At 40.7% G+C, this 144,179-nt stretch overlaps 2 long non-coding RNA genes across 2 annotated transcripts in view; one reads left to right on the top strand and one right to left on the bottom strand.

Moving 5' to 3' along the window:
• Positions 1 to 3,583, bottom strand: part of LOC134297814 (uncharacterized) — a 3,740-nt gene extending 157 nt beyond the window's left edge. Inside the window, exons 1-2 of the long non-coding RNA XR_010004692.1 lie at positions 3,077 to 3,583; positions 1 to 434 (exon numbers count right to left, since the gene is read on the bottom strand). The exon at positions 1 to 434 is cut by the window's left edge and continues 157 nt beyond it. This is a non-coding gene — a long non-coding RNA (uncharacterized LOC134297814). The remainder of the gene's footprint in view (positions 435 to 3,076) is intronic.
• Positions 3,584 to 25,448: 21,865 nt separating this feature from the next.
• On the top strand, positions 25,449 to 140,644 carry LOC103281479 (uncharacterized). Its single transcript, XR_010004690.1, has 3 exons — positions 25,449 to 26,422; positions 76,410 to 76,492; positions 140,337 to 140,644. It is a non-coding gene; the product is annotated as an uncharacterized LOC103281479 (long non-coding RNA).
• Positions 140,645 to 144,179: the final 3,535 nt, after the last annotated feature.

Below are 144,179 nucleotides of genomic sequence, written 5' to 3'. Positions count from 1 at the left end.
GTGTCAATACACTTTGACAGAAATCGGGCTCAATCAATAAACTTCGGTGGACACTCAAGAGTGCAAGTACAGTCAGTATTTCTTGCCCCATTGTGCTTCTTATATATGTTTTCACCACAGTTTCCTCATTTTTCACCTGTAGTTTAGGTGTGCATATTCTGGGGGCTTCATCAGTACCAGCTGCTGCAGTGGTTCTCAACCTGCTGTCTTCTTGGACTTCAATAGTTGGCTTTTTCTTTTTTTGTCATGAAGTCAAAAATGTTCAGTTGCTTTGATAGATGTTTAGGCATCTTCTTGAGTCAGGTGGATGACAGGAAACACTAATAGAAGTTAACAGGGCTTTAAGTCTCAGAACAGCAACTCAAGCTAGCAGCCATATTGCACAGTAAGGAATGACCCACAGCTGCTTTGAAGAAGGTAGGCATAAGAGAGCTCTGAAAAGGGGAAGACCAAGAGAGCAGTTGTGTGATTAGTTTCATGTGTTTTTAAAAAATGATATTTCAAAAACTAGTAAAGATATTTAAATGGGTAAAAAAATGAAGCTACATAATAAAATCTATAACTGTGTTCAAATTTCACAAAAATGTTGATTAGAATAAGAGATACAGCATTTTGAAATATTGTGTTTATATATGTACGTATATATATTCACTTTAAATTGGCATATCTAAAAATCAAGATCAATGCCCCATACATATTATCAAATTTTTAGAAGCTACATAAAATATTTTTAATCTGATACCCAATTATTCAAAAATTACTTGACAGTTTAGAAGTTAAAGTACAAACGTTTAAACTAAGCACAAATTATCATAGTTGTTATATACCTGGAAACATCAAAAATTGTACTTAAACTTTAGTTTTTCTTATGTAGTTTTTTTTGGATTACAATCTGCGATGGAGCTAAAGCCAATTGGGAAGACTCAAGCCAATTGTAATGGTGTCAAAGCAAATTATAAATGCTGTTTCCACTGCTGATGGGATTTTTGAATCTTTTAATCTCTCTAGATTATATATATATCACCTTTATATGAGGGGAAGGATTACAGGGGGTGATCTTTATTTCAAGATCCCAGCCTCTGTCTCTGTAGTTAAGGATTTCTGTGTTGTTGTTCCCTTTCTGAGGTAACTGTGACTAGTACTCTTCCCCAATTAGGTGATTTATTAAGGTAACTGCCACCAACGTGAGGCTTTTGAAGTATTACCGATGAAATTTGGCTCCACAGATGCAGATGAGATGAGATGAGTCGGTTGTTAACAAAGAACAACAAGTTTATTGCGTACAAAGCTTATGGTTGCAGGTTGACTGTTTTACTTATGGAACTTTAGATAAACAAGTGGTTTAATAATTCTTATAACCACCACAACCGTAGTCTCTGGTATACTTCCACTCTCACTCTCCTACTGATGATATAAATTGTAGCGAACTCTAACCTCAGCTGAGCTCCTTAGTGAACAATGTCCCAACTACAATAACAGCCTTTAATTTGATCTACTACCGATCAAATTCCTGATCATTAGTCCTGATCACTAGAGATCTTGACTAGGCTCCCTTTAGTCTACCTTGACTAAAAATTTTGGCCAGGCCTGTCTCCTCAGCCCTTCTTGACTGCAAAGCCTCCAGCCACGCACTCCCTGGCTTCTTTTAAAAACTCTCATTTTTCTCTTTTTGTGGCTCCGCCCACTTCTCCCTCAGGTGAGCTATCCAGGTCCGTCTCCTTGGTAACAGCACTACTGTGGATTGAAACAAGATGGCTTCTGTTTCAGCTACTGAGTCAACTAAACACAAATACATACTCTAACAGTTAAAATTAAACATAATAACTATGACTTCTTCACAAATCCCCCAAATCAGAGCCGGTCCAACAATGAGGCGAATTAAGCGGTCGCTTCAGGCACAAAACATACGGGGGCGTAGTTGAGACTGCTTTTTCTGTTGATTTGTTGTAAAACATGATGTTTTGGTGCTTAATTTGTAAAATCTTAATGTAATTTGATGTTTAATAGGCTTTTCCTTAATCCCTCCTTATTATCCAACATTTTCGCTTATCCAACGCTTTTATTTTTCAGTGATTGGTTTTTTTGGGGGGGGGGCACCAAAATTCTGGTCGCCTACACTTGAAAAATACCTAGGGCCGGCTCTGCGCCAAATGGATGAAGCTTGGCATAAGACAAAAGCACAGCCATGAAAGACACTGCCAGGATACTCACCATAATGAATATAAGTAATATAATGAAGATTTATATTTAATTTGCTTGTGTGTATCTTATCCTACATGAGTATAACAATAATAAATTGTTATTTATACCCCCCCCCTCCTCCTGAAGGAACTCCGGGCCATTTACAACATAGCTGAGAGAGTGTGACTGCCTAACTTCTGTGCTTTTCAAGGGGTTACACTATGAGTCTGAGAAAGCAGGACTTGGCAACTCCTTTCAAACACTCTAGAAAATGACTACCCCTGTGGCAGCAAAGCAAACAGCCTCTTCCAGGAAGGGTCCAACATGCGGCCTAGCATGAGGTGAAAATACAGGCCTGAAGGCCACAGCCAGGATACCCACCCTGAACCAGGAAGTTGACCACATAATGAAGATTTATACTTCCAATAGTGTGTCTGTGCCGAGCTCTGAGGCCAAGAGAATATGACTGCACAGCTTCCAGAACAAACCAGTTCTGATGCCTTTTAGTTTGTTAGGACTTGAGCCTGACCAGGCTTAACCTGGAGGGCCTCTCAGATACAGGTGAAGACCACATGGCCTCCTCCAGAATGTCTGCAGCCTGCGGCAACAATAGCCCAAAGGCATGAAGCCTGACATGAGATTTGAACAAAACAGAGACCTCCAAATGAAGGCTTCCTAATAGCAAATGCTATAAAGCTGAACATGCGGCCTAGAAAAGGATGGATGACTACCAATATAATGGCAATATTTAAAGCCTAACATGAGGCCTGAAACAAAAGAGAGCCCTCCCCAATATAATTACAAGAGCTTAAAGCCTAAAATGAAGCCAAAGCCTAGCATGAGCAGTAAAATGTAGATCTCAGTATGTGATGACACAGTTAATTAATGGAATTACCTGTGCCTTCCTAGGGCTGAGAGAGTATGAGTTCCTCCATGTGAGGGAATATGAAATAAAGACTCCATATTGCAATGAGTTCACTGGAAAGGGTTGCTATGACGACAGCTGCTTGGCCCAGCCAGCATTCTGATTGGTTGCTGCCTCTGGCTTGGCAGAAGCAGACCAACGGTTTTTTCTAACTGATATTACAGTTCATATTTTGCTTTTCTGGAGAGTGGAGAAAGGAAGACAACAGGATTTTTTTTGTCAGGAATGAAATGGCTGTCGTGCTTTCCAAAGTTTGACTATTTAAAGAAGAGATGAGGCATATTTAAAAGGACTGTTACATATTGTTGCCCTGTATATGTGTTTTGAACTCTTGAACTTGAATAAAGATATTGTTATTGTTTTATTCAAGCCTATTTGACAGCCTTATTACACAGCAGAGTTTATTTTGATTTAAAGATGATGATAAAGCTTCTGTTTACATTTATTTGTTTTTTATTTTTACATAACCATGCCACAGGTTATGGGCCCAGAATGCCCAGAATAATCACCAGTTTAAACCAGTTTAAACCATTTAAATACCTGCTTGTGTATAATGTCACTTTAAAGAGGCAGTAGCATAATTTATCAAGGCTGTGCATCTGCAAGAAGGGAAAAAAACCTCAGAAATGGAGATGAATCTTGCGGGATTTCCCATGGCAAGGCTTGGAGGAAGTAACTACTCTACATGGAAAATTAGGATGGAAAGTTATTTAAAGCAGCAGTCATTATGGGAGTGCGCAGTAGCTCTGATACAAGGGAAAGATGCAGAAGAGCATCAGAAAGAAAATGAGAGGGCCAAATCAATACTGATTTTGTGTGTGGATGACAGTGAATTGATTCACATTGGCAGCCTGGCAATGGCACATGAGATTTGGCCCAACTAAAGGAATACATGCCTCAAATTTGGCTGCCTTGATAGCTGTACTGGCAAGGAAGCTGTATAGACCCATTTGCAAAGGAATATAAATTTAAAAGAACACTTGCAAACAATACAGAAGTTATTTTTACAGCTGGATGAGAGAGGGTTCTATCTCTCTGAAGAGAACAAATGTTATATTGTTCTGTCATCATTGGACGATGCATCGGATGGTATTGTAAATGCCTTAGAGTCGTTACCTCAGAGCCAGCTGAACCTGCAATATATATGTAGCAGACTGGCATCTGATTGGGAACGGAGGATAGACTGTAATGTGGAGTGTCAGGGAAGGTGGTCAGTGGAAGCAGTTGCGGCAGAGCCTGAGAGGGAGACTGAGGGGGTGTGTGCAGTCAGAAAGAGATGCTACATTTGCAGATCTCTGGGACATCTGAAGAGAGACTGCCCACAGTCACAGAGAAAGAAGATGAACCAGAGGAGGGGCTCATCGCATGCCAACGTGGTCCAGTCCAAAGGAAGTAAAGAAGATGAGGACATTTTGTTCATTGACTCTGCATGCTCTCAGTATATTGTAAATAAGAGAGCTGATTTCTAATCTTGAAAAACCTGAATGTGCAAAAGTTTCTCCGGCTGATGGTGTGTGTTACCATGTTGAGGGGCAGGGAGATGTTTATGCAAAACATTTAGGTAAAACATTGAATAATGTATGATATGTACCAGAAATTAAGTATAACCTTATAACCTCTTATCGGTGAGTTCATTAGATGAGGAGGGGTATGATATAAATATTTCTGGAGGCAAAGTTAAAAATTTTAAAGGAATGAAACTTTGCGGGACTGGCAAATTGCAAGGTGATATGAAAGTATTGACTCAAAAGGGTAACCAAAGTGAGATCAATATGATCAGCAAGAACGTACCTATGCATCAGGAGTGTATTCATGAGTTACATAGAGCCTTGGGACACCCAAGTTTCAAGGTGTTATATAAAATGCAGGAATTTGCTGAAGGCATTAATTTAAAAGATTGTCAGAAATTTCTGGATTGTAATATCTGCAAAAGGACAAAAGCTCAATCTGCACCCATTAGTAAAAAGAGTCCGAGAAGCTCAGAAACGACTTTTGATTTGGTTCATGCTGATTTAATTGGACCATTTAAACACAGCAAAGGTGGGGGAATTTTCTGTTTATGTATTTTGGATGATTGTTCTAATTTTTCTTGGAATTTCATTTTAAAACAGAAAAATGAAGTTTTTGGTATATTTAAGAATTTGATAGCCTATATCAAAAGACAGTTTGATGCGGGAATTAAAGCATTACAAACAGATAGAGGTGGGGAATTTACGCTCCAGACAATTTATTAAACATTATTTTAAAGGAAGGAGTTGTTTGCAACCTTACTATGTGGCCCAGCAATCATGACTTGAGGTTGAGAGAAAGTGACTCACCCAGTTTATTCTAAAGGATGGAGGGAGGGCAAACCTCCTATATTACAGGATGTGCATTCCTTGAGGCAACCCAGGAGGGGAACTCTGTTTAGTGCAGCCACCCTTTACTCCAGCCCTTATGCTCTGCTGAGAAATTCCTGCCAGTAAATGCCAAGAGCAGAAACTGCCCAAATTGTAGGGTGAATTCCTGCGGCAAAGGCATAGCAATGGGAACCCTACTATCCTCTGCAAAAGGGGAGGGGAAAGAGCCATGAGGGAAAGGCCTAATGCCCTATTAGGAACCTGCCTCCTACCTCAAGCTGAAGCAAAGAGCACACGGGGGGGGGGGGGGCAGAGCAACCTTAAAGAGCCTGCAGCTTCATCCCTGTCAATCGCCCCCATCAAGTCTGGTCTCCTTCAAATCCCTCCCCAGCCACGCCTTAGGCTTTGCCTTCCAGTTATCGGTGGGCCAACTTGGTTCCTTCCACTATATCAGCTATTGCTACAAGTAATGACAGTATAAATAAATTGTCAACACTTGATTGAGATAGTGCTTTCAGGGGACTTGTTAAATGAGGGACTCATTTAATTTTTGCTTCTCATAGACTTAGCATGGGAATTTGGTTAACCCGTTAAAATTCATGAATAAAACAGTTGTTTTTTTAAAAAAAACTTGATTTCCCCCCCTCCCCCCAAGTTACAGGCCTGCTAGCCTGCATGCATAGAAATACAGCTTTTAGATCAATGGAAATAAAAGTCTGATGTGGTCAGACTGCCTGAAGTACTATGTCCAGTTTTGGGCAATTCAATAAGTATTTTGGCAAACTAGAACATGTCCAGAGAAGGAAAATAACCAAGGCTCCACTCATTTCACATGACCTTAGAGACTCAACAGATGTACCCCAACAAGCTCTCCCAAAAATTCTGAGGGGCTAGGGAGGTTAAACTTGACAGACACAAGCTCATTTTATGATGTCTGTTCTACCACATCCATGCAAAATGCCTTTAGGCCTAGCTGCTTCTTATCCAAGTTCCTTTGTCAAACACCCTGGACTGTAGTTGCAGCCATATAGAAAGCTAGAGATAATCTCTGTATGAAAAGGTGCCCGGGTTATTAGTAGACGGCATTGAGTTGTTTGGGGATATGAGGAAATATCACTTAAGTTTGGTCCAGATACGTCATCAGCTGGGTTCAGTGCTGTCTGTATAAGGGTGAACTACAACTCCCAGAGCCAAAGATCAATCACCCCAAAACCCTGCCTGTATGCACAGTTTGGCATGATAGGGCAGTGTGCCAAGTTTGGTCCAGATCCGAAGTCGGCTGGGTTCAGTGCTAACTATATAAGGGTGAACTACAACTCCCAGAGCCAAAGGAGAATCACCCCGAAACCCTGCCTGTATGCTCAGTTGGGCATGATGAGGCAGTGTGCCAACGTTGGTCCAGATCCGAAGTTGGCTGGGTTCAGTGCTGTCTATATAAGGGTGAACTATAACTCCCAGAGCCAAAGGACCTAGCAACCCGAAAGATAGTTGCATCTATCAAGTAGGAAATAAGGTACCACTTATAAAATGGGGAGGCAAATTTAACTCATTTATGACGTTTTTATTGGACTTCCGGGTATGGCATCATGGCGACTGGGTGAGTGATCGCGGAGTTCGCGATCACCGTTCTCCTCATTGACCGGGTAGGGCAGTTTTTTCGCCCACTCTCCGGGACGGATCGAGTTTCCTGGAGACAGCAAACCCACAAGGCTCTTTTTTTTGGATCCCAGGGCTGGTCTCCCTCAAGGAGGCCAGCTGAAGGATCTGAATCGGAGCGGGGTAGCGGGTCGGGAGAGACGGAAGGGCAGAAGGCCCGAACAGAAGCCGGGCTATACTTCCAAGATCGAGAGGAAATACAATAAGATACAGGAAAAAAGGTGGTTTAAGAGTGGATCGACCCACGGATACCAGAAACAGGAGTCGGCTTGAAGAAAGGAGATGAGAACAGAGAGGACAATGTTTAAGGTAACCGACCAGATCTAAAACCTAAAACCTAAACCCTAGGGGGATAATGGAAGAAATATGAGGAATAAAGAGTCAGGTCAATAGAGACTAACCTTTATTGAGGGAAATTGCTGTTGATTGCTGTGAGAATCCTCAGGTCTTGAGCCGCACTGAAAGGGTTAAGGCTGGATCCGGAAGAGAAGAGGAAAAAAATAAAAAGACCTGGAGTGGCTATTGTTTAGTCTACTGAGTTCATTGAAGGCCAGCAGACCCTGATAAGAGAGAGAGAGAGAACACGGAAGCGCGCAAGCGGAAGTCAAACTAAAGAGAAATCAAGAAGGCAGCCTCAGCTACGACGGCCACAAGTGCGTGGCGGACTGGGAAGGGGAAAAAGAGTGAGCCTTAGGACTCTGGCCTTTGGACTCTGGGCTTCGGCTGGGGGACAGGAGAGGAGGAGTAACGAGGAGTAGCGAGGACGAGAAGCAGACGGGAAGGAGAGACGAGACGGGAGACGAAAGACGGGAGACGGCGCGTGGGGTGAGTGCGAGGCGAGAGGAGCGTGGACGAGAAGCAGACGCGGAGACGCAGAGACGAGGAGGTGGTGCGAAGCTCCCGAGGCGAGGACAGACGGGGACGAGAAGTAGACGGGTGAAGGGATCGGAGGAGGCGAGAGGACGAAAACGGGCTGTAATAGGAGAACTACTGAAGAGGGACTGCAGATAAAGAGGAGAAGTATATGAACTTGTGGGTGAGATAAGGAAAGATTGGACTGGTTAAAGCTGTGGGAGGGTTAGGATAGGAGGATCAGAAGAAGAGGGGGGGAGAAAGAGGAAAGAATAAATTATTAAGTAAAGTACGAGGGGTAAAGAATACATACACTGGATAGAACCTAAGACAGGGCGTCGGGGCAGAAGGTGTATTTAATCAACTCTTTAGGCTTTCTCTGAAGCTAAGAAAGCAGTGTTTACTCTTCTAGTATGGTTGGGTACAAGAGAGGGACACTGGATATTAGAGAGTTCTAGATAAGGTGCTAGGTTAAGATTAACCCCAAATATAAAAAAAAAAAGAGGAGGGGTGCTTGAAGGTCAAAAAGAGGAAACATACCTTAAACCAAAAGCGTTCATACTCATTTATTTATATCGAGAAAAATACATTTCATATTTACGATAAATATTAATCAAAAAAATTTAACTCTTATCAATTTCACTATTGATTTCTGTTTTTGTATAAATTAATTTGGTATAAATCAATTAATTAATTTCAATAACATTTTATAATTCAAAAAAAAAAAGGAGCTGACTCATCAAATTAAGTTTAAGGAGCATAATCTAAGTGACTATATAGAAACCTACGTGATAATAGAATTAGCCTTGAGCGTAGTAGTTGATAAGACTATTGACATAATACTGTATAACATCCAATCCTTACAATAGCATAACCAAAGAAGATGTCAACGCAAAAATTGAAGATAGAAGAAAAAAAAGCTACTGGGAGAAAAGGATCATTTTCGGATGAGATCAATCTAAAAGATGTGATGAGAGAACTTCAGAAAATTACAGAAAGTCAAAAAAACCTACAGGAGCAGATGATAGACATGAGAAAAGAATTATCAGAAGAATTTATAGAGGTAAAGAAAGAAATAAAAGATTTACAAAGAGAGATGAAGGAAGTCAAAGAAGACAAACAGAAGATGGAGAAGAATCAGGACAAACTTCAAGCAAGATTGGATAAACTAGAAGCAAAGAACATCAGACTAGAAGAAAGACAAGAGAAATTGGAAATGAAAGAGTTAGAGTTTCAAGTTCGAATAAGAAACATTATAGAAGAACCTAAAGAAAACTTGAAACAAATCACAACTCAAATCCTAGCTGATCTTTTACAAGTACAGGACGATGAGATGGAAGATAGTATCGAAAGAGCCTACAGAGTCACTACTAATTACTCCAAAAAACATAAAGTAGCAAGAGATGTGGTAGTACAATTCGATAAAAAGAAAATAAGAGAAGAAGTACTGAGGACAAGCAAAAAAAATACGATTCGTTACAAAGGTCAAAAAGTAACAATACTCAAAGAACACCCTGCCAGTACGATGCAAAAACGTAAAAAATATACGTTCCTGACAGAAGAACTAAAAAGACGTCACATCCGCTTTCGGTGGGAACGGAAGGAAGGAATCATGGCAACCTACAATAACGAAAGAATATGGCTAACATCGGAAGAGAAGGCGAAGGAATTTTATATGAACTTAATGAAGAAGGAGATCGGACCAAACCCACCGGTACTAGACCTCGAGAGAGAGAGAAAGAGAGCTAGAACTATATCCCCCGAAAAAGTCCAGCAAGTAACCACATTACGAACACCAAACCTAATAAATCTAGAAGAGGAAGAGGAAGAAGAAAGAGGACCCTCTCAAAACCAGAACTAACTTAATTTAAAAAAAAAAAAAAAAGAAAAAAGAAGGGAAAATGCAAATAAAATGTTATTCCAACAATATTAACGGTTTGAACGCACCCAATAAAAGAAATAGTTTATTTAATCACCTGCAAAAGTTGAGACTTGATTTAATAGCTCTGCAAGAGACACACATCTGCCATAAACATACCTCACACCTAATCCAAAGAAAACTAGGGAAAGAATTCATTTCATCGGCCTCGGGGAAAAAAAAGGGAGTGGTCTTGTACATAAACCCGAAACTAAACCCAGAACTAGCATTTAAGGACGATGAGGGAAGAATGGTGGGAGCAAAAATCAGGGTGGGCAATCAGATTATATTAACTTGCAACATCTATACTCCGAATGGACCAAAAAAAACCTTTTTAGAAACATTAAAAGGTAAAATTGCGGAACAGGAATTTGACGATTTAATGATTATAGGTGACTTCAACGGGGTTCTGGACCCGGACTGGGATAAGAAAGGAAACAGCACAAAGGGAAAAAAGAATTCAAAATCGGGCAAGTTACCAGTAAATTTTATTAAAACCTTACAAGATTGGGAGCTCAGGGATGCCTGGAGAATACACCATAGGGGAGAAAGAGATTTTACATACTTCTCAAATAGGCATAATTCATGGTCTAGAATTGACATGGCATGGATGACCCCTTCACTGATCCCAAAGGTGACTAAAATTGAAATATCCCCCAGGTACATTTCAGATCATTGCCCATTGGAATTCACATTAAATAAAACCCAAAGAGATTTAAACTGGAGATTAAATGAAAACTTAATAAAATCTGAAGAGGATATCCAAATTAACAAAAAAATTCTGAGGGAATACTTTCAAATAAACGATAGAGAGGAAACAGCAATACAAACAATTTGGGATGCAAGTAAGGCTGTCATGCGTGGCCATTTCATCCAGCAAAGTGCCCGAAAAAACAAAGAGAAAAATAGAATTTTAACCAAGATAAATGAAGAAATTACCTTAAAAGAAAAAGAATCAAAATCAGAACCAAATAATAAAAAAGTCAAACAAGAACTAGAATGCTTGAGAGAACAGAAAATCCATATGGAATTAGATGAAACAGCGAAAAAACTAAAATTCATAAAACAACAACAATTTCAAAATGCTAATAAACCAGGGAAATGGCTTTCCTGGAAAATTAGGAAGAAAAAGCAGGCCCACAGTATTACAGAAATCACTTCAGAAGGAACTAATTACACGACAGAACAAGGGATAATGGCCCAATTTAAGAAATTCTATAGCAAATTATACTCAAAAGATCAGATTGAATCAGACAAAATATCCCAATTCATTTGTAACCAAAAATTGGAAAAACTATCAGAAAAACAGAGAGAGATATTAAACAAAGAAATAACGGATAAAGAAATTAAGAGAGCCATAGATAAGATGGAGGGTAATAAGGCCCCGGGACCTGATGGCCTTAGCGGCATTTATTACAAAGTTTTTGCGGAAGAAACTATACCTTATCTTAAAAAGATTATGAACCAAATTCTAGAAAATCAAAAAATTCCAGATTCATGGCGTAATGCAACAATAACTATGATTCCAAAAGAAGGACAGGACCTTAAAAATGTCAAAAATTATAGGCCAATATCCCTATTAAATTCAGATTATAAAATTTTTACAACGATACTAGCGGAAAGAATGAAAGAATTCCTGAAAGATTGGATAGGAGAGGAGCAAACGGGCTTCCTACCAAAAAGACAAATGAAGGACAATGTAAGAGAAATAATAAATATAATTGAATTTTATGAATTTACAAAGAAAGATGAATTGGCCTTACTCACTATCGACATGGAAAAAGCATTCGACAATTTAAACTGGGATTTCTTCAAGTTATTAATAAGGGAATTGGACATGGGTTATAAGTTTATTAATGCGATTAATCAAATTTACGATAAACAAGAGGCAAAAATCAAAATAAATTCAGGGGAATCGCAAAAATTCGAAATATGTAAAGGAACCAGACAAGGATGCCCGCTGTCCCCGCTACTATTCATCTTTTCACTAGAAATTCTCTTAAAAAGTATCAGAGATGACCCCAAATTGATAGGAGCAAAAATAAGAAAACACAATTATAAAGTCAGGGCCTTTGCTGATGATCTTATATGCATAATAGACGACCCCATAAAAACAATACAATACTGGCTAGCTAAAATAAAAGAATATGGGGAAGTCTCGGGTTTAAAAATAAACACAGAAAAGACCATGATATTACCAAAGAATCTGACTAAAATAAGACAAGAAGAACTAAAAAAAATTTCGGGGATACAGACCAGGGGAAAAATAAAATACCTAGGTATAAATATAACGGCGAGAAACTCCCAACTATTAGAGAATAATTACGACCAAAAATGGAAAGAAATAAAGAAGGACCTAGAAAGATGGAGATATGCAAAATTATCATTATTAGGTAGAATTTCGGTAATAAAAATGACTATCCTGCCCAAGTTATTATTCCTATTTCAAAATATCCCTATTATTAGAAACACACAGAAATTCAAAACCTGGAATAAGGACCTCAACAACTTCATATGGATGGGTAAGAAATCAAGAATTAAGAGAATTTACATGATAGACGATAAGAAAAGAGGCGGACTAGGCCTCCCCGACCTGCAACTCTACCATGATGCTTGCGGCCTCATGTGGGTGAAAGATTGGTGTACACTAAGTAACATTAGAACCATAACATTAGAAGGAACAGACTTAAGGGCAGGGTGGCATGCATATTTATGGTATGGGAAAAAATTGATGGAAAAAAATTTCGGCAATCATTTTATTCGGTCTTCACTTCTAAAAATTTGGGAAAAGTATAAATCCAAATTATACCAGAAAACTCCAAAATGGATCTCCCCCCTGGAGGCATGCCAGAGAAGAGAAATAGGAGGAGCAACTTGGCCCAAATATAAGGATATCCTAATTAAGGAAAAGGGGACATACATTCTGAAAAGTCAAGAAGAGATTAACAAAGAATTCGGCAATTTGGGATGGTTCCAATACAGACAATTAAAAGAATATTATAATAAAGATAAAATACTAGGATTTGAAGAAAAAGAGACTTTTTGGGACAAGGTAATGAAAATGGAAAAAAAACAAATATCTATAATTTATTCAAAATTAATAGAATGGGAAACAGAAACGGTACCAATAAAAGAAAACATGATTAAATGGGCCCAAAACTTAGGCAAAACAATACATCTAGCAGAATGGGAAAAGGCTTGGAACTCTAGATTGAAATTCACCTATGCAACCGAATTAAAAGAAAACTGGATCAAAATGTTCTACCGCTGGTATTGGACCCCCCAAAAATTATCAAATTTCAATAAGAAAATCTCAAACAAATGTTGGAAATGTAATGATCAAGTGGGTACATTTTACCACTGTTGGTGGACTTGTAAAAAGGCGAAAATATATTGGAAGAAAATCCACCAAGCAATACAAAAGATGTTGCAAATTAATATAGAATTAGATCCCAAATACTTCCTTCTTGGGATGATTAATATAGAAAAGGACAAAGACAAAGAAATTCTCTTCAATTATCTTACAACAGCTGCAAGAATAGTCTATGCCAGATATTGGAAAAAGAATGAAATTCCGGAGCTGAGCCAATGGCTAGTCAAAATATTGGAAATAATGAACATGGATAAATTGACGTATTTACTCAAAAATAACTACGGCATTCCCAAAAAGCAAACAAATTGGGACCTGGTTAAGCACTTTTTGATTGAAAGGCAAATGAAGGTGCTAATTTAACCCCAATAGAATATGTTAATGATGGAAGAATTCAATAAAACAAAAACAAATAAATATATAAACAAAAGAGAAAAAGGCTGACACCAAAGCAGAACGAACGGAAAGACCAATTAAAGATAGAAATCTTTCTTTAAGTATCTGTGTGAGAGATGGAAGTGACCAATTATTTTATATTTTTGTTTATTTTACTTTACTTTTCCTTTTTTCTTTGTCTCTCTCTTTTATCTTTTACTTCAATTTCAACTCACTTATTGCACTTTTTTTCCTCTAAGAACCCAATGTGTTCTAAATCACGTACTGTAATTTTTATTTGAAAACTCAATAAAAAAATTTAAAAAAAAAAATTAAAAAAAAAAAAAAACTCATTTATGACGTTGGAATGAGGAAGTGCCGTCACAGTGGATGATGTCTCGGTTGTATGTGTTTATGGGCATTGAATGTTAGCCCTATATGTATATAATGTGATCCGCCCTGAGTCCCCTTCAGGGTGAGAAGGGCGGAATATAAATACCGTAAATAAATAAATAAATAAATAAATAATGTTGCCTAAGTACCTGATGTTCCAGGGGGTTCATTTGGTAAGGATATATATTAGAAATATGCATTTTTGGATTTTGGATTTTAAGAATAAAGCTATTAGAAAATGCATAACCATATAAACAGAACCATTTTATATATATATATAAACAGATCACATTATATACATATAGGGCAAACAGTCAATGCCCATATACACACAGAACCGAGATAGAGACAGACGCAGAGGCAATTTAACCTTCTCCTGAGGGGATGTTCGATTCTGGCCACAGGGGGGAGCAGCTGCTTCATCATCCACTGTGACGGCACTTCCTCATTCCAACGTTGTAAATTAGTTAAATTTGCCTCCCCACTTTATAAGTGGTACCTTATTTCCTACTTGATGTGGTGTGCTACTTCCATCAGCCCAAGATCAACCTATTTACGTACTGCCGCCTGACCTTGTTGAAGGAGAGTGCTGTATCCAAAAGACCCAGGCAAAAGCTGCCCTGTTTGGAACAGGGAAGATGGCCGCCTCTTTTGCGGCCTAGCACAATGGAGCCAGGCTGCAAGGCCTGAAACGTGTTAGCAAAATGATCAAAGGAGGCTTGGATTAGGGCTTTGGGGGCTAGAAGTGTTCATAAGCATATCGTTAAAAAGATAATACAGTAGAGTCTCACTAATCCAAGCCTCGCTTATCCAAGCCTCTGGATAATCCAAGCCATTTTTGTAGTCAATGTTTCCAATATAGCATGATAGTTTGGTGCTAAATTCGTAAATACAGTAATTACAACATAACATTCCTGTGTATTGAACTACTTTTTCTGTCAAATTTGTTGTATAACATGAAGTTTTGGTGCTTAATTTGTAAAATCATAACCTAATTTGATGTTTAATAGGCTTTTCCTTGATCAGTCCTTATAATCCAAGATATTCGCTTATCCAAGCTTCTGCCGGCCCGTTTAGCTTGGATTAGTGAGACTCTACTGTAACAGTGTTCTCTGCTGTCTTTTGAGGAAAGTAGGGCCTTACAAAGAAGTTGAAAGCTGAGGCAAGATGGCATTATCCTTTTGGGCCTAGCAGCGAGGGGCCAGCCTGGAAGGCCTTAAACATGCCAGCAGAGGGGCCAAAGGGGGGCACCTGTTGTCAGTGGGTTCATGGGTCCTAGGGGTGATGTGTGTCAAGTTTGGTCCAGGTCCGGCCTTTCTGGTGGTGGCAGTGGTGTTTTGGATTACCAAAGTGTAGGCCGAATGCTGTTAACTGTCCCAAAGCTAGCATCGTTCTGAGGAGAGAAGTAGGCCGAACGAAGCCAGTTGGTAGTAGTTTTTGCCTCAGCGGTCCCAGTGGCCTGTGAAAGTGGAGGCCAATCAGAGCTGGCCTATATTCCGGCCGGCCAATCAGAAAGCTGATCCATATTCCGCCAGGCCAATCAAAACGCGAGCACATATTCCGCCAGGCCAATCAAAACGCTGATACATACTCCGATACAAACATTCACTTTTAATATATATATATATATATATATATATATATATATATATAATAATAATAACCACTGCCACCAATTGTGGAGATGTCAGGCAGAGGATAATTTATTCTTTTTAATCTTTCTTTGCTTATTTCACTTTTGATGGTAACGTTGCTTAGTTCAGAATATGAGTGTGACAGAGACTTATATAGTTTAAAGAACAAAACAAGTTTATTTCATGTACAGAGCTTAGTGGTTCAATAACGTCTTTAAGGCACTTAAATAACTGTTACAAATAGATGTTGAGGTGTTCCAACTTCCAAAATACTTTCTCCTCTTCAATCAAACTATTAACGGATCTCTTGGATCTACTGGGATTACTTCCCCTTACTTCTCAGTCTCTACAAAAAACCCTAAACAAGTCACCCAACTTGCTTAGTCTGGCACTATTAGAGGTCTGCTTTCCTGGTTTCCCTAATCTGGAACCAGTCTATCTCCTGTGACTCTCAGATCACAGACTAAACTGGTTTTAAAACATTCCCTCCTTTTTTCCAAATGTTTGGCTCCGCCCCCGTTGCTATGGTAACCTGCCTCAGAATGCTGCGCTGGTTAGCTTCCCCCACATATTGTTAACTCTAATACTTACCTATTTTAAACATAGCCAAACATGACTTCTAAAACAAAATCAAACAAACATGTCATCCATAAATCAAAACAAAACCACACACTTCTTTACACTGTATAATAAAAGTAAATAATTAATCTGATTTATATTCCTCTTGTCTCCTACCAGGGACCTAAACTTATAATAAATTAAGACAGAGTACAGGTGAAATAACATTATGCCAAAGCTGAAAAACCTGAATGAACAAGTTTACTAAAACATCAAAAGTAAAATAGTTTTTACTTGTTTTATAGGCAGGGGCGGCTGAAGCTATATGCGACATATGTGATTGCGGGTGCCGCCAAATCACTAGGGGTGCTGTTGAGGTGCCTGGAAGGAAAGGCTTCTGGAAGGTGGCCATGCAGCCTGCAAAACTCACAACAACCCAGTGATTCGGGCCATGAAGGACTTCAACAACACAGTGGCATTATTATTATTATTCTCAAAGTAGCAGTGTCAACTTGCACTTATTCCCCAGCGTTGAGTGGGAGTATCTCTACTCCCACCGTGGGAGTATTTCTATGGCCTCTAGATCCACTCAGTCCCAGACATTTCTGTCTCCCGGCCTTCAATCCCTCCTCTCCCAACACCAAACTATGGTTCCCATGGTGCCCTGCGGGACGTCACAGGTCCAAACTTCTGGCACCGCTCTGGCTTCTGGCTGGGATCAGAACCTAGAGCCCAGTATTCAATCCGGGCACAAGCAAATTCCCCCCACACAAGCAGGTAACATGCCAACAAACTCCCTCCCTGCCCCGTCCTGTCCCTCTGTTCTGCCGTGCGTGCCGCTCCCTTGCGGGCCTGGGAGAGATACCCCACGCCCTTCACCTCGCACCACCCGCAGTCCTGGAGAGTCCTCTGCCCTCCCTCCCTCCCCTTCATCCTGCATGCCTCCTCCACGCTGCCTGTTCTTTGTTGCAGAAGCCGTGCTTGGTGGAGGGAGGAAGGGGGCTGGCCGGGTCCGAGGCAAAACCCGGCAGAGCTGCTCCTGGATAATCCCAACTGAGCGGACCTTCTTCTCCCTCAGACCATGACAGGACTGGGAAGGGGAGTGGCAGGCCCCGGAGGGATGGGGAGGGGCCCCATGTGGGGATTGGCCTCTGAGGGTGCAGGGCCTCGGCCTCTTCTGGGTTTTGCCCCCTTCTCATTTCAGCCCTGCCCCCCAATAATCAAGCAAGTGATCTTTTTGGGAAGTGGTGTGGCTTTTCTGGGCTAATGGTAGCCCCAGGGATACAGTCATCTCTCCCAGCAGAGAGATCCAGTTCTCTCAGGCACCTTTTCATGAAGATGATGATGATGATGATAGAAAGGCAAGTGCTCTTCTTGGAAAGTGGCGTGGCTGTTTACTACTCAGAGATTCTTCTTTCATTTTTTATCAAGTTCTTATGTTTCAGTGATCATTGACAGACCCTGGCCTGCTGAATGTTTTAGAAAACTCCAAAAAGGACTACTGAAGAGTAACAGAGGAACTATGTTAGCTATGGGACATTGCTAAGATATTGATATTAGATTCCAGCAAAGGACACACAAAGAAAGAGGAACTCGCTTTGGAGTTAGGATATGGGAAATTTGCTAATTTATAGCTTCTCTAATTTTGATCTGTTCCAGGATTCAGCATGCGCTGGAACTGAATCCAACGCAATGTTATATAGTGGTTTGGGCAAAGCACTAATCTGCAGGCGCATTAAACAATTGAACTGCTGCTTAACTGCTCTTTTCTTCTTTTTTCTTTTGATCTAATAAAGCTAGATCTTGATAATGCTATTCTAATTCTAATTTGCATGTGTAATAGTGAGTTGTTTGTGCCATAGATATGGTCCAGCATGCCTGACAATATTTGGAATGCATGACTTCAGAGAGGAAGAAGGATACAGCTGTGTAAATGCAAGATCACACCTATATAAAAAGCAAACAAGGACCTTTTCAGCAAGATCCTGTAATCTTCAGATATATTCTTGCTAATATGTACTCAGGGAAGAAAGACAGCCTAGCTGCTCACAAGATTCATACCAGAGAAGATCCCTAAACATTTCCTCCAGTTTGATTGCAGTTAGTGTACTTTTACAATCTCTGCAATCCTGGAACCATGAAGCAATGAGCTGAAGTTTAGGAAGGGGCTCCTCAGATCTGTGAACAAAAGGATTTTCTGGTTTTACAAGATCTCAGAGGTGAGTTAAGAATGTTTCTCTGGCTAATATACCTGTAGCAAAAAGATAATTGCATACAGCAGTAGCGAGTAAACAGATTAGAGATGTGTGCATTGGTCATGTCAGTGGTCCCACAAGAGATATAAGTTTTAAAAGGAATTTCAATTCAAAATATTTACAAAATTTAAGATTACAAGGAGAGCATCTGTGATAGATTACAGAACACCTCTGGCAATTCGAAGTCACTCACAACAATTCTTGGAAATAATAACTTAAATGCCTGGTTACTACAGCTCAGCAAAATTGCTAATAAGGAAACTCTGATATTTTTACTTCTTGAACCTTCCCCCTTTCAAATTCACTAAAGTTCATTTGCCAGCTTCCCAGTCAGTTTGAACCAGTTCTCATTATCACTCCTTTCACAGGCCAAGTCCTTTCTTATCAGTCTCATGTTAAGCCTGCAGATGTCCAGATGTTTACATCTCTCTCTCTCTGGCCTCAAAACTGACATGGGTAAGCTCTGATGTTTCAGCAACAGCAGACAAATCCATGACAGCATCTTGGGTTGAATTTGAGCCTGTAGGAGCAATGTTAGCTAATAACTTCTACAGCGATGGTGTCAGGACCCAGACTGCAAGGCACCAATAACCATACACAGAGGCCAGAATCTATCTAATATCTTTATTGAAGGAATATATAAAGTTAATAAAAGCAAGTGTATGAAATAGTCCAGGAGTAGACCTTTCAGGAAAGGTCAAAATTAGTCCAAAAAAGCAATGTCCAATATGAAATATTAAGGTCCAAAGTTGTAATCCAATAACCGAAACACTCACTTTGCCAGGCAAAGTGAGGGGAGATGACAAGGTCCTTTAGTCCATGAACTTGAGCAAGGCTAGGAATTAACTTGATACTTGAAAACAAGGCTTGAATCGTGACACAAGGTAACGTGGAACAAGAACAAGGCCCGTGGAATTACTTGGTAAAATCCGTGAAACAAGGCAAGGTTTAGTCCTGGAAGGCGAGGCAAGATCCGAAGGTAAACAAGGCTGGGAAGCAGGAGCGAAGGCTTGAGAACAAGGACAAGGCTTGAACAGGAACGAGGCTTGAAACGGAGCGCGCTGTCCAAACACAACTCGCTCCGGAGGCTGACGAATTGACTCCGCGAAGTTACTTCGCGGGTAAAACACCTATATAGAGTCTAACTTTCCCGCCGAGAGGATTTCTCTGGGAACCAGAAACGAAAGCTAATCTCTGAGACCAGATGTTTGACTCCTTAAAGATTCTCATGGAAAGCAGGCTTAATTGGCTAAATTCTTAGCAGCTATTCTAGCACTCCTGCGCGAGGCCGCTTCCAAACCTCTCTGTTGTTTACAAAACTCATGGCGAGAAAACACAGGAGATGTAGGCTCAGGGTTTGTTTGACATACTTCTGGAACACAACCCTCTTGCAGGTGCAAGGTTCCCAGATCTGGCTGGGAAGAATCTGGCTGGGAAGATTCCAGTTCTGACTGGGAAGGTAAAAAACCCAAGTTTTCTTCTTCATCAGGTATCACCATGTCATGAGCAGGACTACAAGGCCCATGAGTCATCACACTATCCCCCTCCTCAAGCCCCCTCCCAAACTGGGACTCTCTCCCCGGGGCGCGAGGTCGTGGCTTGGCGGGATAGGTCTGATGAAAGCGACGGGTTAGATCAGGAGCATGGACTGTGGAGGCGTCTTCCCAAGAGCGTTCCTCAGGGCCAAAACCCACCCAGTCAATGAGATATTGCAGGCGGCGGCGGTGAAAGCGAGAATCCAAAATGTCCTGAACCTCGAATTCTTCCTCCCCATCCACCAAAACAGGGACGGGGGCCGTCCGGTCAGCATCAGGGCGCACACCATCCGCCGGAAGGAGCAGGGAGCGGTGGAACACTGGATGAATGCGCATTGAACGTGGAAGTTGGAGTTTGAAAGTCACGGGGTTAAGTTGCGCCACCACTGGATAGGGGCCAATGAAACGGGCATCTAACTTCCGGCAAGGGCGATGGGAGGGCAAAAAGCGAGTGGACAGAAAAACCCGATCTCCTACCTTGATTTCGGGCCCCGGCTGGCGATGTTTGTCCGCGTGACGTTTATAGTCCTCCTTGGCTTGGTCCAGTTGTTGGAGCAAAAGTTGTTGCACCGCTGTGAGTTCCTGTAGCCAATCCTCTGCTGCGGGAACTTCTGAAGTTTCAATGACAGGGGGAAAGAAACGTGGATGGAAGCCGTAGTTTGCAAAGAACGGCGTTTCTTTTGTAGAAGCCTGGACTCCATTGTTGTAGGCAAACTCCGACAGTGGTAACAGAGAAGCCCAATTGTCCTGTTGGTAGTTTACATAACAGCGAAGGTACTGTTCCAAAGTGGCATTGGTGCGCTCCGTTTGCCCATCTGTTTGGGGATGATGAGCTGAAGATAAACGAGAGTCTATGCCCAATAGTTTTTGTAGTGCCTTCCAGAAACGAGAGGTGAATTGGGATCCACGGTCTGTGACCAAACTCTTGGGCAATCCATGTAATCTGAAAACATGTTGGAGGAATAGATCTGCAGTCTCTTTGGCCGTGGGAAGGCCTTCACAGGGAATGAAATGGGCTAACTTGGTGAAAAGGTCCACCACCACTAGGATCGTGGTAAATTCACAGGAAGGTGGTAAGTCAGTGATAAAATCCGCAGAAATTATTTCCCATGGGCGAGATGGGGTAGGAAGGGGGTGTAAAAGCCCTGAGGGCTTCTCCCTTCTTGTCTTGGAGCGCTGGCATACTGGGCAGGTGTTGACATATTTTTCCACATCCTTGCGGATCTTGGGCCACCAGAAATCTCTTAGGATCAAATGCATGGTTTTAAATAGTCCGAAATGCCCTGCTGGCTTGCAGTCATGACACAGACGAAGTGTTTTTTCCCTGCCCGGTCCTGGGGGGATATAAACATGATTTCTATAGCAAAGCAGTCCATCCTTAAGCGAAAAGGGAAAATGCAATCCTTGGCGAAGTTGGTCCTGCGCCCAGGCATCTGCTTGCTGACTAGCCCTGATTTCTTGAGCACAGAGGGGCCCTGGAGTAGAGGGAGTTGAATCAATGAGAGTGGATTTGGTGTTCCCCACTGTGAGCGTGGCAAAGTTCTCGGGTTGTAGTAGTTGGGATTCAAAAGTCTCCTTGCGTCCTGCAGCGTATTCCGGTTTACGTGACAGGGCGTCTGCTTGCTTGGTTTGGGCTGGGGTTACATAATGAATCTGGAAGTTAAAACGTTCAAAGAATAAAGCCCAACGTTGTTGCCTCTGATTTAGCTTGCGGGCAGTTCTTAGATGTTCTAGATTCCGATGATCAGTATGGACTTCAATGGGAAATTTGGCCCCTTCTAGCCAATGTCTCCAAGTTTCAAAAGCTGCCTTTATGGCTAATAGTTCTTTTTCCCAAATGGTATAGTTTCTCTCTGGTGCGGTTAGTTGACGAGAATAAAAGGCACAAGGATGAAGGTGATCCCCCACCGGTTGTAGGAGTACAGCTCCACTTGCCACATCAGAGGCGTCCGCTTGCACAACAAAAAGGGTTTCAGGATCTGGATGCTGAAGGATTGGCTGGGACGTGAATAATTTCTTTAGTTGCTGGAACCCTTTCTCTGCTTGATCAGTCCAGCGGAAGGGCTGTTTCCCACGGATGCAGCTGGTGATTGGGTCAGACCAGCGGGCAAAATCTGGAATGAACTTGCGGTAATAGTTCGCGAACCCCAAGAATCGCTGTACCTCTTTCTTGTTGGTTGGCGCTCGCCATTCCAATACTGCTGAAACTTTTGCCGGGTCCATGGAGAGCCCTAGAGGCGAGATGCGGTACCCCAGGAAATCTACCTCTTGTAGATCAAAAGCGCATTTTTCCAGCTTGGCATAAAGCCCATGATCCCGCAATCGTTGTAACACCATTTTAACGTGGTTCTCATGTTCTGATTGTGATCTAGAAAACACCAAAAAATCGTCCAGGTAGATGATCAAGAACCGATCTAGATAGTCCTGAAAAATGTCATTGACAAAATGCTGGAACGTTGCGGGAGCTCCGCATAAACCATAGTTCATAACTCGGGACTCGAATAATCCGAATTTAGTCTGGAAGGCGGTCTTCCACTCGTCCCCTTCTCTGATGCGAACTAGGTTATAAGCCCCCCGTAGGTCCAGCTTGGTGTAGACCTTGGCTCCTCGAAGTCGGTCTAGTAGATCCGAGATTAAGGGCAGGGGATAGCTGTTCCGCTTAGTGATATTGTTCAATGCTCTGTAGTCCACCACCAAGCGTAAGTCCCCTGACTTCTTCTTCACAAACATCACTGGGGAGGCGGCTGGGGATTGAGAGGGTCTGATGAATCCCTTGCGAAGGTTTGTCTCTATGAATTCCCTGAGAGCTTCTTGCTCCGGTTCAGTCAGGGAGTAGAGATGCCCTCGCGGGATCGGGGCCCCCTCCACCAAGTCAATGGCACAGTCATAAGGTCTATGTGGGGGTAATTTTTCGGCTTCTTTTTCATTGAATACATCCCAATACTCGGAGTACTTCTTTGGCAAGGTGATAATGGGCTCGGTGTCTGTGGCATGGCAGACCTTGGCTACGAGGCAATGGTTTTGGCAGTACTTTGAGGCAAACTGCAGTTCTCTGTTGGACCAGGAGATGTTTGGGTCGTGAAGTGTCAGCCATGGAATCCCCAAAATCACAGGGAAATGGGGAACCTCAGTAACAAAGAAGGAAATCTCTTCCATATGTTCCCTTATCCACATCCTGGTGGGTTCCGACCACTGGCTTACGGGACCCGTCTTGAGAGGGCGGCCATCGATGGCTTGCACCACACGGGCATTCTTGAAGTCGTGATATTGTAATCCCAGAGAGTCGGCATACTCTCTATCAATGAAATTGTTGGTGGCTCCTGAGTCTATCATGGCGTGGATCATGACGGGTCCCTTTTTTGCTGACCATAAGGTGACCACTAGAAGGAACAGGACCCCGGTTGGTGGCTCTTGAATGGGTTTTTTGACCGGGTTGGCGAGCCTCTCTACGCCCGGTCGTTGGCTTCCCCCGCCGGCTGTGTGCCAATCGCCTCAGACGCCTTCGTCTCCGTGGAGGACGCCGCCGCTAGACGGGCGGCGGGCTTCCCTTTGGCTGGGCACTCCCTGGCGAAGTGGCCCCCGTTCCCGCAATACCAACAGAGGTTTAGGCGTTGGCGGCGGGCCTTCTCGGCGGCATCTAATCTGGGACGCACATTGCCCAACTGCATCGGCACCTCCTCGCTCCCTCTGGGGTATGGGGATGGTGGTGGGGGTCTCCACACTGGACGCGGCTGAACGCTGGCGGGAGCGGGAGGTTTTGCCCCAGCTCTACCGCTCTGGCCTCGTACCCACTGTTTCCTGTTGGCAATCATGACTTCAGCCCGTAAACATTGATCAATGAGTGCTTCAAGAGTGTGGGGAGGGTCCACCTTGGAGATTTCCTCCAGCATTTCAATGTTGAGACCCTCCCGAAATTGTCCTCTGAGGGCTACATCGTTCCAGCCGGTGTTGTGGGCCAGCACTCGGAACTCGGCTATGTACTGAGACATGGGTCTGTCTCCCTGAAAGAGGCGGCGGAGTTTGTGACCGGCTGCCTCCAAATTGTCCTCGATTCCCCAGGTCTCCTTAAGGTGGTCCAAGAAGTGTTGCGCTGATCTTAGGTGTGGAGAGGCTTGGTCGAACAGTGCCGTCGCCCAGTTGGCCGCTGGCCCGTCTAGAAGACTGTAAACCCACGCCACCTTGATGTCTTCTTGGGGAAACTCGGCGGCACGGGCCTCTAGGTAAGCCTGGCACTGGCGGCGGAATACTTGGACCTTGGAGGCTTCTCCAGAAAACTTGGTTGGCAACGCCATGGCCGGGAGGCGGATTCCGCGCTCCCTCAACCCTTTTATTTCTCCATCCTGCGCGTTGAGTCTGTCACGGATGCGGTCCACTTCGTCCTTGCTGATGGTGTAGCTAAGTGGCTGTCCACCCGGCACGGCTCCGGTAGACATTCTGGCCTTGGTTAATTGGTGCTTATGGCGGCGGAGTCAAACTGTCAGGACCCAGACTGCAAGGCACCAATAACCATACACAGAGGCCAGAATCTATCTAATATCTTTATTGAAGGAATATATAAAGTTAATAAAAGCAAGTGTATGAAATAGTCCAGGAGTAGACCTTTCAGGAAAGGTCAAAATTAGTCCAAGAAAACAATGTCCAATATGAAATATTAAGGTCCAAAGTTGTAATCCAATAACCGAAACACTCACTTTGCCAGGCAAAGTGAGGGGAGATGACAAGGTCCTTTAGTCCATGAACTTGAGCAAGGCTAGGAATTAACTTGATACTTGAAAACAAGGCTTGAATCGTGACACAAGGTAACGTGGAACAAGAACAAGGCCCGTGGAATTACTTGGTAAAATCCGTGAAACAAGGCAAGGTTTAGTCCTGGAAGGCGAGGCAAGATCCGAAGGTAAACAAGGCTGGGAAGCAGGAGCGAAGGCTTGAGAACAAGGACAAGGCTTGAACAGGAACGAGGCTTGAAACGGAGCGCGCTGTCCAAACACAACTCGCTCCGGAGGCTGACGAATTGACTCCGCGAAGTTACTTCGCGGGTAAAACACCTATATAGAGTCTAACTTTCCCGCCGAGAGGATTTCTCTGGGAACCAGAAACGAAAGCTAATCTCTGAGACCAGATGTTTGACTCCTTAAAGATTCTCATGGAAAGCAGGCTTAATTGGCTAAATTCTTAGCAGCTATTCTAGCACTCCTGCGCGAGGCCGCTTCCAAACCTCTCTGTTGTTTACAAAACTCATGGCGAGAAAACACAGGAGATGTAGGCTCAGGGTTTGTTTGACATACTTCTGGAACACAACCCTCTTGCAGGTGCAAGGTTCCCAGATCTGGCTGGGAAGAATCTGGCTGGGAAGATTCCAGTTCTGACTGGGAAGGTAAAAAACCCAAGTTTTCTTCTTCATCAGGTATCACCATGTCATGAGCAGGACTACAAGGCCCATGAGTCATCACAGATGGGATGATTGGATTTCAGTCCAGACTTTCAATGTACTATCCAAAGTACTGAACTAGGTTTGGTGACAGGGATCAGCACCCTGGATACCAGCTTTAAAGTCCCTTCCCCACTGTCATGGAAGACATCAACTGCTGCAGTTGAATAAGGTAGGGAGGTAGTTGTGTCTTCTCAAGGATTTATCTAGCTCTTCTGTTCTTGGGCTGAAGCTATAACCAAGGTGGTTGTCCTAGCTCCTCTCTTCTCCTGAGTTTCTAGGATCATTCCCTAAGAGTAGTTCTGCTTATAAACCTGGAAGTGGTAGAAATGCAGAAAGGGAAGCTGATTTTCACTGGTTCCCTTTTTCTTGACAACCCTCAATATACTTCACCTGATGTTTTGGAGAGTCTTGAAATCCTACTGAAGAAATTTGGGTTGGACAAAAGGAATTCCCAGACCCAAGGCATATGCAAACAGAAGTCTCCACATGATCAGCATACTAGATTGCAAAGTGTTTTTATTAATGTAGAAATGAACCTCCTGAGAAGCCCCACTATCTTAGTGCAAGAAATTAAGGATACTGGGGATGTATCTGTGTGTTCATGTCTCCATGTCCTTTGCCCATTTTTGCTCTTATGAGCATGTGAATATCTAAAAAGGCCTTTTGTCAATTGAGTTTTTCAAGAATATAGTATCTCTTGGATTGTCTTATACATTTTAACATTCTGATTTTTTTTCTTTTTCAATCTTTTCACTTTCCTTCTTAGAAAATCAGGGGAAATACAGCATACCTGAGCCAGAATGATTAGCTTGCTGTGGACTCATTCTCGTCTCTCATATTTGGTCATACATATATGCTTCCAGACAGAATCAGACATAGGAATTGGGTACAATGACTTCTTCCTGTTTCTAGAAGACTTTTGATTGGCAGTTTATTGGGACAGACATGATGCCACTTCCCATCTGGAGCAGTGTGAAGAGTAATAGAAAAATTTGACATAGTAAGTGTTGATTTTCCCTTCCCAGTACTGAAACTGAATGTTTAAGTTACTGAGTGAATCTGTCACGCAAACCAATTCAAGTTTTGTATTTCTCCTTTAAAAAAAAAAAGTAAACATCTGTCTAAAGCATCATAAGAGCAAAAGGAACTCAGCACTGGTTCAAAGTTAAGCCTATGGATGTTGGGAGGGGGACAAACATTGCCTGGCGGCACAAAAATTCTGCATATCTGAGTACTGGCTTGTTCTTAGAAGAGAGATTCATTTTAAGATCCTGTCCTATACCAATTAATAATGATGAATTTAATAGATGAATTCAATTCAGGATTTATATTAGACCAAATTAATAAGAATTATTAAGTGGAAAGTAAATATAAATTAAAAATTTAAGTGCTTTTGTCTTTTTGGTGTTTTAAATACTGGAATCCTTGTTATGATTTTGTTTGCTGTAACCAAAAGTTATGCCAGTTTATGCCTCCTTTTTAAAAGTTGTTTAAGGAATTATAATGTGTCTCCTTGTGTATTGTACTTTTACCTGGGATTTGATATGATGGCACAAGTTTATACTCTGTCAGAGTCAAATAGGATTTTGGACAATGTCTCCTAATAAGGCATGTGGATCAATGAAATGCCATATATACTACTTCAATATGGGCCTTCACAAAGTGCAGAGGCATGGACATTTACTAGGAAAGGCATAAGTAGTAAATGTCAGAAATCCAATGAATGTCAACATTTACTGATGAATCTAAAACCAAGCAGACTTGGTGAAAAATGATGCTAGAAAGAGGGACATGGCCTGGTTTGTGAGATGTAGATTTTTGTGCAACTTGAACCCTTTCTGGAGCATTGAACACAGACTGTTGGAGAATCTGTGAGGCTATGTTTAGTTTGTGAATATGAAAATGGACACAAATGAGAGTAAATGAGAAGTGGCAGTATTATTCGCTCTATAGATCCAAATTGTTTGAGGCTACCTTTTGTCATCTGTGGAACAATCTTACAAGGGGCAGTACTTAAAAATAAGTGATATTTGGTAGCCTTCTTTTCCATTGTGTCATTGCATATTTTCATTAGAAGTGGTCTTACCAGTGTTAGCAATGTACTTGTCAAACTGAAATCTCTATAACCTTCGTCAGGCATCTAAATATGGATAAAAGTAAATGCATGAGTAAAGAGAGTGGTTAAGGTACATTAGGACCAACCTCCATGAATGTAAAAGAGTGTCTTTCTCAAGGAAAGACTCTATTATCCATGGAGGTTCTTCCTCAATTTGAAAACATGGTTTCTGATGTTCTATTCATAGTGAGAACCTCCACAGACAAAGGAGTCATTCCTCATCAAAAAATTACTCTATATACAGAAGGTGATGAAAATAATAGTGGCAGAGGGGAGCACGGCTAGTGCATTGACCCCATTATCTCTCTTTTATATTTACTTTGCGCTTCTTTAGAAAAGAAAAGAAAATTAGAACAGGGCTCTCTTGCTTAGAACTCATAGACGTGAGAGAAACATTTTAGTCCATGGATGATCAATTTTCAAGATATGTGCTAAAGCAGTGGTTCTCAACCTGTGGGTCCCCAGATGTTTTGGCCTTCAACTCCTAGAAAGCCTAACAGATGGTAAACTGACTGGGATTTCTGGGAGTTGTAGGCCAAAACACCTGGGGACCCACAGGTTGAGAACCACTGTGCTAAAGGAAGTGGTGGTATGCCTAGGCTGAGAGTGGAGGGCCCACACATGTAATAATGCCCCAAAACTCAGAACTTCCACATTTCTGCCTGCCTCTTTCATAGCACACTACTGCCTGCTACCCAGCGTAGTAGAGCAACAGGAAAGACACAAAATAGTTCAGAGATATATTTTGGGAGAAAAGCTACATTTGTATTGTTGTCTACTAGGTTGGGTCTGAGTTTCCAAAAAGATTTAGCTAACTGCCCTAGTTCAGCCTTGTAAGCATGACACAGTTCTCCTTCCTGTTCTAAAATAGGATATCCTGTAGCAAACAAACCTTTGTCAAGAAGCCAGACCAACATTCTTTTAAAAATCCCAATGAAAGAATATTCCGCTGCCTGCCTTGGCAACCTGGTAAGCTGCTAAATTTCCAGACTTTGCTTCCTAAAAAGTAAGATAAATCAGCACCTCCTGATTAAAATTGTTCAGTGCCTTTCATCTGTGGGGAGAGGAAAAATGGTATTCCTACTGTTTAATGGGCTTTGTGCTGGACTTCTATATATACGTCTGCTAAGAATTAAACCCACTAAGTTCGATGAGATTCCCACTTAAATGTGTATAACATAGAAGCTGAACAATCTTTTCATTAAGTAAAATATGCACATCTCCTCTCAGGGTTTATGTTTCAGAGACCCTTGATCACTTCTGAATTCATTCCAGTTTGTCAACAGTCTGTTTGAAATCTGGTGCCCAGAATTAAATATGGCAATATGTTTTTTTTTAAAAAAAGAAGAGGGAACAACAACCTGATATGTACAATCTCCTTATGTTTTATTGGGATTTTCTTTGGGTGAACCCTATTAGATGCATCACTAGTTTAGAAATGTTGCCTTTGCCAACAAAACCATCTGTTCTATTCACAGAGTTGAGATCTCTGGAGTGTTTCTCACAGGCTCATAAATGAGCAGCCCTTTTGACTGGCGGTCGCTAGTATTCTCTGTCAACTCTGTGAACAATGGGAGAGTACCCAGGAGGTCCCTGCAGGAAGCCGTACTTCCCTTGTATAATTAACTGGGTGGGAGACTGGGGAATGGAGATAGGACATGAGACACATGATACAAACTGCTGAAACAATCAACAAACAAATGAGCAAGCCCCATTTCCTTTCTCTGGAACTGTTGCTTCCTTGCTCCAAGCCCTCCCACCTTATTTGTGGACCTCCTTTGCCCACATAATGGGTTTTAGGTTAACCGTTCATGGATAATTCATCTGAACAAGCTGATTTAATCCTCCATTTAGTTTACAGTAAGTCCACTCCACCATAAACAGTTAGTAGAGTGAGATCATGAGTTAAATTTGACACATTTGACAAGAATGTTGTCGCTGCTCAATGCCCTACTTTTTATACAATAGCAGAAATGAAAAAAGGGGGGGGGAGCAGTGAGGCAAGATTATCTACCAGCTTCACACAGATCCATTGATACAATTTAATTTTCATTTCCCACAGAGAATGAACTGACATCACATTGCCAGTAGCCTGTGGAAAGATAGGTTTAAATCAGGGCTGAGAACAATTGGAGCTGTGTGGAATGGGGCAATTTTTTTGCCTAGCACTCTCATGGTGACACAGCTAATATGGCATGTTCTGATTTCATGCCACTATTTTTCATTTTAAAAGGGTTGGGTGATACTTTGATTCTGCTTTTCCTGCATGGCAGAGGGTTGGACTAGGTGGTCCATGTGGTCTCTTCCAACTCTATGATTCTATGATTCAATTGTGGGACAAGCAGGAGCAACACTGCTCTATTTTTCAGTGATTTTGACCTACTCTGGGAGAGCTGAATTGGGCCTAGGGGTATCAGGCACTGAATTATGGGCCCCCCAAGAGGTGCCAAGAGTTGCATCTTGCTCCAATTGAATCAAGATGGAGACTCTACCAAGATGTGCAGGACCTCCTCTAGTCTCACAACCAATCTACATTTTTATAACATCTGCCAAAATAACACCTGTCAAAATCTGCTCGGTTTTAGTGGATGATGTCACCAGTCAACATCTATTTATAGAGAATAGCCTGACAATTCTGTGATGCCCCTTCCATTAGACATGGAAAGGCAATTCAGGGGGCTGTTGCAGCAAAACTGTAAAGGGGAGGAAGGCTTTTGTTGTTCTGGAGGATGAAAAATAATACCAATCTCCACAATGACCTGAAAGATATAGGCATAGGTTTCAGGTGAATGTACCTTGTCACTAACAGGATACCTGCTCGTATATTCTTGTGTTGGTAAGAGCAGGGGGAGGTTGAAAGCCCAATGAAGTTCTGTATTTTAAAATACCTTGGCTGCACGCTTGTACCTGTGATGGAATTGGGATATGCAGTGCTTCATGGAGGCCAGAAGATCTTTGGGGTGAGGGTTATAAGGACCCCGTTGAAGCTGGCAAACATCTTTTAAGAGAATTTCTGTGTGAATGGTTCACTCTGACATACCTCTGAAAGACTCTTCTCACCACTGCCATTTTCTCTCCTATATTATAGCCCCTTCCCTCAATATATGAAGAAACAGATCACTACAGTTTCACACATATATTTTCTTGTCATGGCAAATAGAAGTGGAGGGAGAATAAATTAACGAAATATCATAGAGGTAAAGAGTTGAACATGGAAGAGAACTTTCTTGCTGGCTTTTATTTTAAAAGACTGGTGTCTTACTAAGTTAGTTTATTTACTTTTTCAGAACGTTTAATATTAGGTTTTAATTCATGTACCCATTAATTCATATTGTGAACTGCCTTGGTCTCGTTGGGGGAGAGGGAAGGATAAATATCTGTCAAACAAATAAACCTTCCACAAACACCTCATCTGCAACTGAGCCCAATGATATGCAATTGGAAATTCTGAGCAGAACGCTCTTAGTAATACTGTTTGTGCAACCATGAGTTTAGACTCATCAGGCAGTTTCAACTCTCTTGATTGAAAAGCCAAAGTTTCTGAGTCCTGATTTTGGAATCATGGTTTCCATTTTAAAAAAATCAGTATGAAATGTGCCCCTTAAATACAAGCTGAATATTTTCCTCTATGGAAGTACATGCACGAGAGAGGATGTCTCTAATGGAAAGAAGATACTGAGATCCTCGAGCAGAAAAAAAGTGCTGGAATTATCCAAGCAAGGGCTGCGCTATATGGAAGTAGTGCTAGAATGGGTGCTCCATCTGATAGCTTATTTGTTATTACTTTAAATACACTCTGTTGGCATTAAGCACAGCAAGAAGTCTAGTAAAACTGGAATGGTGACATTTAAAAATGAAGCTTCTCAAATAGGCTTTTAATCTCTTTCTAATAAGAAAGTTATCTGCTAAACACCAAGTTTAACACTTATGTAACAAGTTCACATCTATAACTCTGCTAATCATTGGTGGGCTGTGCCTTAGCGCTTGGTGTTTAATTAACCTATAAAGCACTTTTTTCCCTGGGCTCAATCTAAATTACTCCCACAGCTGTACAACTATTTAAAGAATCTGAAAGTGTTCTTAGTCAAATATTTTTTTGCCAACTCACTCTATTGTGTTCATGGAGAGAGAATGGGAAAGATTACAAATTCATTTTGCAGTGACATCAAGTAGATATGGAGAAATCTTCAACTGTGGAGGGGAAGCTTCCCTAACCCAAGCATTTTGTCTGAAGAAAAAGCACAGAAACAAATTCTGAAACAAAGCTGTCTTATTCAAGGCTGCAATATACCCATTGTCCTAGTTACGAATCTGTTATATAATAACTCATGTCAAAGCATGATGTACAAGAGGTGGAATGATAATCCAATGGAAGCATATGTATTATAGCCCCTTTGGGACCATAGACTATGGTTCTTATCAGTTTGGAAGATTCAACTTTCTAGTCATCTAATTTGTATCTTCCATCAAACTAGAGTATTTTCATTCTCCTCTGTAAGTGTGTGATGTTTTAATTTGCTACCTGTTGTTTTAGCTCCCATACCAGAAGAAAGGCATAATCCAAATATATATATTTAAATTGACAATATACTATATCAGAAACAACTTTTAAAAGGTGGGAAAAAAACCCAACCCCTGCTGGATATCACATCTCATCTCTTTAGCTGAAATCCTATAGTATACAGGTAGTACCAAATTATGAACTGCAAATTGGAACAGGTACATTTGAAGTCTCTCTCTCTCTCTCTCTCTCTCTCTCTGTGTGTGTGTGTGTGTGTGTGTATGTGTGTGTATACACACACACACACACACACACACACACACATAAGCTTAGGGTAGCTTTTTAATGAAGTTTGTTTTGCTGCCTGTGCCTCTGTTCAGATGATTTCACCACACTTTCTGTCCCTGTGATTATTGGATTTTGAAAAATGTGGCTTATTGTGGAAATAAGGATTGGTGATAAAGCTTCAGTGGAGACACCTTTCCCCCATGATAACTCTTCCAGGAGTGAATTTCCCTTCCTAGGGGTAGATTTTCCTCACTTCCTGTGGTCTCCCTCCTTTTCTTAACTATGAGTTATGTGTAAGTCTGCTGCTGCTCAGTCGTTTAGTCGTCTCCGACTCTTCGTGACCTCATGGACCACGCCAGAGCTCCCTGTCGGCCGTCACCGCTCCCCAGTTCCTTCAAGGTCAACCCAGTCACTTCAATGATACCGTCCATCCATCTTGCCCTTGATCGGCCTCTCTTCCTTTTTCCTTCCATTTTCCCCAGCATCGTGATCTTTTCCAAACTTTCCTGTCTCCTCATGATGTGGCCAAAATACTTCAGCTTTGCCTCTAATATCCTTCCCTCCAGTGAGCAGCCGGGCATTATTTCCTGGAGGATGGACTGGTTGGATCTTCTTGCAGTCCAAGGCACTCTTGGGATTTTCCTCTAGCACCAAAGTTCAAAAGCATCTATCTTCCTTTGCTCAGCCTTCCTTATGGTCCAGCTCTCGCAGCCATAGGTTACTATGGGGAATACCATTGCTTTGACTATGCGGACCTTTGTTGCCAGTGTGATGTCTCTGCTCTTCACTATTTTATCAAGATTGGCCATTGCTCTCTTCCCAAGAAGTAAGCGTCTTCTGATTTCCTGGCTGCAGTTTGCATCTGCAGTGATCTTCATGCTAGAAATATAAAGTCTGTCACTGCCTCCATGTTTTCTCCCTCTATTTGCCAGTTATCAATAGGCGTAGTTGCCATGATCTTGGTTTTCTTCACGTTTAACTGCAATCCAGCTTTTGCACTTTCTTCTTTCACCCTGGTGATAAGGCTCCTCAGCCCCTCCTCGCTTTCAGCATCAGAGTGGTATCATCTGCATACCTAAGGTTGTTAATGTTTCTTCCAGCAATTTTAACTCCGTCCTTGGATTCCTCAAGCTCCGCGTGTCGCATGATGTGTTCTGCGTACAAGTTGAATAGGGAGGGTGAAAGTATGCAGCCCTGCCACACTCCTTTCCCAATCTTGAACCAGTCTGTTGTTCCGTGATCTGTTCTTACTGTGGCTACTTGGTCTTTATACAGATTTCTCAGGAGACAGACAAAGTAAGTCAGATGTTTGTAATTTGGGGACTTCCTGTACATGGTTGTTTTGTGCCTTCAAGTAATTTTCATTTTGTGTCAACCCTAAGTCAAACCCACCAAGCGTTTTTCTGGGACTGAGAGAATGTGACTTGCCCCGGGTCACCCAGTAGGTTTCCATAGCTAAGCAGGGAATTGAACCCTGTTCTCCAGTGTATTTAAACTTTCAAATTAATAGAGTTGGCCATTACTTTAACTGTCATTGTTCAATGCTATACATTGTTCAATGGATATACAGAGAAGATGGCGCCGGGGGAGGACGGGCGTTTGCGGGCTCCGCATGGCTGCTGAAGAACTTGAGCCCCCCACTGCTGCTATTTACAACTGCTGCTATTTACAACTCTATTTACAACTCTATTTTCAATTCTCCACTTCAAAAGCCAAGACTAAGCCATAAGGTGACAGAGTTGCCTGGAGCGGTCTGCTGGTTTGTGAAGTGAGAAGAAAGTGGGGGAGAACGCACGCCATTAAGAATACAGCTTCCAAAGAGACAAGCTGTAGGACCCGTCTGAGCGAAGTAAGACTCTTGAAGTAAGACTCTTGAATCCCTACCGGCTGCCAGGTTTTTTAGAATCTTTTTTTTTAAAGAATCTTTTTAGAATTTTGTTGTCCATTGCCCATATTCTCACTGAGCCATCTTGGAGGTCGTCTGGACTATCACACTGGAGCTGGAGTTGTGGGGCTGCTGCTGTTGTGCTGGAGCCGCTTGGCTCTGCCTCCCTTCTACTGCCCCCCCTTCTACTGCTTTTACTCGCTGTGCTTGCTGGCGGCTGAGCAGCTGCTGGAGGAGCAGCTACTGGAGGAAGCAGACGGTGCTCTGTGACAAGGCTGTGTGTGCTTGTGGAGCAAGGCCCCTGTGCTTGGTGAGATTCTAGTGGGGCAACTCGCCCTTATTTCACGCTGCCCTATTGACATCTTTGTGACTGGACCAGCTCCTGTAGTGTAATTCTATCACGGCGGAGGAAGGCAAGGCGAAGTTTCAGTTACCAAACTTGCTATGCACCAAGCACTTTACGAAGAGACTTACCGCCTACTAACACTGTAATTCTCAAACTGTTATTGTTGTGAAGTTCCTGCCATTGAGCTGCTGCCTGCTGAGCACTTTAAAAACTTTAAAAACTAGATGCATATCAAGCACTCTAAGGGGACAGTGTGTTATTGTTAAAGCACTTTCAGAGTACAGAAGCACTTTCCAATAGAATTGAACTACTGCACTTTATGAAGTAACTTGAATTGAACCGCCTACCTCTTATACCACATCAAGTATATATTATGATTACATCAAATATTTATTGCTGGACCCCCCCCCCCTTTTATTTGAATTAAGCACTATTGCACTTTGGGTAGTTACAGCTATTGTTAACATCTGTTGTGATCAAGGTGTATTAGGAGCTAGGAGGTTAATTAAGGGGCAGGGAGGACTAAGAGGAGGGCGGGAAGGGAAGGCAGTGGTTAAAGTCTATTGGGCCAGTGCAATTAACAACCATGGATAAAAGCACTGGAGCACTCTCATAGGGGTTGGGGTAAAGTAACCATCATTATAGCACTTTATGCTGAGTATACTACTGCTCCCAGTTAGAATACCAATATGTCCTTAAAGGAGATAGAAGTAGGAGACAGCGGTAATAAAATCCTCACGTGTGAAAGTGAGTCTACCATTATGGTAGACCATGTAGGGAGAGGGTATGTGTCTAGCAGCTGGGGGGCCCCCATCGAGGTGATCCAGGGGAGGGGGAGATACGGGAAAGGGAGGCATAATCTAATTCGGCCTAGGGTGAGCAACAGAGTGCTTGTAGATTTAAAACGGCCTCCTGACACAGTAAACTTGGGTGCCCAAGTTGGCGGGCCCTCCGATCTGAAGGTGGTGCTGCTGAACGCCAGGTCTGTCAATGGTAAAGCTGCAATCATCCAGGATCTTATCCTGGATGAGCAGGCAGACCTGGCGTGCATAACGGAGACCTGGTTGGATGAGGCTGGGGGGGCCAATCTCACCCAGCTTTGTCCACCAGGCTATGCCGTGCAGCATCAACCAAGATCTGGAGGGAGGGGAGGAGGGGTTGCAGTGGTCTATAAGGAGTCCATCCCCCTGACCAGGTGCCCCATCCCGCAGTCTACCTTGTTTGAGTGTGCTCATCTGAGGGTAGGGGGCCGGGACAGTTTAGGGATTCTGCTAGTGTACCGACCACCCCGCTGCACTACAGTCTCCCTGCATGAGCTAGCAGGGCTAGCAGGGCCTGGCGCTGGAGTCCCAATGGCTCATTGTGCTGGGGGACTTCAATGTCCATGCCGAGACCACTCCCTCCGGTGCAGCTCAGTACTTCATGGCTGCCATGGCAACCATGGGCTGTCCCAATTAGTATCTGGCCCTACTCACAGAGTGGGGCACACACTTGACTTGGTTTTCTGCCAGGGATGGGAGGAAGGTGGCGGTGTGGAGGAGCTCACCATCGCTCCTTTGCCATGGACCGACCATCACCTGATCAGGTTTAGAATCACTGCGCCCCCCCAACCTCCGCAGGGGTGGAGGACCCAAAATGGTCCGCCCCAGGAGGCTTATGGATCCAGATGGATTCCTGATGGCTCTTGGGAAATTTCCCGCCACCTTGGCTGGTGATTCTCTCGATGCTCTGGTCGCCCTCTGGAACAAGGAGGTGACTAGGGCAATAGACACGATCGCTCCGGAATGTCCCCTTTCGAGTACCCGAGTTAAACCATCTCCTTGGTTCACTGAGGAGCTGGCAGCGATGAAGCGAAAGAAGAGGGAACTAGAGGGCATGTGGCGTTCGAAGCCGAGCGAGCCAAACCGAACACGGCTATGTCTCTATCTCAGGGCATATGCCGCGGCAATAGATGCTGCAAAGAATGTTTTCTTTGCAGCTAATATTGCGTCCGCAAAGAAACGTCAGGCGGAGCTGTTCCGAGTTGTCAGAGGTTTGTTATATCCCGTCCCTCAAGACGGGATCCCTGACAACTCGGCAGGCCGCTGTGAAGCATTTGCTCAGTTCTTTGCGGACAAAGTCGCTTTGATCCGTTCTAGCTTTGACACCATATTAACGGCAGTCTCCGAGGATGTAGCAAGAGCACCTGCTTGTCCCATTTTGATGGATTCGTTTCAATTGGTTCAGCCTGAGGACGTGGACAAGGTGCTTGGAGAGGTGAGGGCTACCACATGCATCCTAGACCCCTGCCCATCCTGGCTGGTGAGAGAAGCCAGAGGGGGGTTGGCCGAGTGGGTGAAGGTGGTGGTGAATGCCTCCCTTCGGGAAGGCATATTTCCAGCTAGCCTTAAATTGGCTGTGATCAAACCGCTGTTGAAGAAGCCATCACTGGACCCCACTCAATTGGAGAACTTTCGGCCTATTTCCAATCTCCCCTTTTTGGGCAAGGTCATGGAACGTGTGGTGGCCGCACAACTCCAGGCATTCTTGGTAGATACCGATTATCTGGATCCGGCACAGTGTGGCTTCAGGCCGGGACATGGTACCGAGACAGCCTTGGTCGCCTTAGTCGATGATCTACGCCGCGAGCTGGACAGGGGGAGTGTGTCCCTGCTGGTTCTGCTGGACCTCTCAGCCGCCTTCGATACCGTTGATCACGGTATCCTTCTGGGGCGCCTTGCCGGGATGGGGCTCGGAGGTACTGTTTTGCAGTGGCTCCGGTCCTTCCTGGAAGGTCAGTCCCAGATGGTGTCCTTGGGGGACACCTGCTCGGCCCCACAACCATTGACTTGTGGGGTCCCGCAGGGTTCAGTACTGTCCCCCATGTTGTTTAACATTTACATGAAGCTGCTGGGAGAGATCATCCGGAGTTTCGGGGTGAGGTGTCATCTGTACGCAGATAATGTCCAGCTCTGTCACTCCTTTCCACCTGTCACTAAGGAGGCTGTTCAGGTCCTGGACCGGTGTCTGGCCGCTGTATTGGACTGGATGAGGGCGAACAAATTGAAACTTAATCCAGACAAGACAGAGGTCCTCCTGGTCAGTCGCAAGGCTGAACAGGGAATAGGGTTACAGCCTGTGCTGGATGGGGTCACACTCCCCCTGAAGACACAGGTTCGCAGTCTGGGGGTTCTCCTGGACTCATCGCTGAGCCTGGAACCCCAGGTCTCGGCGGTGGCCAGGGGAGCCTTTGCACAACTAAGACTTGTGCACCAGCTGCGCCCGTTCCTTGGGAGGTCTGACTTGGCCACGGTGGTCCATGCTCTGGTTACATCCCGTTTGGACTACTGCAACGCTCTCTACGTGGGGTTGCCTCTGAAGACGGCCCGGAAGCTCCAACTAGTACAACGGGCGGCAGCCAGACTAATAACTGGGGCGGCTTACAGGGAGCGTACCACCCCCTTGTTAAGCCAGCTCCACTGGCTGCCGATATGCTACCGAGCCCAATTCAAAGTGCTGGTTTTGACCTATAAAGCCCTAAACGGTTCTGGCCCAATCTACTTGTCCGAACGTATCTCCTCCTATGAGCCAGGAAGATCCCTGAGGTCATCTGGAGAGGCCCTGCTCTCGGTCCCGCCTGCCTCACAGGTGCGGCTGGTGGGAACGAGGGACAGGGCCTTCTCGGTGGTGGCTCCCCGGCTATGGAACACCCTCCCCAGAGATATACGGCAAGCCCCAACCCTTTTGAGTTTTAGAAAAGCCTTAAAAACATGGCTTTGTGCCCAGGCTTTTAATGAATAAATGATAAAAACGCCCCAGATTGTTATATGGATAAAGTTGGAGGATATTGGACGAACGGATTTTAAATACATGTTTTATGTTTTATATTTTATACTGTATTTAATTGGTTGTATTTTTTATATGTTGTTGTTTTTAATGATGTATCGGCATCGAATTGTTGCCATTTGTACGCCGCCCTAAGTCCCTCCGGGTGAGAAGGGCGGGATAGAAATATTTGAAGTAAATAAATAAATAAATGCTATGGAATTATAGTTTAACAAGGTCTTTACTTTCCTTTGCTGGGGTCTCACAAACCTGCAGTGTCAAACTGCCTTATTCTACAGAATAGATGCACACACAGTCCAACACTCAAAGCACTTTACCTCGCTGGTGGCCTGGAAGTAGATCTAGTTGAAGTCACCCAGTTATTTCTGATTACAGGTAATCTCCAAGTTACAAACAAGATACGTTGTATGGATTTGTTTTCAAGTTGATTTGTATGGAAGTTGGAACAGGTATTTTTTAAAAGTGTAATTCTAGCTACACACACACAAACACAAATTGAGAGAGAGAGAGAGAGAGAGAGCTTTGGATAGCATAGGGAAGGGTTAACCCCTGTGGAGTTTGTTTTGCTCTCTGTGCCACTGTTCATAAGATTTCACCTCACTTTCTGTCCCTGTGATCACTGGATTTTGAAAAAAAAGGGGCTTTTTTTGGAAGCAAGGATTGATAAGAAAGCTTCAGTGGAGACACCCTTTCCTCATAATAACTCTTTCAGTAATGAATTTCCCTTCTGAGGGTTAGATTTCTTTCACTTCCTGTTGTCTCACCCCCATTCTTAATGATGAGTAGTTTGTAAGTCAGATGTTTGCAACCCAGGGACTACCTGTATTCCAGTGGGGGGAAAATTAATCTGTTTATTTCTTTTTTGCTATGGCACATTCATTCTTCTTCCAATGAAAAAACAAATAAACATAAACCAATTCTTTAGCAGTAATATTAAAGAGCAATTTTCTACAATGAATATCCTCTTCGTTTTCTACCTTTCTTTTTTTGTATCACACTTCTTCAGTTACAAACCTGCAGGCCATCACTGCATTTCTTTTTTGACTGAGCAGTTTGGTGAGTGTTTGGGGCTAAAAAGCAGAAGTAAAGGATTCTATAAATAAAATAAAATAACCAGTTGGATAGAAACAGCAAGAAGCCAAACATATATAAAATAAGAAAAGTGGTGCATATGTACTGTGGAATTAATGCAGTTTGCACCACAGCTCAATGTTATGGACTCAATTGCCATTTTGCAAGGTCTTTAGCTTTCTCTGCCAAAGTGTTCTGGTATCTCACGAACTACAGATCCCAGGATACCATAGCACTGAGGCATGGCAGAGAAAGTGGTGTCAAACTGCATTAATTTAAAATGCTAGTAATTGGGATAAAGCAACATGTTGAAATGAGCAAGAATAGCTTATACTCTTTATAGGGCTTGACTGGGAAAATAAGTAGTAACATGGCTGGATCCTGTAACCTAACTATATCCTCACAACAACCTAGCAAGGCAAGCCAAAGTGTGAATGAATGAGTAGTTCAAAGCCTCTAAGTACCTTTCACTGCTCTACAGGGTTTAGAACTTAGTCCCAGTCTTATGTTCCAACTGGGTAGGCCTGAGGAATTATTTTTTGCTCTGGCACTTCTTGTGATTGGGGAGACTACAAAAAATATTTTAAAATGGGGGAAACCAAGGATGGTTTAGAAATCCATTTCTCATTGTTTTAAAAAAAATTACAGAATTTGTTTTCTTTGTTTAAATAAAAAAGCATGGGTTCTGAAGTCTTCCAAGAACATTACTATGATTTCCCTATCATAATATCACCATGATTTTAACTTTAACTGCTATGGTTGCTTTCCCAAAATTAAAATGTTTCATTATACATTGTTTTTGCAATCACACAAAGGTATCCACCCCAGCTTAGGCAGGATGGACTCAGGAAAAAGAAAAGGAGTGAATCCAGTGAACATGTCAGAGGCTTGACTGAGCATTGGCAATGGTGCAGACTGAGTCACAGAGCAGCATTAACATTTCTGGAGCGTCTAGGAGAAGCGTGGAGGACAAGCTCGGGCTGCTGTACAGACTAATAATGGGAACCGGTTATAGAGATTACGCAGTGAAATAGGAAGCTTGCCACAATTGTACATTATCATAGAAATGAAAAAGATCCACTATCTCCTTCTTCAAACACTGCCAAAAGCCCTTTAGTTCAGTGCCGATCCCCGAAGCCACCACTGGCTCAAAGAAGAGCCAATTAGCTCTGACAGGTGGCCTTGTCCAACTGCCTGCTGTCGGCTGCTGAGAAGCTGGACTGTCAGGAGAGAAGGGCACAGAGTGAGAAAGGACATCCGCTCCTTCAGGTCCATGATGAGTGGCATCTGTTTGGTGTTTCTGCACTTGTGTCTTCCTGGAGCGATAGGTAAGCAGTGTCTGGAAGCAGAGCCTCTCTTCTGTGCCTTCTGGGGAGAACAAGTCTTATCACAACCAAGGAGGAATGTTCCTGTCAGGGCAGGTTTTTCTCCATTGGTCTCTGATCTTATTTGGCAGGTCCATGTGTAACAGAGAGCGTGCGGCCTCTTACTGAATTCCACCCTGTCACAAAACATGTCCTTCCACAGCATGAACCTGGCTGCAAAGAAAAAAGAAAAAAAAGAAAAAGAAAAAAAAAGAAAGCAAGCTGGGATTTTGAGATTCCCTTTTGTGTTGATGCCAAATCCAAACTTTTGTTACACATTGAGGATGCTGCCTGAGGCATAACACACTTTCAAAGGAAGGAGTTTTACTCTGCGGTTCTGTGTGTGCATGCTTACTCAAGTTCAGTGTGACCGCTTGGTTACATTGATAGACAATTATGAGAATGGAAAAGTTCCTTTTGTTTTGGAACATAATTTTCCAGAATCACTCATATGCTGTAACCACTGACTCTGCTAACTAGGGATTCTGAAAATTGTAGCCCTAAAAAGGAGTAACAGGTAATTTCCCAGGATTTGTGTTTTCTAACTGAGACTTTCCCAGTGGGTATCTAGAAGAATTTAACCACCAAATGTACAATTGTTTATCATAAAAATGATGGAAAAGATATCAGTTTTATTGAAGTTAGTATGGGAAAAAATGAAGCTGACATATCCTCCTATCCAGGCACAGGCCTTTAAGACCAATATCCTGTAGTCACACATAGCTCTGCATATGATGCTCCACATTTCAGCTTAGGAAGGGCCCCTGATATTGTGGAGAAGCAGTTGGTCTCAGCTCGGTGGGGGGGGGGGGGTGAGGAGGAAATGGGGTTGAGCTCTCAAATAGAGTATGTCTGCCTTTTCCATCTCTCAGGAGCCTGGAACAGCTGGATCTTTATGGTCTGAATTATATATATCTCTGTCTACTGTCTACTGCTAAGCAAGCAGAAAGGTCACCTCTGGAGTAATGGGGTGACCGGTGTTTAACTCTTAAAAGTCTTGCTTTGAATGAGACCTTTTAATGGTGTTCAATAAGTCGTCATGTTCTTCTTCTAATAGACTCCTCACCTAACACCTGCATGAGATCCAAACATACAAGCCTCTCACTAATGGCATCTGAGGAAGTAAACATTGGGCAAGTCTACACAAACAAGGAAAAGTGGATTCACCTTGAATTCAATGCATGACCTATGCAGACTTCTTTTTTGCCTCTGCATCTTTGCTGCTGCTCCCCACTGACCTCAGAATTTTATGGAAGTGCTTGACCACTAAATTTTGCATCTGTGATGGGACACATGTGCAACCAGTTAGGGGGACTGATCAACTCCTTCTTTGCTAATTACGTGGGCACCCTCTCATGGCACCACAGATGTAATAGGCAATCTCCAGGTGCTTGTACAGAGCCTTTTGGTTTGTGGTGAATAATGGTGATGCTCACAACTGGCCACAAAGAGAATGCAATGACAGTCCTGGAGGGATGATGTGGTCTTAACTCTGCTGAACACCCACAAGGTACCACAACATGGTCACTCTGTGGTCAGTTTGAAGTATAATGCTTTCGACTGGTTCTGACCCATGGAGAGTATAGTCTCCCCAGCCTGCAAAAGCTTAAGCTGCCAATTTATTTTTCTTAATTAGTCTCTAAGATATAATAACTTTACTTTGCATACTGGGTTTGTGCTAATATTAGTGTTACAAATAGACCTAGACGATATGGGCAATGATCTGAATTGACAGTCACGCAATAATGTTTGTCTATAGTTTGAGCTCTTCAGCAAAGGGCCTGTTGCATATTGTACCAACCTGAAAAGTTGGGTTGGTAAAAGTCTATGGCCTGGGCTTTTCCATCAAAGCTTTATGGCACTCTTTTCCAAGGGAAACCTGGTTCACTTCATCCTATACCCTTTATGATAAGCAGTCAAAACTGTTTTAGTCTACCAGATATTTGGGCTTTTAAAATGGTTTTAGTGTGTTTTTAGGGTGTTTTATTTTCTTTTTGTTTCTATGTTATAATAATAATAGTAACAAGAAGAAGAACAACAACAAGAAGAAGAACAACAAAAACAACAATAATTTTTTTCTTACCCGCCTCTTGTGGCTTGAGACAGGCTACAGAATAATTTAAAAACATAAACATTGTAAAAATTCCACAAATACACATATTAAAATGTATTTCTATAAAAGATACATATTAAAACGTATTTCTATAAAATACACATTAAAATAAACATATTAAAATTGAAGAGAAGGCAGTTCTTTAGGTAATCTGGACCCAAACCATGTAGGGCTTTAAAAGTCAAAATCAACACCTTGTACTTTGCCTGGAAACTAATTGACAGCAAGTGGAGTTACGTTAAGATAGATTTAATATGCTCACTGCTAGATTTTTCTGTAATCAATCTGGCTGCTTTATTTTCAATCAACTTGTACCAAGTTTCCAAATTTGGTACAAAGGTAGTCCAATGTGTAGGGTGCATTGCAGGAGTCCAACCTTGAGATTACCAGTGTGTGCACTACCATCTTCAGATCCTCCAAATCTAGGAAAGGGCTTGGCTGGTGTATTAGCCAAAGCTGACAGTAAGCACTTCTTATCATTGCATCTACTTGGGCTGACATTTGGAGAGATGGATCCAGAAGCACTCCCAAGCTATGAACAGTCTTTCAGGGGGAGTGTAACCTCATCTAGTACTGGTTGACCCAACTCAATCTCCAGATTAGGAGCCTTGGTGGCAAGCACTTCTGTTTTGTCTGGAGTCAGTTTCAATTTGTTTTTCCTCATACAGCCCATTAACTCCTCCAGGCTGTAAGGAGACACATTATCCTTAGCTGAACCTGTTTTGAGGGCATGGAGAAATACCTTTCAGTGTCATCAGCATACTGATAACATCGTGCCCCATGCCTCCAGATGATCTCTCCCAGTGATTTAATGTAAACAAAAAAAAGCATTGGGGATAAACTGGCACCTTGTGGGATACCACATAACAGCTCTTTTTTTTTTTTTGAGGAACAGCTATCTTCAAGTGCCACCATCTGGAACCTGCCTGAGAGGTATGACTGATGCACAGTGCCTCCAATTCCCAGCCCCTCCAGGCATTCCAGAAGGATACCATGGTCAATGGTATTGAAAGCTGCTGAGAGGTCTGTTGGTGTTGATACTGAGATCATCCACTAAAGCGACCATAGTGGTATCAACTCCATAACCTGCTCTGAAGCTGGTTTGAAATGGGTCAAAGAAATATGTGTCATCCAAGTCTATCTGGAGTTGGAAGTCAACTGCCTTCCGAATCACCTTGCCTTAAAAAGGAAGGTTAGACACTGGTCTGTAGTTATTAATATGATTATTCATTATTACATAGAGATGCTCCCCTAACGTGCATTATATTTTATTTATCCTCTATCTGCCATTTTCTTTCCTTAGAAAGTCAGTCTTGCTTCCATCATGTTTCATTTCCTGGGACCCCCAACCCTCACAATCTCTTTTTTTCTTTCCCAGTTCAACCCCACCTCCAGAATTGCCTCTGATCACAATTAAATACCATTACTATATAATAACTGGCCTGTCTGATAACTTAACTATCATTCTAGCTTTCCACATAGCTTAAATTTTATTTCCCATAGTATTTTGCTGGTAAATACAGAATGGCAATTTAATAGTCTCTCTTATCTTTTCTCCTTATCTCTTCTCCATTATCAGAACATGCATAGTGCTTAATATAAAAAATAAAAAGAGAACACCATGCCACATTGCTTTTTCTAGGTTGAGATTACAATTTGAATAGTTACATTTTGATTTTTGTGTTTTGTTATTTATTTTTCATATCACTTTTTGGTCCAAAGCCCTCAGTTACACAGTAACCTAAATCAAATAGCTAAAATAAATAGAGACTACTCATGAACCAATGGAATTTATACGTGTTAGCTTGTGGGGACATGAGAGAAGCCTCCCAGCAGGATGGTAACACATTGGGGCATCCCCTGGGCAATGTCTCTGTAGACGGCCAATTCTCTCACACCAGAAGCGACTTCAAGTATGCCCTAAAGTCACTTCTGACATGATAAAAAACCACTTCAACTGCTATGGCTCAATACTACAGAATCAAAAGAGTTGTATTTTTACAAGGTCTTTAACATTGTCTTCCAAAGGTGCTTGTGCTTCACCAAACTAAAGCTCTAAGGATTGCATAGCATTGAATTTTGGCAGTTAAAGTAGTGTCAAACTGCATTAATACTACAGTATAGATGTACCTTTAGAAAATGTGACTTGCACATATCCCTTTAATGCAGAGTTTAGGTTAGAGGATGAGTGCAGTCTTGATTTTCCCTTCAAACAAAGAAACAAGTCTAGAGTACTGAAGTAAAATAAATCACATGAGAATGTAAGTTCAAGCACCCCCTCCCCCTCGACATATCAAACTTCAAGTTCTGCTCTGCTTGAGAGACTCTGAGAAAATGCAACAAGTAAATGTATAACCACTGGATTGGAAATACAGATGTTTCTCTTCCTCCTGCCTGTTTGAACCTAGCCACTGTCAGCTCAGAAAACAAACTGAGCCTGTGTGTTGCCCACTTGGGAACTCGGCAGGAATGCTATGAAAATGTATTGTGCATTGCCAGAAATTTGTCTTTTACCACTCTTACTGAAGGCAGGAAAGGAAGAAGGGAGGAAGGGAGGAAGGGAGGGAGGAAAGCAAACAAACATTTCATTCAAATCATATTAGTAATAAACTTGATGCTTGTCAAGCTTAATTTTTAAAAACCCAATTATTTAAATATAAATGTTTTTGAGATGGGGAAAGGAGAAAGTTTTAGCTACAACATGTACACTAACTTCTGGAACAAGCAGCGTTGTCATTGAAAAGGGCATCATGCAATGTAATTTCTGTGATGGATATAATCTGATCATCAAGGCTGGTTGTCTGGATTGCCACTTTGCAGTACATTAAGCTCAATTCATATGTGAATTGTGATGCCTGAAGGATGCTCAACTGGATGTCGGTTTTTCTTCTGAGTTTTCAGAATGGCCTTTAATCCTGAAGGATAGGATGACTGAGGCTGCATCTGCTCTACAGAATTAATGCAGTTTAATACCTATTTTAACTTCCATGATTACATGTTATGGAATCATGAGCCTTGCAGTTTTACAAAGTCTTTAGTTTTCTCTGCCAAAGAGATGTAGTCCCTTCCCAAACTACAGATCTCAGGATTTCATTGCATTGAGTCATGGTAGTTAAAATGGGGTCAACCACCTGCATTAATTCTGCTGTGCAGAAGTAATCGAAATGTGCTCCCAACTAAGCTATTTAAAAATGAATTTTAGTATCTCCTGGATGGAAATTTTGTATAAACCCCAGCACAATGCAGTTATTGTACACCAGTAGAAACAAAAATCTAGTAGATCAGAGATATTGAATTCATGTTATTCTAGATATTGATTGAAGCTCTTCTGTACCCCACCAATAGTTGTGATGGGAGTTGCAGTGCAATGTCTGGAGGATCATACATTCTCCTCCTTGATATATGTTTCTGGGAGTTTTATCCTCTGATATATATATATATATATATATATATATATATATATATATATATATATATATTTCTGCAGCCATTTAAATATTTGACATCCAAGTCACTAGTATTTCCAGTCGCTTGGAGGTGCTTCATCTGTACACACCTTTTCACATGTTGGCATTGAACACCAGGGTGCATGGGCAGGATGCACATTGATTAGGGCACTCACAGGCTCCCTTCTATGCCTTATAAATAAATGGGAAATGCAGGGGTGTCATTATGGGGCAGGAAAGGGACAAAATGAGAGCTTTGCCCCAATCTTAAGAATTCTGCCCCAACAATGAGAATTTTCTTCAGTCTCTAAATGTCTAGCATTGCAATAACCTAAAATTGGAGTTGAGAAGTTACAAATAGCATTTAAATATCCAAAGAAAAGGGTTAGGCAAGAAAACAAAGTAAATTACCAAGTGAGTGTGAATACAAAAAATGTGAGAGTGATATTCATTGTCTCAGGCCCCACCTACATTGCCATATAATCCAGTTTCTGAATCCAAATTATCTTCTTTGAACTGGATTATATGGCAGTGTACTCTCTCATATAATCCAGTTCAAAGCAGGTAACCTAGAGTCAGAAACCGTATTATATGGCAGTGTAGATCCAGCCTCAGATGATCTTCATTGTCTCACTCTTGAAATGCTAGAAATGAGGAAGTATCATGGGAAAGGCAGGACTGTTCTTTGGGGGCAATGCCCCCTAAACCATGCCCTAGGGGACGATATGGCTTCTCTGGAAACTTGCTGCTCAGGGAGAAAAAAGGGTAGGGAGAAGGAAAGGGGGGGGGAGAAAAATACACACACACACACACACACAGGTACGGAAGAAAGGAATGATAGAAAGAGGATTGGTGGTGGTGGTGGGAGCAAAAGAAATGGAACAGGACCAACTCATTTTAGACCAAAGAAGATGAACGAAGTCCTTCTTGTAGTCGAATTTATTGGGCACATGACCAAGCCTTAACTGCTTCTTTGTGAGAGGGAATTTGAATAATTAAGTCAATCAGAAGTGAGATTAAGGTCTGTGAAAGTTTGGAAGGTAGAATTTTTTGGGGGAAAAGTCAAATATAAAATTGCTGACAGGCATACAATTGGCCTCACGTACCACTAGCTTTGGCCCTGCCTATAGTAGGTATGTTGCTTCTGGCAGCTTATATAAGAAGGAATGTGGTCTTGACTGAAAATTGGTTCTTCACTCAATATATGAAGGATGGACTTATTTGCTAGTTGTTTGGAACCTCACTTGAAATTATAAGAATCACTGATAAGTTGTTCCCATAGCTAAGTTATCCAGGTAACATATTTAACATAGGAGTTTGAGTCAGGATTGGAGGGAGAAAACTCCATAAACTCGACTGACTGCATCAAAGTAAATCAGAGCTCCTTCCTTGCATCACACAATCCATCACAATCCATCTGGTCCCCCTACTCTAAGTGAACAAAAGGAAACCAAACAGTAGCCAACCTCTTTAATACTCTTCCCTCTGACTTTTTATTACAGAACTCATTCTCTCAAGCATTCTTTTGTACTTGCACCTTCCTGTTGAGAGATGAGTAATAGAGCAAGCTAATAGGAAGGGAGCTCTTCTCTCAATCCAGAGAGGTGCTGAGAACCTGATGCACAATGCAAGCGTTGAACAATTTGAAAGCAATGACTGTTCTGCTGTCAATTTCAGCATAGATGTTAGCAGTAAGTAACCCAGATGGCCCAACGTGATCACATTTAAGTTCAAAGGAGGGAGCTTCTCAAAGACGAGAGGATTACTCTAAAAGGAAGCTGAAAGGGAGAGTCATGACGGTGAAATCTTTTCAGGATGCCTGGAGGTTATTCAAAACCACAATGATAGAAACTCAAATACACTGTACATCTTGGATTAGGAAATGGGGAAAAAAAATCAAAGAAGATGCTGAATTGGTCAACAATCAGCCAAATAAACTTTGAAAAGCCTTCTAGATGGTTACAGATAAGACCATCCAAGATCATTTGCCATGTTAACTATGGTCAGTAGGAACTGGATCCCAAGAAGAACTGGAGAAACATTCCTACTTTAAAAAAGAAAGTCATGTTCAAAAGAGAAAAAGATCAAAACATCATTTCTGACAAATGTAATCCCCAAATTAGTCATCGGTGGGTAACAAACTGAGAAAAGTTCCAAGTTGTAGAAATCCCATCCTTGGGAAGTACAGTTGTCCCCACTCCTACAGTCTTGATATAGAGTTAATAAATGGACTTATATACTGAAGTTTCAAGCTGAGTTATATGGCAGTGTAGATGGGATCTTAGCTATCAGGCAAAGACCATTTTATTTAGGGAGATATTTTAGTTTTAACTTGTCCAGGCAGATGGGGCTATTTTTTAATTTATTTTTTGTTTTTGTGGTTTTTTAAAACAGAATCATGATTTAATTATGCAGTACAACTCCTGTATAAACAGGGGATGCATACCTTGACTTGTCATAGATACGGGAAGCCATGGATAACAGCAAGCCTTGCTGAAACGGACTTCTGGTCCAAGATTAAAGTAGAGCTGTGCTAGGAAACTAGAACATGCCTGGAGTGGAGAAAGCATATTTTGTCATAAATGAAATCATGCATATAGTCTTGTAGATAAAGGAACTATACTGTATTTTAATTTTTGTATTAATATGGGGTGGTTTTTTTGTTGTTATACAGTAGAGACTCACTTATCCAACATAAATGGGCCGGCAGAACGTTGGATAAGCGAAAATGTTGAATAATAAGGAGGGATTAAGGAAAAGCCTATTAAATGTCAAATTACATTATGATTTTACAAATTAAGCACCAAAACATCATGTTTTACAAGAAATCGACAGAAAATTAGTTCAATACATGGTAACGTTATGTAGTAATTACTGTATTACGAATTTAGCACCAAAATATTGCAATGTATTGAAAAGATTGACTACAGAAACACTGACTACTAAAAGGCAGACTGCGTTGGATAATACAGAAAGTTGGATAAGTGAAGGTTGGATGAGACTCTACTGTACTATGTTTTTAAATGGTTATAAACTGCCTTGAATCTTACACTGAAAGAAATAGTGGATAAAAATTAAATAAATTAATTAAAAAGTAAATAATAATTTTGAAGAAATTTTGGACAATACTTGTAGAAATAATTAACTAGAAACAGGCTGTTGGTCTCCATGCTGGTGGGATTGTAAATTTACTGCAGACTTTAAAGAAGGTATATAGAGCAGAATCTATGCTGGAATTTGGAACTGCATGATATTGCCGTTTAACTGTGAACTGCATTATATGGGTCTTTAATCTGGTCCCATCTACATTAGCATTATATGGTCATTATAGACGTATAATGCAGTTTAACTGCATTGAACTGCATTATATAAGTCTACACTGTTAAACTGCATTATGAAACTGCATTATATGGCAGTAAGGGCCTCACTGACATCAATCCACCAGCTACTATCGTGACCTATATAAGTTGAGCTGCATGCCAACACAATCAAAAGAACTGCTGTAGGAGAACAGAAAAATCCCAAGGAAGAGAAGATAGTTTGTTTCAGTCTTTACAGAGAAAACATATTGGACAGATTCCCAAGCCTGAATTCCATCTATTTTTTTGAGAGTAAAAATGAAAATAATAAATTCTAATTTAAACTGACTAATAAAAAAAAATCAAGTCAGAAAGTCTGGAAGATAAATATTCAAGAATTCTGAAGGACTTTAAATAGAAAATCAACAAACATATACAACTTTTTACTCAAAATAGTGTCTTTGTTGGATTACTACAACATAGCTACTGTGATAACCATATTTAACAAAAGAAATTGAATTGAAAGAGCTCAAAGCTTAAAGGTTTATTAAGTTCTACTAATGCCTCTCCCAGGTTTATGACTGAACAGTATGCCAAAGGAAAATCCTATAGAAAAAATATGATATAAGAAAAAATGCTGATAAAGAGGCATGGCCTCTGAAAAAGGATGTTATGCTATGACAGCTCTTTAGATTTATGCAAAGTAATTAACAAAACAAAATAAGAGGCAACAAGCTAGATATATTTGCAAAGGATGGGGGGTGCGACTATTATGCGATGACATTTTTTGCAGCTATGGGGCTTCTCTCGACAGCCAGCTGTCGGAAGCCCCATAGCTGCAAAACTGTCTGTGCACCTGCTAGTAAGAGTTACGAGGCCTCCCCCAGCTGCTGGCAGTCGAGGGAGACCCTGTGGCATCCTCTGGCAGGTGGATGAGCTGGGGAAGGCTCACCCACCTGCATGCCTCTCCCCTCCGAACTCCAGAGGGTTGCCTTGTCCAAGGCAGCTCTCTGGAGCATGGAGAAGAGAGGCACATAAGGGGGGGGGGTGATCCTTTATTCCCCTCACACCTCTCCCCACAGTGTGTGGGTATGCACTCCTGCTGTGGAGCCTTGATCAGATGGCAGCAGCCAAGCCAAGGTAGCCCTGATCAGATGGCAGCAGCCAAGGGAAGCCTCTCAACTCCTGCGCCTTCACCTAAATGCCTGCACATCGGAGCTACAGGGGCTGCTCCAAGGGGCAGACGCGTGAGCAGGGGTGTGACTGTTATGTGTGGAATTGTAAAATCCCAAAACTGGGAACCCAAAAAGAGGATTGCGATTATTATGCAATGAAATATGATATTCAGTTTATTTATAAAAGTTCAAAAGGCCACACGTGCAGGATGCCAGGTCAGCAATGTTCCACACCTTTAAATATTGGTACCCAACCCTGAGACCTAGAAATGATCCTTTCTGATGTCACAGGAGGAGAATGCTGGTGATGTCATTAAACACGATATCTTGAGACTTAACTATACTTGCATACAATATGCAAGTCAAATAAAAAACATCAAGTTTACCAAATAAGAAATACACACACACACACACACACACACACAAGGTAAAGTTTTCCCCTCTGACATTAAGTATAGTCGTGTCTGATTCTGGGGGTTGGTGCTCATCTCCATTTCTAAGCTGAAGAGCTGGAGTTGTCCGTAGACACCCCCAAGGTAATGTGGTTGGCATGACTGCATCGAGCACTGTTACCTTCCCGCCAGAGTGGTATCAATTGATCTACTCACATTTGCATATTTTTGAACCTCTAGGTTGGCAGAAGCTGGAGCTAATAGCGGAAGCTCACCCTGCTCCTCGGATCTGAACTGCTGACCTTTCAGTCAGCAAGTTCAGCAGCTCAGCAGTTTAATCTGCTGCGCTACTGGGGGCTCCATATATATATATATATATATATATATATATATATATATATATAATATCTCTTCAGTTCTCTGGAATGTTTTTTTTTGTGGGGTGAGGAGCACAAAGGATTGTGAGTGAGGTGGATGGGGTAGCATTAATAAAGATTGGCTTCCTTTCCACCTCACCAGGGGGGAATGTTCAGCAGATAGGACTGTGGGATGTGTCTATTGCATCTAATTTAATAGAATTACTCCCGAGTAAATATTCATTGGATCAAGGTACATAATGAAGTCAAGTCTGTTTCAAGCTGAAGAAGGCTGCTAAACCACATTTTAGAAGAGTCGATGAGAGAACACAGATGTCTGGCTCTAGTTAATTAATTGCATCTATTTTAAATCTAATCTGTATCTAAAGTGTGATCAAACCAATAAAAGGCTAATTGATGGGTGCTTCTGACACTGTCTCAATTAGCCATGTGGAAAGCTTACACAGGGAGCAAATATTGTATAAACAGGTTTTATACATCTGTACACAGAGTTTCTGCATCTGAAGGTAGCTTCATGTAGGTCTGAGTTTAGGCGAATATACTTTGAGTGACACGTAAGGCAATGCAGGTGCTTTGGGCCTGGGACTCAAATGTTTCAGTGGCTGTAACAACACCTGTGCTGAGTGCGGTAGTGGCACCATAAGCAGGCCCAACATGAATACTGACAGCTGCAAGCCTCGGAGGATGTTTGTAAAACAAGCCTGGCCTTCTTGCATCAGGAGCCCTGGACAGCCGTCTGCACCAGATGGAACCGTTCGTGACACAAGCCTACCTCTGGAGCACATGGGAAGGCAGGTGTGAAATTACCAATACTTCATAACCTTTGTTCTCCTAGCAGCACAAGAAGGGAAGACAACAACTTATACTGGCTTGCAGTTTAAGCAGGTTTGTTTCTGCAGAGTTGGGTGTAAGGAGACCTTTCATGTATGTTGCTGTTTTGAAAAAGAGGTACACAATGTATAAGACATAAATGTAAAACATACAGTGCATGGGACCACAAGAAGCTGACTTTGTCTACTGTCTCCAGACAGATGGGTTTTGGAGTCCTTGATGGTTAAACATGAACAGCTTTCCAGTGGCATAAAAAGATTTAGTTTGGATTAGCAACTTTGATACATTTTTATTTTATTTTATCCAGGAAAAGATATTAATGTTGAGAATGGATAAAGGCAGTGAATGTTTCTCCATTACTAGTCTGCTTGTGCAGTTTCATAACTATGACATGGTCTAGTTTGCACACTTTGATTTTCTTTGTTTGATTCTGCATTATAGAACCCTGGGGGCCATTCTTCTTTCAGCCTTGCTTGTAGGCAGTGGGGTGTATCAAAACCTAGGGGTCCCATTGAGGCACCCATGTGAAATAATTTTAGGAAACACCTAGGAACTGTCTTAGGATAATTAGTTGCTTGCTGGGGACACTGGACTTTGTTTGCCCACTATGAACAGCTATTTCAGGTGGGATTTTTTTTCTCTTGCTGTTCCGGGAAAGAGCCAGTGTGATGTAGTGATTTGAGCATTATAACCTCATCAAAAAGACCCATGGAGTCACCCTGCATTGGGGTAAATCCATGAGCTCCTGGTGGGGGGCATGAAGAAGCTGCTGCTCAATTCCCCACCCCACCCTGCATTGACCACCTTACCTTGTCCCTCATCCCATTGGGGGAAGCGTCGCTGCCTGGTTTCCCCCATTGCAGGGAAGGCAACACAGAAATGCTCCCATGTTGCCACGGTGGTTGCATGTGCTGCTTTCTCTCCCTTTTCGGCACGGAGCCCGACCGTAAGTTGCTTGTACATCGTGTGAAGGGCTCTGTGCCGAAAATGGAGGGGAAGCAGCATATGACTGGCAAATCGGCCTGTCTGTTGAGGTGGTTAGACTGTAGCTCTAAATACTAGGGTTTGAATCCTCACTCATACAGCAAGTCATTCTCTCTAATCTTCAGAGGAAGGCAATAGCAGACCCCCTCTAGACAAATCTTGCCAATAAATCCCAAAAAAGGTCATTTAAGTCAGAAAGACACACAACAACAAAAACTGGGACATTTTTGGAATTCCCCGGTAGTGTCCCATCCAATTACAGTAGAGTCTCACTTATCCAAGCTAAACGGGCCGTCAGAAGCTTGGATAAGTGAATATCTTGGATAATAAGGAGGGATTAAGGAAAAGCCTATTAAACATCAAATTAGGTTATGATTTTACAGATTAAGCACCAAAACATCATGTTATACAACAAATTTGACAGAAAAAGTAGTTCAATACGCAGTAATGCTATGTAGTAATTACTGTATTTACAAATTTAGTACCAAAATATCACGATGTATTGAAAACATTGACTACAAAAATGGCTTGGATAATCCAGAACGTTGGATAAGCGAGGCTTGGATAAGTGAGACTCTACTGTACTAGCTAGATGACGCCAGGTGTGTTCAGGATGTTTGAGTTTATTTTCATCAAAATATTTAAAGCCATTTTCATGCTGTGTTGTATTTTGTACTGTGTTCTGGTGTAAGGTGTTTCACAGATATTTCATGGATGCATTCCTCCCATGAAATATAGGGCTGTACAATTTATTTGGCCAAATTTTGAACCAAATCAATCCATCTCTGACTAATGTGGAGCAGGTTTCATTTAGATTGCAATTCTTGGAGACTATCTGGGTTGATTTGGTGATCTGGACATCATGCTACAATATAAGAAGGCCAGACAATGTATTGCCATAATGTTACAAAACAGTATTATAGTAAGTAAATGTTAGCATGAGAAAAGTGAGAGGAAATGAAATTTGCTCATAGACAGCTTTAGTTTCCATTCAAATCTCATTATCAGATGATTTTAGAATTCTGTCCTCCAACAAAATTATACTTGAGTCCCTGAACTTCTATTATTGCAAGAAGTGAGACACTGAAAATAGTTCACACTTAGGACTTTATTATACCAGCCTGTTGTATCATCATGTGAATTCTCATGAATAGTTTTTCTCACAGATTCACTTCCTATTCATAATTGCCCAGTGCAGTAATACTGTGCTTTTTGCCTATTCACCCCTATTTTGTAGCAACTGTGCAGTTGCACAGTTTCAGGGTTCTTGCAAGACCTTCCTCCAATTTCTAATGTTAGGATTGCATTGGCAAGGCAATACGGCACTAGGAAGAGTGACAGAAGAATAGCAATATTAGATTCAATCACAATCCAAGAACAATTTGGCTGTAGAAAAAACATGATGTTGTGCAGCTAGCTCCATCTGAAGGTGCTTTTATCTTGCCGTAATTGCACTTCATTAGCCTCAGGGGATAAACTTTTCTGTTTGCTTGGCTTGGCTTCATTCCCTTGGTTATTTTTTATGCCCTTTTCTTTTGAATGCTTATCTATATTTCTAAATGATTAACTGAAGTTTTCAGTCACCACAGTGCCAGAAATCAGGGGACTGAAGGAAAATGTCATGAAGTTGTAGAATTCTTATGAGAGGGACTATATACTCATTTCCCCTATAGCGAAAATCCTGGATTAAAGGGACATCTTCTTTCAAATCAAGCACCTATACCAATGCTAAGAAACCTATATGAAACCCTGTCCTGCTTCTCCCTGCCAATCTTCTTAGGTGATACCAATGTTGTCTACCGCGTTTTAGGGGATCGGGGCCCTTAAGGAGAGACCCGATCCGGTCCTGAGAGAACGGACCTTGGCGGAGCCAAAAGGAAAATACGAGCCGCAATACAACCTGAAGCCGAAATGAAGAAGGTCCACCAAAGTTGAAGGAAAATCCGCCAAGGAGTCTTTATTGAGCAATTCAGCTGAAGAGGACTCTAGTAGCGATCATTCGACTTACTAGAAGTGCCATACAATCAAAATGAAGCCATATTTATACAAAATTTCAGTCTGACAGCCCCTTGAATTTCCCGCCCTGCTTCCCCGCCCATCTGATCGTTGATGGGCTAGAGGGTTGAACGAGGCGGGCTTTCGTTTCCCGCCTCGCTCTGTTGGCCCAATAGGAAGCTGCCTTACGTCTCCACTCGGGCCAACCAGGAGAGAGAAGGCGGGAGTTAGCAAAACAATGAGGTGATGGGGACAGGAACCAGAGGATTAAGTCCTGCTAGACTGATTTCTAAAGGGTGCTATTAATGGCAGCAATCAAGGATGTCCGGGTTTCTGTCACGTATACAGATTTTAGATATGCCTTGGGGTGTCAGAGATGGAAGCAAAGATGGGTGGTGATGAGCCATATTGACAGGCTCTGCAGGGCGCCTTCCTGAGGTGTCCTGGATATTTCTTTGGGTGAGCTATGACAATGTTTGCCTTGGGGCGAATCACCTTTAGGTCAACAACTCCGAATTTGGTGACTCAAGCCCTATATTGTCCATGCAATTTGAATTTGATTGGATTTAGCGGTGGCAGATTATCCTTTTGTTTTTGAGAAAGGAAGCCTGGGTCATAGGAAATGGGATAGGTTCTGGGGTTCATGTTGAGTTCAAAATATTTCCTATTTGATTTCATGATTTGACAATTATATGAAATAAAATGAAAAATAAAATAAAGTTGGAATATAACCTAGGCTGGGAAAAATACATATTTTCCGGGGATTCCAAAGAGTACAAATACATATAGGCAGATAGATAGATTTCATGGAAATAAGGGAGAATTCATAAAAGTGAGTTACATTTCATAAAGGGGAATCATGAATGATATAAACAATTGAAAATATTTGATAAGAACGAAGTTCATAACATCTGGAGAACCCATCGTGGAAATTCATAAAAGTGGAGTTTTAGCAGCATGATTTTACAATTCATGAAGTTAGCCCAACGATTTGAAATTCATATAATAGTAATTCAGGAGGGTGTCCAAGTTCGTAGGATATAAAAATACACGGGTACATTGGGAGAAGAGTTCATCTGTGGTGGAAGAAATTCATAGAAATAGCAAGGGGAAGAGGTACATGTGAGTTGCAGTCTTTGGAAGTATAGGATTTCATAAGTTCAGGGGTAGGTTTGGGAAAAGTGTTCTTCTCATTCATAAAATTATGAAGGTGTGAATAAAACGTGGAGGGCGCCCGTCCAGGCACCCTCCTAGCAGCTGTAGAGAGGGTGAAGGTCCTTGGAGAACTATGTCTCCCCAGCAGGGAGAGCGATCCATCATCCACAGTTCACAGAAAGGACCGGTGATCTCTTAAAACCAACCTGCGGGTCGTGGGGAGAGGAAAGTCCGGGATAAGGCTGGAAAAGAGCAGTCTGGCTTGAAAAGAGCAGTCGGTTCCGTTTGACAGTCAGCTGATGAGGTGCCGAGAACTGGACTGATTTTGGTTCCGCTGGTGGTCCTTGGGTCAGGAGCCTTAGGAAGTGTTAGAACTAAAAGAAGAGCGTGCTAGGGGTAATTTTGATAGAGATATGAGCCAATTTGTATCGTCCGCCATATTAACCTATGGCGGAGGAGTCTCAGCCAGAGTTTAAAGGGCGGACGGGGTTAGTGAGAGGGAGGGGGAGGATTGCATGTAAAAAAAGGAGTCAAGGAAAGACACAAAATAACCAGATAGAGAGTGTTACTGTTATAAAATGAATGCTACTTTTATTGGGGGGATTTGTTACATAGTTCAGGGAAGGGGAGAGTAAAGAGAAAAAAAGAGCTTTTAATAATAGTCCGCTGCGGTCCCGCTCTGTTCCTTTAGCGATGGATCTGCGGAACTCTCTGCTGCAGGTTCAAATTAATTTGAATGCCGGTGCCTCAGATATCACCAAGGCTGTGAATGCCCTCTCAAAGGAAGCCTATAAGCCTCCATCTTTTCTCTCCTTTCTCTAAATCAGCGGTTCTCAACCTGGGGATCGCAACCCCTGGAGGGGTTGATTGGCAATTTGAGAGGGGTTGTGACATTGCCACTTTAGGCCCTGCCTTCTCCTCCCCGGAATGGCTGCCTGGCTAAAAGGCCAGACCCCATGAGCCATCCACTGGGCGTCAGAAAGGCTCTGAGAGGCCTAGGCCTTTGGAGAAGGCAGTAAAAGACAAGCCTGATAACCCTGCCTTCACATTGCAGAGTGCACCTACACCGCCCCTAATGGTGGTTGCGGATACTGCACACGACGGCAAGGACCATGTCAGTCCTGAGAGGGGTGCATGTAAGCCGCTGGGAGAGGCGTACTTGCTGGCCCCAAGAGGGGTGCAGGCACAGTTGCCAGGAGAGATGCGCACGCAACTGCCAGGAGAGCAGCTGTGCTGGAAGAATGGTGCACTGCCACCGGGTGTGGCGGTGGCATTGGAACCCCCAGGCTGCCCTTGAGGTAGGGAGCACCTGGTGCCAGTTCCTGGGTGCATGCTCTCAAGTGCTGCAGTAGCGGCCTTCTTCCCTTTGAGCTTGCCAACACTGGGAGAGGGACGTTCTCTGGCATGGGATCTCTCCCACACCCTAGAAGCCCAGGCACCGCAGAGCTGATTGAAGGAGGCAGAGGGTGGTACCAAGCCAGGCTCCATATGCCATCCATGCACAATTGGCTCCGGGGTGCCTGGGCCTCCAGGCAGTGGGAGAGAGCTCATACTGGAGCGCATCCCTCTCCCTGTGTCAGCTAGTGCGGGGGGGGGGAGGGGTGGTGGTGGTGGTGGTGGTGGTGGTGGTGGTAGTGGAGAGTGCACAGCCAGAGGCCGGCACCAGAATGCTTCCTGCCTAGAAGGGCAATCCGGAGGCTCTGATGCCACGTGGGAGTGAGCCCAGTGGTCTGTAGATGTCGGAGCTGAAGCAGTTGAAGGTACTGCAAATCCCATCATCTGTTGTAAATCCTCCTTCAAATCCCTCCAGTATTTTCTGTTGATCGTGGGAGTTCTGTGTGCCAAGTTTGATTCAATTCCATTGTTGGTGGAGTTCAGAATGCTTTTTGATGGCAGGTGAACTATAAATCCAAGCAACTCCCAAATGTCAAAGTCTATTTTCCCCAAACTTGACCAGTGTTCAAATTTGGGCATATTGAGTATTCGTGCCAAGTTTGGTCCAGATCTGTAGCTGTTTGGGTCCACAGTGATCTCCAGATATAGGTGAACTATATCTCCCCTGAATCACTGTCAATTCCTCCCAGCTCCTTTCAGTATTTTCTGTTGGTCATGAGGGTTCAATGTGTCAAGTTTGGTCCAGGTCTGTAATTTGTGGGGGTCTCAGTGGTCTGTGGAAGTCAGAGCTGAATTGGTTGAAGGTACTGCATATCCCATGCTCCATTGTCCAAACTCCCCCAAACATATTGTTTTTGTAATTAATCACTATGCTTTAATTATGTTCAATTTGTAACAATGAAAATACATCCCACATATCAGATATTTACATTACAATTTGTAACAGTAGCAAAATTACAGTTATGAAGTAGCAATAAAAAATGGTTGGAGTGTTATGTGTGTTTTCCATATGGGTTTGTTATATTTTCAGGTAGAGAATCACCCAAAATTAGTTTAGAGATATTTTTAAAAAAAATAAAACTTGGAATTGAAGGGGGCGGGTGCTAGATATAACACTGGGACCTTTGGATTGCATTTTCCCCAGCCCAAGTTAAGCCCATCTTTCATTTCACTCAACTCATGCAGGAAGATGAACACCCCCCCCTCCCCATTTGGCCCAGATCATTTGTGGAAAACTTGCTCAGTGTGTAGTTGACACCTACCAACACACAGCTCATTATGGAAGGATTCTTGACTCCAATTTACCTTGTCTGTCAATCTCCTATGAACAAAAATTGTTCCTGAAATCTCCTTTTCCTTCTATTTTCCTTCTCTGGCATTCCCTGTTAGAGGATTAAAAAAAAAGCTGTGGCCAGACACTTGGCTAGGTGACTGAAGGATAGCCAGATTGCTCAGCTATGTCCGGAGATTTAACATTGTTAGCAGAAGGATATAGACTCATTATCAGAGTGTGCTAATTTTAGAAGGTGACTTGTCAATGTCACACAGTAAGTCCAAGGAATCTGGCTTGAAAAGTATTGTGCTGTATTTTATCTATCCAGCCTGACAATAGGATTGCACAGTGGCTGCTGGGTTGTTTGCTGAGCATATGGAATTGGAGCACTCACTGGCTCCTAGCCATCTATTCAAAAGTTAAATTGATGGGCTTTGCCACAAAGATTTCTAGCTTATGGGAAATGCTCTAAATGAAGCCAGCTTTAGGGGGGGTTTTTTGTATGTGAGACTCCACACAAAACAAAATTAGCTTCCTTCCATGCCATATTTCTTTTCCAGCCTCACAGGACAGGAGACGCTTGGTGATTCCGGTAGCGTGTATGAGGAAGTCCAAGGACTCTGGAGACCAGAGTTGAAATTGCTTGTGCATAGAGCTAAGAAGCTGCTGATGGTGCTGAACTTCTTTCTGGGGATAGACTTGATTGGTTTGGAAAGTTCTATTAAAGTCTGGACCCTGAATGGATTGACCTAGAACTTATCAAGCACCACTGGGTCTAGTAGTTCTGCCTCATACACTTTTTAAAATTTATCAATCTCATACACAGTGCATATTTCTGTTCCTCTTTATTGCAGCTACACAGGTACATTGTTCCCAGTGATCCACCATCTGCTTGTTTGCCGCCACTCCTCCAAAGGATAATAAAAGGTTTGCAAAAGCCATGTGGATCTTTCCTTTATCAGATCTTTTTATTCAAATGTATAGCTATTTAACCTTAATAATTCTTTGCACTGATTTTCCTGATTTAAAATTTAAGCAACCAAGTCTTTAATTTTCTAAATTTTCCTGGATTTTTTTAAAAAAGCATTGTGTTTAGTACCTGCCAATCTTCTGGTAAGGAGTCTGATTTTGACAAATTACATGGTATTGTTAAAACTTCAACAACATTTCAGTTCTTTTAGTACTTTTAAAGAAATGTCACTCAGTGCTTGCTACTTATTTTCTAACTTCTCATTTAGTTCTAATATTTGGCCTTTGTCACCTCTGCTTGACGCAGTTTTATGGATTCAGAGCCAAGAGAAAAAGGTTTAGGGGTGGGTATCTCTATATCTTCTGTAGCAAAGAAAACTCACTTAGCAATACCTCAGTGATTATTTTCTGTTCCTTTAACACTGCTTATCTTTTGGTTGGCCTCTTGCTTCTTCTTGCACTGAAAGACACTATACTCAAGTCACTCAAGGAGTGACTTCAGAAACTGCAAGTTGCTTCTGGTGTGAGAAAATTGGCTGCCTGCAAAGACATTGCCCAGGGGACGCCTGGATGTTTTATCATCCTCTGGGAGGCTTCTCTCATGTCCCTGCATGATTAGACTAATGAGGGGGATCACTTTAGATGGCAGATACTTAGAGGTGGCAACATGGTATTGTTTTTGGAAGAGAAGCTCTCCCTTTGCCTCTGAAGACAGGATGATGCCTTCAGGGGTAAAAGAGGATGTCGGTCCATTAAAAAATTGAAGAAAGATTCAGCTGCCGGTTTAGCTGGATTTTGTACATGAGGTGAGGAAAGGGGTTGCTACCTTGTTGTGTATCTAATTGCTTTGGACTAGCACAGTTTATGACACTAAACTAGAGTTGGACTCAGTTTGTTCAATGGTCTGGGGTGGGGACAAAGAATGAAATTGTCCCCCAAACAAAATTTCTGTCTTTTAAATAATTTTCCTTACTCCAGTGCTAGGAATTTGTGACCTGAAAGAATTTTTTTTGGGGAGGAGGGTGTTATTTGGCAGGAGCAGTTATGCTTCCCTCATAAGTATGCCTTTGTGGTCACTCAGCATAGGGGTGAGTCTCACTCCTCATTTGCCTCCCATAAATTGTGGCTACTGCTTGAGATTTTAAGTATGTTTCATAGATGACCAGACTATAACTTGCATGAAATGATATATGTCACACACACATATAGATATGCTCACCTATACTTCAGAATATACATTCAAAGAAATATTTTCATCACTGAAGTAGTGATGACATACATTGTAGATTTTTTAAAATGTATTACTTTGAAGATCTAAAGAAAACCCTCTACAAGTGAAATGTGACAAATCAAAAGCAATTCATCCTCAAATCCTGTGATTGATTCAAACCAAACAATACCTTTTGATTGATTATAATGGAAAAGATTGCACAATAGGAATAAGATTGAGCTGGAACTCAAGATGGAACAAATGTTTATGATGAGTCTCATTATAACTGTGGACTTTTAATTCTGCCTTATGGATTGCATTTGCTGTGAATTTAATGCTTAGAAATCTGACAATCCTAGAAGTCGAAGCTTGTTTCTGGAACAAAAGGTTTTTAAATACTGAGGTCCTAATTGTGCATTGTTAACATGCCTCATCCTCTTCAGAATATTATACTACATTTACTGGTCAGTCAGCTCAAGTGCTCAGAACATATTCTATTTCACTTCCAAAATATTCTGTAAATGAAAAACCGAATTTGAAAATGCTCTTACATTCCATCACCACTCATACCACATTTCAATAAAGAGAGATTTATATTTCCATTGCATTGATTTTGTCCTCCAATTTTAACAAGTCTTTAAATTTCTCTCCATCCCCAACCAACATCATTGTCACTAGAAGACAATAATAAATATGTCACTCCCACTTTATGAAACATTTACATCTATTTGGAGGAATGATGTTAGATGAACGTGGTACTTTCCTCCAGCATCTCCCTTGAGTATACACCAGGAATGCCCTATTTTGGGACCTTATATTTTCCTCAGAGCATTATTAATGCTATACAAATGGCAGGTTTCAGCACTGGGGTTGGGGAAGTATCTGGTGGTGGATTTCCCGGGATTGTGATATTCCAGTTTTTTAAATCTTGCTCACTTGTTTACATAAAATGGAAATTATGCATATTAATTGTGGCATTCCTAGGAGCTGGTATAAAGCAATGGTTAGTATGCTGATCTGGAAGATTCCAGTTCAAATCTTGCAAATCAAGAACATAGGACCTTTGACCAGTCTAACCTCTTAGCCAAACCTACCTTATGAACTTGATGTGGGGATATAAATGGAGAGAGGAGCACAATGTAAATTGGTTATGTACATTGCAGATTCATGATTCTGAAACATCTTCTTACGAATTAATGCAACAACTCTACATAATTACTGGTATTTCCTATTTTTACAAATTCAGCAAAATAGGTAGCTGAAAGATCGACAATTTATTATATATTTAAACCTACCACAGCAGAGTTTGGGCACTATCTTTGGTAGAAAGATGAATACAGAAATTAAGAAATTGTTCAAAATAGAAATAGAATGCTTCAGTCAGTTTGATTTAATTTTGTTAGCCTTTTAGATATAAATAGAGATCCTGTTACAGGATCCTATGAATCACAGTAAAACACGTGTGTGAGCATAACAGCATTTCCTTTCTGATGTCAGATATTTGTGGCATACTTCTCTTCCATTTCTTTTTGGTGTGCAACAGTGTTATGTTTTTTGTGACATTTTCCACTCCAGGGACATTACATAACTTGTATGGCAGCAAAATAGGGTTGGTGGTGGTGGAGCAGTCAAATTTCCTTTTAAAAATTGTACCATCAGCCCTCCATACCTACAGATTCTGCATCTACAAATTCCACCACCCATAGCTTGAAAATATTTCCAAACGAACATTACCAAAAGCAAAACTTAATTTTTGTTATTTTTTCTATGCCATTGTATATAATAGGACTTGGGCATCCATGGATTTTGATATCTGTGGGAGGTCCTAGAACCAAATTCCAGCATATACCAATATCTTAATGTATTTAGTTCACATCTTTAGGCTGAGAGAGAGACTGGTCCCAAGGTTAATGAGGTCGCTTCCTGACTGAGTTGAGATATAACTTGGATCACCCCATTCGTACTCTTGGCCAATATAATGCTTGGTTATACTGCCATATAGTGCTGCTTGAAGGCTTTCCAGTTTATTACACCCAGGAAAGGAATGTATCAACAGTAATAGATGGGGAAAATCACCTCATGGAATTGTTTGTTGTAGAGCTTGTTACTCTGCTATTACTTTTGTTATTTCTTTAAAGGGGAAAGTTATAAGAGAATGGAATCAAATTTGAAAATGTCTTGTAAAAATGCCAATTCAATTGACTTAATTACACAAAAATCAATCCTGATTACTAAAGAAGTAACTAATCACCAGGCTTATGTACGGATTCATTTTGGATGTTTGCCTTTGGCTTCTTTGGCTGGTTCTGAAGCCCATAATAGCATGGGCTCCACCAACATTTTTTACTGGCCTCAACAGAACAGTGGCTGTCCAAACAGGCAGCTTTCAGTTTCTTCCGGTCTCACATTGAGTGCGGGCAAGGAGGCAGCACTCAAGACCTTTATTACATCCAGGTCTCCTCTACAGATAGAAGGGAAAGGATAACAGAAAGAGTGGTATCTTAAATCTGATGCTTTTAATCCAGGTCGTAATGTAGGATATAAGGACAAACAATGCCTAAAATGATGGGAAGGGAAGCCTGGGAAGTCCCCACCCCATTTCCAACACTGGGCCAGATAGAAAATAAATTTTTCAGCTTCCCAGATCGAAAATGGATATCTGTCCTCCCAAATTTGGGAGGCTCCTGAAAAATGGATCAGGACTCTTACCAAAATCCAGGGCACCAAAACAGATTGTGGTTTACTCAGATTGCACAAGACTACTAGTTACTGGTAACAACATTACTTGTTTGCCATTATTGTGGAGCTCTATCTGGACCCATAATGTCATTGTTGGTGTCCAGATTGTTCAAGGCTGTCATGTGAATGTCACATCTTTGCTGTTACTTTCTTGCTATAGTTGCTGTTTCTGTGAAAACTGCAGCACCTTTCAGCCTTTCTGACAAAATGGCAGCCCTCAAGTGAAGACAGTAGGTTTGCCTGTTATTTTTTCTCTCCTTGTTCAACATAGTTCAATTTAGAAAAGACACAGAAGCCTCAAGCTGTCCTAGTTTCATTTATCAGATGAGAAATGGAACAGGAATGAAGGATTCGGGATCTGGCTTGAGTCATATTTTGCTCTAATGCCAACAATAAGAAATCATCTTTTCTGAGTCACCTGCATGAATAATTCTTTCTTTTAATCTTCTGAATATACTCTTTTGTACATCATCTTCCTTTTGATGTCAGGGGTGTGGCTTGGAATCTTCCATGTGTTATTTCACTGTGAATCCCATCCTCCATCAGATATTCTTTCTATGGTTGATTGGACTTACAATCCAGCAAGATCTGGAGGGCTCCATGACTAACTACTTCTCTGATATAAAAAAGGCAAGAGTGATTGGTGGTTTTTTTTTTTTTGGTATTGTTTCATTTTCTTAGTAATGTGCATAGCAGTCACCTTTTTTAGAATTGTGTCGATACCCTCAGTGAGCAGGACTTGGAAAAGTTGCTCTTTTGGACAACAATTTCCAGAATCCAGGGCCAGAGTTTATGCTGGCTAGAGGACTTTGGAAGTTGTTTTTCAAACATGTGACCTTTCAAAACTGTGGCAATAACCTAAAGTTGTCAATTTCACCACATACTTGGTGATAGTGGTAGTTCCATAGCAGCACATCTACACTGCAAGAGAATGGCCATAGGTCCCAGCAAAGATAACAGTGGTTGATAGCTTCCACGGCATTGGGGTAATGAACCATCTAAACTGCTGCTACTTGGAGTGGTGGCCCATTAATCAGTTCCAATCTGTGAGCTATTAGCTGCCAATCCACACTTAGTTTCCACAAAAATAAAGAGCAGTCATTGTGCTCCTCTTAGGCACAGTGGTTTGGAAGTGAGGAGGGTTTTTATAGAGGGATTGAGGAAAATGTGTTTTTAATGTGTTTTAACGATGTTATTAATATATCTGTTACTGTTTTGTTTTTATGATTGTATTCAGGGCATTAAATTTTGCCAATTTTTGTAAGCCGCCCTGAGTCCCTTCGGGTGAGAAGGGCAGGATATAAATGTTGTAAATAAATAAATAAATAAATAAATAAAATGTAAAGTCCCTTCTCTCCCAAACCTCTATCTACATCAAAACAGAAGCCCCTCTGTCCCAATATTTATGAAGTAAACAAAAAAGGCTAGTATGATAGATCTTTTGTATCATGCTTGCTTTGGCCCTAAGTAAACTCAGTTTCCTTAGCTACAATGCTGTTTGGCCTGAGGGGGAAAAAAACTGAGTAGTGTTGTGAATCAATTCCTATTCTGTATCAAAATGCATAATGTCTTTAACATCCTTTTCTGTAGTGTAATTACAAGAAGGCTCTATTCAGTTTTCCTCCCTCCTGCCTTTCCTCCTCACTAGGTCTTCTCTGGATGTAGGCAACCCCTTTTCTCTGAATTCCTAGTGGGCATCCGCATTTTGACAGCTGAGAAAAGCCTCTGGATGTTCTCCAAATGATAGACTATATACCCAACGCCTGTGAAAAAAATCTGGAGGCACCACACATTTTATCTTCCTGGATTCCTCATATCTGTTTTGTAGTAATTCATTCAGCATCTCATTTTTCAGACACACAGGCAGTGAATGCAAATGGCAGATTATTAGTATGACATGCGAATTGGTGATAAAATTGTGTCTAGGATTTGCTTTCCTGCAGGGGAAAATATCCCTCCTTCCCATTCATATCGATTCCAGGCTCAGCCTATCAGTAAATTCCTACCTGGCACCATCAGCTAGGATTTTCAAATTCATTTTAGGTGAAAGTGTGTTGGATACAGTGCTGAAAATATTATACTGAATTGTCCAGATCACACTCAATCCTAATTAATTTGCTATGCAGGCTTTGTGGCTGCCAGTTACTGTACATGACAGCTAGGACTTGTTTGAGGAGCGTGAGGTAGTGGCAGAACAAATTACTTTCTATTTCCTCATTTTACATGCCCTGTGCAAAGCAAGAACCTGGCCTTGCATATGTCTCTGTGTACAATGTGAAATCTACTCAGACGCTTTGCACTTTAATGCATTTTACCAGTATATTTTGTAAACTGTGTTCATTTGGATAGTTATTGATGGGCTTAGGGCTTAGATGTCCCTGGAGTGGTGCCATCTACCTGTTAGAGAAAGAAATCTTAGCATGCGTGTATTCAGTAATTTCTAGTTTTAACGATGTTTGTTTGCATTTTTTATTTGTTGGTCTTAGCTGTATCCTCTCTCTCCATGTATCAATTAGTTAATAGTCTGTCCTCCTTCCTTTGTAATATGTAATTCTGTTTCTCTCCTTCATGTTTGAAGAGCACATATTTGTAGAACCTCTCATGATGGTAGTCTGTGTTAAAATATTATTTTCTGATCAAAAATACTGTCCTGTCCATTAAATGCTGTTCTCAGGCCTGTAGCGAGGGGGGGGGGGTGTTTGGGGTTCACCCCCCCCCCCCATTTTTTTCAGGTTATAAAAAAACCCTGGTTTACTCATGAATTTTAACTGGTTAACCACATCCCCACGCTAAGTCTATGAGGCGCAAAACATTATGAGTCCCTCCAGGCACTATCTCAAGCAGATATTGACAGGTTTGTAGTGGGGGGTGGGTGGGTGCTAGGGGTTCAACCCCCTCCCCAAAATTTTCAGAGCTCCTCCCGAAATTGTTTTCTGGCTACGGCCCTGGCTGTTCTCTATGCAAAACCATCATGTTCAAATTCTGTACAGAATATTCCTGTGAGGTTTTTAAAAAGACTCTGTCACAATATGAAGAAAATTGTTAAAATTATTTGTTGCTTCCTTTGGTAAGAAAATTAGTGAAGAATTACCCCCCCCCCCCAAGTGAAGAGCTGGTCAGAGCAATTATGAACAAAATCTTTGCATTCACCTAGCCTTTTAAATATGTACACATATAATTACAAGAGGAACAGTAATATGGCACTGAAAAAAGTAGGCTTGCTAAGTTAAGTGTACATATTTGTCTTCAGATAAAGAAGAAATGATTTAGCTAAAGCCATCAGCCTGTGATTGGTCAGGCTGTTTTGAACCCAGATCTCTCAGACTCAATAAGCTGTCTAGGAAACTATATTTCACATTTTCTGGTTTTAATATTAAGATTCACAATGCACTTTCCATCTTAAATATTGCAAAGTCATCTCACTGAAGCTTGTAAGACTTTTACCCAAGTGAGAAATAATAGATTCTTTTATCTATATGATTTAATCTGCAGCTTTATCTATCTGATTTAATCTGCAGCTTTAGCTAATTTCATTTTAAGCAATGGTCCTTTCTTTGACTAATGTTTCCCTACCCAGATTTCTTAGAGTTGCAGTGAAGATTCATTTTACATGGCCAAATGAGAACAACTGAAAGAGGGAAAGCATTGCCACACATGTAATCTGACATTTCTATTATGTAGTTCTACATGCAGAAGTCATGGTCAGACCAAAATATACTCCATAATCAGCATGTACCAAATGAGAAGCACAGTGTACCAGGTAAATCAATATGTTGAGATCTTTCTCTTAACTGCTGCCTGTCTGAAAACAAAAGTTGCAGTTTCATTCTGAGTTCTAAAGGGGATTGAACAATAAGGAAAGATGGGACTGTCAATGAATAGTCATGAAGGATATGGAATTGGAGTGGATAGCCTCCAGTTCTATGATTTTGAATACCTTCAATATCAGTTGGAGCATTCCTCTGTATTTCAGAGATACAGGGCGAAAGAGGTTGCTGTTGCACTCAAGTCTTGTTCCATGGACAATTGGTTGACTACTCTTGAACAGAACTTTGGACTACATTGACCTTTGGGTTGGTTTAGCATGGCTTTTCTTATGATCTTATGTTAGTAGAACCCACTTTTTATTTTACCTATCTGCTGAGGTGATGTCCACATTTCATTCTTCTATTTTTGAAAAGCATTCTCATTGCTAAATATTTCAGTTGTTTTGAATTCTGTAAAACGTTCAAGGCACAAAAGCATTTTTGTTCATCCATTATATAACAAGAGACGCAAAGCTGGGGGGGGGGGGAAGAGAATGAGAAAAAGAGGAGAGTTTAAATGCAGTAATTCAGATAAGTGGTGCATTCTATTCAATAGGTTTTTCCATCTGTGTGTCGCTGTGTGTGTGCAGTGATTGGATTTCTGACAGCAAAATATGTATGCTATTACTTTTTACTATTGTTAAATAAGGAACTAGCTCTATTACACTCTTCTGTGCCAGCATCACAACTAGTAACTCCATTCTGTTTGCAAAATGTGTATCTCTGTGATGAAACATGAATATAATGGCTGCTCCTGATTTCATAAAGCTATTTTATATATAAAAGTGCATTGATAAATCTATGCCAGGCTTCAGAATTGGAATAGTTAGGTCCATGCTGAGTTTCATTTCCAGTGGTTATTATTTTCTCATGACTCAAAACCTTATAAATAGATTACTGCATCCTGTTGTTGAGAAAAGTGCTTCTTGTGTTTAGGAAAGTGACATAGCTGCTGAATAGTTTGTATGGGTGACATTTGTGAGTTATGTACTAGTATTGCATCAGTTGTTAATTTCAACCAGTTTTATGAAATGTTTAGCAATGTTGAGTCCCATTGTACAAATGGGGAGCTGACCATAGTTTTCCTAAGGCCATTTCCAATGTCAACTTTGAATTTAGGTCCAAGCAGCTCCTTCACCATTCCACAGCCCTGGCTCCTTGCTTTATCTTATGTTGCTCCTTTCTGCCTGAAGAAGTGTGCTGATGTATGCTAATCATTTGTCTTATACTCTGGACTTTTCAGGTGACAAGGACCTAAATCTAATTGTCAATCCAGCTAGAGTAGCTTCAATGGAATCAAGGAAAAGATTGGCAAAGCACCACATATATAATGTCCATTCAATCAAGGAGTTTGCTCTAGCTGGAGCTAAGGATTGGATTTGGTCCAATCGCTAATCCTGCTAAATGAGCATTTGCCTTATGCTGCTAACTGAGCTTGCATTCAAAATAGTGATGCCCACCATTCTATCTTAAAAAGGAAATTATCCAAAATCACAGATGATACAACTACTAATGGAGACCAGTCATTGCTATATATTTCCTCCAGTTTCTGGGACAGTGTGCTTTCCAATTCTAGTTGGTTGGGAATTTGAGCATAAAGGTGCTACTCAATGGAAGTTCTGCTTCTGAGCTTCTCGTGAGGATCTGATTGGGCCATTGGAGAAACAAATGGGCATTTGGCTTGATCCAGTACAGCTCTCATGCTTTCAGCTTTGCTAATCTGTCTTTCTGAGGAATGCTGTTTTTAATGGGTTTCAGAGAATGCTTGTGCCTACAGCACAATTTTTCTGGCGGAAAGGCAAGATAAAATGTGACAATTAATACAAATAATAATACACATGAAGAAGCAACAGAGAGGGAATTATGAGAGACATTTTATTCTGAGACATCCTGTTTTCACTTTGCAAATGTGCCCATCTACTTCTTATGCAAATAGGTTGGTTGGCTCTTGGCTACTGAAGTAGTAGTTGTTTGTACAATAACTAAATAAATAATACATGCCTATCTGAACTTTAAATTACATATTCACAGTGCCAAACTTGATACCAAATGAAAACTGCATCCATGACCTTGCTCACGGGGACTACCAGTGTTGCTAAATTCAAATTGACAAGAACCTGTCACTTCACTTGAGAACAATGGGAGCTAATAGACTCCATGTCAATGGGGTAGTAAATCTGTTCCAGATTTCAGTCCAACTTTAATTGACCTCTCCAAAGTGCTGAGCTCCAGATAGCCTTAAATAGCTCCTTTAAACTTCAGACTAAAAACCAGATCAGATTCACTTTCTCAATGACATAAAAACTGCCAGTGGCCATTGCCCGAAACGAATCAGTTTCATTTTACTGGGGTATTGCTATGAGGCAAAGTACATGTGTGTCCAACATCAGTGAACCTTTAAAGATGTGTGTGAAGAGCATATTTTGCAACAAGCACCCTCCCTATTCCAAAGCTACTCCTACAGCAATTTTTCGCATTCTGACCCATGCAGACTGGATGTCAGGCTGTTTGCCTTTGAATAAGGTCTTTCAGAACTATCTTGCTATTGAGATCAAGATGATAACATATCCTGGATTAACAGCATGGATAAGGCTTAGTTTGTCCGTAATATTGCTAGCTAATATTGAGACAAAGATTAGCCACTTCTCCCTTTCTGAGTCAGAAAAGCATCAGTTGCATGAACAGCTGTTCCATCCAATACTGTTATTTGTTCCCCCTTTTCCTGTGCATGTTAGATGAAAACAGATGCCTTATCCTTTTCATTTTCTTGATCTCACAGGCTCAGTCAGATTTTTATAAAACTCATTTAAGCCCTACAGGTTTATGAGGTCTCAGATATTGTCAGTCATTGCAATTCACGAAGGGAAGTGATATTGCAGTTGTTCAAAAATATGTTATTTTCTTGTAGAGAGACTCCACTTCTACAATCTCCTTGCCTTGCTATCTAGATGGGGGTATACATCAACGTGTCCTATATTGGCCACTGGGGTATGCCTTTTGAACTGTGTAGGTCTCCATTTGGGTGATTACAGGATAAAGATCTCAATACATGATTCCTAAGCCTCTCTGGTTTCTTGCCAAATGTCACTTTTAACAAAGCTGTAGTTCTCTCTGAACCAAGGTGTACACATTTTGGGAGCAGAATGGGTCCAGGGTAAGGGAGGGATTTTACTCCTTAGAAGAAAAGATGAATAGTTTGAGAACTCAGGGAGATGCAAAACTAAGTTTGGACTTTCCAAGACAATGCAATAAAACAGGAGGAAATTACATTCTTATAATAATGGGATGGAATTTCTCATCTGGTGCATTTATTCAGAAAAATGCACTACCCTATGTTTAATAGTATTTAGTATTTGATTTCAAAGAGCTGTTCAGTAGAGAGATGGTTGGGATATTTGTGAGCCTCTAAATGTTATTAGTTTGCACTTCCTATTATACTCAATCTTAGTTCAACAATCCCTTGAAGGCTATAAGTCCTCCACTGCTCAACTAGAGACACAAATTCTGAGGTGAGATGTTGATTCATCCAATAGAGGAACATTCCTTTTTATCTTCTTGAGAGTCATGTTTTTAGGTAATTTGGCAAATTATTTGGAAGTTCAACCATCAATAGCTGTATTATGTTATCATAAATCAGAGTATCCAGTAACATTAGCAATACATAATATTAAATTGTTTGGGTTAAATATCAGCCTGATCCAATCTGCTTCCATTGTAAAAGGTGGCATGATGTTTTGTCCTTGATGACACAAATTATCCATGACCTCATCACACGGGGCTTTTTCCGATGCCAAGACACAGACAGGACGGAGTCCGCCAGAGCCCATCACATGATGTAGGGGTACTTCCGGCAGAGCTCCATCCTGTCTTGGCAGCATGTTCAAAGGCTTCCCTGAGAACGCAGCTGATTACCTGTGTTCCCATTCAAGAAACCAGGGTGAGACAGGAAATACCATGTGATGGTAAGGGGGCAATGCGAGGTGCTGCCTGACAGTTTCTTCCATGGCTCCACAGTTTCTCTCGCTGGCCCTCAGCTTATGAACCTCCACCTGATGAAATCCTTAGACATCCCATGTGAATTGCTCAGCATATTCACTTCTGATATGCACAAACAGTACCAAAACAGGTGAGATATGTGCTGGCTAAAAGATAATTGAATTCACTTTGCCTATGGTTTTTAGATCTGTTCTCTTCTTCTTAAGACTTCAGGGCAAGAGGAGGAAGCTCAACGAAAGGTGATTGCGTTTATACATTTATTTGCTGCTGTGGAGGGCTTCAGAGTGGGCATCATATATTTCCTGATCATTTTAGCCCCTTTTTGCTCTCAGTCTCAAAGTTCCTCAAATCATAACTGGCATAAGGGTTCAGAAGTAGGGAAAAATTGGTATGGGTAAATATTAAGCTCTCTAGATTTGTTGTTTCAACCAGACAGAATAGGAACCAATCTGGGATTTTTCTGGTCCTTTTAGTCAGTCCGTATGTGTTCTCAGAAGTTGCTGAATGTGGTACTACAGTATTGCTACTTTGTGTTTTTTTAAATCTTATTTTTAACTGTACTAGTTCTATTGCCACCTTTCTCACCTTATCCTAATGGTTGAAATTGCAGTGTGATTTCTTTGCTTTGTCTGAAGTATACATGTGTTGTACCATTAGCAAAAAGTGCCTTCTTCAGTTCTTCTTAAGCTTTTTAAGTGCATATGTACCTTTAAGTTGTCATCGATGTATGGTGACCCCATGAAATTCACAGGGTTTGCTTAGGCAAGGAATCCTCAGAAGTAGTTTTAGCAGTTCCTTCCTCTAAAACACATCAAACTCAAGGCCTGGGGGCCAAATTTGGCCCTCTGTGTCATTTTATGTGACCCTCCAGATGCCAGACTGACCTTTGTATTCCTCCTCATTAGACATCATGATGATGGCAGTTGTGATACAGGAATATCTGTTCTGTTTAGTCAAGATTGTGGGGTTTGGATTTAGATACAAGTATCATGGATATGGTGTCTGACTTTAAAATGTCCTTTAACCTTTTCCCAACCTCAAAACCCCAGGTGCTATTTGGTTGTATTTGCCATTATCCCTAGTCTGTATGACGGATAATCAGAGTGATGGGAGTTGTTGTTCAATAACATCTGGGGACCCTAATTGGGGAAAAGCTAAAGGGCACCAACCGCTTTGTAAAAGAATTATAGTTGGCCCTCTGTCTCCATGGGTTCTCTGTCCATGGATCTAACAGCCCTTTGAAGGCAACCATGAAGCTGATGTGGCTCTTGGTGAAATTGAGTTTGACATTCTTGCTCTAAAATGTATTTTACAGCATGGCATTCATTGACAGTCTCCCATCCATGTAGTAACCAGATCTGACCCTGCTTATTTTCCAAGATTTCTAGATTTATCTGTTCCCCTGTTTCATAGGTCATTATCACATGCATCTCCTAAAACGGGTTCTCCCGTGGAAAGTCCATCCTGGCTGAAGCAGGAGAATGCCTGCCTAGCCCTTCTTCTTACCGCAAAGATCTTTTTCGCACATTCTTTGAACACATTGATTTTACTGCAGGTGTAGGGATGTGACTCCTCCCCATTTGTGTAGTTCCTGTCTTCATACATGTCCCCTTTTTAGATAGGAATTGCCACAACTTTGATAGTTCACAATTTTGAGGTTTCTGAAAGAATTTATTTTTGGTTTGAAATGTTAATATTTTTGGTATTGGGTTTATTCTGCAATTGAGAGCTGTACTTTAAAGTGTTAAGCTTTTTTACTGAGGCAAAATAATGTATGAGTGGAAAGTTCTTGTCATGAAAGAAAAGGAAATCTTCAATAATCGATGAAATGTTGTAGGCAACGACCATCACAGTTCTTTGTTCAATTTTTTTTTAAAAAAAGGAAATTGTTATTGGGATGTTTGGGGGGGAGTGTTCAGCCAAGAATGAGAGTAATTGAGTGATCAGGGGAAGAAAAGGTGAAGTTTTTCCTTTGTGGTTGGGAAGGCAGCTCACAATGGAACCCCCCCCCCCTTAAAACAAGTGGCTAAAATTGATTTATCTTATTCTATTGTAAAATGTGTTTTCTAAAACTGATAGTGCAATCAGCTAAAGATTGGAAACTCCAAATATTGCATGTACACCAAACAGCACATTTATGTACTTATTTTTTCTTCTTCAAAAAAATATAAAAATGATGCAAATGTGTAATTTTTTTGTAATTATATTCATTTATTTCTTCAAGGATAAGACTGCTGCTTCAACTGAAATTTGATTCAAGCAAACATTTACAGTTTCAGAAAGATGAACATTTGAAGATCCCCAATGCATTCATTATCTCTAAACAGTTTTCTGTATGCTGCTTCTTCTTTTCCTTCATGAAAAAACTTCCCTACATTAGTAAACACTTAAGTGAAACAGGACATGGACAAATGTCCCCAGTGTAAGATAAATTGTGTTGCTGGCTTCAGAACTAATTGTCTTCAGAGACATCAGAAACAGAGCAGCTACATGGACCAGAAAATAAACTGGTATCTTGTGGCTGGAGAGACAATGTTGGTAACAACAATTAGATGGCTATCATGCTAGCTATCATAGCCCAGCCTTTGTTTGTGGAGTCTCTACAGCCTACCTCCATTTTGTATTTGACAAGACCTCTTTTGTCTTTTCTCTTCTTTCTCTCTCTCTCTGTGCTCAGGCTATACATTTAAAGGGTTTTTCTCTCATAGGCATTTAGGTTCCCCCCTCAACTGTTGCAATATTAAGTGGTCTTAAGAAGGCTTGATTAATTAGGAGGTACACAATGCTTTAGCTCAGCATCCACAGCAGCAGGCTAAAGAACCCCCTCAGCCTTCATAGGGAAATGCTAATTACATGAGTACACATTATAGTCAAGTATTTTCAGGTGATGTTTGCTGATAAACAAGTGGAAGCCTGCATAGATTTTGCAAGCTGAATTTCTACTGAATGCCTGGTTGAAGTACCAAGGAGTATGTCAAGTGTGCCTTTCCTTTACAACTCCACATTCACAGTTATGTGCAACTCCTGCCTCCCAAAGAGCCATTTGTAAGAAGGACCAAGGATAGAAACAAACCAAAAACTAGGAGGATGATGAGATGAAATGGAAGCATCATAAGGAAATTAACTTCCACCATTCTGGCTGTTAAAGAGATTAACTATGGTTTTTGTGGGTTTTCAAATAGTCCTTTTGTTTGTATTCCTATCTGGTAAGAAAAAAATTACCCCTGGAGGTTGTAAAATAGAGGCTTGGATCAGAGCCATAGCCGGGGGGGGGGGGGGGGGAGGTGTTAAAAATTTACTCCCCCCCCAAACGTGTCTGGTTAACCAGTAAATTCATGAGTAAACCAAGTTTTTTGGGGGGGGGGTTGAACCCTTTTGGGGGCTTGAACCTTTAAACCCCCCTCTCTGGCTATGGCCATGGCTTAGATGATCACCTGTGAGGAGTGATTTGATTGTTTATTGCTGCAAGCAGGTCATTGGACTAGAGGGCCCTTCTGGTCTCTTCCAACTAGTCAAAATGTTTAACTATGTAAATTTGTTTTTCTGGACATTTGCACATATTTCTCAAGTTGTTTTTAACATTGGTTCAATAACATTTATTGTTTTGGAACAAAAATGGCATTTTTTCCTCATGTAATAGTTGCACCCCCTTTTTGATGAAAAAGGGAAGAAAGCATGACTATTCTGCGATGGAATATTATATACATTCTGATGTCTTGTGAAAACAGAAGGGGCTGATTTATTGCACTGGTTGTGATTTGAATGCTTATTGAAACAGTAGCTTTTGAGAAGGTATTGGCCAAATCTGGCTGCAAAGAGCCTGGCCTAAGTTGCAAGTGGAGAATTTTGGTTTTCCAGATGTTTTCGAATTTTAGCCTTCATATTTCTTTCTTGTTGGCTATAGTGATAGGGGCTAATGGGAGTTGTAGCCCATAATGGAAAGGGGAGAACAAGCCAATTTAGATATAAGAGACATTTCTGCTCAGTTGTGTTGGTTGTATACACTTATAGCTCCTCACCTATAGCCTAAATCTCACTAGGAATCTACCCATGAAATCCATGTTAACTTGGTAAGTTAACATTTATGCATGTTCAACTGATTCAATGGGTATACTCTAGTTGAGACAGACAATTAGATTTAGGTCACTTGAATTGGGGACAATTCTTCCTCCTTCCTTTCTTTCAAATACTGTTTGAAAGAGTCATTCTTAAAGACGTTATACTCAGCTTAAAACCATCTAATATTTTATTAATATCTAGGATCTATAAAGTAACTTCAGACTTCAATAAGCGAATTCATATGCAGTGTGATATTTTAACTAGCTTTAAAATGCATTCACATAACCCCAAGTTAAAGGGACATGCTTGGGGGAGTATGAAACAAGCCCTGTGTAGCTCAAGCCATAATCCTCTCTGTTCTCTCCTGGTTTCTCTAGGCAATGTAGCTGAGAAGCCTTGAAGAACTGTCTCCCAACATCCGAACAATCCTGAACTTTCAAGTCAGCATTGTAATGTGCAGGTAGTATTCATAAATTAGAGTTTTCTAAACAGACCCCATGGAATCTGTGCCTTTATACATAGCAGCTACAAAACCGTGATTTTTTTCTGACTTTTTTGTCACACACTGATAAGATTTAAAATACACACCCATCCACCCACACACCATAGTTAAATTTACTCCTGCTGGTAGAATCGCAGAAGTAATTTATCTGACAATGGAAAGCTAAAACTTCTGAGATTTCTTACCCAATGGGATGGAAAGTAATTTATCAGTTCCTATTAACTCCAGTCACCAATATGAGATGCCTTTATTTTCCTCTTAGGGAGCATAAAATGCATACCACCTATATTTTATATGCTCTCATAGATTTCTCAATTCTAATTGTGAAAGCTCCCTGTTTCCAAGCCTTCTTTCAAAGAGAAATGTGTCATTTTTAATAGCACTTCTCATTTGCTGTGCAGCTCAGACAAGTGGAATTGGAATGTTTGTGATATGTGCTGCTTATATTAGACTGTGCAGATTCTCCATGAGATATTCCATGGGCATGCCAGACTTTCTATCTCCCTCTGAGGTTTGATGTTATACTGTATATATAGTTGGTGAATGTCAGAACAGTGAAACAACTGCTATTAAGGACTTGATTTGTATGAGCATGCCAGCCTGTAATACAAATTTCTTGTATTACAGAAACCTGGTTGTATCAATTGGCATGTGCACATTGTTCTCTCAGGTTTACCCATCAGGTTATTATGTACAGCAAAGGTTCTCAATCTGTGGGTCCCCAGATGTTTTGGTTTTCAACTCCCAGAAATCCTAACAGCTGGTAAACTGGCTGGGAGTTGTAGCCCAAAACACCTGGAGACCCACAGGTTGAGAACCACTGCTGTACAGCCATTGGGGGGGGGGGGGGGGGCTGGAGGACAGGGGGGTAGGATTGCAGGAGTCTATCATGAGTCTATCCTCTTGATTTAGAATTGCCAGCTCAGGATAGCTCAAAGCTCTGAGGCTTTTGGATCAAAATCTGAGGTCGAGGCTCACCCCCTGGCATTGTCATCATGTGTTATGCATCAAATATCAAGCATAGTTGCTCATAGTTTGTCATTAAAACAAATGAACATGAGAGAGAAATGGACTGTTCCCTAATCAAGGTGAAGTGAGGGGATTATAGTCTCCTTGAATCCCTATATTGGGAGATGTTGACTTACCATAATAAATGCATAGACCTCTGAGAGAGCAGGAAGAAATCAATTAACCTTCGGAAATTGTGGTAAGCTGCAGCTTTGGTATTTGAACTGGAGATGAGCACATAACCCCTTTCCTTTTGTCTGGTGCTGTGATCACTAAACTGGAGAATTTGCACCCTCATCTCATGCCTCAGAGTGTGGTGGAAGCTTCTTCCTTGGAAGCTTTTAAACAGAAGCTGGATGGCTATATGTTGGGGCTGCTTTGATTGTGCTTTTCCTGCATGGCAGGTGGTTGGATTAGATTTCTCACATGTTCTCTTCCCACACTATTATTCTGTGATTCTTTGTGGTTGAGTCTCATTCTGTCATTTAAGCTTATACCTCAGGCATGGGCAAGCTTTGACAGGTGTTTTGGACTTTAACTCCCAGAAATCCCAGCCAGTTTACTGGTTGTTAGGAATTGTGGGAGCTGAAGTCCAAAATGTCAGGGGATGATGGGTAGCAGAGTGAAATCCAAAAATTCACCATCCCGGTCTTCACCTCCTTCACTCCAGACTGTTTCCCGTGTGGAAAAAACAGCACTGGACAAACACACTCCAGCAGATGAAGGTTCGGTTGGAAATCCAACGGCAATCAACTTTTATTTACAAGACTATATACAAAATAGAGTAAATCAGTCCTTCTCTCCATGAGTGCTTGCCGAAGCGACTCATGCACACACAGCACACTGCTCAACTGCTCTTCAGGAAACTCCTCTGCATTCCACAGGAACAAGAAAGAAAGTCCCGGTCGAAACAAACTTGACCCCATTGGTCCTGTGGTACATCAATCATAGCAGACTCTCATTAACTCCATAACTGCTGAAATGCCTTGCCGAAAAACTAACACATTAGGCATTTCTAACAACCCAGATTGATTTTAACATTTCACAATACACAATACCCTGACAATTCCCCTCCGAAATGTTCAAATCAATTCTCTACATACTTTAACACTCTACACATTTGATCAATCTCTCTTGAACTTCCACAGGATAATACATGTATACATACCGTCTTTTTCAATCACATGTAAATTGCTTTGATCACAATACATCAACACTTTTCTTGCATCTTTATTAACACAATCGATGCTAGAACCATAACCCAATACACTGATGCTTCACTTCATTAATCAATAGTTTTCCCAACCTCTGAAAACTTAATTCATTGTGCCACATAGATTCATTTGATGCTGCCAGACTATATTTCAACTCACTGCTGGCTTAACCATGGATTTCAATTTCTCTTAAAATCCAGTTTCTTAAAACCAATTCATCTCATAATCATACTTTTCCATCACAATTATTCACAAAAATGATTTAACTCTCTCTGAACATATATACATATTTCAATTTCCATTCAGACTAATAAACAGGCACAATGTTTTTGCATCTCTGGCGCTTTGGCAACACATGTGCCAATTGACATGTTGGAGACCACTGATCATCTGATTCAATCTCGGTCTCAAGAAGAGATATATCTTCACTTTTTTCTGTCACCTGCTCCTCACTCTCAAGCTTAGGTGATTTTTTCCATTTACCCCCTCTCTTCTGACTCTTCTGGGGAGTCTGTACTTCCCCGTGTTTCACTGGAGTAACCATCTCCTCCTTAATGGTTCGTTGCATATCCTTTTCAACAACACAACCCCCTCCACCTGAAGCTTTCTGTACCTCCGCTTCCTTGGTGGAATTGTTATTAAACAACATCTCTTTGTTCAAATGCAACCTGTCCCAGCCTTCATCCTTCTCAAAGTACGCCCTCTTTGAGAAAATAAGCCTCCCAAGACCACTGTGAAACTTAAGCTTGTCTTGGTAGTAGCCTAAGAATTGCATTCTCCTCCACTTAGGCTCTCCCTTTTTCCTCTGGTTGGCTGGAACTAATACATTAGCATTTTGACCATATACTTTTAAATATCCTAAATTTGGAGGTTTTTTGTACATTCTCCGAAATGGGATGTCATCCAATTCCTCATCCCATAACCTATTTAAAACATAATTACTTGTGTGTGAACACTCTGGCCAATTCTTAGTTGATCTTTTGGAATCTCTAATTAAACACTCATTCATGTGAAGAATTTGCTTCATCCTATTTTGAGCCACACCTTCTTCATTTGGCTTATTTGATTTTACATTTTTAAATCCTATATTCCTTTCACTCAACATTTTCTTCATTTCTTCATTACACACATTAATTCCTTTGTCAAAAACTATTTGACCTACATGCTGTTCATAGACCCTTTGAAGCATGCCTATCCAATTAGACACCTTTACAACAGCTTCCTTCAAATCTTTAAGGAAGTATACAAAACCAAATCTGGTGTGTCTATCAACTAACAGTAAACAAAATTGAGAACCTCCCTGGCTTTTTACATCAGATTCTGTCACATGTAGATGGCCAATTTCAAACATTTCCTTGGCCTTAATTCCAGATCTTTTAGGGTGCTCATTTGATTCAATTCTCATCTCTGAACAAACTGCACAGTCTAACAAATTTTCACATTTCTCACACTCAAAATCTGTGCATATTTCTAAAGTTTTTCTGAGCATCTCTACATGTGCATGACCCATCGCTCTGTGAAGATGATGGATACACCTGTCATGCATTATCTTCTGTTTCACACAATGGACTTGTGCCCCATCTGGAAAGTTATTTTTGTCAAACATCATATACATTTTGTTTCTTTTTACACCTTTTGCCACTACTCGTCCATCTCTCTGAATATAGCAATAGATTCTGCTAAAAACTACTCTATATCCGTTCTCTGTTAAGGTAGCCACACTTAACAAATTAGAACTTAATTCTGGGATGTAAAGTACATTTTCCCAATCCACATTCAAGCAAGGGATGAACATAGTGCCACATTTGTTGAACTTCCTCTCAGTTCCATCAGCCAAAGTCACTGCTGTTCCAGACACATCCCTTCTGTTTTTCAAAAGTTTAAGATTTGTAACAACATGGTGTGTACAACCTGAGTCCAAATACCACTTGTTCTTTTCGGTGATCCTTCCATTCACCGCAGCCATAAACACCTGGGGCTTAGTTGTTGTTGACAAATTTCTTGCCCCTCTGTTCCCACGAGAACTTCTAGCCTTGTTGTTTGGGCAACTCCTGGCAAAATGCCCCGGCTTGTTGCAGACAAAACAACGCCGTGTTTTGACCTGATGTACTGCAACCTCCTCATGATTCCCAGGAACACCATCTGGACCAAAGCCGGCCACTTTCGCCCCCTCCTGGTCGCACTGCGCCATCGTCTGCTTCTGGGCTCGTTCAAAAGATCTTCGGTCCACTTCTTCTAAGATTTTTCCACATACTGAATCCAAAGTTAAATCCTGGACTCTCACATTCTGAAAAGAATGTACCAGAAAGTCCCAATCCTCAGACAAGCTGCACAGCACCAGATAACACTTCTGTGCTTCTGAATATTGTAGGCCTCTTTCCTCAGCTCCAATCAATTTGGAGAAGAACATTATATGAGACCATATGAGACAAAAAGACAAAGTATAGCATCATCCTCATTATTCTTATCACTTTCACCATGGTTACAGTCATCATGGGCAACACTGCTATTGATTGGTGGAGTAAATGTTAAAAATATAGCAGATAAGCAAGATAGAAGTAAAATATGTAACAATTATTACTGTTAGTGAAGCATTAGAAATAATGCTGATTATTTGACATTTTAATTCATAATGGCCTGCTTCCAAACTTTATTACAAGACTGAAAGAAGAATAAGTAGATGACAACAATCTGTAGTGATCTATTGAGTCCATGGAAACACCTAAGTGAAGGCACCAGTAGAAGTCTTAGTTTTATTTATCTTTCCTAATGTCTTGGAACCAGGCAGGGAAAACAACCCATTAATTAAAATTGTGCATATTAAATTGGGAGGTGTAGCAGAAAATAGACTAATCACTTAGTCATTTATTGGGTGTCCTGAGCTCATATAATTTACTATACACCAATTAAATGTGAAATAAATCCTAACTCATAGGGACTTTTATTCTCTGGCTTGATATTTAGAGCTTAAAGAGTCTGATCTAAAAGTACAGAGAGAGAATGTGACAAAGTTGGCCCTGGCCCTTTCTACACTGGCATATTTTATACAGCTGTGTAGAAGGGGCCTTAAATGCATATTTTGGAAGTAGGACTTCAGATTTCTGAGAGAAAAGAAATAAGACTGTAACAAAATAGACTGTGATTGTTGAACTTTTAAAATATGGGTACCTATATGCAAATATGAAATAAATGTTGTAAGGGATTACTATGCTAAGCAGGCATGTAGCCGGGGGGGGGGGGGGGCTTGAGGGGCTTCAGCCCCCCCCGAAATTCTCAGGGTGGTCTGCGAGAAGGCTTTACATTTATTATTTAAACTGTTATGTTTATTCATATCATGATCTGATCACCATGCTCAATATATCCCATATGCATGGGGGTATTGGGATAACGATACAAAAGGTTTGCTAGGGTAGACCCTCTCCCACTCAGACTCAGCCCCCTCCAACCAAAATCCCAGCCCCTCCTGAAACAAAATCCTGGCTACAGGCCTGATGCTAAGCAATACAAAATGCATGCCTTTTCCTTTCTTATGATCTCTGTTGTAAAAAGGAACCAAGGATATTACTATGCTTAGGCCTCTGTGGTAGGTTTGCAATATCTTTGCTAGGTGTGAAGTTGGGACAACAGACTGAGGCTATAGTACTTTGTTATTGTGCAGTGCAGAATTGAAAGGTTTACTTGTATCTCTTGGATTCAGCCTATCCCTAAACACTAAAAGATCTTCATCATTTAAAAAAAAATACTTTATTTAAAAAGTTTTGAAAGTTACATAAAAAGTCAAAAAGGTGAACCAAGAAAAGAAATATAGAGTATAAACAAAATAAAATGCTAAGAAAAAAAAAGAAAGAAGAAAAGAAATGAGAAGAAAAAGAAAATGTTGATGATTTCCGAGTTATCCGGGCCAAAAGAAAACATAAACTTCCATCTCTAGGCCTCCCAATGTTGACTCCTTTCTCAAACACCGCCTTGTCAGGTTATTCTTCAAAAGTCAAAATTGACAAGTCCTTCTCTTCCTCATGTAAAAGGTTTCCCGTCTTTCAAATTTCCTCCCAATGTCCCTTCTTTTAGTAAACAGGTTAATTTGTTCATCTCAGCCAAGTCTGCAATTTTTTACCATTCAGTCATCTGCTGATGGTACTGCTGAGTTCTTTGATTTCTGTGCCTAGAGCAATCTGGCTGTAGTGATCATGTATTGTAACAATCTATCACTTTTATCAGTCAGGGGTGGTAGGGAAGAAGGAGAAAATCAGTGATGGTGGATGACAGGAGGAGAAGATTGATGGTGCTAGGTTATCATTTTCTCCAGTGCTAGACAGCTGGGAAGTAGGGCAGAGAAGCTCAGAGCAGAATGGCTTTTGGAAGGGTGGCTTGGACATTCACCTCTCCCTGTGACACCACTCCAGAAACAACTTGTCTCAGAAAACATGCATTGGAGAAAATGACAGCAACCTTGTTCGACTATCACATATTTCTCTCTCCTCTTCCTCCTATATCCATTCCCTTGTTGCAGCATGGAACTAGTTGCATAATGGATTATTATTATACTATGTGCTCCAAAAGCATTCTGACCAGAATATCCAATATACAAAATTATTCAATCATCATTGTTTACTGCTGCAGATAAATCCACAATTTAAAAGGGAACTCTTGTTGGGTAACCTTTTCAAGGAAAATAAAATCCTGCTCAATTTGTCTCCATGATCTGCCCACATTAATATGACTATGTTGCTTATTCTTTTTTACCATACACCCATACTGAGTCTATGTGGCTATCATTTTTCTATACAAATGTCCATTGGGTTGATTAAAGTATCATTCTGAAAGCACTATAAATCCTCTGCCATTCCCACAGATAGTTCTGTAAGTATTTTGTTCCAAAAGCTGCCTCACCAGAGCCTTTGTAAATCAGGTACCATCTGGCATGTTTGCATTAATTCATCCACATTGCCTGTTATTCTCATGCAAAATGTCAAAGGAGTTTGTGTTCAGAGCAATTTGGATCAGTTGCAATCTCGCCTTTTATTTCTTATTGGGAAAAATCACCATCACAGACAAATCTAACAGGTTACTAGGTGTTTTTTAAAGATAGGTGGGAACCATTGCTCTGCATCTGGGAATGTGGGAAACAACCAGTTTCACTTAGAATGAATCAGCATGTTTTTGGCAAATGTTATGTGGCTTGCCTGTGAATATTTACAACCTTTTTTAGATATCTTCCTCCAACCTACCCCCAAGGCTCAAGCTAGTTAACAAAAAATCCTTAGGTCTCTCTTGCTGCATTTGAAACATACTGGCAATGACTCTGACAAATATTTGTTGTAGCTTGTTCAGTACATTACACAAATCTTTCTGGAAAAAGAGCTTCCCTATATCTCTCAGAGTTTAGGCTGTGGGGTAAGGTCTACTTGAATTTTTTATGTAATAAAACTCCCAAACCCACTGACTATAGAATCTATAAAGTTGGAAGTGAATGGTTAATGCTAGCTAAAGACAACTTGCTAAAACACTCCTGCAAATTCCATTGATTCAATGGGCCTTCTACAGTTGGAACTAACTATTGGATTCAAGACAAATAATAGTGGGCCTAACAATTTATTTCAAGTACCAAAAAATAATGCAGTTTACAGCCCTCCTATGCTCACAAAATTCACCAATGCTTATTGCAGACATCTATCATTTCAGCAGTCTATTTTAGGACCTCATCACATTGAGGTCCTCAAGCCGAGGAACAGTTTGGGCAATCATGAGGCAGTGGGGCCTCCTGTGTTCTCAGGGCTTCATCCTACAGTGATTTCAGAATGGAGCCCCACCAGAAGTAGCCCTGAGTCATGTGATGGGTTCTGACAGGCTCTGTTCTGTTTATGGAGTAAGCAATCTCAAGGTTTTTCTATTCATTTGGAAAGATGCCAGTCAAGTGAGATAGGCTTGTGGAATTCACTCGATTCCATCTGTGCTCCTACCCAAAGGAAAGCTAATCTTTCATACTGCACAGTATGATGATGTCGTATATTCTTTCAAAAAACATACTTTAATACTTAATGAAATAATTTATCTTTTCCTATTTTGTTCTCATTTCTGCTATTTTTGCAAACAGAGTAATAGTGACAATGGAAATGCTTTTTTATGCTTTTAAAATTAAATCCTTCTGTCTTCCCAATCTTCTCACTGAGGTTTCTACAGTTTCTTTGTGCCTCTGCAGTCTGCTGCATGAATCACATTGTTGAATGCCCTTCATGGTTCTTGGCTTCAAGCCTATGGTGGAAAGATTAGATAGGTTATAATTATTAAATGCTGTTTAAAGGTACTATTTATTGCTCCTTTCTGGGCAAGGCTCCCACTGACATGAGATCCCATAAGGGAAAAGATGTAGCTAATTGTAAGACAACTCTTTCAAAGCCTGTGCCAATAACTTCTGTAAAAGATTTATAAAGTGGCCAAGATGCTGCTTGGAGAATGCTTCTATTTCCAGGCTAAAGAGTGGCAGGTTGTTCACTTAAATGTGTGCTTCTGTGAAATCATATTCTTGTCCTGTACAGAAGGGTGAGGATGGAAGTACTTTGAAATACCTGCTTCTGTAAATAATCCAAAGACAGGCATTTGGGGACAGCAATTTTATTGCTCATCTAGTGAAACTCACAGGGTGGGGAAGATGAACCAAGGGCAGAAATTTCCTTGAAGTTAGTTCCAGGTTTAAATGGCCCTGTAGCTGTGTCTTCATTTGCCAGAAAGAAAAGTTGTAGCCTGCCACATGATTAGATAACACTTTCAAAGTTTCTGGGAGAAAATTGGTAACGTTAAGTAAAAATTTGGAAGAAACAACACTTTTGAAAAATACTTTTTAATCTCAAAAAACCCAAACCAATTTATCACTTCTGTCTCATATTTCCAATGCGTGTAGAAAGTTCAGAGAGGTATAGAGAATATTGACCCAAATCTGCAGAAGTGAATCCTTCCGGTGTAGACCATTTTCCCCCAGCTAGGTGACAACACCCCACATTGCCTGACTTGCCCCTTACCCCATCCCACAGAGGGAAGTGTCCAGAGAATCAAAGCACATCTGACCGATGTCCATCCAATCTCTGTTTAAAAGCCTCCAAGGAAGGAGCTCTGTCACACTCTTGGGCAGAGAGTTCTACTGTTAAACAGCTTGTATGGCCAGCAAATTCTTCCTAATGTTCAGGTGGAATCTCCATTCCTGTTATTTGAACCCGTTGCTCCAGGTCCTAGTCTCAGGGCCACAGAAATCAAGTGTGCTCCCTCTTCCTTTCACATATTTAAACATGACAATCATATATTTTTCTCACCCTTCTCTTTTTCAAGTCCATTACAAACACTAGATTTAGAACATTAATAACTTATTTGCATTTTGATGAAAAAGAGAAATGTAACTGGGTATCAACAACATAACAAAGATGTTGCTCCCAAAACTCTGCACCTTTATTTGTTTAATGTACATTTAAAATAGCTTGTAGGGGGAAAAAGCAATTGTGGTGGACATTGTAAACCAGTGGAGCCATGGAGCCCTTTTTGACACAAAAGTTTTTTGGGGAACCCCAATAAATTTTTATATACAGTAGAGTTTCACTTATCCAACATTCGCTTATCCAACATTCTGGATTATCCAACACAGTCTGCCTTTTAGTAGTCAGTGTTCTTGGAGTAAATGTGGTGATGCTTTGGTGCTAAATTCATAAATACAGTAATTACTACATGGCATTACTGCATATTGAACTACTTTTTCTGTCAAATTTGTTGTATAACATGATGTTTTGGTGCTTAATTTGCAAAATCATAACCTAATTTGATGTTTAATAGGCTTTTCCTTAATCCCTCCTTATTATCCAGCATATTTGCTTATCCAACGTTCTGCCGGCCTGTTTATGTTGGATAAGTGAGACTCTACTCCTCCATGCAAACTCATTATTTATTTTATACATTGTATATATATATCAGGTATGGACAGACTTTTTGACACATTGTGTTTTAAACTTTGACAGACAGGCCAAGCCAGTGGCAGATGGATGGAGAGTGTTTGTGTGAACTAATTGAAATAACATGAACAAATTCCTAAGGACACTGTGCATATCTCATTTGTAGTGCAAAGGAAAAAAAAGGAAAGAAAGAATAATACAATATTTAAAATGAAGAATAATTTTAACCAACATAAACTTGACAGTATTTCAGTGGACGTCCCCAGGGGGCATCCAGTTCAACCCCTTCTGCCATGCAGGAAAAGCACAATAAAGCACTCCCAAAAGATGGTCACCCAATCTATGTAGTAGTAGTAGCAGCAGCAGCAGCAGTAGTAATAGCAGACATCCCAGTGGACATCCAGTTCAACTTCCAGCTACCATGAAGGAAATGCACAATCAAAGCACCCCCTGAATGGTAGAAGAGAAATAGGGTTTTGGAAGAAGGAAGGTGAGAGGAAAAGGATCTGGAAGACAAAGAAGGCGGGGGGGGGGAAGGATTTTGTATGTGAAGGGGCCAAGGAAAAAAAGCTGTTGAGGGTGAGGGAGGCAGGAAAAAAGGTTTTTTGGGGCAAGGGGACTGAGGGAAGAAGGCTCTTGGAGGTGAGGGAGACGTGGCAAAAAGACTTTTGAGTGCAGGAGAGGGAGGAGCAGGAAAGAGGAGGGAAAGCTTGGGAGGAGGAAGAGGAGGAAAGAGGAGGGGGGAACCACCGAGCCCCTCAGTATGCTTTGAGAAGCGCTGCTGTAAACCCATTATCATAATTTTCCTATTCATGCCCATGAGGGCCACAGAACTCTGTCCAAGAAGCTGACCATCACCTGATACATCTGTGATGACAGAAGGGGGTGCCTGCAAAACCAGCAAGAAGAAGGGGAGATTGATACCCTTCTTTTTACTAGTTGTGCAGACACTCCATTTGACATCACAGGCACAACTGCAGTGACCAATCACACAGATGGAGTTCCTTGGTCAGCTAAGAGCAGTGGCAGCAATATAGAGAAGGTGGCAGTCTAGTGGGGCCAACACAGTCCTGGGTCATCTGGATTCAACGGCTACATGCTGGATCCAGGGCTGTTCCAGGGAAGATTTATGTTAGGACAGTGGTTCTCAACCTGTGGTTCCCCAGATGTTTTGGCCTTCAACTCCCAGAAATCCTAACAGCTGGTAAATTGGTTGGGATTTCTGGGAGTTGTAGGCAGAGGCGTCCATAGGTATTTTGCTTTAGTAGGCAAAATAAACTCCCCCCCCCCGCACTGTGGGAGGCATGGCTGTGCGACGTGGAGGCGTGGCTGTGCGACGTGGGAGGCATGGCCGTGCAACACGGGAGGCATGACCACGTGACATGGGAGGTGTGGCCAGACCTGGCCCCCCCCATGCCACGCGCCCTGGCCCCGCCTCCCACATCAGGTGGCCATGCCTCCCGCATTGTGCGGCCATGCCTCCTGGTAGGACCAGGGCATGTGGGCCATGGTGGGAAGGCACAGCCAGCCTGGATGAGCCTTCCTGCCGTGGTCTGGATGGACCTTCCTGCCACAGCCTGGCTGAGCCAGGCCGTGGTGGGAAGGCCCATCCAGGCTGGCTGGGCCAGGCTGCACGGTACGGGAGGTGGGGTCAGATTTGGCCCCGCCTCCCATGCCGCGTGCCCTGACCCCGCCTCCTGCACGGATGCCCTGGCCACACCTCCCACACCGTGTGACCTGGCCCCGCCTCCTGTGCCATGCGCCCTGGCCCCGCCTCCTGTGCCACACACCCTGGCTCCTGTGCTGCGCAGGAGGCAGGGCCAGGGCACATTGGCCAAAGCGGGAAGGCCCAGCCAGCCTGGATGAGCCTTCTCCTTCGGGCCTGGATGGGCCTTCCCGCCATGGCAGTAAGGCCCAGGCCTGAAGGAGAAGGAGGCAGGGCGTGGCACCATCCTCCCCAGGGCTCGTCTGTGTCCCCAGGATGATGGAGCCACAGGCAAATGCCTCCCTTGCCTGGTGGTTGGACTACCTCTGGTTGTAGGTCAAAACACCTGGGGACCCACAGGTTGAGAACCACTGCACTAGGACAATTTGTCTGGTGTAGGGACACCTTTTTGCAACACATCCTTAATGATATCAGCAAATATATACATTTTCAGGCTTGTAATAAAGAACTGGAGCAGTTCCTAATGCTTGTCTTAAATATAAGGTGAGTGTTAAATTACGGAAAATTCATTTCCAGCCTGGATATTAAACCAAGCACTGCATTGTCTGCTGTTCCCACTCTTTCCATCCTCCTATCCCCAATATTTTACCAGATACAGATGCACATACAGTAGAGTCTCACTTATCCAAGCTTCTGGATAATCCAAGCCATTTTTGTAGTCAATGTTTTCAATATATCGTGATATTTTGGTGCTAAATTTGTAAATACAGTAATTACAACATAACATTACTGCGTATTGAACTACTTTTTCTGTCAAATTTGTTGTATAACATGAAGTTTTGGTGCTTAATTTGTAAAATCATAACCTAATTTGATGTTTAATAGGCTTTTCCTTAATCCCTCCTTATTATCCAAGTTATTCGCTTATCCAAGCTTCTGCCGGCCCGTTTAGCTTGGATAAGTGAGACTCTACTGTAATACACACAGAATCCTCCATGCAAACTCATCAATTCTTATTAATATATGACACTACTTAATTTTATTTATTTCCAACATTTAGATCCCGCCCTTCTCACCTGAAGGGACTCAGGGCGGCGTACACAATTGGCAACAATTCGATGCCTACACATAATTAAAACATAGCAATGAAAATCCAATTAAAACAATTAAAACAATATAAAAATATAAAACATGGTTAAAAATCCATTCATCTTGCCATTGATCCATCCAGGTCAGTATTGCCCACAAGAGTTAGCATCGTCTCTCCAGGGCTGTCGGTTAGGATCCCACTGGGGATGCCAGGGAATTGAACCTGTCGCCTTCAGCATATAAAGCAGGAGCTCTGTTACTGAGCTATGCTAGATCTATAGGCATTGAGTAAGTTTATGATCTAGGCTTTTCAGAATGTAGTTCTCTTTCCATCTTATTAATAATAATAAATAATAAGTTTTATTTATATCCTGCCCTATCTCTCTGTGGGGACTCAAGATGGTTATTCTTATTTCCTTTTTCTTAATGAAACATAATGCTAATTATCTTTTTTTTTCTATAGAAGTTCTAAAATTATTCTGCTAGCAAGTAAGCATGGCATATGAACTGAACTTTCTAGGCAGCCTTGACTTTATATAAATCAATGAGGAAAGGAGGATTGTTAGACTTTGGAAAGCAAGGTAGAAAAATCATTGCCTCATTGCTGTCAGCACTGATAGCAGCTTTAAAAGACTACTGTTCCCCAAAGTGCAATGAAGTGGTGGAGCAATATGAAACATAAATCTATTTTTTAACAAAGGATTTAGTCAGTCGGGCTCATAGATAGAAGCTAGGTGCTTATTTTTTCCACACTATATTTTTATACCCCATTCTCTACAATGTTTCCGACTGCTTAGATAAGAAGTGAAAAACTTCAGGCCTTGGAAATGAATGTGGCTGCCCTCGGGTCTCAATCTGGCCTTCTAAGATTTTCTATGTGGCCATATTCCCTTTCCCATTATACCATCATTGGTTCATTTACAGCTCCTGTAGAAAGTTTTCCCCATTTTAAATGCCTTTCCTAAGGTTTTAGTCCTTTTTGCATTAAACAGTTATAGTGTTATATGCTCCACTTTAACTGCCAGGGCTACATCCTATAGAATTTTCGTTTGTAGTTTTGTGTGCTACGGATGCTCTCTGGCTGAGAATTTTGAATACTGCTGCCTAATCTTAAAATCAACTACCGTAGTACGTCACAGTGATTTGATTATTGGATTGTGACTCTGAAGAATAGGATTCACATTCCTGCTCAGCCATGTAAAGGTACTGGGTGATTTTGGGAAAGCTGCAGTCTCTCAGCCTTAGAGGAAAGCAAAAGCAAATCTTCTCTGAACCTATCTTGTTAAGAAAACTCTATGATAGGTTCACCTTAGGGTCACCACATATCAGAAATATAGACAATAAGAAACTTTAGGTTGGAACAATAGCAGGTAAGGTGTAATTATAGTGCTATAGCTCTGCAGTGTGTTAGATTCATCAGTTTCTTACACCAAGAACTTTAATGTGGAATATTTTGGTATTTTTAGCCCCATGTCTTTGCCTTTGGTCTTGTCCCCATTGTAATGTGGCTCCTGAAAACTTCTTTGAAATGGAAATGTTATACTGATGTCAAAAAGGATATCTCAATCTTGACTCAAAGACACCTCAGCCTTCGAAAATAATGTAAAACCAGAGGCAAAGTGTGGCAGAACCGGGACTAAAGTTACAATGGTATTCCTATGGTGATATGTGCTGTGTATGCACAAACAGTCAATGTGTGAAAGTTGTAAGACAACTTGTCTTTGAGATCATAATCCCAGCCCATCCCTCCCTTCTCCTTGCTCATTTTGTGTCTTTTTGGATTATGGGTGGATATGGGATAAGTAGGGCAAACATTGTGGCTGATGTGGCTGCAAAAACGGATGCCATTCATTGTGAACTGAGTGAGCAGTGCTTTCCAGAATCTCTAGAACTAGATGATACAAACATGTTTTTTTCCTTGCTTTGTAGAGAGATGTCCCAAGGGGTAAATCTAATGCTCCAACATATTTGTCTTTGTGTTGTCGAAGGCTTTCATGGTCGGAATCACTGAGTTGCTGTGAGTTTTCCAGGCTGTATGGCCATGTTACAGAAGCATTTGCCCACATATGTGGCAGGCATCATCAGGGGTTATGAGGTCTAACTCGGAAACTAAGCAAGTGGGATTTTTATATATCTGTTGAATGTGCATAGTGGAAGAAAGAACTTCTTGTCTGTTTGAAGCAACAGTGAATGTTGCAATTGGCCAGCTTGATTAGCATTGAATAGCATTGCAGCTTGTTGCTGTTTTCCTGTTGTAGATGTGCACCAATGGAATGGGGAAGGGTGGATTTGATTAGTCCCTATAGTTATATAGATATATAAAGTATAAGGTAAAGGTAAAGGTTTCCTCTGACATTAAGTCCAGTCATGTCCGACTCTGGGGGTTGGTGCTCATCTCCATTTCTAAGCCAAAGAGCTGGCATTGTCCGTAGACACCTCCTAGGTCAAGTGGTCAGCATGACTGCATGGAGTGCTGTTACCTTCCCGCCAGAGCGGTACCTATTGATCTACTCACATTTACATGTTTTCGAACTGCTAGGTCTGTCAGAAGCTGGAGCTGACCGTGGGAGCTCACTCCTCTCCCCGAATTTGAACCATCGACCTTTCGGTCAGCAAGTTCAGCACCTCAGTGGTTTAATCCACTGTGCCACTGGGGGCTCTGTATAAAGTATATAGATATCTTATATAGCTGTCTGATTAAAGCTATTCACACAATCTATCCTGTTCTAATCATTTGGAAGAGGAGAGGTGTAGGATGTCTGGTTAGTTTCAGGGAAAAAGAAGAAACAGCAGAAATCAACTACATTTTTCATTTATCTCGAAGTCTTTCACTAACAATGTGACTACAATTGAGTACAATTCTCCGTATTTCATTAGTACTGATATTTACAGACATTCAGCAAGCTAGTGGCCTAATACACTGTAAGCATTGTATAAAGTAAGAAATGTAAAACAGGTTAGTCATTTGTATTAAGTGTAGTTTGTGTGTGTGAAAAAGAGAGATGACCTTTCAAATAGTCATTGAAATTCAGCTGCACTTATCCTTATGCAAACAGTCTAAACTGTCATCAGGCTTGGTCTGAATTGTAAATTAAAAAAAAAATCTTGCAAACTTCCAGGGTTACTGAGTTAGGATGTACAAAACATACCATGGATTCCAAGCAAAATTGTTTTGCAAGCCTTCAGAGTTCAACATATAATTGTGCATTGCATAGAGACTCTACCTCAGTCATACCTGAGAGCATTTAATAATCTCTTTGAGATAATATTTCAAAAATTGATCACTGCTTCAAAAATTACCTAAAATAAGCTATTAATATGGCCACACTTGGCTTCAGCTACCAAGACAATTTTTTGAACTAGGCATGTTTTTTCTTCTGCATTTAGGTCAGTTCCACACAATTTCAAGGGATTTTTGCAGTTGGGTTGCATGTATTTTCCATAACAAATTGTTCTTTTCTGAAACTGAACTCCCATTTTTCTCCATCATATTGCTCTTAGTTACTTGGCTTGCTCTTTTCTTTTCTTCTCCTCTCTTTTCTTATAAGATGTCTAAAGGGAAATGTGATAAATCACATGAATTCCAGTTGGGAAAAAGTCAGAGATTTTAGCATTTAACCTTTTCATTACTAATTCAGCACTGCAATTTCTCAGTGACTGCAAGAAGCTCTTTTAGAAATTGAGGTAATGCTTGAAAACTTCATTTGGCACCAAGTAGTTTATGTCCTTGGTGGCAACAGCAAATAAATACATCTATCATTAAATGCTTGCATCTTCTTTTCAGTTTTGCTTTGCCTTGCTTCCTCTTCCAGCTCTAGCATATTGTAATGCTTTTGCCAGAGCAGCATTCTCAATTAGAAATCTCTCCATAGGAGGCAGGTTACAAACAGTGATAATAGCAACACTTAACCATCTGTTTTAAGGTCATTCTATTTGGTTTGGCAGACTTGATGGAAGCCAGGCTTTCCAAGCTGTGAATCATTCTTGAAGCCCACTTATGAACTCCTTTGCTTTTTTCCGTTCTACTTCTAGTTTAGCATCCTGTTTCTAATAGCAGCAAGACAAAAATGCTTGAGCAACCTGCAGACAGCCCCCACTCCAGTTGTATGAATGTTATATAGAGCATTCAGAGGCTTTTGAACATGTGATGGGGACATCTAACCTTTAGAGCTGTTTATAGGACTGGTCATTAAATAGTCTAACAATGCAATCCTATACATGCCAGCACATAAGTATGCTACACAAGTGATTTTAAAATTGATTGCGGTTTCCTTCAAACCCAGTACAATTCTACTGTTCTAGTTTTATTACCCTTCTTATTTTCCCAAGGCTCCAGGAACATTCTAGTAGTTGCCCAATTAGTCTAATAGTGATCTTCTGGCCCTTCTTCTGAAACTATCTGAAGGCTATATATAGATAATACAATTCTAAAGTTGTCACTTTTCTCTCCCCTTAATGTGTATGTGTGTTTTAAAAAAACACATTTGTGCCTGGTTTAAATTATGCACAGAGATTTTTATGTTGGTTTGTTTGACTTAGGATTTCATCAGATGGGTGGGGGAAAGTGGGGGAAAGCGGAGGGAACCGCCTTACTCCATTTATTGTCTTTCCTTTTCTTCTAGAATGGCCAGCCATCCCACATCCTTTCCCTGTCTTTCCCCGTCTTTTACCTGCTTTCCCCTGCTTTCTCAGGTTTGGAGTCAGTTCCTGAAGACAGACTTCTGGGTCTGTTTCCATGTGCTGTAGAAACGGAGCCACACAGAGTTTCACTGGAAGAGCCCTTATGTCATGTGATGGCCTCCATAGGACTCCTGTGGGGCTCCATTTCTGAAGTACATGGAAACAGAACCAGAAGTCCGTCTGATGAGTCCTTAATAAAGGTGTTACCTCAAACTGGAATTTGTCATTTTATCATTCCACCTACCCAACGTTGGTGTGAGAATAGATCTCCAAAGTCTGACTTTTGTCCATCTCTAATAATTTATATCAGTGGTTCCCAAACTGTGTTCTGTGGAACCCCAGGGTTCTGCAAAAGTATCATAGGGGTTCTGTAAAAAAACCTTTTTTAAGAGCCTGTACCAGAGTAGGAAGATCTAATTGAAATTCAACATATATTTGCTTTAGAAACAAAAACTTAATTTCTTTATTTTCAAACCTACACCATCATTCAAAACACCCAGAATAGGAGTAGATGGAAGAAGGAAGAACTTTGTAGTTTCACAATGCTTACGGATAGAATTGGGAAGAAAATTTTCTGAAGGGTTCCATGACTGAAAGGGTTTGGGAACCACTGACCTAGACCACCTTGGTCACCCCACTAAGAATTCTAAAAGTCTAGTTAGTTCTGGGAATTGAAGATGCAGCAAGATGAGCATACCTTGATTTACCAGGCATAATCATGAGGCTGAGTGAGGAGATGTACATTTTGCTCCACTGATGAAACCTTCTCTATCCCCCAAGCCTATGAAGGTTCCCAGGCCCTGGGGATTGGTGAAAAAACCTGCTAATCAATGTATCTTGTTGGCTTGTAAGCAGGACTGAAGATGCTAAAGCAGTGGTTTGAATTCATCCTGTAAATTGGCTAAGGCCAGTCTCCTGTTCTCCCTTCAACAGTCACTACAAAATTTTGTCCGCATCGTTCTTTCTTCTGTATTTCTGCTCATGGTTTTCTAGTATTGTTTGCAATATATGCGAATCTTTATGGTATATTTAATTTTGTCACAACTTTGGGCTGTTTTAGCATGGGACCTGGATCCAATTTGAAGGTAGACAATGCATGACTGCTTGTCAGAACCAGCTTGAGTCCTGTGATGGGGTTTTGACGGTATTAGGCTAGCAGCCATGCCTAGCTTGGACACTGTAGGTCTGTTCCAGGTGGCAGGGGAATCATGCAGTGGCTTACACCTATATGGAACCCTAACTCGGTTGTTTCAAATATATGCCCACCTTCAAGTCATTTCTGACTTATGGTGACTCAAAGGGAAACTTTTTTTGAGGGTATAAGGTCACCCAATGGATTTTCATGGATGAACATGGATTTGAACCCTGCTTTCCAGAGTCATATTACAAGACTCATTTTTTAAAAAGAAGTTTGGTAAAATGAGATTTCCTATCTGAGGGTGCATCTACACAGTAGAAATAATGCAATTCAACATCACTTTTGGTGTTATGGAATCATAGGATTTGTAATTTTACAAGGTCTTTAGCCTTCGCTGCCAAAAAATGCTAGTGTATCATCAAAGTATAACTTCCACAGTTCCACAGAATGAAGCCATGGTAGTTAAAGTGCATTATTTCTACAGGGGGCATGCACCCACAGAAACTATGCTGATTCATTTTCACCAAGTTTTGTTCTTTGTGTTAATTCTATCTTTAATAATACTTTCTACAAATTAACTGAAGACTATATTTAGGCTCAGGCTGGTAAATATCTGCATTGCTTTGAATCTCTTTTATACATTTATGTTGCATTGGCTACCTTCCAGTTCTCTTGTAAGTAGGTTCAGTTGCATATTTCTGTTAAAAGATCAGCAATTTCAGATTGTTAAGGACTCTTGGGGGAATGCCATCTATCCCTGCATTTTATTAATCTGTAATTTGTCAGTTACCTCTAAAATGTCATCCATTATCAAGTTGATTAGATTAGATTAGTTGATTAGCTGCATCCCCTTGAAAAAAAAAGTTTGAATATGATATTTCTCCAACAACTCATGCCCTGAAGGCTCATATGGAGAATGTAATTGTCTCAAGGCAATTCCTTTTCCTTCGTTCACTTCTGCATAACTAACGTTATTGGCCAAAATTGCAATCCTGTACCCACTTACCTAGAAGCAAATCCCATTAATCTCAAGAGAAAAACCTATATATGATTGCATGAAAATGGTTCGATATCTGCTTGAAGACTTCTGAGGTTTTAAATAAATTTTGATCCATTATTTTTATATAATCAATGGCTTTCAGTTTAGTTTTTCTAGCATTTCTGCTCACTTTCCTTTTTAGAAATCCTTATTAGCTGTGTTTGATTTTTATACAGGTTTCCACACATGCAAGTTTGCTAAATTTGATAGTGTTTTGGGTCACAATTCTCAAGCAATTTCAAAAAATATCATCTTGGGAGAGTTTCAACTGTAGATCTCAGAATTTCTCAGCAATTATGGCTAGTGGCCATACTCACTTGGTTTTCTGGGACTTGTAGTCAAAAAAATAATTTTCAGTGCTCTACTTTACTTTATCAATGTGAAGATGAAAATGTGATATCATTTATCAGGATATTTTCCTGATTCTTTTAATCACTTCTCGATAATCATAAGAGTTGAGATCGGACTCATAGGAACAGTATGCTTCTGGCCCTAGATTACTTCTTTGACCTATGACCTCATCAGACAGGGGTGAATTTGGCAGCATGCTCCGGGTGACCTTCCTTTAACCATGGGAGGCTTCCCGTGTTGCACCAGGAACAATGGGAGGAAGCCAGGTGGTCAACGCTTCCCCTCGTGAGATAGGGACTTCGGTGAGATGATGTAGGACATGGGGTGTCAGGACCCAGGCTGCAGAGCACCAATAACCATGCGCAGAGGCCAGAATCTATCTAATATCTTTATTAAAGGAATATATAAAGTCAGTAAAAACAAGTGTAGAATATAGTTCAGAAGTAGACCTTTCAGGAAAAGTCAATTATAGTCCAGGAAAACAATGTCCAATATGAGATATTAAAGTCCAAAGTTGTAATCCAATAACCGAAACACACACTTTGCCAAGCAAAGTGAGGGGAAATGACAAGGTCCTTTAGTCCATGGAACTTGATGCAAGGCTGGAGAGCAAACTAGATCCTTGGCAAACAAGGCTTGTTTCAAGGCAACAAGAAACGAGGAACAAGAACAGGGTCCGTGGCGAAATCCGTGGCGAGGTCCGGGGAACAAGGCAGGGCTGGAACGAGAGCAAGGTCCTGGAAACTGGAGTAGCGTAGTCCACACACAATCTACTCCCGAAGCTGACGAATTGACTCCGCAAGGATTCCTTTGTGTCCCAACACCTATATAGGATCTTGTTTTCCCGCCAAAGAACACCTTCTCTGGGGAACAAGAACCGAAACCTATGCTGTGTCCAGATGCATGACTCCTTAAACTTTCCCAAGGGAAACAGACTTAATCATCTAATTGTCTGGCAGCTATCCTAGCGCTCCGGCGAGTCGCCTCCCGAGCGCTTCTATCTTGATTATAATAAAGACGGCGAGAAAATGGGGGAGATTTCTGCTCAAGGCTTGTTTGGCTGACTTCTTGTGGGCAAACATCCTGCAGCTGCAAGGGCTCCAAATCTGGCAGAAACGGGTGGGAAACCCAAGTTTTCCTCTTCATCTGACACAACAGTACTAGGAACAGGACTACATGGCCCATGAGTCATCACATGGGGTGACAGGTTCCCTATGCCCCTGATGGGCACTGCCATGATCAGTGGTGATTTCAGCAGCACGTTTTATGAGATCATATGTCTATTTGCCCAGTTGACTGAATTTCTTTCTCTCAAGATTCTTCGGAAGAATCATAGCAGTTACATAAATAATTGCCCTGTAACTCAAACCCTGACTGCTTTATTTGGGTATGGTCCTGTTCCCAATAGTTTGTTGAGCTTCAGTAAAAGATGTATGGGTTCTCTGGATCCATATCTGATTTATATATAAGACATATTAGTTAATTATTTTTAGATTATGTGGGAGAATGTTGATAAACTTCTACTACTTTTTAGGATTGGCTGGTGTTTTAAAGGCAGACACTCAGTGCTCTTGTTACCAGCATGTATATATAGGAAAGGTGGTAGTTACTGTTGTATCCCAGAGCAGGAATACTTCTGTACTACCACCACGCCAGTCAAGTATAAATCAGCAAGCAGTTTATTGAAGAATATATAAAAAACAAAGCAGTAAAATGGTAAAAACAAGTTGGTCCAAAGATATGGAACAGTCTATTAAATCCAAGGTACAAAGGTAGAATTCCAAAAACCAAGATGCAAAATATCCAGATAAAAAAGACAGCATAAAATCCAGTACACAGAACTCTAGAATAATCCCTTAGTCTTGGAAAACAAGAACTTGAATAGCTGAAAACATGAAACTAGAAATTCCCTTGAGGCAAGATGTTCTTTAAACTCTAACATTGGCCAGACTGATCTAAAATCATTTCTCTGTCTCATACAAAGCTTTTCCTGTCTCATAGACTGTCGTTAAATTATTTCATTTATCTTTACAACTAGATAAGGGTCTCTTAGCTAATAAGTGCAATGATCTTTGGCACGATTGAGAATCTGCCGGAAGTTTATGGAAGTTCTGACGCCTATCTCCTGGCTCATTAGCCTTCTCACCTGGCAATTCATCTTCAGAACTCGCTTCCCTAGGAAAAGGCTGCTCTGGCCTCCCCTCAGGAATATGGTCTTCAAAAACTACAGGAGAGACACATGTTCATTTTCAGAACTTAAATCAGGACTTAAAATTCCATGCTGGCTCACAGGCTCAGCAATACCATCATCCACAGTGACATCAGAAACAATCATTGGCTGAGTTACAATAGTTACTGCAAGAAATAACTCTGTCTCATAGTTACAATTCTTTTCTGAATGCTTTCCCATTGTTGGTAGAATAACCACTGAGACCAACTGGTACAATTCTTCACTCATTGAATACTGCAGAAATGCAAGAGGATAGATATTTGTTTTTCTGTTAGTAATAGATGGGCTAGTAATTTTTTCAGAGTGCTTAAATAAAGAATATTCTACCAGAAATAAAATTTTGAAATGCTAAGCCTCATATTATACCAATGTCAGCTATGTAATCTAGATTCGAGTGTGCGTTGCCTTACACTTCAATTGCAGGATGAGTATATTAATATTCACTTTGGGAATGGTTTAATGATGAGTGATTGATGCATTGCCAGCTCATAAAATCTGATCAGTATCAACTCATTAGCAAGAAGTTGAACTATTGCTTTGTTTGGGCACACTCACCCACGTGAAATACCATAAACAACACTTACAAGGGAGTCAGTTTCATTAAAGCATAAAATATGAATTATGAACATCAGTCTTAAAATCGAGATGTTGACAAAATAATATAATGATACTGTTCTTATTCCAAGAGAGATGCAGAATGAGGCAGGCACTTTTCAAATGACAGAGAAATGATAAATGATTGTAGCCATGAGTTTCCTCAGGATACTGTGCATTCCCATGGAACAATACCCATTCACTAAGATGGTAAAAATCAATAATTAATCTGTCCTGGAATTCATCTGTAGTGAGAGTGCTCATATTATTTTTTCTTTGCTTGTAATACTTACAATTATGTCTTGCCCTGTATCATAGATTTTCAGATCAATTTAAGAAATTCTAAAAATTAAAATAGGCAGGTATGAGTATTGATTTTGAGAAAATAATTTAATAGAAAATATGTTTTAACACAATTTGGATGAACCCACCATCAATACCAGCAACTGGGTCTCCAAAGGGAGGACATTTCACCACTTGAACTCCAATATTCATATAATATGTTGCTCCCACTGGAATCATTCAAAGAAAATCACAGAACAGCAGCTGACTTTCCATAGTTAACCAGTGTCTTTCCAAAAGCTTAATGTTTCTGGGACAAGCCAAACGAGATCTGCATATCCTACTATGTACTTCTAAAAGCAAAGCAGATGTATTCATGGAGGAATGAACAAAAACTCACATATGTTCTACCTCAAACCAAGTGTCAGTCATTTGAATATACTTAGTCCACAGCAGCATCCAGTGATGAATCAATTAGTAGCATTCCTATTGCAAGGACAAACAAGCAGATTCAAGGGGAGCATGATCTTGCCTCCCCACTGTGGCCACCATGCCCTCAAGAACAGATTAGGATGGAGGCAAAACTCTCCCAAGCCAGCATTTGGATAATATGAAGGAAGGGGGTTGGGGAAACACATGTTTGTTATCTGTATCAAAATATTATTGGCCGTTGTTGTTTTCTTTCAGTCTTCTTTGCATTAAATAGAAAAATCAGTCAAAAATAAAAATAAAACAAAAGTGTTTACCTTTTGTAATATGCAATATATATCATTATTTTTATAAGCAACAATGCAATGATAGGACCAGGCACAGAAAGATGGGTTAAATAATTTATTGACCTGTAATCTATTTACAACATATGATCCTGGAACAAGTGACGGGAAGCAAGCTGATGTGTGACAACCACCCCATTCTTCACTTGGATGAAATACCTGACCTTGGGGGCAATGCAAATAACTGGGTCTTTACAAGTGAAAGTAAAATCCTTAGATGCACTTCAAGGGTATAGTCCTTCTCTATCCCTAGGTCCCAGGATCCCACTACTACCCTACATTATAAGGGATGCCAAGGTGTACACCAAAGTTTTCAGCATCTCCTTTCACTACAAGTCATGTGGAAACCTATTTATCTGCACTACCAATTGCCCACACCTTCCAGCCATAGTATGGGATCGGCAAAAAAAAACCACATCCCCTCCCCAAACAAGCAAACCTCCTCCCAAACCAAAACAAAATCTACCTGGCTCTGAAACTACCACTGTACTGAGGATGGGAGGGTGTGATGTGAAGTAATGCTTAGAAGGAGGCACATGGAGGTGCAAACAGGTCTTATATAGTTTATTGTGGCATCCCCCCCCCCAAACTTCATGGCAATTCATTCTGGATGGAAATGCTTCTAGTCTCCTTTCCCTGAAAGTTATCAAATGGTGGCCTCTGCCATCTTGTATGGGTTCAGAACCCAATTTTCCTTTCAAATCAACAACTTTGTGTTCACAATATAGTGCAGTGTCATCAAAATCACAACAGGCTTTCTAAAAACAACCCACTGTTTCTCTGTTTTTTCATGGTATTTTATTTTACTTGCAGTGAATTGATATGCGGAAAATATTCCAGCATTGTCTCTAGGTGTTGTTTTCAATGTTCATCTAAGTCAGTAAGGTAAAGGTTTCCCCTGACGTTAAGTCCAGTCATGTCTGACTCTGGGGGTTGGTGCTCATCTCCATTTCTAAGCCGAAGAGCCAGCGTTGTCCGTAGACACCTCCAAGGTCATGTGGCCGGCATGACTGCATGAAGCGTCCTTACCTTCCTAACTGAGCGGTACCTATTGATCTACTCACATTGGCATGTTTTCGAACTGCTAGGTTGGCAGGAGCTGGAGCTAACAGCGGCCGCTCACGCCGTTCCCGGGGCTTGAACCTGGGACCTTTCGGTCTGCAGCTCAGTGCTTTAATGCACTTTGCCACCGCACTTTGTCACTGTCTTTCTAATCTAATTCTACTCCCTTTAGTAATATTTGGAAGCTCTTGTTCCAGTTTGGTCCTGGTTCCATTTGCCCAGTAAAGTTCATAATCTCTGGATTCCAGGGGGAAAGTTAGCAGCTCATCATCACAGAAGCATTGATGAGTGGAGAAAGATACAAGGGCAAGCATGAGATGACCTTGTTTCACGTACCCAAGGACTGTGTAAAAAGTGCTTTGAAGAAGAGGATAATACAGTTTAGTTTAATATCACGTACATGTTAGAACTGGACAATATATTCCCTGTCCAGTGAGATATTTCAGAGATTTCTACAGGATTGAAGAACTGAATTCTTTTTTCATTTCTCACAGTTTGGACCATGCAAGACTATTAACACAAACATGGATATAACAATTTGTAAGGGTCTGTTTGACACTTCCTTCTCCCATCACTGTACAAGGAAAAAACTACAGGGGTGGGTTACTAAATTTTTAAGCAACTTTAATCCTAGAAAATTTTGGACTGGAGGAACATTTGATGGATGGTGGACAGAATATGTTTTGGGAAGACAGAGCAGCACGATTTGAGCTATTGCTGGGGGTCCCATTTTGCACCCCCACCAATAGCTCAAATCCTGCTGCTCTGTGTCATTTAAAATATGTTAAAAGTTTGCTAGCTGTACTTTTGTCCAAGTGCTTAATATAGAATGCAGCATTTTTTAATAGCTTAGCTGGATATACACTCTGGCTACACCTACACTGTAGAATTGATGCCATTTGACACCACTGCAAGACAGTAGTCAATGCTATGGAATTGGGATGTGTAGCTTGGTGACACGCCAGTATTTCTTGACAGAGAAGGCAAAAGATCTTGAAAACTACAATTTTCAGGCTTCCATAGAATTGGACCATGGCAGATAAAAATGGTGTAAAATGCATTAATTCTGTAGTATAGACCTAGCCTTAGAAATAGTTGCATATTTGCCCATATACTAACTGCGACAAACACATGGCTATAGTAAATGTTGTTTTCATAAACCTTCAAGTGCTTTCAGTTTAAATAATCATGTAATTTTTCTGTTTAAGTCACAATATTTCATTGGAGGTGGTGGTGGTCTGGATATTGTTTTCTATTTTTTGGCTTGTGTTTTATTATTATTATTTATTGGACTTGTATACCACTACTCCCAATTTGGCTCGGAGCGGTTTACAGAAATAGATAAAACAATGTAGTTAGCTTTAGATAACAATAAGAACAGACATAGCCCCAAGTTTTCACCCATCGAAAGCTTGTCGGAAGAGAAAAGTTTTACAGGCTTTCCGAAAGGCAAGTAGGTCTCGGGTAGTTCAAATTTCAACTGGCAAGGCATTCCATAAATAAGGGGCTACAATCGAGAAGGCTCTCTGCCTAATAGAAGACAAATGATAGGTCCGGATGTTAGGGACTTCAAGCAAATTTTGGTCTTTAGACCTAAATAATCTCTGGGGTTGGTAGGGGGATAAGCGGGCCCTCAGGTATGCCGGCCCCATACCATGTAAGGCCTTAAAAGTTAGTACCAGCACATTGAAAGTAATCCGGTACTCAATCGGAAGCCAGTGCAGCTGTTGAAGAATTGGGGTAATATGCCCCCTCGCCGGCATCCCGGGGAGAAGACAAGCTGCCGCATTCTGCACCAGCTTCAGTTTCCGGATCACTGACAAAGGAAGGCCAATGTAGAGGGCATTACAGTAGTCAAGCCTCAAGATCACCGTAGCCAGGTCGTTCCTAGATAGGTAGGGAGCCAGTCGCCTAGCCTGACGTAGATGGAAAAACGCAGATCTGCTCACTTTTCTCACTTCTTTTTTTCTTATTAGAAAATATTATAAAAGAAAAATGGAATAGTTTTAAAGATAGATAGTAGTAGCAGCTCTCACTTTAATTCCCAAACTCTGGCTTTCCAGATTTTTTTGACATCAACTTCCAGAATCCTTGATAATTGACCAAGACAGCTGAGGCTTCTGGAAGTCGAAGTCCAAAACACCTGGAAGATTATAGTTTGGGAATATATATATATATATATATATATATATATATATATATATAAAGGGTAATGAAATTTCGGCCTAGGACAAAACAATAAAACTACACATCCCAGAAACACTAAACTTGGCAGCACAACCCCTCATCCATGCCTCTACATTCATACAACAAAAAGCTCCAGCTACTTCAGAAAACGGCCAGGCTTTTTCTGCTATTCCACCTGGCCAACAAAGGATTCCCATAAGCCACAGCAACATGTGGCTGGGCAAAGCTAGTATATTATAAGAAAGCAATCTGAGATTCAAACAAGTAATAAAAGTTATATTACAAAACAGGTATGTTTAAAATATCTTTGCATTTTTAAGCAACATCAAATACAGGTCAATATTGTTTAAAACTGTAGTCAAATCTATCTGATGGGTTCCTGAAATGGGCATTGAAGGCAGAATAACTAGTAGATAAGCCTTTCACAGTCACACGACAAAACAGAAGCTAAACAGAGGCAGTATTCTGCTTCTGAATGGAGTCAACCCACCTTTGCTGCTTTTGTCAATTAGCTTTGGGTGAAAGAACAGTCAAGGTCTGCTGGATGAAAGGCTGGAGGTCGCTACCTGAACGCTGCTGTGAAGGCTGGGCAGTCAGCCAGGGAAGCTTGGAAATGGCAGCAGCTAATTAGCTGTAGGTGACTGCAAGGAAAAGTCATTCAAACCTGGAGTCCCTTTCAGCCAGGGACAGATGAAAGCAGATGGCCATTCCAGGCCTACTCTGTTGGCTTCTCTTCTGGGCTTTATGCCATTCAGCCAGCCCCACCACGTGCTTTCTCTCCCCATTTTATTATGTAATTTACAGCATCTTGTTGTGTGTATTGTATACATGAAGAAGCATGTGTAACCAGTGTGGCAAACACAAGCTGAAACAATAGCTCAGAGAGCTGCAAACATCCCTGTCTGTCTTATTTATGGGGCACCTTGCATGCATTGTGTTTAGAGTCAAGTCATGCACACAGCTGTGACTTCAGATGTGTGTAAATGCTTTCAGATGTCAACTACCCTAGAGCCTGGAAGTAATCAATTGCAAATGATTATTTAGTATAATTTACTTATAATTAATTCCTTTTCCATAAGGAAAGTGTTATGAAGTTACATTTTGGCTGTAATTTGGCATGATATAAACTCATCCTTTTAAAGCAAAACTTAGTTACACCTATAATTTTTAGATGTAGTCTCACAAAATGATGGAAGAAGAGCATCAGAGTACAAAGGCTGGCTCATGCTGTGCTTCATGTTGTTGTTTCATGCTTTACTATAGGCCTTGAGATGGCAATGAGGTAGATGGGAACAGGCCTGTAGCAAGGGGGGGGGGTTAGGGGTTCAACCCACCCCCCCCCCCGAAATTTTTCAGGTTAAAAAAAACCCTGGTTTACTCATGAATTTTAACTGGTTAACCAAATCCCCATGCTAAGTCTATGAGATGCAAAACATTAAGAGTCCCTCCAGGCACTATCTCAAGCAGATATTGGCAGGTTTGTAGCCGGGGGAGGGGGTGCTAGGGGTTCACCCCCCCCCCCTGAAATTTTCAAAACCCCTCCTGAAATTTTTTTCTGGCTACGTCCCTGGATGGGAAGAAAGTATGTTTCAAAGTACAAACTATAATAGTGGCTTAGATCAGATCAGTAGCCAGAACTAAATGTTTTGTTAATTTTGAGGAAAGTAGCAATTAACTACTTATAAGGCTTTGGAACAATTACAAGCTAAGCATCTCTTCTCCAGAATTCCAAAGTATGAAATACTCCCAAATCCATAATTGTCCATATGGGTGGCTGAGGTAAAGACATCATTGCTTTCTCATGGTTCAATGTACACAAAACTATTTGGAAAGTTATGTATAAAATGATATTCAGACTATGTGTATAAGGTATGCATGAAACATTCATGAATATTTTGTTTAGATTTGGCTCCCAACTTCAAGAAATCACATTACTGACATATATTCGAATACAGCTATTCCAAAATCCAAAATAAACAATAAACAAATAAATACAAAAAAACAAAATGAAAAATCCAAAGTCCAAAACATTTCTGATCCCAAGTATATCAGATAAGTGATATTTAACTTGTACTGTAACTAATTACATTTTAAAAGAATGTTTTGTTTGAAGTTGGCTTCCTTTCTCCCAAATCCTGGAAAAAATACAGGAAATACATTATAAGAATGGTACTTAAACATTGGGAACATGTTTATTTTAGTGCTATGCTTTTCTTTCTGTTGATTGTTCTGTTTTTATATGATCAGAATATGGTTAAACACAACTGATGTCTGGGTTGCAGCTGTTTGCTCTCTTTCAGTTTTAATTTGTAATGCTAGAGCTTTCAGGATATGTTGAAAACATTATCTGAATAATTGTAATTGTAATGATTTTAGCAGAAACCATGGATAGCTGGTCTGTGCCCAGTGAGCTGCTGCTAAACCAGATTGGCCAGAACAGAAAATAAAGCACCCCACATTTGAAGCCAAACAACAGAGATTTATTACGGTTTGTCCAAAAGGGATACTAGTACTGAGTCACCACTTGAAAATGTTCAAGCATACCAGCACGTGGAAATACATTACATTATATGCACTTTGACAGCTGTTCAGACTTCCTGAGTCACTCCTCTGATCAGCTGAGAAACAAGCTGGCTAGGATCTGTGCCGTGATTGGCCAAGGTTCCCTCTGCATCACAGGTGGGAGGATGGGTTCCCCATGGTGGGAAGAAGAACAGCTGGTGAGTTTAAGGGTCCAATCCGTTGCGGTGATGCCCCTGTGGAGGGCACAAAACTGAGGAAGACGATGACATGGATATGCAGATGGTTCCATGATTGACTTTATGTACAGTTCTGAGGGGTACAGAAGGCAAAAGGTGATCATGCCAGATATCCAGAGGCTTGGTTACCCATTCAAAAGACCTGTCTATTCATCTTTGCTTAGCCTTGTCTTCTGTGGGAATCATAAGCTCCTGGACACAATTAGTAAGGTAAACAGAATAAAACACAACCCTGTTTATAAAGGGATTATCTGTCTTTCACTAACACACAAAAAGATTTCATTTCTACGCTTGGGAGACTTATGAGGGATATTAATGGCTCAGTGATCTCTTTTCCCAGGGGTTTATGCTAAGAGAGGGAACTGGGTGAATGGGTGCCTTCACAATACATTTGATTTAACTTTATACAAAATTAATATACAATATTAATATAATATAGATAAGAACTGCCAATCTTCATGACAACTCTTGTTCCTGTGACCATTTCCTCTTTGAATGCACTTTAATTCTATATAGCCACAGGGTTTATTCCCATCCCAAGCAAGTTGTTCTCTCACAAATCTGCAGCACTCTATCAGCTATCTCATGTTTGAATATTCATACGGTGCACTTTTTCCAGTCTGTTTTTTATAACTGTTCTGTGTTTTAACCATATTTATTAATGTCTGCTATTTTACCTGTATATGTTAATGTTTGATTTGTTTATAATTGCAGTTGTTTTTGTTTATTTGATGTGTTTTACACTGTTACTGTTTTTATCAGTAACAGTGTAAAACTGTTGTAAGCTGCCCTGAGTCTATTCAGGGAGATGGAGGCGGGGTATAAAAATAAAATTATTATTATTATTATTATTATTATTATTATTATTATTATTATTATTATTATTACAGTAGAGTCTCACTAATCCAAGCCTTGCTTATCCAAGCCTCTGGATTATCCAAGCCATTTTTGTAGTCAATGTTTTCAATATATTGTGATATTTTGGTGCCAAATTCGTAAATACAGTAATTACAACATAACATTACTGTGTATTGAACTACTTTTTCTGTAAAATTTGTTGTATAACATGATGTTTTGGTGCTTAATTTGTAAAATCATAACCTAATTTGAGGTTTAATAGGCTTTTCCTTAATCCCTCCTTATTATCCAAGATATTCACTTATCCAAGCTTCTGGCGGCCCGTTTAGCTTGGATAAGTGAGACTCTACTGTATTATTATTACATACACCAAATATCATTTAGTACATTTATTTAAGGTTTTAGTTTTTATAAAGAATAGGGTACAGTTGCTGCTAGGTCCTTCTGAGGCCTTCAGCTTCTGTGCAATAGCGGAATTCCAGTGAAGTGGAAAAGGCAAAAAAAGAAAATGAAAAAATCATATAAATGCATGTGGAGTCTTTTAAAGATCTGGATTAATTTGGGAGGAGGGTACAGTTGCGCGAAACCTTACCAGTGCCTCTTAAGCTTAGTTTCTCATGATTTGTGAAGTTTAGGAAAACCCTGAGAGTTTTGTCTCCTCTGGTTAATGTAGGTAATGTGTGACCCATCTGATGATATTGGACTGCAACACTCAGAATCCCTTATTTAGCTAGGTTTAATGGGAACTGTGGTCCAACAATACCTGGAGGATTTCACATTGCCTAGTGTTGTAGAGAACACCCCTAGTCATGTTACCACTAACTGATCCTTCTAATATACTTTACAAAAATAAAATCTTAGTTAAGTAAAATCCAGAGCTGCCCTCTCTTTCAATTCCTTAACACTGGTTCTCTTACATCAGAAGTGGGCATACTATGGGTCTTGCTCCCAACCTCTGTGGCCCATGAATCCTCCCAGTCTATCCCCAGAGACCTTTAATGTCCATTAAAATAATGGTGCAATATTTTGGCAAATTAACTCTAAAAGCACACAGAATGCACACAAAATGCATGGAAATACACACAAATATCCCCAACTTGTATAGCCCTGTACGACCTCCAAAATGTCCACTTTCCTCTGTAGTCCTTCCCAAAGTGGTGACATTTCCAGGCTGAGGAACTAAGCTTATGAGACACTATTACAATTGCTCAGTTAATTTTGGTAGGGGCCGCAGTTATTTCTGGTAAAATGTGGCCTGCATGAAGGAATCAGGGAGAGAAAATTGTCCCTTATTCCCCATGCAGTTACTCATACTTGCCCTAGATCAAGCATGGACAAACTTTGGCCCTCCTGGTGTTTTGGACTTCAATTCCCAGAAAACCCAGCCAGCTTATAGGCTGTTAGGAGTTGTGAGAGTTGAAGTCCAAAACACCTGGAGGGCCAATGTTTGCCCATGACTGCCCTAAATCAACAATGGGAATTTTTATCCAGACTGCACAGAGGATATTACTTTGATGCCCCCCACCTATTGTCAGTGACTGGGAGGCTGTGTGAGACACTAAACGACTATGATGATTGGATCAAGATGGTGCTGATAAATAAGTTCTCATTTGGTGAACATCTGAGGGAGAATTTAAGGATTTGGTGTGTTTGTTTGGAACCCTTGTGGTGGAAAGTATGGCTCAAGAATGGCCTGTATAGTTCCCTTAACTTTGGAGTTGAAGAAGACTACCAGTGGGGTAGACCAAGGGGTTTTCTCTCATTTTTAAGGTCCCGGGGTTTGGATAGAAATTCCCTAGGTTTACTATCTAGTAAGTGGCTGCTGGAGGAGGAACTCAATTGTTAAATTCTGTTCGGGCTCAGATGTTTCACCCAAAAAGGGGATGGGGATTAAGCCATTGACTAAAAATGCCTACTAATATATAATAGCATTTTTTCATCCATGTGCTGATCCTGTGAAATAAAAAATAGCATCACCCATACATAAGGAGAAAATATGAGCAAGCTAGATACAAGATTATTTTTGTTGTTAAAAAAAGTTTGGAACTCTAGGTTTGTGGGAACCTGTTGCACTCCAAGGCAGCGTGAGCACTGGAAACCAAACAGAGACCAATAATCATATAATATCTTTATTAAAACTATTTTAAATTCAGAAAATAATAAGTGGATAAGGTGAGTGAGCAATAGTCCTTTAAGATATGGTATGAATTAGTCCAAAGAGTTGAAGAGAAATGTCCAGTATTATTGTCCAAAGTCCAGAAACCAAAACACGCTCAAAACTGTTTGAAAGTTCTTGAGTGGGGAAAAACAATGAGGAAGCAAGAGTGAATAACAAGGTCCAAAGAGCAAGGTCCAAAGTCACTTAGTAGTCTTTGTCATCAAGGCAGAAACGAGATGGAGTTAAAACCAATCTTGATTCAGGAACAAGGCAAGGAAGTCAATTTACTCTGGTTCAATCTCAGCTTGGCCGCCAGGAAACAGGAAGCTTGGGAACTGGAGTTGGTGAAGTGTTCTCAAGGATTCGCTATGTTGACACCGCAAATTGTTCACAGTATAAGACAGTTTTATGGAACTTAGATCTAATCACAGCGAAAGGAAACTAACTCCCCACAGGTTCCCAAGGGAATCTCCTATCCAGTATCCCCTCTAGATGCCAATCGTTTACTCCTTCAAAGTTCCTGTTTCTGTGATCTCTCGCAACGCAAAAACTCCCTTCTATTAAAGGATACATTCCCTGGGGAACTCGGGACATCTGGTTCTACCATGGGAGTAATGTTTTCAGTATCTCTCCCAATTACGGAAGCATGGGAGCTATCCACAGCTGGGGTCTGTAATTGAAAGGAGCTCGTAGAAGAACTGGGTAAAAGGTCAGAATAAGCTTCATCCTGGTCAAAGTTCATTTCTGAACCATGTTCAAAACCCAAAGGCGGCTGGGGTATAACAGAACCCTAACTTGTAGAGATATGAGACAATACAACAATGCAACATGAAGCTTCATGGGCACATGATGCAACATGATTATTAAGATAAGAAGAAAGAAAAACTGGGAATGGAATGAAATATTATTTCATGATTAGAACAAGCTAGCTGATGCCATGAACAGCAGAATACCTCTCCGCAATATTTTGTGGGTTGTCTCATAGGTTTCCTATTAATATCAATTGCTCAAGATAGATGCTTTTGAACTTTGGTGCTGGAGAAAAATTCTTATAGTGCCTTGGACCGCAAGAAGATCCAACCAGTCCATCATCCAGGAAATAATGCCCGGCTGCTCACTGGAGGGAAGGATATTAGAGGCAAAGATGAAGTATTTTGGCCACATAATGAGAAGACAGGAAAGTTTGGAAAAGATCACGATGCTGAGGAAGATGGAAGGAAAAAGGAAGGGAGGCCGACCAAGGGCGAGATGGATGGATGGTATCCTTGAAGTGACTGGCTTGACCTTGAAGGAGCTGGGGGCAGCGACGGCTGACAGAAAGCTCTGGCGTGGACTGGTCCATGAGGTCACGAAGAGTCAGAAACGACTGCGCGAATGAATGAAGAAGAAGCTCTCCATGTATCACTAGACCATACTGATGCCTGAATTTATGGGAAGATAGTGTGGCTAATAATAGGCATGCCTTTATTTGGAAAACAGCACAAAACTAATAAGCCACTATTGCTTTCAAATGTTTTTTGCTCCATGATAGACACATTTACCAGTTTATGCAGCTTTGAAGCTTTAAACATGCTTGGTAACAATTTTTTACACTATACATACTGAGGTCTCCAGGGCTGGATCAACTACACCCAAGAGTATTGAAGGAACTAGCAGAAGTTATCTCAGAACCACTAGCAATCATTTTTGAGAGCTCTTGGAGAACGGGAGAAGTCCCAGCAGATTGGAGGAGGGCGAATGTGGTCCCTATCTTCAAGAAGGGAAAAAAGGACCACCCAAACAATTACCATCTGGTTAGCCTCACGCTGATACCAGGCAAGATTCTGGAAAAGATCATTAAGGAAGTGGTCTGCAAACACTTAGAAACAAATGCAGTAACTGCTAATAGTCAACATGGATTTACCAAAAACAAATCATGCCAGACTAATCTGATCTCTTTTTTCAATAGAGTTACAAGCTGGGTAGATGTGGGGAATGCTATGGATGTAGCCTACCTGGATTTCAGTAAGGCCTTCGACAAAGTCCCCCATGACCTTCTGGCAAACAAGCTAGTCAAATGTGGGCTAGTCAAAACTACAGTTAGGTGGATCTGTAATTGGTTAAGTGAATGAACCCAAAGGGTGCATCTTCTTCATCTTGGAAAGAAGTCACGAGTGGAGTGCCGCAGGGTTCCGTCCTGGGCCCGGTTCTGTTCAACATCTTTATTAACGACTTAGACGAAGGGTTAGAAGGCATGATCATCAAGTTTGCAGACGACACCAAACTTGGAGGGATAGCCAACACTCCAGAAGACAGGAGTAGAATTCAAAATTATCTTGACAGATTAGAGAGATGGGCCAAAACTAACAAAATGAAGTTCAACAGGGACAAATGCAATATACTTCACTTCGGCAGAAAAAATGAAATGCAAAGATACAGAATGGGGGACGCCTGGCTCGACAGCAGTACGTGTGAAAAAGATCTTGGAGTCCTCATGGACAACAAGTTAAACATGAGCCTACAATGTGATGTGGCAGCAAAAAAAGCCAATGCGATTTTGGCTTGCATAAATAGGGATATAGCATCTACATCCAGGGAAGTCATGCTGCCCCTCTATTCTGCCTTGGTCAGGCCACACCTGGAATACTGTGTCCATTTCTGGGCACCACAGTTGAAGGGAGATGTTGATAAGCTGGAAAGCGTCCAGAGGAGGGCAACTAAAATGATCAAGGGTCTGGAGAACAAGCCCTACGAGGAGCGGCTTAAAGAACTGGGTATGTTTAGCCTGCAGAAGAGAAGGCTGAGAGGAGACGTGGTAGCCATGTATAAATATGTGAGGGGAAGTCATAGGGAGGAGGGAGCAAGCTTGTTTGCTGCTGCTCTGCAGACTAGGACACGGAACAATGGCTTCAAACTACAGGAAAGGAGATTCCACCTGAACATCAGGAAGAACTTCCTCACTGTGAGAGCTGTTCGGCAGTGGAACTCTCTCTCCCGGACTGTGGTGGAGGCTCCTTCTTTGGAGGCTTTTAAGCAGAGGCTGGATGGCCACCTGTCGGGGGTGCTTTGAATGAGATTTTCCTGCTTCTTGCATGGGGTTGGACTGGATGGCCCGCGAGGTCTCTTCCAACTCTACGATTCTATGATTCTATGATTCTAGGTCCTCAATGTTTTAGTGTAGCATAAAAATCCATTGCTGGAGTTACATTAGTCTTACAATATGAAAGTTTTGTATTCAAAACCAATGGAGTGTAACATATATGGAGAAGTGGTCAAGGTGTAAGGGCTAACATCCAATTGTGAAATTACAATGTGCAATGCACAAAAGCAATGAGCAGAAACAATCCACATTGGCACACTAATTTGTATAAAATTCTGCTAACACAATGAAACTGTATGCACAATTTTGTTTACACACTATTAGTTGGATATGACTTATTTCTGTGTTTGTCACTAATAGAATCTTGGTCTTAAATTATTGATTGTCCAATTCTATACATGTCTACACTGATGTAGGTTTGTTGACTTCAAATAGATTTGTTATCACACAAGTGTATATAGAAACTTTAATCTCCTTGATTATAACTCTTTTATGCAACCCTTCTTTCTCTTCTTGAATACGTGCTATTGAGCTCCACTTCAATACATAATTGAATTCTGATTCTTAATGGATAGTCAAGCTGTAAGTCAAGCATGAAGACAAAACCCTTTGTTTTGGGCCCAGAAGGTATTAAATTTGGACTCAAACATTAATGACTGAAACAGTCTTCTGAGCTCACTTTCTGACATTAATTTATTAAATGGATTTCGTACTGCTGATTTTATTAGAGAGGAGGATGAGTGAGCTCATTTGAGTGCAATATGAAGTGACTTGAATATTTGCCCAGAATGCAAATGTAAGCTTTTAAAAAAATTAGAAGTCATAGATAACAACATTTTACTTAATATATACATTGCCCTTCCGCACTTGAATAAGTGGAGGGATTGAAAACTCAAGTTTGTTCTGAAATATTTTCAACTTGACTCAGAGTGACTTCAAATGGCCATATTAAACTTTGTTATATAGAGATTGTGTCAGGTGATGAGTCATTATGTTTGAAATAGATCATTTCTGTTGCAACTGTGTATTTACCAGACTGCATACTCTGTGCACGTCTTGGATGATTAGTTGCAGAACAGGAAGGGCATCCAGATGTTTTGGCCTACAATTCTCATCAGCCCTATCCAGGACAGACGATGATGAAGGATGCTAGAAATGAAGGGCCACATTTGTTCAACTCTGTGGTAGAAGAATAGAGTGTCCTAATAGCTCTCAACCTATGGGATTTTAAATGGTCTCACAACTTTGCTAGAATGATAAATGGTTAAGCAATATACCTGATGTATATTATAGTATATAATGTATATCAATATACTATAGAATAATAGTTAAGTGACTACACTGTTTCCAAAACCCTTTCCTGATTAGTGGAGCTGACCCAAGGCATTTTACTACATGAGGTAGAAGAGGAAATGATGCTTCTCCAATGACCAATGTCAAAGTATACATTGCTATGAGGTTGCATAAAATGAGACTTAAACATCCACAGATTTTGTTACCCAAAGGACTGTATTGTATGTATGTGTAAAACCAAACCCCAATGGATGTCAAAGGCCCACCAAACTTCTGTCTTCACTTTTGCTACCTTTGCTTTTGTTCTTTTGGCTTGCCTTTCTTTTCTAAAAGACGATTCCTAAATGACAACAATTACTTTTGCAAGTGGGTAGTTGTATGGCCAGATGACTGGGTAAAAATCTAGATCATCATCAGAAAAGCCCATATGCAATATTTCACCTGGAAACAAGAACTGAGCCAAAGGGAAAAGAAAATGTAATTAGTGTAAATTTATCTTATCTGTGTTAAAAAGTGAGGTTAAGTATTGATATTTTCTTGTTCTGAGTTAGTAAATGATTTGGATAATCTTTAAATACTGATGTGTGACTTTATACAATGTCAATAAACACATACGAATCCCATAATCCTAGTCATGTTATTTGGAGGAAATTTTGGAGTTTATGATTCAAAAATGTAACATTGTCAAAGTTTGATTACAAAATCTAGACTATCTCTATGCCAAACAAAGACGTTCAGGATTAGAGGATTGTCTTGATAGAACAACAAAAGCCATTTTGCTTTGCTTTATCACAATCCTGTTGTTCTCATTATCAGACATCAGTCAACTCATAATTTCTTAGCCTCTCTCAGGCCTCTGGCTATTCTGAATCTATACATTGTTGCCAGCAGGCAATTGAGGGCATCCCCATACCTCTCATAATCCTGACCACCACTTAGGAAACATGTTTTGTCTGGAGGGAAAATGTCTCTTTGTTCAGTAAATGTCTGTGCAGATGATGATGTTTATAAAAAAATACTTAATGACATGTCAAAGGAGGAGTTGTAAATGAGCAATTTGAGTATAGTAATAATAAAGAAAGGAGGAAGATAAGTATGGCTAAAATTTTAATGCACATGTTTTGTACATATGAGGTCTTCTTCAGGGTTTATACTGTTATATTCCCAGGATTTATACTGTTAAAGTGAAAAAAAGGCTAAGATAAACCTTTTTCTGGAAATCATGGGAAATTTGATTTGTGGGCTCCCCATACTCAGGATTGGGAATAATGTAGTCAATTGTCTCTTCCTCTTCACTCCTTTGTGACTAACTGTGTATCTATGATGGGGAACTAATGCAAATTGACAACACTTCAACTGATATGGCTCAATGCGATGGAATCTTGTGAGATGTATCACAGCCGGAAAGCCACTACTGAGAAGGTCCTTCCTCTCGTCCCTCACCAACCATATTTGAGACAGTGTTGGGACTGAGAGAAGGGCCTCTGTCTCCAGGAGATCTCAATGCTTGCACCAGTTCATAGAAATCTATCCTTCAACTGTCCCTGTATAGCAGAGACAATACAAATTAACCATCTGTTACTCCATTTTTTACACCTGCTTTTAAAATGCCCATGTTTCAGTCTCCTCCTCCTACTTTCACTGTTTGTCCTCTATGTACTTCTGCTGAAAACTGAGTCCAAAGTGCAAAAATCATTTAGACTCAATTAATTTGGTAGGGGAAGAGGGAAATAGGGATGAAATCTTATTCTTCTCAGTGGCCACAGGAACACTGCAGTAGCCTCATCCAATTTCTCCTCTCGTCCATACTGAACTGAGTGCAAAACACTTTTGTATAGTGAACAGAAATTGCAATAAACTGGGCATTAGAGAGGAAAGTGTATAGAAAAGATAGAAACTACGAAATTTTAATAGCAGCTGAAAAAATGGATGACAGAGGATTAATGGGGACTATCCTTGCCAATCAGGAAAGTTGGTGTATATGCAATGCATGACACCTCCAAGGTCATGTGGCCGGCATAACTGCATGGAGCGCCCTTACCTTCCCGCCAGAGCGGTACCTATTGATCTACTCACATTGGCATGTTTTCGAACTGCTAGGTTGGCAGGTGCTGGAGCTAACAGCGGCCGCTCACGCCGCTCCCAGAGTTTGAACCTGGGACCTTTCAGTCTGCAAGTTCAGCAGCTCAGTGCTTTAACACACTTCACCACCGGGGCTCCTTAGATATTTTTACCATCCTTGTGGGAGGCTTCTCTCATGTCCCCGCATGGAGCTGGAGCTGATAGAGGGAGCTCATCCGTGCTCTTCCCAGGTGGGATTCGAACCTGGCAACCTTCAGGTCAGCAACCCAACCTTCAAGTCACAAGGCTTTATCCCACTACGCCATTGAGGGCTCTTTCATTACACTCTGCAATATTCGAAGATCTTTTTTGTCCTATTATCCAATGTAATTATCCAATGATCTCTCATCAACCTAAATCTGACCTAAAACTTGAGAGTAGTCTTAGACACAGAGAATTCCAAATTCCAGATAAAAAGAGCAAATTCCATAAATGATGGGAGTTTGTGTTCTAAAATTCTGAGGATTATTTGGCTTGCATGAAAAATTAATCAAATACTTCCTATCTTTTCTGTCTTGTTGAATCACTCCTATTTTTTCTGGCCATCTTAAATATTAGTGTTATAGACTATTTTCCTGAACACAAATGTTTTGTCTGGAATGGGTAGTAAAAAGTGATTCCTGAGTAATTTCTGTGATTTATGGCAGCACTCCAATCAAGTTTTATCCATCTGCTGAATTTGGTATCCTTGGCTTCCTGAAAAGTTATCATCCCTGGCCATTGTCTAGATGTTTTGCATGGAATGGGAATGAAAATATATCTTCTGTGAACGTTTTGTGATTTGTGGCCTCTCCCATGTAGTATTGGGTGGATGGTACCTCTACTCCAGTGATTCTCAACCTGTGGGTCCTCAGATGTTTTGGCCTTCAACTCCCAGAAATCCCAGACAGTTTACCAGCTGTTAGGATTTCGGGAAGTTGTAGTCCAAAACACTTGGGGTCCCACAGGTCGAGGACCACTGCTCTAGTCCTAAATCAAGTATTAGGGTAGCACTGTTAATGAAATATAGTAATAATGAGAACTTGTTGATCTGGATGACCTTGGGCAAGTCATACTTTTTCAGCTTCAGGGAAAGGCAGAGACAAACTCTCACTTAACAAACTGTGCCAAGAAATCCCTGTGAAATGTTTGTCTCACAGTCTCCATAAGGACTTGAAGACCCTCAACAACAAACATCTACAAATACCAACAATTGTTCCAATGTAAAATTAATGTGTTGTAATATATTCTGTTGGACTAAAACTGTGGACACCAGAATTTGACAGCCATGGAAACTCACTGGGTGACTTTTGGTAAGTTGCATTCTCTCACACCCAGAGGAAGGCAATGGTTAATCTCTTGTCAAGACAGAATTGACTTGAGGGCACATAACTTTCAAGTCTTACTTTAACATTAGTGATTCCCAGGATCATCCATCTCATTTGAAGACAGCAGGCAGGTAGGGGAGGTTGGCTGTTATGTAACACTATCCTTCAATAGAAGGGAAAAGCCAGATAGTTGGGGTCTCTGCCACCTGAAGACCTGGGCTCTGTCAGAGGCTCAGCCCAGCTTCTGACACTTGAGGTGTCATACTCAGCTCTCTAAGTCACTCCTCATACAGCTTGGCTTCCAGATCTTAGATTATTTCAGTTGCTCTCCTCTAGACACCCATCCAGTTTCTCAATATCATTCCTGAACAGTGGTATCCAGAACAGAACACAATATTCTCTTTTAAAGAATGTTTTATCTGTAATTTGTTTTAATTGGTTATAAGCTGCCTTGGACCCCATGCTGGGAGAAAGACAGGATATTAATTGAACCAATCAATCAGTTAATATTTAATTTTTGTCTGAATTCAGTTTCTAGCTTCAGCTACAATAGGCCTGATGAATTAATGGGAACTTGGCAAACTCTACTTAAGGTATTTTTTAAATTGTGTCAGAAGCAAATTGAGAACATAGCAAATTGCTTCTGCTGTGTTTACAAAGATGTTGCCCATGGGACACCTGGATGTGTTACCATCCTGCTGGGAGGCTTCTCTCGTGTCCCCGTATAGCTAGGGCTGACAGACAGGAGCTCACCCCATCTCATGGATTTGAACCTTTAATCTTCAGGTCAACAGTTCAGCCGGTAGTAGGGTTTAACCTATTGTGCTACCGTGGCTGTATTTATACCATAGAATTTATTCATTTTGACACCACTTAAACTAACATGGCTCACTGCTATGGAATGATAGATATAGTTTGGTGAAGCACCAGCACACTTTGGCAGAAAAGGCAAAGGTCCTCGTAATGACAATGATTCTACTGCACTGAGCCTTGGCAGTTAAAGTGGTGTCAAACTATGTTTTTCACTATAGGTGTACCCAAGTTTCTCTGATCCAGTAAATTGGCTATATGTGGAAGTAGCAGTTGACTATGCTCCCCACTATAGCTTTTAAATGTAGATGAAATTAATAGATTAGATTGTTGGAAACTGCTTGCACATGGATCATTTGAACCCGAGTCTTCCACATCAGCATCAAGTCTTCAATCAGAGCAACACCCAGGCTTTCTTTTGAAATAGTGTAGGATTTTTTTTGGCATGGCTCTTTATATAATTTAGCATTTTTGAAAGCTAAATGAAACGTCACATTGTAGAACTGCATAGTTTAGAAGAACTAAGTTCATTTTTAATTCATTTTGCTGCTTCTTATTTAAGAAAAAGAAACCACTTAACTTTATTAACATTGTTTAAGCCTGGTGCAATTCAGCCAGCAGAACAATACATTCCCATTGTGTGAGCTGCAGTTATTCTAAGCCTGATCATTATTTCTGCTTTAAAAATAATATTTATTATAAATTGTCACCTCCACTCACTTTACCTTTTCTTTAACACTAGGATGACATGTAAAGAAATGCATCACCACTTTCTTGGTAAGTGCAGTCTCGAATCCACTTTTTGTGAGAGGTTGTGCAGTTCCAGAGACTTTAATTATAATGTGAAAGAGTAGATTTTAAAGGGAAGGAAACACACCAAGAATTCTCTGTGGGAGCTTTAGAGTGGTGTTTGGGACTAGCATTATAATATTATAAAAGAAGCAAAGTTCCTAAGTTAAACCTTTGACAAATTGAATAGATCTTGCTTGAATGCAGCCTTTTATTTTGCCTTGATTCATTTAATTTTAAATTTAGGTGAGGGGTGGCAGGGGAGGTTAATTTTTTCCTCGCTAATTATTATGGTTTTGTCACAAGCCTAACAATACTTGGCCATTTTTCTTAAAGCTGGTTGTAATGACAATGACAATGGGGATTTTTATTGAATTATATAGTTCAGTTTGTAGTCTATCCAAGTATTATTGTGAATTGAATATGAACTAAACAAAAATATGTCACCTCTTTCTTTTTGCAGTTTTGAACATGAATATAATATATCCTTTCTAAGTGCTCCAAAGGCACATGATTCTATCTGGTTTTGGAAGTTAAGTAGTGTCAGCCCTGGTTATTACTTAAATAGGAGAGTGCCAGTGATGGTTTAAGTGATATCAAACTGCATTAATTTTTCACTGTAGATACACCCATTGTTAAACTACAATTAGCTAAGATGGGCATGGACTGGCTCTAGCACCAAACACTTCCTGCAACTGGAAGGCTTGAGGAGAGTCTCTTCTGTTTATGTTCTGGAGGGGGAGCACAGAGCAAGACCTACAGCTTAGGGTTTGCATCACAAATAAACAAGGAAGGGTAGGAAGATACAGAAGTGGAGTCAAGGCAGTGCCTAGGTAGTAAAGAGAAACAGATTAATGGTATATAAAACCAAAGCCAAGCAAGTCTACAAGGTCTAATCTATAACTTCCAAACAATGAATTTTCTAGGAGTCAAAGTCAAACACAGTCTAAGGCAATGGAACACAGGTCACAGCAATGTTTAAGGTATAATACTTAACAAACAGGAATTTAGGAACAATTATTTACTTTCCCAAAGTGACAATACTGGTCCCCACCCAGAGTTTAAAGTACAGTAAAACCCTGTTATCCATAGATGTACATACTCCAAAAAATATCTCCTCTGGAAGTGTTTGTGGGTTTCTCTAGGACCTCCATTGTGATTTTTCTTGCACAAGTATATTCACAATATTGTGATCACTACGATCCATGGCTTCAGTTGTTTATGAGAAGCCTTGGAACATATTATCTGTAGAAACAGTGGTCATAATATAACTTGTGTGGAGAGTCTCTCCTCACTTCCCAGTAGTAGCTGGTGGCTTCCATGTAAGGTCCCTTCTACACTGCCCTATATCCCAGGATCGGATCCCCGGTTTTCTGCTTTAAACTGGATTATATGAGTCTCCACTGTCAGATAATCTGGGATAAGAAGAAAATCTGGGATCAGATCCTGGGATATAGGGACAGTGTGGAAGTGGCCTAAGTGGGGCGGTGGATTTGTCCTGGCTTTTAATCCAAACATTAAAGTTAATCTCCAAGGTGTTGTACCTCCCATATATTCAGCACCTTTACTAGCTCCTTTACAGTTCAGAGTAAAAGCCAGAGAATATTCACCACCCTATTAATATGGAAGCTACAAACCATCACTGCTGCTCTCCACATTTGGAGAATGGCAGGAACTTGTGAGAAGGATGTTCAGCTAGAGGTCTCTATTTTTTTCTGCACAGTATAGTAACACTTGAAGAGGGTTAAAGAGAAGCAAGGGTAACAAACAACACAAGCATAGAATGTGAAGTGCTACAATATGAGTGTGAATGGTTTTATTTATCCCTTGTTTTTTGTCAGGAAGCAGAATTTAAGCCAAATGGTTAAGGAGAAGCATTTTTGAGGAATAATAAATAAATTTTGAGGAATAATAAATAAGATGTTCTTTGAGAGGTAATTTTAACCATGTTTCAGCTGGCTACATCAGAGGTAATGCAATGTGGACCAACCATAACAGCCATCTAATTACTTTCATAAAACTTCTCTCACTCTGTTCCCTTCCTTTTCTTGCCTTTTTTGTTCTCCCAAGACAGCTGGAATGCCAGAAGGATTCTGTAAGCAAGAAGCCAATGGGGATGAAAACATCACTATTGTAAACAAAAGTGCTTTTGCAACTGGCCAAACTAGAAAACAAGTAATTTTAGTTCTGTCTTGTTTTCATTTCTTTTGGTAGGCTACTAGAGGCGAATGGATGCTATGAATGAATCAGTCCAGGAGCTCACAAAACAAAAGACGGCATTATAATATCATGTGGCAAATTCCAATTGAGTGAGAGAGCCAGAAATGAGTTTAAAAAAAACCCACAGATGAGTGAATCATGTAATCCAAGGCTAAGTCAGGACAGGAACAAGTGACTCATGTGGTTTAAGCCACTATTTGCATGAACCCCCCCCCCCCCAAGAACACTGCTCTTTTCTCCTGTATATTCCCCATGAAGGAGAGGGAAGAGACAACCTTCATTTTCTTCTGCTCTGTAACACCTTGGCACCACAGTCACCGTGGGATGAAAATGAATCCTCTTTGATGACTGCTGTTCAAGTAACTGCAGGTTCTTCTAAAAAAAGCACTGGATCTATTGGTTTCTCACTCACCACTTTGTTAAGCAGTCATTAGTAAAACTCAGAGGGGAAATCTACTGCTCAGGTTTGGCTCTGGTAACTTTTGATCTGGATATTTTTTATTTTTAGATAAAGCAAATAATCTGTAGATAATTTGTGGATGTATCTCCTGGTATTTTAGCAGTCTTAAAGAAGACAGTTGAGGGCCTAAATACTCTAAAGGTACTGGATCCCATTCAGCCTTCGATGCTAAGCAGCTCTATCGTAAGGGCACTTCCACACAGCCCTATATCCCAGAATATCAAGGCAGAAAATCCCACATTATCTAAGTATGGACTCAGACAACCCAGTTCAAAGCAGATATTGTGGGATTTTTTGCCTCAATATTCTGATATAGGGCTGTTTGGTAGGGCCCTTAGCTAGTACTGTGATGAGAGATCACCAATGAATATCAGGTGCTGTAGATACAATAGCTTTAAATGACTATCCAGGAAAATTTAGCACTATTGTATTTTGCCTTTATTAAGGGTTTTCTTATTGAACTACTATCAATATAAATATAAGCAGAAGTTATTCTGTGGATTTGTCCAGTGTAAAAGAATATATATCAACAATGATACACTTAAATACCTAGCACTTTGTAGAAGGTGAAATACAGAACACACATGAAATCTTATCGCCTGTCTATTCTGATCTATCACCGCTCTATTTTAACTATTGACTGCAGTGACTGGAAGTACTAGCTTTCTTGACTCTCAGGAATGGACACCTAGAGAGGAGATATGGAAGAAAGACTTCTTGGCCACCCATCAGTTTTGGTCTACTCTGGCAATTTGTCTACCAAAAATGTGCATCTTCAATGAAATATTATTCTTATTTGATACACCATTTTCTGACTTCTTGAGCAAGAAAGAAGAAAATATAACCACAGAATATATTATTTTCAAAAATACCTTTCATTTTTTTCCAAACTCTATGTTGCATTGCATTAACTGAGTTTACTTGCAGGTAAGTAGATATACAATGGCTGCCTTAGGTCTGTATTCAGTATTAAACTATGGTGACCCTATAAAAAACATGAGGACTTAAGCAATACTTGTTGATTTAGTAGATCTACACTAGTCAAGATTAAACAATTAGATTGAAGCCTTGGAAACATACAATACATTTTTCTTTCATAAGGAAACTTTTGGTGAAAACTCACATGCTCCAGCTAGAGAATTAAATACTGTAAGCCTTCTTACTCTATATGAGAAATGTTTACAGCTATTCATATGCTAGAAACAACTTCCCATAGGAAGTATGCACATGTAATTGCAGATAACACTTTATTAACTATTCACTTAAATATGTTCTAGTTCTATATGACAAATAAATATAAAGTAAAATATGAAAAAATATTATGATTGAAAACATAAATTCAAGTGACCTCACCCACTTGGGGCTTTGGCCCCGCAGCAACATTGTAGGATGGAGCCCTGAGAACATGGGTAGCTACCTGTGTTCTCATTAACTAAGTTGGGGACAGCACAGGGGGAAGCCGGGCAGTGATGGTTTTCCCGAGTGATGGGGAATGGGGTGATGCAACTGATGGGGGACACTTAGCAGTGGTTTGTCCCGCTGCCTGATAGATTCCCCCAACTGCCCTCCAGCTTAGATTTGATTTATCTATGTGTTGTTCTATCATTCAACAATTTATTTTAATGGGGTTATTCTAGTTTGGCTTAATGTATGCCCCTTCTACACAGATGTATGAAATCCAGATTATCTGCTTTGAACTAGATTATATGGCAGTGTAGCCTCAGATAATTCCGTTCAAAGCAAATAATGTGGATGACAAAAGTATAAAATTGGTGGATGTAACTCATTAGCTACTTGCTGTCTAAATAGTGGTGCATTAATAACAAGTTGTTATATAATGATAGCTGGTCACTCCATTTTTTGAGTTAGTACAACTTATGTGATCATAACCCACTTTCGATTACTTTGACAAGGCTGTGTTGCTTAAAAGGTGGTGGTGGTGATTTTGGTTGACATGTAATCCACAATAACAAAAAAGTGGGCTATAATACTGATAACCAAAAAAGATTCCAACAAAGAACTCTGAGCATTTCCACATAGAACAATTTTTATCTCCCAGGAATTCCATTTCTTTTGCTACATAAAGGTAGTACTGCGATAAGATGGCTAATACGATATCAGTTACAATGGCAACAATACCTGCCTTACACTTTCACATTAAGCAGTGAGTTATCTGAAAATATTTATTTTAAATATCTGGAGGGCATTTAAGGGATCTATTGTTAGTCAATGTGCTAGCTTCCTGAAAACTTTCTTGCATAAAACAAGTAACAAAAGGAAGGTTGGGCTGAAGTGTTCTCCTAAAATGCTTATGTGACATAGATAATAAATAGTTGGTTTGTACTTAAGCAGTAAGCTAATGAAAAATGCCCAAGGAGGACAAAAAGTCTTAACAAAGATTACTGAAAGATTATTGTTAATGCTGTATATGAATGATGATTAATGACTGTATTTCCTGCAAGTCTTTAGCACTACATTTTCAACTTTTTAACATTTTTCTTTTAAAACAAAAAAGAAATGTTGCCCCAAGGTACGTATGATTTCTCCCCTCCAGTCTGGGTAAGCACTTGAGCAATCATTGCATCTTTCTTTATCTCCTTTTGTACATCCCAGCCTGCCCTGTCAGAATCGCTGACTTTCTTGAGTTGCTACTGGTGTTTCTTGCAATGCTGTTCTGCCACAATGAAGTGGCATCACTGGAGGGCATTTGTGCTGTGTCTGCACAGTGACAGAGCCTGACATTGAGAGCTTGACTTCTTCAGATCGCTTTAAGGGGAACACCAGTGAATTGCCAGCCTAGCAGCTTCAATGGCGCTACGGCAGCCGCCCAGACAAGCTTCTAAAAAAAGACTTCAGCTTTCCTTGCTGATGATGTGGTGACACAACCTGGCTTAATGTGACCTTTGAATGGGACAGCCTTTGCCACTGACATTTTTTGTGAGCTCAAATCACAGGAAGTGTCCCAGTGATTAGGATGTCAAAATCTAAAGATATTAAATTGTGATATCTACACATAGCAGACATATTGGAGGAACATTGCTAAGTCTAAATCAACCCGATTAGGTATGGGGAAAAATCAATCTCTATTTTGACTGGGGCATTGTCTGCCTGTGGATATTAGCATTTTATCTTTTTTGAACATGTCAGCTGCAACAGAATATTCTTTGGAAGGGTACTTTTGCATTGTCATAAATAGCCTGTAATTTTTTTCTTTATAGATTACTGAATGTTTAGTTTGTTTCCCTTTTTTTTGACTTGATGCTCCTTGATCTTACCTCCTTGTTTCAGATATCCTATTGTGAGAGGGAAATTGTCAGATTTTTTTCAGTAGTAAGGGAAATTTCACTTTGCAGTTATGAAGTGGAGTGACAACTAGAGAAATAGTACATGAGGGAGGTTTAAAACACATTAGGTACCAGGTATAATCCTTAACTGACAACATGGGCAGACAACAGTGCTATTTATTTATTTATTTATTTTATTTACATCACTTTTACCCCGCCTTTCTCTCCGAGGAGACTCAAAGCGGCTTACAGTAAATAGGCAAAAATTCAATGCCTAAAAACAATGTAAAAACAACAATTCATATAAAAAAATCTACAAAACAACAGTTCACATAAAACAAATACCATTACAAAATAAAGTCACATTATATAAAATTTTAAGAATGTCCAAGATTAAAATCCATTCATCCAGAATCCTCAAGTCTTCGTACAGGTCATGTAAAGTCCATGTTCTCATTCATAAAGAGCTTGCGTGCACAACCATGTCTTCAAAGCTTTCCTGAAGCCTAGGAGAGTTGGTATCTGCCTTATGTTGCTGGGGAGAGTGTTCCATAGCTGAGGAGCCACCACCGAGAAGGAGCCACTTACCTGCGAGGCTGGTGGGACCGAGAGCAGGGCCTCCCTCGATGATCTAAGAGTTCTAGAAAGCTCATAGGGGGAGATACGTTCGGGCAGGTAAGATGGGCCAGAACCATTTAGGGCTTTGTAGGTCAAAACCAGCACTTTGAATTGGGGTCGGTAGCATATCGGTAGCCAGTGGAGCTGACTCAACATGGGAGTAGTACGCTCCCTGTAAGCCGCTCCTGTTATTAGTCTGGCTGCTGCCCGTTGTACTAGTTGGAGCTTCCGAGCCATCTTCAAAGGCAATCCCACGTAGAGCGCATTGCAGTAGTCCAAACGGGATGTAACCAGAGCATGGACCACTGTGGCCAAGTCAGACCTCCCAAGGTACGGGCGCAGCTGGCGCACAAGTCTGAGTTGTGCGAAGGCTCCCCTGGCCACCGCCGAGACCTATTCAGGTGTTAGCTCTGGGATTCCCTTAATCATTCACCATTAACTTCTCTGAATGGGGCCAATAGGATATGTAGGCTAAAAACATCTTGAGGGCCACAGTTAATCTTGCTTCCCCCACCCTACAAAAGCCAATTGCCACTTGATAACAGGAGGAGCCTTTTAGATCCATCTGCTTCACTATTTTATTGTCATCAGTCATTTACCTGATGCTTTGGAAATGTTACAAACAGAAATCAAGCTGAAATAATCATCTCATCTTTGTTTGTCCAAAGCACCTGATATCCTAGTGGATATTGCTACTGAGAAAGGAGCTTCCATCCATAACTAATAACCCCTGAGAAATTGAACTTCCTTAATCTTAATTTAATCAAATAGGTAGATTGCTGAATTTACCAAAGAAGGATGGGAACATGTGGTCATTCAGATGTTTTTGGACCAAAGTTCCTATCATTATTCACTATTGCTTATGCTGACTAAGGCTTTGCAGTCCAACAATATCTTAAGTGCTACAGACTTAACACTTGAAATTGAGTGTACATTATACATGATGCATGCATGCACAAGAGAAAAGGAAGTGACCTGATGGGCACATACACTTGAGCCCATTATGCCACCTGAAGCAAGGAAGGAAGTGGAGTACAGTGCTGCAATATTGTAATGTTAAAAAAAAAAAAGAATGGCAATGTTAGGACCTTATCACATTGAGGTCTAAAAAGTGGGCAATAGGGGGAGGATTTGCCAGGGATTGTGGTGAATCGGGTGGACAGTGGGGGAAACTGTTGTCGCACACCACATATCGCCTGCATCGAGCTTTTGTAGAATTGGTGCTGTTATATTACCTCATATCCCTATTTCCTCTATCAGCTTGCTCAGCAGCACTTTCGCATTATAAAAACAATGTGGGGGGCTGGCAGGTGGTTTCAGGAACATGTGGTCCATAGGCTGCACTTTATCAACCTTTGCTCTTCATAGAAAGAAAAAAACTTTGCAGTCTATATCCATTTACAGAGACTCAGAACCATTTCACAGTATGGCTGGAATCATTTGAGAAAGTTAAGAATGTATAACCCACCATAGGTACAGTGCCCCTGAGTGATTCCCATCTTGATTCCCTCATATTGGGCAGGAATTTATTTATTTATTTACAACATTTCTACCCCACCCTTCTCACCCGAGGGGACTCAGGGCGGCTTACAACAACCGGAAAAATTCAATGCCAAACAGATCAATAAAACAGCAACACATTTAAAACCATTAACAACTATTCATAAAATACAACTTCTCCTGTCAGTTGAGAAGTTGCTAATATTCCCACTCCCTCTCATGATAGTCACTGATGCATCCTGGGGTTTGCCTTTTAGAGAGGGGCATTTTGATTGCATAGTCAGAGTGCTCCTACAGTGCCCCTTTTTCATGTCAGGAGCGACTTGAAAAACTGCAAGTTGTCTCTGGTGTGAGAGAATTGGCAGTCTGCAAGGATGTTGGTCAGGGGACACCTGGATGCTTTGATGTTTTTACCATCCTTGTGGGAGGCTTCTCTCATGTCCCTGCATGGAGCTGGAGCTGATGGATTCTCACCGACAACCTTTATGTTAGGAACCCAACCTTCAAGTCATCAGTCCTGCTGGCACAAGGGTTTAATCCACTGCACCACCGGGGGCTCCTCTCTAGTGCCCTAACAAAGTACAAATCCCAGGATTCCATTGGATGCAGCCACTGCCATTAAAGTCAAATCATATTGCTATAACTAGTTACTGTGAAAGGGGCCCCAGTCATTAATCTCAGTTCCATGAACAGATCTACAGTGGTCTGAGCAAAGTGAAGACAATTCCAAGGGGAATTCAGCTTGTGGCTTGAATTGTGTCAAGTACAGTTCTAGCCCAGCAGCTTCGGCTAAAATATATATTCATAGATGACTAGTTAAGAATGAAAATGTGTTTCCTCATGCCACTGTTGATAGAGCAAAAGTGTTACTCAGAACTGTTGCTATGTGCTGCTAAAGAAGGCAACTATGAGAAATCATTATTCACTATAGAATAGATTATAATTGCAATAGTAGTAAAACCTTAAACAAGAATATTTTTTTTCTTTTCTTTTTCTTGATTTACTCTTTTGCTAGAAAAATATGCTGTGGGAGATTTATATGTTGTTGTTCTCTAGTAATATTAAGAAGTGTCCAAACAAGATTTTGAGGAATGATGAATTGTTAGGGTATAAATTCAGTTGTGGGTCTGAGCTAGAATAGACTCATAATGTATTTAAATTAGTTGTTGTGTGTAAATAAAGACTTACATAAATGCCACCACTTCAATAACTTATTCATCTCATTATTACTTATTATGTAAACCCCAAACCTTAAATAGGTTTAGGTAAAACTAGCAATTTGATTTAAGTTTAAATGAACAGATTTGGGCTACCCTGAACAGCTCATTTTAATTGTCCATCTGCATCCCAGAAGGTACAAAATAGGAAGATGAGAATTTTGTAGTTTGCAATATTTAAATCAAAGGGACCAAGTCATTCTAACCGTTTCACAGCCACTTCTTTGCAAATGGCTTAATCTCACCTGAGTTCATTTTTTATTTAATACAGACTGTCTGTAACCTCTCAGAAACATTTTGTGAAAGGTCCATGGTTTGAAAGAAGAACTGCTTTGCCGGAGCAGTCTAGATTGCTGTCAAGTCCAACATTTTATTCCCAGAGGGGACCTGGGACGTTTGTAAGCCAACATGTATGCTGGGACATTTGTAAGCCAACATTGTTATTGTTTAATAATGTTCGTTTGTAGCAATGGTAGGAGCAATAGCTTTGCATCTGTAGAAAGTTTGGTAGTGTCTTATTTCTCAGGTCCTGCAAATGCAATGCCCTATGAAAGTCCCATAAGTGGGGGTGGTGGAGTGAAGGAGAAGGATAGGTTGTTCTCATATATCAAGAGTCCAAAAGCTGCTGCCAGGATCTTTTTTTTCTTTCCTAAGAGCTTAAACGTAGCATGACTGCAAAAGGAATTCAATATTCCATTCTCCAGAGTGAGTGACTGATCAAAGAGAATAGTTCTGAAAAGACAAACTCTCTCCCATTCCACTTGTGCAAATTTTATTTGAAACTGAAAGATCTTTGGGGATGCTAATCATAAAACTCTATTTCCTTTAAGGATCATAACAGCTTCCTAACCAGAACCTGTAATATCACAAATGTATTGATTGATTCTTTTATCCATTCTTGAACCATGGGAGCCAATTCCAGCTCAACAAATCATTTCTGTATGACAAAGCTCCTTAGGAGCTGTAAAAAAAGTAATAGTTAACTTAAGTTATTCAGAGAAAAGTGATGTCAAGAGGGACAAACCCATCGGCATCTATCCACTTTTTTCTTTACTCAGCTTGAGTGCTCACACTGAATTTGTCATTGTCATGATCAATTCCCTTTATTTGCTGTGATCGTTCAAAGAGCCAGATATGACTTAGAAATCTACAAAAATCAAAATCACAAATTGCAAATATGTAATCTTCCAAATAGTTAAACAGATCACAAAAACAATATGAACAAGCAACCGATTAAAAACATATAAAATTTGTGCTCATTTCTTGAAAGCCTGCACAAATAAATATGGTTTTAAATGGCACCTAAAACACAAAACACAATTGGATCTGTTAGGAATCTCTGATGTTTGCAGCACAGTTCTGCATACTAGTTCAGGTGTTTCTCTTCCAAGCAATTGTAGTTTGGTGAAGGTTCTATACTCAGCATGATCTGCCAGAGATCTCTAGTCCTCTCACAGAATTAAAATTCCCTGTTTTTTTTTAAAGAATGACTGTTAATTGTTCCAGCCCAAGCATTTTTACTGTCTGAAGGAGAAGGCCAAATATCATTTTACTTTCCCCTGTATGCCTTTAAACCCAAGTGGCTAACCCAGCCAAATTATTTTGGCACACAAAGCAGAAAATTTCACAAGTGCCTTTCCCTTTCCATCACTGTACAAAAACACAGTGATAACACAGTAAATAACAACTGGCTGCCCTTTCATGACACTATAGCACTGCAGCTTAAGGTTATTCTGTCCTCTGCCTATTTATGGTTCTAGCCCTGACTTATAAGGTAGTTTAAGAAGTGTGTACAGTTGGAGTAGGTAAACAGTTGACAGTGGCCCACCAAAAATCTACTCTTGCTGGTTACTGGGATTCTTGCAACAAACATGAAGTTGAACGGCCTTTACTATGAGCTACACTTGTGTTGAACTAAGCAAGACTGTGTAACTGCCCAAGCTGCTTATGTGATCTTAATTTCGTGAAAGCAACTTATAAGCATAGTTAAAAGATATGGTAATAGGGTCTGTGTTCTCTGGAAAAAGTACATGACTGCTCATACAAGGAGGAGGTTAACTCATTCCTTTTAATGCTGCAGTCTTGTTGATACCTTATTCAAAGCTGCTTTAAGTTGGGGAGGGACCCTCAGAATGGTACTAAAAGGCACTGGAGTGAAACTAACCAGAACTTCTCCTTTGTGTCTCACTAGTGGCTGGTAGCATCCATGTCAGCAGAGCAGTAAATCTGCTTTAGGTTTTAGAATAAAATTTAACAGCACTCTCCAAATGCATAACCCATTTCTTCAGATAGGTCTAGAACTTTGGATAGTTCCTTTAAACTTTAGACAAGAGAGCACATTAACATTTTAAAGCACTGGTTCCCACTTTCAATCAAATGGCTGACTCCTGCAGAATTCTGGGGCTTGTAGTTTACGGAAGTCAAGGACCTCTCCAGCTGAGAATTCCAAATGCGCTGCCCTAAACTTCAAGGCCCAGAATTCTGCAGGAGGCAGCAACATAATTGAAGGTGGCAGTCTTTCAATCCCAGAAAAGATTCTGCAGGACTCAGCCACATGATTGAAAGTAGGACCCTTTCAATTCCAGAAAAGATTTCCACTGTCCCATTGACATCGAACGTCCCTGGCTCTGCAATGTAATTATGATAATATTGAGGTCAGGACTACCTGATAAGGATAGTATGTTTGGGCATTGTATAGTGTTCCCAAGACCAAGAAAGTTATCTGTAACCCAAATAGAGTTGTGCGCGGAATACATTTCTCCCATTTCCTTCATTTCTTTCAGTACTTTGAGAGCATGAAACAGGAAGGCCCCCCCAGTACAGAAATCTGCTCAACACGGAAGCAGGCGGGAGCAGGTGCTGGCTCCTGGCCTGCTTTTCAGCATCACAGTTTAATCTTTTTTATTAACCCCCCCAGCAAACAAAAAGTACACCCTCATTCCCTGAAAACTACTTCCCTCTTCCAGGAGGTCACCGCTCTTCCTTACCTGAAAGTAGGAAACCTCCTTAAAATGCCTTTGAGAGTGAGTGGCTGGCTGGCATGGTGTAGCCTGAGAGAGAAAACGCTTGCGCCTCCCAGAACTTGCCTCCTTGCCTTGAAAAGAGAGCACGAGTGTGGTGTGCAGGCCGAGGCGTGTGCATTTTCTGGGCCTGCCTATACACTACACACACACTCTCCTTGGAAAGAAAGTGCATGTGTAGCATGCAGGCCCAGAAAATGAGCATGCCTGCCAGTACCTGCAACCCAGCGCTTCCTAGGACTTGCCTCCTTATCTTATGTGTGTGTGGTGTGCAGGCCCAGAAAGCTCATGCCTGCCAGTGCCGGCAGCCAAGTGCCTCCTCTAAAGTAGAAACAGCAGGTAAGAAGAAACCTTAAAATATGCACCAGGAAGAGGAGCCTGGGTGGGAAGCTCCCCCCCCCCCCGTCCCATAATGGTCTGATAGAAAACAAATCTTTTGACACCCCAGAGCGAAAACAGATATCTGCCCTCCCAATTTCAGGAGGCTCCCAAAAATTGATCAGGGTCACAACCGAAAGCTGGGACACAAAACAGGCCAAAGTTTACCCCAAATGCACAATCCTAATCCCAAGATGATCACAAGTCTTATTTTACCATACTATACAAAGAGAGGAAGAAATAACTTTTTGTTTGAATATATTACTTCCCCATGCTAAGCAGGTGGTTTCCAAGGTTGCCTTTTTGAGTGGGATCCAGTTTTTGGGAATTGGCATCATCTATCCAGCCATTTTATTTTCATATGGTTGTGTTCTAATTTCTAAGCCATTTCATTTTGTGCTCCAAAATCCCTTCTGAATGTCACCTGCACTTGGAAAACTGCCAACAACAACAGAATTTGGCCCTCAGTAGTGCTTATCTTTTATAAAGACTTTCACATTTGAAAATGCTATCCACTAAAAGTATAAAAGCCCCTAAAAGAAAAAAAAACATAAAATCAACCAGCCACAATTACAGCAAGTGCATGAGATAAAAATCCATTGCCATTTATCTCTCTGGGGACACCGTACCTTTTGTTCAGAACACTATTATTGGCATTGTACAGGCTCTAAAATTATAATAATTAAAATGGTGATTATAAGTGTCAAGGATTGCAATTTTCCCCCTTAATAGCTAGGAACAATCTGTTCATTATTGAAAGAAAAAAATGATCTGGAATCCATGTGGGTTAAAAAGGAAATGTCAAAGAGGAATGTACAGAACCAAAACCCAGTTTCATGTTCACTTAGATGGTTGGGCAGAATACAATCGCTTCTATTAGAAAAAAAAAGAAGAAGAGAGTTTTGAGAACAAAAGTAATAGGGGAATGGGCAACACTTGTTTTTCTGTTCCAAATCTTATCAGGTCTGTTTCTATTGAAATGGAATTTATGGTGAGAGAAGAATGGCGCCCCCATTCCCCCCCCCAACAAAGCCTTAAAAATAAAGAAAACCTTACTTCCTTAAATGCCAGGAAGCTAGTGGGGGGGATTCCCCCCCCCCCCGGCATGTCATTGGTGAAGTCCAGGAACCTGCAGAGAGGCCTAATGGTGGCCCAGTAAGTTTCCCTGTTTTTTGTTTTGTTTTTTGTTTTAGACTTTTGGAGGGAGATTTGGGGTGGCAAAAGTGGACTTAACCCACTTCTTAAACCTTCTCCAAAGCGGGTTTAATGTATGCCTGGAGGTGGCCTCAGTTGATGGAAGGGATGACAGAGGGAAGGAAGAAAATCATACCTGTACCACCATTCAAGCACACCACAAGTGGGAGAAAAAAAAATGATTGAAATGAAATACAGTAGTTTCACTTATCCAACATTCGCTTATCCAGCGTTCTGGATTATCCAACGCATTTTGCCTCCTGCTCAGATCCACAGCTATTTCCCTAGGCAGCAAGGACTGAACTTTTTATGCATTTAATTTCCAACTATGTTGTTACTTTAAGTTCATTTTATGCCATTCTATCTTTATTTGTAGTCAATTTGTTAGTAACCAATGTTTTTGTAGTCAATGTTTTCTATACATTGCGATGTTTTGGTGTTAAATTCATAAATTCAGTAAATACTACATAACGTTACCGTGTACTGAACGGCTTTTTCTGTCGATTTGTTGTAAAACATTATTTTTGGTGCTTAATTTGAAAAATCATAACGTAATTTGATGTTTAATTGGCTTTTCCTTAATCCCTTCTTATTATCCAACATTTTTGCTTATCCAACATTCCGCTGGCCCATTTATGTTGGATAAGGGAGACTTTACTGTATGTGAATTGGGATAGCACTAAATTTGCCTAAAATCCTAGGCCAAAATTCTGGGTTTTTTAGGGCACTATAATCTGTGAAGTTCTGCATCAGCTCCAACATTTACTGGAACTATTGGGCAGTCTGGAGGAGCCCAGCATTTCTGAGCACTTTGAAATATGAAGAAAAGGTTGCTTGTTGATGAAGCAAGTTGGAGAAGTCAATTCCTTCTTTTCTGTCCAGGAATACAATCCTAGGCACGTCAACTATGAAATAAGTCCCTTTGAATTCAGTGAGATCTACTCACAAGTAGTTGTGACCAGATCACAGCTTTAAGTTTCTTTAGCTATTCTTCCCTCTTTGAGATCTGCTTTTGCAGGTTTGTGGAAAGAAATTTATTTCCTCCATGAAGGTTATGAAAATGAAGCTTCAAGGTATTGCTGGGTTTCCATCTGATAGTCTTTGGTCAAGAAGTCATCAGCTTGTACTTTCCCACCTATTTTAACAGTAATAACAGAACAGACATCAATAGGGGTTGAGAGATCATGGGGGAAATGGAGAAATGGGCTTGAGGATGGCAAAAGAAATGGGAGAAATGTTGATAAGTTTCATTTAGTGACTTACACAATGTGTGTGACAGCACAATGGCCTCTCCCCCTTTCCAGGCAGATTATCCCAGCCAGTCGTTTCTATAATAAAGAAAAGAAGAAGCAGGAGGGGGAAGAGAAGGAGAGAGAAATAGAGTGCCAAAGAAAAGGAAAGGCGGGCTGTGAGGCAGCAATCAATGCTGCCCTTTATGCTTCCTGACATTTGAGGGACTTGTTATCGACGATGGCTGCCTGCTTTATCTGAATGTATCTCCCCAGCTGCCAGCGTAGCCCTGATAGGCGGCTGAACGTGCCGATGGCCTCGGCTGATATCACTGGCTGCCCAATTCACCCATGTGCTTGGGTGGCAGGTGCTTGATGGCTTCTGTCATTCCACTGCTGATACCTTTGCTTGCCTCTGTGGAAAGAAAGAGGGCAAAAGAGACACTGGGGACAGCTCAAAGTCCAATTTCTTGCTCTTACATTTTAAGACAATTTCCCCTCTCATTTTAGGGGGTAAGGCAATAAAAAAGCAAGGTAAAGAATGAGAAAAGAGAGCTGCTAGGAGCAGTATGATGAAATTTATTAGTTTTCCTCTTCATGCTTTGCTGGCATTTTCTTCTTCTTCTTTTTTTTAGTCCTGTATCATTCATTGGCCTGAAATTGGCTTCTGCACCTACTTCTCATGCTGCCCCTTCTCTCGCCCTTTCTTTCCATTTTTGTCTGATTTTCTGCTGAAGAGTGATAAGACTAATCTCCAGCTTGGCTGTTAATTTGCCCTTTGTTGTATGAAATGCCTCCCGTTTACTCTTTCATAACATACCCTCTTATGCCTCTATAAATATCATGTGAACGTTTTTGAAATACATGCCTGCACATGAACATGCAGGCATGTATTTAAAGCTGTGTATCTCTGTGTTATGTGTGGACACTTAGGACCTATCAGCTCAAACTCCATGTGGGGACATGAGAGAAGCCTCCACAAGGATGGTAAAAACATCAAAAACATCCGGGCGTCCCTTGGGCAATGTCCTTGCAGACGGCCAATTCTCTCACACCAGAAGAGACTTGCAGTTTCTCAAGTCATTCTTGACACAAAAAACCCCGTAGGACTTTATCATAAAAGCTGATGGAATCCAAAGATCGTGGTGAATCTGGCTGTGCTCATCTGGGGCATGAAGAACCCATTGCCCCACACACTACATTACTCAACTTACAAACATGCCGATCCCACAGGGAGAAGTGTCGACCATACGGTTTCCCCCCATTGCTTTTGGTGCAATATGGAAGTCTCTCATGTTGCCACCATGGTGGCATATGCCAGTTCTTCTATACTTTACTCACAGAGCTCTACTGGAAGTTCCTATGCATTATGGGATAGGAGCTGGTGGGCTCCGTGGGTAAACTATGGCTGAACCAGCATATGCTGCCGAAGTAAGCCCCATCTGATGTGGTCATTAGTGAGGGATAAAGCTGTCAGTTTCACTTCTTCCCACACCCACATGTTGTGAATTTGATTTTTCTGACCAATTCATTGAATCTCTCACATATATCTAATAGGGGTATGCAATTTATTTGTTAGTCGTAGCAAGTCATAGCAAATTCGTTAAATTCATACTTACTACACAATATCCGATGTGCAGGCATGGCCCGTACCAAAAACTTAAGAATTGAAATTTAGCCAATACTTTTTAGTTTGAATTTTGTAAATCTCAGAAGCATCCCAAAGTCAATTTCATTTTCAGCACAAGAAAACAAAGCAAAAACAAAAAGGCTGCATTTTTTCTTTAAATTAATGGCCTCTCGCCATTAGGAGAGGGAAGCAGCAGGGACAAAGCAGAGTTCGCTGGGAAAGAGACTGAGAAAACACCGAATTCTGGGAAATGTAGTTTGGAAAGCTGAGGAGTTCTATGCCAGAGAATTCAAAAAATCCTGCCCTAAACTACATTTCCCAGAATTCTGCTCAGCATCAGTAAGCCCCAATCAGGATAGGGGAGAGATCTGTCTCTTCATAGCAGCAGCTACAATAAATTGTTGAATCTGCAAAGAGGAGGACTGACTGAGACTTCTAGTAAGTAAATGTCTGTGGTGGGCTGGGAAGAAATCCCTAAATGGAAGTTCTATTGGTTAATATGGGAGACATTCAATGAGGTAGCTGGCAAAACTTTTCTTTAAAAATCCCTAAGATCAGTAGATGCATGAATATTTCTGAATGTTAGGGAAAGTGATCCCTTGTTATCTTGAGTCATTGTATAGAAAATTCAAGGAGATAGCACGAAAAGTAGGTGCAGAAGACAATTTCAAGCCAAGGAATGACTCAGGACCAGTTTTTTAAAAATAATGTTGTTCATAAAACATTTGAAAATTCCCCAAAAATCCATGGATAAGTGAAACTTTCTGAAACCTGATGGACTAATTGTGGTAAACGTGTTCGACTATTGTAGCAAGTTTCAACCCAATAGCTGTAAAATGGGGGAGGAAGGAGCCCCTGAAGGCTCCTCACTTGCGCAATTAATATAATGAAAAAGTAATGAAACTTTGTTACTCTCGTTATAGTAACAAATTTTTTAACTAATGACACTTTAGAAATGCTTTAGAAACGAAATATCAGAGCCCCCTAATTTTGTAATGACTTTTGAAACATTTAAAATTAATCGCACAGCCTTCACATTGAGTATACTGCCATATATATTCATATACAGAGGGGTGCTGTTACTGAAAGCGTGCAAAATGAGGACATTATAGACAAAATGTGCATTCTGCCCCCTCTCCCCAGTGAATTTCCCTTTGGTTCTAAGATTCCAGAGACTGAGAAACTGAAAAACTTCAATTCTTATATTTTCTGTGTTTTGATTTACTCGGTAGCTTTGGCCCCTTTTCTTTGCCTGCCAAAATTGTAGTTCCAAAGTTTTAAGTTCTAAAGTTTTAAGTTACTGCAATGCTAGGAATTTAGGAACCAAAAAAGTTTCATGAAGTATGATGTAGGATTCTAATTTGATGGCCTACATCCTCATTTTGCCCTCAAAGCTAAATCCCAATAAGCATATAAGTATGCACAGATACTATAAAGTAAAAGAAAAAATCTTATTTTCCATCTAATCCAAGCCTGTACTGCTTTAACTGAACTGGTTTTAATAGCTTTTTCTTAATTGCATTTATTCTTGAGGTATGAATAATTTAATTTTACTACTTTAATGTTCACTTTTTGTATGTTTTTAATTTTTCTTCTTTGAAATTGTGAGCTGTATAGAGTCCAAATCTTGAGGGGAAAGCTAAATATTAATACTAACATCAACAATTTTTAAAATCTCTGTTCTGTGGAGCTACCAGAGCTTAACCTGGGTGCCAGATTCAAAAACTCAACAGACTGACCAGAACAAAGAGGCATATTTAAAAACACTAAAGCTCTTGATAACTACATTGCGAAGGAAGAGAAATAATATGCACTACAGTATACGAAATGTCTCACTTGATAAGGACAACAAGTCCAGAGTCTAAAATTACGTAACTGTATCACTTGTGCTGCTTCAAAATACCACTGTGACCTCTTCCAGTTCAGCAAAGATTACTCAGGTCATAACATGTTTATCAAAGGTGATGTGGTTTGAAGTAAGTAGTGGTTTTTTTCCCCCCACTTCAGACTCCATGGTTTTAATTAAAAGTGATTTAGGAAAAGAGGGAGGGGAGCCCTCTCAACTTTCCAAAAGAGTTCTAAAATTGGGTTTTGCTTATCACAGCATATACAACCCAGAGCTGAAAATCAAATATTTATTTTAAGGAACAGTAAACATCTGCTATCTGGTTTTTTCCACTGTAGCTGATGCAGGCAAGATGAAGGTCTGTTGCAATGATTTTTTTTTATAAAGTATTATTTTTTCACACATTCAGTTTCAAATTAGGATTTTGTCCATTTTAAATTTGAATGTAAAACATTATAATTTTAGTAGCTTAAGTCTTGTTGACATCTTTGCACCAAATATGATTTACCTGTACTATTAACTGCCAAGTATTAAACAGATACATGCCAAATTCTATTTCATCAATTGCCATGTCTGAATAATTAAAATCAAATATAATGTGTTGTCAAATATTGGTATTACATATTCAGTTCATGTTTATGAAGTATTCAGATAACATCTAGTGATTATATACTATCAAAATTTGCAGAACTGTTCAAGGATAATTTACAGTTATCGATCTGTCAGCTTAGCATTAATTTGAATGCATTTCTTTTTCTTCATCCAACTTGCAAGGATGTGAGGAAGAGGTCATGGAAACCCAAATCTAGTTTTTCTGGATCAGCCCTGCAAAACTGGGCTGAGAGAGTAACATTTCTCTACACTGATATTTACATGCATATATATATGTGCCTTCAAGTTGTTTGTTGATTTATGGTGACTCCAAAAATTTAATTGGATTTTCTTAGGCAAGTAATACTCAGAGGTTGCTTTGTCAGTTCTTTCCTCTGAAACACACCTTAGAGCATCTGGTATTTCTTGGTGGCTCCCATTCAAGTTCTATCAAGCGTTGATCCTACTGAAGTTCCAATATCAGATGAGATCTTGTGCTTCTAAATCCATTTTTTTCTATAAAATGAGAACAAGGCAACATACCCTTTTCTCTTTTCTCTTATTTTTGTCCTATGAGATAGATAATATTGTGGGATATTGCAAGCTTTCTCTAGATCAGAGTGAGGATCTGAATCTACTTTGGATGTATATTCTAACAACTATACCATATCACCTCTCAAAGACCTCTTAATTAGTCCATGGTTGAGCTGTAGTTAAAATACAGATTTCTAAGGTCCAAATCCAAAATTCTGCTCTTTGAGTTATAGTGCAAAAGTAGCCCTGATATATTACATTGATTGAAACTAAAACTTAAAATGTTGATATGTGTTAATCCTAAAGGAGAGACATGGAACCCAGTTGGGGAAAAAGGATTCTGAGGGAGCACTGAATACATATTGACTGGTGGGGAAGGAATGACAGAAGATGCAGGTGTGTGTGGAAGGACAATGCAATGGAGCAATCTGGGAAAGGTGATGGCTGGCTAACCAGTCAGGTGGTACATAAAGGACATGGCCAACAAACTGTGCTCTTAGGGTAAAGATCATGGTGCTACCCATAAAAATACCAGTGGTGCCTTTCAGTTTTCATGTCAGTGGGGTCATGGATGCACTCTGGGTTTTAGTACAAACTTTAAAGGCCATTGTGTTGAATATATTTTTAGGGTGGAAAGTTTCAAAAGCTTGGATTTCTTTTTTAGAGTTGTGGCTAGATTCACCATGGAAATTACTAGCAGTTTCCAAAAAGCAGAGCTTGGAGAGGGTCTTCTTCTTTTTTTAAAAATGACAATAGCATCCAGAATAGTACCCAGTTATATGATGGGTAGGGATTCACCAACCTCTGCTCCCAAAGCCTCTGAAGAACCATATCTTGAGGGTTAGCTTGCTATAATTTCCTAGAAGGGAAGGAAATAATGGAAACCTGGTCCTAGCTGGGAAGTAGCAGCTTTTAAAAAGCACTAGTTGGGTCAAGGGAGTTATGCATTTGTGAAGAAAGTACCCAATTACCGACAGCTCTTAAAGTACAAAGACCTTAGCTATTGCTGGCCTTTTCTTTCAAAAGACAACTTAAATTATCACTTTCAGTAGTGAAAGGTTTTGAGGTTTACCTGGAAATGTCAGTCTGAAGGATTCTTGAGACGTATTTATTTTTTGCTTAGTGATAATGAATCCATTTTAAAAGTTGTAGATCCGTTAGGAGCCACAGGATAATACATCTCTAGCAAGGAATTGCTACTGTTGTCCAATGCCAGTGAAATGTATACAAGACAAATGTGTGGATTTTGTAAAAACATGTCCCACAAAATTTGAGAACACAAGAACATGTCAAGATGTTTGCTGTTGTATGACTATAACTATTAGAATTATTATCTTTACCTGAAATGCTTATACTGGGTTGTTTAGTTAGATTATGTAAATTCCCAGTAGACAAATAATTGTAGACCTCACTGAGGCAGTAAACAAACCAGGTATCTGGACCTCCATTTGTGCTACCATATAATGCAGTTTAACTGTATTGAATTGCTTATATGCTAGTATGAGCACATATAATGCAGTTCAATGCAATTAAATTGCATTATGGAACTGCATTATATGGCAGTGAAGATGGGCTGGGTAGCACATTTCACTCTGCAGGAATGAGTTTTGTAAGATTGCTTGTGTATACAATTAATAAATTAATTATATGTGTGTGTGTGCAGATGCAGACTGCAGCCAGGAAATCAGAAGACATCTACTTCTTGGGAGGAGAGCAATGGGCAACCTCGATAAAATAGTGAAAAGCAGAGACATCTGCGGTGACGGCTGACAGGGAACTCTGGCGTAGACTGGTCCATGAGGTCACGAAGAGTCGGAAATGACTATGTGATTGAGCAGCAGCAGCATAGATATGCTCATACACAGAGGAAGGATGAAGTAATGTAAATATAAAACTTTGAAATAAAGTTCTAAAACAGATTATCCAGATATGGTGCAAAAGAAGTGTTAATAAAACGTGTTATGCAAGCAATGTTGTATGATTCTTTCTTAAAGACTAAGGAAAGGTGTTGGGGGAGATATATAATCCTCTCTAAGCATTTGCTAGTTCCTTTCTTGAGACTCTATGATAACTTTGGTACAAATATATAATAGAGTCTCATGGAGGAACTAGAAAAAGTCCGAGAGAGGACACCATAAATACTCATTCTTTGAGTACAGGAGTCATACTATATGTGTCAGTCTGTGAATCCTATGTTCAGTTAGTATAGGTCCATTGACACATATAGAAAGTGTTCAACAGATGTATCCCAATTTAATTTCTGTTCATGTTTAAGAAAAGTCCAGCCATAGATATCCAATGAATCTCTCCCCATTTTTGTCCAAATGTAAATCACAATAGTTTAAAATGTCTTATAGTTAGATCAAGTTTGAATTGTTGTTCCTTGATCTCGGTCTGTGCTGGATATCTGTATAAATTCCTAACAGGCATCCTTTAACTCCATCTGAATACATATCTATGTGGAAGCACATTCAGAGAATACAGTTCAAAGAAACATTCATAAACCATAACCTCCTGGAGTATTTCAGTTTCTTTGGAGCCAAGGAACATTAGGAAGCCAATTCCTCCCAAGAGCACATTTATATCAATCTAAAATTCATTTTGTCTGAAATATTTATGATATTTGAATGGGAGGGGGGATGGCGCTGGAGAGTTCAGTTTGGTCAGATCAAGTTAGCTGAAGCTGCCTGCGTTGACAGGAGAGATCTCTTTGTCCCCTTCCTCCCCAATACTTAAATGTGTGTGTCTCTCAGAGTCCTTCCTTAATGCTGTAACATAATTCATTAGGACAGCTTTAATGAGTTGATAATTAGTCTGGAGGGAGGGGTTGAAGAGTAGGGGGAGAGAAATGCTAGACAGAGAGAAAGGCAAGTAGGCTGGGGCAGCATAAAAAGCCCTGTGAGAGCTTTTTGTCAACAGAATGGATCTGCTTTGCAGGCAGTAAAACTTTCAAATGACCTTCATGTCAAAGTATTAGGTGGCTATTTTTTTGCTTGATGGGACAATCTTAAACATAAAAAATACACATATCATTCAGAATGCAATAAAATATATCTCAAAGTTATGGTGTATTGCTTTTCTCTTTCCCATTTTTAAAAGAACTAAGATGGCCTTTACTATGTGCATGTAGAGTTGTGTTGCCTCATGGCTTTTCACCAAGACATTAATAGGAAGCTCATCTTTGTTTTCTAGGTTACTAAATGAGGCATTAAAACATACATAGAACTATCTAAATTTGAAAACAGCAAAGCAGATATAAAGGGACAGAGACAAAAGGGTTTAGCTGGTTTCAGAAAATTGCCTGTTTCAATGTTTGCTTAAAACAAAGTTAGAAAATGGGAACTTTGGTAACATTTGATCTGTGACTTATATGACAGACAGAGCTGTCCCGAGGTAATTTTCGGGAGTAGGCGACTGGAATTTTGGCACCCCTCCTGAATTTTGGCACCCCCCCCCAAACAAACTGCTGATAAATACCACCAGCGGCGGCGGCAGAAGGCCCAGCCACTTGTCCGCGCGGCCGCCCTCCTGCTCTCCCTCGCTGTCCGAGGACTCCTCGCCCGCTGCCCACCCGTCGATGGGCCTGTGCATGTGCGCAGACCTTCCAATTGACATTTCAAATGATAGAACGAGTCTGAGAAGAAAAGTGCTGATAGCAATACAGCCAACAGAGATACTGTGGAGAAGTGCTAATTCAGCTCCCTTCACCCAGGCAATATAAACAACAGAATCCACATTTTATAAAATACAAAAGTAATATAAAGGACCTCAATATCTGCAACATTGTATATGTGAATGAGGCAGATGTCTGAAGAACAAATGTGCCTAATCTGTCTCTTTTAAATTGATCCTCACTTTGTGGTATCGCCTTAACTAGTTTTATTTTCTGAAACGGCGGTCTTCTGAATGTCTTTGTTTTGTCTTTCCATTTAAAAGCATTACTGTTGCTGTTCTAAAAAGCAGCACCATTAACTGAACACAATGTCCTGCATAACCCATTACTTTTTAGAACACAGATGTACAGTTGATCATGGAATAGGGGGACACGTTTCTCCAACCATGCCCAATCTGAGGCCCCATCTACACTGACATATAATGCAGTTTCACAATGCAATCTCATGCCAAGGTAATCTGGAATTGTCACATCTTTTTGCACTGTATTCTTGTACAACTTGTTGCACATATTTTGTATTTATGAGGGATGATTTAAGAGTCTATTAGAACTTTCTAGTATTGTCATCCGTGTCAGTCTGAGCTGAAGGAAGCATGTTTCAGACCCTGTAAAAGGGGAGAAAAATAAACTAGAACATGGATTAGAACAGGGTGGATTAGTTTTGGAGGTTGGGATGGGGGGAGACTTTTTTCACAGCTGCCAAGCTGCCACATTTTGGCAATAATGTCATAGCATCAGCAATCCCAGTGCCCTGTCTCTTGGTCCTAAGCCAAGGCATTATTCTGGGAAGCTTTTGGAAGTGCTATTAAGCTTAGAAACAAATGTAGGTTGTCTGGGATTGTTGTTTTAAAGCATTGGTTCTCAACTTGGGGTCCCCAGATGTTTTTGGCCTCCAATTTCCAGAGATCCTAACAGCTGGTGAACTGGCTGGGATTTCTGGGAGTTGTAGGCCAAAAACATCTGGGGATCCCAGGTTGAGAAACACTGCTTTAAAGCAAAAGTTCAGGGGACCTTTTCACTGTGATTTCCTTTGGTGTCATGTCAGTAAATCCAGTTTATGTTGGTGTTCACACAAATGCATACAGTAAAAATACCTATTTTCAGCCTATAGATAGATATTGTTATCCCTAGATTAGAAGAATGTGTATGGAATTGCTATCCTTCCATTGCTTGTTAGGCTCTGTGGAAGTCCAGATTTTTAATATGAACATTTGTTGAAATAAAAGAATAATCATTCAGTACACTGAAGGATTCACAATACATAAATTGACCCTTTTCTCCAGTGAACTGTGTAAGATGCTAGCAATCACACCTTTCCTTTGGGTGAACCCATTTTTATTGATAAAACATCACAAGCAAGTTGGAAAAAAACACAGCAAAAGAACAAACATGCTGTTGTGCTCATCTTCCTGAGCTATTTCTTTAAGTCTATGTTGCCTTTCATGGCAGAGGTGACAGAAATTTACATTCAGTAGACTATCGGCATGAATGGAGTTTACATATTTAAAGGCAGTAGTCATCTGCCTTTTTGATGGCTGACACCAGTAGCAGGAAAAGTCATCAGGCTTTTGTCTTCCTTCTGAGATTAACAGTACATTTCTTTAAAGCTGTTCCTGTACATTTCCATACTTATTGGTGGGGCCCGGATGGGAAGGGAATGTAGCAGAGCAGGTTTGAGCTGTGAGAGAAAATGAAATGAATATGCTCTCCTAATGGAAAGACCCTCCTTTTGTAACCAAGACTGCTAAATTGGTTCCTCCCTCCCCTTTCTACCAGTAAGGAATAGCAATGTCCCTGCAAGGCTTGACAGCTGTTGGTAATATGCTGTGCATG

The sequence above is a fragment of the Anolis carolinensis genome, chromosome 1, assembly GCF_035594765.1.
Source record: "Anolis carolinensis isolate JA03-04 chromosome 1, rAnoCar3.1.pri, whole genome shotgun sequence".
In the NCBI taxonomy this organism is placed as follows: domain Eukaryota; kingdom Metazoa; phylum Chordata; class Lepidosauria; order Squamata; family Dactyloidae; genus Anolis; species Anolis carolinensis.
The sequence above is the reverse complement of the archived record's forward strand: the minus strand, read 5'-3'. Positions and strand labels throughout refer to the sequence as shown.